Genomic DNA, 144179 nt, shown 5'->3' with positions numbered 1-144179 from the left:
ATTTCTTTTCTCTGTTTATCTGTAATGATGCTGCTGGGATCTTAATTTCCCTGAGGGAACCCTCCCAAAGGGATCAATAAAGTTTTATCTAATCTAATCTAATCTAATCTAATCTAATCTAATCTAATCTAATCTAAGACATGCCTAACTGCAAAATAATGAATCTACAAACTTTTATTTAATTGAAATGGCCTCATTCAGTGCTATTTTAAAGTTAAAATATGATCAATTCATCAACAGACCAAGATCACATTGTTAATGTTATTCATAGAGACATATAACAAAATGTACAAAAGCAAATTATTAATACATCAATCATCAAGTAGAAAATACACACAACATGTAGACTACATAGTAGGACATACGTTGCTGGATGGTTGCCAGATAGCATGTCCGTTACATATTACCACTACATTGTCGTTACGTATTACCACTACATTGTCATTAGGTATTACCACTACGTTGTTGTTATGTATTACCACTACATTGTCATTATGTATTGGCACAACATTGTATTAGGACGTGCCTACTACGTAACGACGACATATTTCCCTGACATTACCAAACCACTACCTAACCACTACATCGTATATACGTTGTGTGTTTGCTGGGGAGATACATAAAATAGGCCTGATGCTGAGAAAGATTAGAGCTAGACCCTTGCCTGATGAGAACTCAATCATACCTGATTATTTAGCAAGAGAGCAATTGAGAATACAGGGAGTGGAAATGGCTGATACCCCATTGCAGATGGTTTGTTTGAGAAATCCTATAGTTAAGGATAGAATTAAAAAGCTGTCTGAGAAACGGGCCAAGCAAACTAAAAAGATGAGAACTCAGTGGCCTTGGGATGGTTCATTTTAAGTGGGTTTTTGTGAGGAGATGGACACTAATTAAAAATTACAAGCCAAAAGACAAGAGCAAGAAAAGACTAAAAAAGAGAGAATGAGAGAAAGAGATACTCAACCTCTTTAAGAAAGAGGGAGAAAACTTCTTGAAATCAGTGAAGAAAGTCACAAAAATACTGAAAAAAAGATGAAGAGAAAAATCAAGAAAAATGAGACAGACATTTGAAAAAGACAGTGCCACACTCCTTGAGGAAGCTAGAAAGACACAGCTCAACAGGGAAAGTGCAACATCCCTGTATTTAGAGAGTCAATTCCCAGAAAGGCAGTATCCTGTGGTAAAGGTAGAGGGAGACATACAGATAAAAGGGGAAATAGAAGTAGAAGAAAAGGAGCAGGAAGTGAGGAACAGATAGAAAGAATACAACATATTTCAAGGCAGGAAAGGAGAGAACATGAGTGTTCTGCAGTAGCAAAAACAGATTGTTACAAAAACTGAAAGAGGCTGTCAGAGGTGTGGAGAAGAGAAAGGAAGATAGAGACAAATGGTTAATGAAGGAGTTGGAAGGAAACAAAGCACCTAGCAACTATTGATAAAGCTATAGGAGATGTAGAAGAGTCGATAAGCTTTATCAAAAGCATACAGAAGAAGAAGAAGAACCTGAAAGAGAGAAAGAAATAGGAGAGACAGAGGAGTTACAAAGACAGCCAGTCAAATATTGGTTAGACTTTGAACAAGATCAGCCTGTGAGAAGAAAGTTGAGGGATAGGCATACACTGAAAGCACCTAAAAGATTCATTGCTCATGATTCTGGACAGTTTCCAATTCTCATTAAATGAAGACAGACACATTACATTGGATGGCAAACACAAGATCTTGAGAGTTTGCTGAGGTCCCTACCCAGCATCCATGAAGGAGCAAACAAGTGGATAAGAGAATTTGAAGAAAAGACAGTGGGAAAATTGTTGGCAATTGGTGATGTGATAGCAGCTTTGGCCAGAGTAATTGGTCAATCAGCTATGAAAGAACTTCTCAGAGACACACATATGACAAGAGCAGCGCAAGACCAGAAGATGGATGGGACAGAGTTTAACCCATACCATCCTGGCTTATGGCATGCACTGAGAGCAGCATACCCAAAAAAGTCAGATCCAAGAAACCTGAAAGCAGACTCACTTGGAGAAAATGACAACCCATCTGCCTACATTCACAAACAAAGAAGGAGATGGCATGAAGAAACTGGAGATGATCAAGAAGAAAGCCAACTGATGACTATGTTGTTTTGTTCATTAATTCTAGAAGGGCTGCCAAAACCAGTCAGAAGGAAGGTGGAAGATGTGGTAGGCCTGAACTCAATGAGTCAGGCAGAGTTCTGTGACCATGTGGCCCATGCTGTGGAAAAGCACAGGAAGAATGAACTGAAAGCCAGAGAGCAAGATAAAGGTATACTGAGAAGAGTGGCCAAGCTGCAGTTGGGAGAGCTGACTGAGAAATCCAAAAAGAAAACAGACAAGGTACAAGCACCAGTGACAAGTGAAAAGGTGGAGCAGGCACCTCCTCAACCTCAGAGTGCAGCACCTCAAAATGCAATGGTACAAACCCCTCAGACTGGACAAGCAGCTCCTCAATTAGGACCAGCAGTCCCAGTAATCAATGTCTACACCCAGAGCTGAGGCAGATTCAGGCCAAAGGGAAATAGTGAACCCTTTCAAAATGGCACACCCAAAGTCTGCTGGGGATGTAACCAGCCTGGTCACAACCAAAGAAATCCATGGCAAGGCCTTGCTAGACATGGGGGAATGGCACCCTGGCAGAGTCAAAAGCAAGGCTCAATGGCACTCTGGCAACCTCCTCAAGAACAACATCCTGGCCCTGTAACTCCATGGTCAGGTCCAAATCAAGATTACTAGGGGTGCCCAGAGAATCCTATTGGGGAGAGTCAGTTTGTTTTAGCATCTTATGGAGCTGATCAAGAGCCAGTGCTGCTGGTTCAGGTAGAAGGTAGGCCAGCACCTATGATGGTTGACACTGGAGCAACTTACACTTGTCTAAGTCCAAATTATGTTTCACATCTCCCCAAGTCTGGTAAATTTGCTAAGACAATAGGATTCTTTGGTCAAACACAGCTAATTCCAATGACAGCTCCAGTAAGTCTAACCACAAATAACAAAACAGCAAAATTTCCAGTCTTAGTTTCAGAGCACATTCCAGTAAATTTACTAAGAAGAGATAAATTATGCAAATCGGGACTTCAAATTTGGTGTATGTCTGATGGTGTGTATATAGATGAATTGGGAGTAGGCAGTCAGATGAGTCTATTAGCAGGGAATGCTAATGTCTATTGGCTAGGTGAAATAGAAGAGTCAGTTCAAAAGAAAATAGACAAATGGGGAAAATTCATTCAGATTCAAATTCCAGAGGCACAGAGGCCTCATTTACAGTACCACTGTACATTGATTTTTAATGATAAATATGATTCCAAGTTAGAGGAAAAGTGGCAGAAAGCAACAGAAGGTAGGGAAGCAAAACTCATTTCTCAGTACATTTTTTGTAGGGAAAGAAGGTGCAGCTTTATGCCTGTGTCACACATTGGTGTTTCAGCCTTGCACATGTACAGCGTATCAGGATACTTGGCAGTAAGAAAGGAATATCACAGCATTGCCAGCTTACTTAGCTAATACTCTAGGATGTGTAACACAATCTCCTTGTATGACAGGGTGGGGCGTAGTTTTAAGTCTGCACTTAAAAATCCATAGCACCTACATAGCAGCTTTGATACATCACACCTATGTCACATGTACACCATAAAAACAAAAGCTACACAGCAGGAACATTGCTCGAACACCTGTTACACTGTGCAAACGCTTTAGTTGACATGCGATGTAACTGTGGCGTGCACTGCAAATAAAAAGGGCTAAGACATCTCATCTCATCTCATTATCTGTAGCCACTTTATCCTTCTACAGGGTCGCAGGCAAGCTGGAGCCTATCCCAGCTGACTATGGGCGAAAGGCGGGGTACACCCTGGACAAGTCGCCAGGTCATCACAGGGCTGACACATAGACACAGACAACCATTCACACCTACGGTCAATTTAGAGTCACCAGTTAACCTAACCTGCATGTCTTTGGACTGTGGGAGAAACCGGAGCACCCGGAAGAAACCCACGCGGACACGGGGAGAACATGCAAACTCCGCACAGAAAGGCCCTCGCCGGCCCCGGGGCTCGAACCCAGGACCTTCTTGCTGTGAGGCGACAGCGCTAACCACTACACCACCGTGGGGCTAAGACATGTCTTATTTAAATTTTGTAAAGCAAACGAGTGACTCTTATCATGACAGGCTGCTGTCCGAGCTTTGAGTCTAGTGCAGCCATTTAATTCATCGTATAGACCCTTTTCAGTCATGTGACCTTCGTAAACGCGACCGCCATTTTGGACATGGAGTGGACTTTGGCTCGAATCAGTTTGAATGCGAGGAAGGCGACAAACGAAAAACATAAAAGAAAAAGGAGCGAGATGCAGAAAACACCTTCACTATCCAGCGACGTAGGGCATTTACAGGGTGAGCAGAGGGAGAGGTATTTGCAAAAATTGAGGTTAGCAGGCTTAGAGAACGACGTTTACCTGCTTCCACCAGGATTGTTCACTGATGTACGGAAGTACACGAAGCCCTCGTCTTTACCTGACTTCGGCCCACATGATCTGTATACCTATGTCGTTAAAAACCCATCGCCATACACATACACGCCAACGTCCGAGGTGCCGGAGCGCGCTCTGGCTTGCTCCAGGAGTGCTCAGGCCGAGGTTACGGAGTGCGCTCCAGCTTGCTCCCCCTCAAATTAAGCAGCGTGCTCCGGCTTGCTCTGGAGCAAGCCGGAGCGCGCTGCTTAATTTGAGGGGAACCTCGGCCGGAGCACTCCGGGAGCAAGCCGGCGCGCGCTGCTTAATTTGAGGGGGAGAAAGCTGGAGCGCGCTGCTTAATTTGAGGGGAACCTCGGCCGGAGCACTCCGGGAGCAAGCCGGTGCGCGCTGCTTAATTTGAGGGGAACCTCGGCCGGAGCACTCCGGGAGCAAGCCGGCGCACGCTGCTTAATTTGAGGGGAACCTCGGCCGGAGCACTCCGGGAGCAAGCCGGCGCGCGCTGCTTAATTTGAGGGGGAGTAAGCCGGAGCGCACTCCGGAACCTCGGACGTTGGCTCCGGCAGCTGTTTATACTGGATCCGGTGTAAATAGCTGCCGGATCATAATTACAGTAAACTAGTAAATACAGTAAAGGAAAAACTTGAGACTGAAAGGTTTTAACAGTCATCCAAATGACTGAACGTAAACATTGCTACAGTAACATACCAGCTACTTGTTGACATTAGCTAGTCAACAATAGCTACTACAGAAGAACAAAGAGGTTACAATGGGTTATTTTAACCTATTTGGTTACACACTCGCCGCCACAGAATGTTAACAGCAATGTAATGCCTTTTCTGGCTAATTTTATTCGTCTTACCTCCAACAAAGTGGTCACTACACAAGCGTTGGTATGCCGAGGGCTGCCAATCTTTCCTGTTAATGGCTGCTATCCATCTTCTCCGTCGGGATCCGATAAAATGATAAACCTTGCCTTGTTTGTTGATGGTTACTACATCCAGGTGCACAACAATATAGTGGCATGATGGAAGTCTTGCTGAAAGTAAAAACTTTCTTTGCTGCTGTTCCTCAATGTTGGCTGTGGTAAACTACTGGTAGTACATGTCCAAAAATGCGGCCGCGTTTGTCGTGACGTCACGTGAAAAGGGTCTATAGCCAGTCTTAATAAGGCGTGCACGCAGTCTAGAGTGCACCCAAGAGTCCTGCACAAGGAAGGAGTTTTTGTCGATTATATCTTGGATTTTACATGAATAGTAGGTAGGAACCCATCATTTTGAACATGCTCACTGAGAAAGGTGAGTCTGGGATGATCTTTACTCGCCATTAGATTTCACAACTCAAGATTGGTGAGTGGCAGGTGCACTGTAAATAAAAAAGAGCTTAGATATGTCTTTTTTAAATACCCCTAAATGCAATGCTTAGAAGACATGTCTTGTGTCTATTAATAGACACCAGTGTCTTTATAATAGACACACCTATTTTCTTGCATCCTCCATATACAGTGGAGCAAAAAAGTATTTAGTCAGCCACCAATTGTGCAAGTTCTCCCACTTAAAAAGATGAGAGAGGCCTGTAATTTTCATCATAGATACACTTCAACTATGAGAGACAGAATGGGGGGAAAGAATCCAGGAAATCACATTGTCGGATTTTTAATGAATTAATTGGTAAATTCCTCGGTAAAATAAGTATTTGGTCACCTACAAACAAGCAAGATTTCTGGCTCTCACAGACCTGTAACAATTTCTTTAAGAGGCTCCTCTGTCCTCCGCTCATTACCTCTATTAATGGCACCTGTTTGAACTCATTATCAGTATAAAAGACACCTGTCCACAACCTCAAACAGTCATACTCCAAACTCCACTATGGCCAAGACCAAAGAACTGTCAAAGGACACCAGAAACAAAATTGTAGACCTGCACCAGGCTGGGAAGACTGAATCTGCAATAGGTAAGCAGCTTGGTGTGAAGAAATCAACCATGGGAGCAATTATTAGAAAATGGAAGACATACAAGAAAGACCACTGATAATCTCCCTCGATCTGGGGCTCCACACAAGATCTCACCCCGTGGGGTCAAAATGATCACAAGGACGGTGAGCAAAAATCTCAGAACCACACGGGGGGACCTAGTGAATGACCTGCAGAAAGCTGGGACCAAAGTAACAAAGGGTACCATCAGTAACACACTATGCCACCAAGGACTCAAATCCTGCAGTGCCAGACATGTCCCCCTGCTTAAGCCAGTACATGTCCAGGCCCATCTGAAGTTTGCTAGAGAGCATTTGGATGATCCAGAAGAGCATTGGGAGAATGTCATATGGTCAGATGAAACCAAAATAGAACTTTTTGGTAAAAACTCAACTTGTCGTGTTTGGAGGAGAAAGAATGCTGAGTTGCATCCAAAGAACACCATACCTACTGTGAAGCATGGGGGTGGAAACATCATGCTTTGGGGCTGTTTTTCTGCAAAGGGACCAGGATGACTGATCCGTGTAAAGGAAAGCATGAATGGGGCCATGTATCATGAGATTTTGAGTGAAAACCTTCCATCAGCAAGGGCATTGAAGATGAAATGTGGCTGGGTCTTTCAGCATGACAATGATCCCAAACACACTGCCCGGGCAACGAAGGAGTGGCTTCGTAAGAAGCATTTCAAGGTCCTGGAGTGGCCTAGCCAGTCTCCAGATCTCAACCCCATAGAAAATCTTTGGAGGGAGTTCAAAGTCTGTGTTGCCCAGCAACAGCCCCAAAACATCACTGCTCTCGAGGAGATCTGCATGGAGGAATGGGCCAAAATACCAGCAACAGTGTGTAAAAACTTTGTGAAGACTTACAGAAAACGTTTGACCTCTGTCATTGCCAACAAAGGGTATATAACAAAGTATTGAGATGAACTTTTGTTATTGACCAAATACTTATTTTCCACCATAATTTGCAAATAAATTCTTTAAAAATCAGACAATGTGATTTTCTGGATTTTTTTTCTCATTTTGTCTCTCATAGTTGAGGTATACCTATGATGAAAATGACAGGCCTCTCTCATCTTTTTAAGTGGGAGAACTTGCACAATTGGTGACTGACTAAATACTTTTTTGCCCCACTGTACACCCATGTCTTTAAAGACACTGAAGTATTATTTAAATACACCGGTGTTTCATGTAAATACCTTAGACATGTCTTTTTTTTTACAGTGTACAAAACGTTGTCGATATGCCACAGGTATGCAGCAGCAACGTCACATGTAAGAACAAAATGCCATGCCAACTAAAGCAATGAAACGGTTACGCCACAGCAACACATCATATGCCACGCATACACCTCAGCACGCCATAACTTTGTCCCTTGAACCTCATACAAACCCCAGATACACCACAGGAATGCCACAGAAATGACACACATATGCCATGTACATCATAAGACTTTAATTTTGGACAAAATACACCTCATTTCTTGGCGTTTGACCCATACGCCACTTACCTGGCAAGATATGAGACAGTGTGACACAGGCTTTACAGGTCGACAATAATGATCTTATTCAGGAGTGGTATAGCACACCAGGAGCAAAACCACATGTGACGTTATTTGTAAATGAGGGCCATGAGGCAAGAGAATTGGGGTATATGGTTAATAGAGCAGATACTGTTGATTGGAACAAAACAAAAAAAAACATTTATTTTCCATGCCTCTAACAACACAATGATGAAAATATTTCGCACAACAGTAATGATCATAAGACCTCAAGAGGTAGTTGTGAAAGAGAAAGAAACAGAAAAGCTAGTGAAACAGCTAGTTCAGATGACAGAGCAAGAAAGCTCATTGAGACAGCAAATGCTAGAACAGATAACAGATGTGTTATGGTCAAAGCATCATACAGATTTAGGGTTAGTGAAATCTGCTAGCCCAGTCAGGATAGAGTTGAAACCTAATGTTAGATTGCCAAGAAGAGCTCAATATCCAATGAAAACAGAAGCAGAAAAAGGGATTGAAAGGACAATACAGGGTTTAGTCACAGCAGGAGTGCTGGTAGAAACATATAGTCCCTGTAACACACCTATTCTTCCAGTCCAGAAGGCTGATAAGTCAAAATCCAGGTTAGTACATGGACTGCAAAAAACTGGCAACTGAATTTGAGGAGAAAATTCCTTAATACTAGTGAAATTATCCTGCTGAATGGACAGATAATTTTACTTGACAAGACAGCTTGGAATAAGTTGGTTACAATCTAGAACTAGTTTTAATAATCTGAGTTGGTATCTTGTATTCTTCTAATAGGAAATGCTAGATTGTTTCAACTATATTCAAGATATTCTAACTTGTTAAGATATAATTTTTACAGTGTAGAAGAAAACAAGACACCAACTCTATTATTAAAACTAGTTCTAGATTGCAACCAACTTATTCCAAGCTGTCTTGTCAAGTAAAATTATCTGTCCATGCAGCAAGATAATTTTACTAGTATTAAGGAATTTTCTCCTCAAATTCAGTTTTCAGGTTTTTGCAGTGTGATCTCAGTGCAGTTAATGAAGTACTTGAAAGATTGGCCAGCTGAAATGTCAAACCCTCACATACTACTTGCCAGTGTTCCTCCTGACGTATTTTACAGTCATAGAACTTTGTTCAGCCTTTTTCAGTGTACCATTAGCTGAAGAATCTAGGTATCTCTTTGCATTTACATATCGGGGGAAACAGTACACTTACAATAGAATGCCACAAGAGTTTAGGAATTCTCCTCATGTGTTCAATCAAGTATTAAAATGAGATCTGGAAGAGTTGGACTGAAGAAGGACTGTCCTTCAGTATGTGGATGACATTTTGATTTGTTCTTCTATGCAGGAACAGTGTCATAAGGACTCAATTGAGGTGCATCTAAAATTGGCGCAGGGAGGACATAAGGTATCCCAGTCTAAGATGCAGTATTGTCAGCCTCAGGTAGTATATTTGGGATCAATAGTACCACTTGGGACGTGAGTAACTGCCCCCTCACAGTTAGAGGGCATTAGTAAAGTACCACAGCCTATGGCAGTCAGACAGACAGACCTTTTTAGGGATGACTGGTTTTAGTTCAGACTGGATAGAGGACTATGCATTGAAAACAGCTCCTCTTAGACAAATGATGACTGAAGCAGGTATAAAGACTAAGTGCACCATTGAGATTGACATCAGATGCCTTTGTAGCTTTTCAGACTCTAAAACAAGAATTATAAACAGCTCCAGTCTTAGCAACACCTGAATACAGTAAGGTGGTATTTACATTAGACTGTATCCGTCTCGTTTTCGTCGCGGATGCACTGTCCGTTCACATTAAAATGCCGGGAAACGACTCCACAGGCGGAACAACTTGAATCCGCCAGGGCCCACGTATTCAATCCATTACGTATCTGATCCGGTGCTGTGTAAACATTGAGGAACGAGGATACGCTGTGCTGAGCTCTAGCTGACGTCGTCATTGGACAACGTCACTGTGACATCCACCTTCCTGATTTGCTGGCGTTGGTCATGCCACGTTGGTCATGTGATGCAACTGCTGAAAAACGGCGTGGACTTTCACTTCCTGCTATTTGTCCCGAATCACTGCTCGTGCGCTTCACTCACACGCTCTGTGAGCTGCGCAGGGCCGGAGTTTGCACCCTCCAGAGGGCACTCGCTGTTCAGGGCGGAGTGATTTGGAGTGCAGGATGCCTGCGGAGCTGAGCGTATCTGTGTATTGGCGTTGCTGTGTGCACGCGAATTGTGTATTGGCGTTGCTGTGTGCACGCGAATCATTTTAAAAACGTTAATCTGATGATCCACTGATACGGTCTAATGTAAACACCACCTAAGCCTTTTCAGCTGTATGTAGCTAACAGGCGTGACAAATATGTGTCAGTTGTGTTGATGCAGGAAACTTGTAGTGGCAGAAAGAAACAGCCTATAGTGTATTATAGTACTCAGTTGGACAGTGTAGCCAAGGGATGGCCACCCTGTTACCAAGACTTGGCAGCAGTTCATTATGCATATGGAAAAGCATCATTCCTGACCAAGGGATATCCAGTCATTATCTATTCACTTCACAAAATTATTGAGATGCTCAAAGACAGTAGATTTGTCCTCATGCAAGCAAGGGCTTTTGATTTTATTAACTTATCCAGATATAACTCTGAAGAAATGTATAACAGTTAATCCAGCAGAGTTACTACCATTTCAGTTTGAAGGGAAACCACATGAATGTGTGGCAGATTCCTTGAATTTTTCTAAATTAAGACCAGATTTAGAGTCAGTTCCATTAGAGGCACCTAATGTCAAGTCAAGTCAAGTTTATTTGTATAGCGCTTTTAACAATAAACATTGTTGCAAAGCAGCTTTACAGAATTTGAATGACTTAAAATATGAGCTAATTTTATCCCTAATCTATCCCCAATGAGCATGCCTGTGGCAACAGTGGCAAGGAACCCCCCCTCCCCCCCAGACAACATGAGGAAGAAACCTCAAGAGGAACCAGACTCAAAAGGGAACCCATCCCCATCCGGGCAACAACAGACAACATGACTATAACATTAAAAGTCCTAACATAATGTCAGCTTTGTTGATGCTATAACCCCCCCCCCCCCCCCCCACCGATGGAAACCCGAGCGCAAAACCGTTCATGACAACCGTAGTCCCAAAGTCAGCAAGTCAACTGCAGTCCTAAAGTCAGCAAGTCAACTGCAGTCCCCAGCCACAAAAGCACCACTGCAGGATTCCAGAGCATCCTCCAGGTGCGACCCCCAACTATCCACATGGGGCCGCCCTCCATAGGAGCAATGCGATGAGACTCCAACCAGACACAGGGCACCAGGATGGATCAGACAGGTCCAAGGAGCAGAAGAGGTCAGCATCTCGATCCCAGGACCGACATGTAACTCAGAGGGACAGATTTGGGGGAGGGAGAGAAAACACAGGTTGTTAGGTATGCCCAATGTCACCTGAATAAGTAGGAACAGTATACATATTGCACTGAGTACAACTCTGGCAACTAACTATGACAGCGTAACTAAAAGGGGAGAGCCAGAAGGTAACACAGGCATGAGAGAGCCCCGGGACATAAAGCAGCCAGCCACTACACTGTCAACAAACTCGAGTGAGCAAGCAAGTGGGGACTGACAGCATCCATACATCCCAGTTTACCAAAACACTCTATGTCTGAGGACCCTCCAGATCTACATTTTTACCTCATAAACACCATTAACAAAAGGCTTGACTAAACAGATATGTTTTCAGCCTAGACTTAAATGCTGAGACTGTGTCTGATTCCCGAACACTACTTGGAAGGCTGTTCCATAACTGTGGGGCTTTGTAAGAAAAGGCTCTGCCCCCTGACGTAGCCTTCACTATATGAGGTACCAGCAGATAGCCTGCACCTTGTGATCTAAGTAGGCGTGGCGGGTCATAGAGGAGCAGACGTTCACTCAGGTACTGTGGTACGAGACCATTCAGTGTGTGGCAGCAGGGGCATGGTCAAGCGTCAGTCCGTGAATGGAGGGTGGAGTCAGGGAAGGTAAGTGGCAGAATCACTGCACCTGATGGGAATTAATCTGTTTGTGTGTCTTCCCCAGTGACCACGCCCTATAAGAGGAGAGGGAGAGCAGAGGAAGGGAGCTCTCCCCCAACCTGGACACTTGTGTGCGTGTGTGTGTGTGTGTGGGGGTGAGCGAAATATAAGATGCTGAAAAGTGCAATAAAAGAGTTTGTGAGAACTCAGTTCTGGCTTGCCGTGCTTCTGTGCTCCAGCCACCTTAAACTATTTCTACAGTGGTGCCAAAATCCGGGACGGAGTACAGAAGAGAACAGCCTCATGGAGTCCTCCCCCTTCAAGGACATGGTCCATGCCCTCGCCATGGCCCAACAGAGCCAGCACCAGGCGCTGGTTGCCCTCCGGAAGGAGCAGGAACAACGGTTCAATGCCCTGGAGCTGGCGCAGCAGGAAGATCACCAGGTGTTCCGGCACCTGCTCGCGTCAGCAGGGTCCACCGTCACCACTGCCGTGGACTCTCACCCTAACGAAGATGGGTCCGCATGATGATCCCGAAGCCTTCCTCGCTCCTTTTGAGCAGGCAGCAGAGGTGTGGTGTTGGCCAGTGGAACAGTGCATGGTGTGCCTCCTCCCCCTGCTAACGGGCGAGGCGCAGCTGGCCATGCTACAGCTCCCCGCCGACAGCCGGCTGGTCTATGCCGACCTCCGCAGGGCCATCCTCCAACATGTGGGGTCCACCCCGGAGCAGCAACGTCAGCGCTTCTACATGCGGCTCCTGGAGGAGGTCGGCTGGCCGTTCGCATTTGGCCAGCAACTCTGGGACGCCTGCCGGCAGAGGCGGAGGACTGACAACCGCGACGCTGAGGGAATCATCGACCTGGTGGCGCTGGAACAATTCATCACCTGACTTCCGGAAGGAACAGTGGAGTGGGTCCAGTGCCATCGCCCGGCGTCGCTGGATCAGGCCATCGAGCTGGCGGAGGACCATATGGCGGCTGTTCCGACAGCAGGACAATGTGTCTCCCCTCTCTCTCTCTCTCTCTCTCTCTCTCTCCCCTTCTGTTCCTCGTCCTCACCCCATTCCCCCACCGCGGAGGCGGGGGCCGGCTCCACCCCAGCTGGCCTGCCACACCCATGGTGCCCTCCCATTTCCTACTTCCCCCCCTCAGGTGAGTGAGCTCCGGAACACTGGTGCAGAGGGAGAGCCTGGGCCAGTATGCTGGCACTGCGGGGAACTGGGGCACCTCCAGCATCAGTACTCGGCGATGGAGGTGGGCGCGGTGGTCCGGATCCCCGATGCGCCGGAGACCGCCATCGATCAGGCCAGAGCATATCGCATACCGGTGAGTATCCAAGGGGATACATATCAGGCTTTGGTGGACTCCGGCTGTAATCAGACCTCAATCCACCAAAGCCTGGTGCAAGACGAGGCATTGGGGAGAGCACAATTGGTGAAGGTGTTGTGTGTGCACAGGGATATTCACAATTACCCTTTAGTGTTGGTCCACATTCAATTTCGAGGGGAGAAATTTAGAGTAAAGGCGGCAGTTAATCCTTGCCATACCCACTCGATAATTTTTGGGACTGATTGGCTGGAATTTAGGGAATTAACGGCACATTTAGTGAAGAGTGGGGCCTGCCATAATTTAGCAGGGGGAGGTCCCGGTGTGGCATTGGTGGGAGCAGCTGTTACAGAGCTGTCTACATCATCACTGCATTGGCGTGAGGAGCAGCAGGCTCCTCCTCCCTCTCTCGGGGAATCCCTCGCGGATTTTCCATTAGAGCAGTTGCGAGACGAGACTCTGCAGCATGTGTTTGACCAAGTGAGAGTAATCGATGGCCAAATGCTCCAGCCAAACACCACCCCGTCCTTCCCCTATTTCTCCATTATTAAGGATAGGTTATACCGAGTGACGCAGGACACTCAGACTAAGGAACCGATAACAAAGCTTTTAATCTCAAAGATCCGCCAGGACTTTATATTCCAGACAGCTCACTTTAATCCCATGGCTGGATACTTAGGGCAGGATAAGACACTAGCCCGAATAATGGCCTGGTTCTATTGGCCAGGGATTCGCAGCGATGTCCGTAGGTGGTGTACAGCGTGCCGCGAATGCCAGTTAGTAAATCCCATGGCCATTCCAAAAGCGCCTTTGCGCCCTCTGCCATTAATTGAGACCCCGTTCAAAAGAATTGGGATGGATCTCGTTGGGCCATTAGATCAGTCAACACGAGGATATTGCTTTATTTTAGTTCTGGTGGACTATGCAATGCGATATCCGGAAGCAGTGCCTCTTCGAAATATCTCAGCATGTAGTATTGCAGAAGCACTCTTCTGTGTCATCTCCCGAGTCGGAATCCCCAAAGAGATTCTGACTGATCAAGGCACTACGTTTATGTCACGCACACTGCGCGAACTGTATGGGTTACTGGGAATTAAGTCTATCCGCACCAGCGTTTATCACCCACAAACGGATGGCTTAGTTGAATGGTTCAATAGCACCCTCAAGAACATAATTCAGAAATTTGTAAGCGAGGATGCACGCAACTGGGATAAATGGCTTGAGCCCCTGTTATTCGCAGTGCCAGAGGTCCCACAAGCCTCCACCGGGTTCTCCCCATTCGAATTATTATACAGGCATAAGCCGTATGGCATTCTAGATGTGCTGCTTGAAAACTGGGAGGAGGGACCTTCAACAAGTAAAAATGAAATTCAATATGTTATTGACCTGCATGCCAAACTCCACACACTCACGTACCTAACCTAGGAGAATTTGCGGCAGGCCCAAGAACATCAAGTCCATCTGTATGACAGGGGCACATGCCTTAGGGAATTCACACCAGGAGATAAAGTACTCGTGTTGTTGCCCACATCGAGCTCCAAATTGATCGCCAGGTGGCAAGGACCCTTTGAGGTCACACGGTGAGTCGGGATGTCGACTATTAGGTGAGGTGAATGGACAGGGGCGGGGCGTTGCAGATTTACCAACTCAATCTGTTAAAACATTGGAATGAGGAGGTCCCTGTGGGGTTGGTGTTGGTGGTTCCAGAGAAGGTGGAGCTGGGGCCGGAGGTTCAAAAAGGAAGATTGACATCACCCACCGCTCCGGTCCTCTGTGGAGACCACCTCTCCCTGACCCAACTCCCGGAGGTCGCCCAGTTGCAGACAGAATTTTCTGACGTGTTCTCATCCCTGCCCGGCCGCACCCACCTCATAGAACACCACATTGAGATGCCCCCAGGGGTAGTAGTGTGCAGCCACCCTTACAGACTGCCTGATCACAAAAAAGGTGGTTCAGGAAGAACTCGAGGCCATGCTCGAAATGGGCATCGTTGAGGAGTCCCACAGTGACTGGAGCAGCCCGGTGGTCTTGGTTCCCAAGGCCGATGGGTTGGTCTGGTTCTGTGTGGACTATAGGAAAGTCAACACGGTGTCTAAATTTGATGCGTACCCAATGCCCTGTATTGATGAGTTGCTTGATTGACTAGGCACGGCTCATTTTTATTCAACACTGGATCTGACAAAAGGATATTGGCAGATCCCCTTGACTCTGCTATCCCAAGAGAAAATGGCCTTTTCCACACCATTTGGCTTACACCAGTTCATCACACTTCCGTTTGGGCTGTTTGGGGTGCCCGCTATGTTCCAGCGCCTTATGGATAGGGTCCTCCACCCCCACGCCACCTATGCAGCCACATACTTGGATGATATTATTATTTATAGTAATGACTGGCCATGGCACTTAGAACACCTGAGGGCTGTCCTTAGGTTGCTGAGGTGAGCGGATCTCACAGCCAACCCGAAGAAGTGTGCGATTTGGCAGGTGGAAGTACAGTATCTGGGCTTCCACTTGGGCAATGGGCAGGTGCATCCCTAAATCAATAAGACAGCAGCGATTGCAGCCTGCCTGAGGCCCAAGACCAAAAAGGGGGTGAGACAGTTCATGGGGCTGGCTGGCTACTATCGTAGGTTTATACCTAATTATTCGGACGTCACCAGCCCGCTGACTGATCTCACTAAAAAGGGGGCACCAGATCTGGTCCAGTGGACAGAGCAATGCCAGCGGGCTTTCTCAGAGGTAAAGGCTGCACTGTGTGGGGGGCCACTGTTACACTCCCCTGACTTTTCTCTCCCCTTTGTTTTGCAGACGGACGTGTTGGACAGAGGGCTGGGGCCTGTTCTGTCTCAGGAGGTGGAGGGGGAGGACTTTCCAGTGCTGTACATCAGCCAGAAGCTGTCGGTGCATGAGGGCAGGTACAGCACCATAGAGAAGGAATGCCTCACCATCAAGTGGGTGGTTCTTGCCCTCCGCTACTACCTGCTGGGGTGCCCTTTCACCCTCTGTTCGGACCATGCACCCCTGCAGTGGATCCACCGCATGAAGGATGCCAATGCATGGATCACCCGTTGGTATCTGGCACTCCAGCCATTTAAGTTCAAGGTGGTCCACAGGCTGGGGGCGCAGATGTTCATGGCGGATTTCCTCTCCCGTCAAGGCGGGGGGAGTCAGCTGCAGGCCGGACAGCTCTCCAGCCTGAGTCGGGCAGTGGGGGTATGTGGCAGCGGGGGCGTAGTCAAGTGTCGGTCTGTGAATGGAGGGTGGAGTCAGGGAAGGTAAGTGGCAGAATCACTGCACCTGATGGGAATTAACCTGTGTTTGTGTGTCTTCCCCAGTGACCGCACCCTATAAGAGGAGAGGGAGAGCAGAGGAAGGGAGTTCTCCCCAACCTGGACACTTGTGTGCATGTGTGTGTGTGGGCGAGCGAAATAAGACGCTGAAAAGTGCAATAAAAATTTTTGTGAGAACTCAGTTCTGGCCTGCCATGCTTCTGTGCTCCACCCACCTTAAACTATTTCTACACACCCATACAGCCCTTTCACTTTCACTTTCACTCTCTGCATTGTTGACACTAAATAAATGTTCTAACTACTCAGGACTATAACTCTGGCCAACAATATTAACATTAATGGCCAATAACATGAATTGTAAATGTGCAATCGCTTCAAAGCAGTATTAATCTTGAAAAAAATCTGTGATTGTACAGCGACCTTGGGTGTGAGAAAGGCGCTATATACCGTAAGTCAAAATTATTCCATCCATTCATCCATAACCGCTTATTCTCTGCAGGGTCATGGGCAAGCTGGAGCCTATCCCAGCTGACTATGGGCGAGAGGCAGAGTACACCCTGGACAAGTCACCAGGTCATTGCAGGGCTGACACATAGAGACAAACAACCATTCACACTCACATTCACACCTACGGTAAATTTAGAGCCACCAATTAACCTAACCTGCATGTCTTTGGACTGTGGGGGAGACTGGAGCACCCGGAGGAAACCCACGCAGACATGGGGAGAACATGCAAACTCCACACAGAAAGGCCCCTGTCAGCCACTGGGCTCGAACCCAGAACCTTCTTTCTGTGAGGCGACAGTGCTAACCACTACTCCACCGTGCCGCCCGTCAAAATTATTATTATTATTATTATTATTATTATTATTAAGAAGAAGAATCTGCTATTTGACACTGCTTTGTGTTTTGTTTTCATTTGTGTTTTGTGTAAACATCACACCTGTTAAGAAACACTCTTCCTGCACTTAGATCCATCTACCAGCACATACCTGACAGAATACTTGCAAAGTCTCTATGAAAACAATGTCCTTATATGTGTTTGCTGATTGTGCTCAAATCAGCATCAGATATTTCCCATGATGACAGGGTCCCAAGAGCGCGCCCAACGTGCTCCAAAGGATCCCCGAATGTAAATGCATTTTTTAAGTCTCAGTGAAGCATAGGCTATGCTGATAAGCATAGCCTTATTGATAAGGCTCCTGTGAGCATTGGGGACATGGATTTGAGACAAATACATTTCAATAGGCTTGACAAAGGTTCCTCAAGCTCCAGGAAATATTCCAAAACCCACCTGCGATTATTTGCTGCTTAGCTTGCCGACGGAAATATCGCCACCAAATTTCAATGCATGCATTAACATTTTTTGAGACATTTTTGGTCACTCACAAGGTGGAGACACACCAGAAAACAATTTGCGAAGCTTAGAGAACATTCACCATGCATCTCATGATTGGTGCCAATGCTACCAATTTTTCATCACCAAGTATTCACAAACCTATTGCAAGCTGTAGTGTGACCAGGGCCTTAGATAATTCTTGACAGATCATTGACATTACTTAATCTGACATAAAGTAACTTGACATTAGATTTTTCAGATGTGGATTTTTTTTTTCCATGTCTTGGCAGATTAGCTGGTTTTGATATCATTTTATAGGCCTGGCCCACCAGATGCGGGTCGCTTGAGAGGTCTCTTTTTGCATTGACTTACACAGCACTTCCTGATGTATAATGCAATGCAAAAATACTAATTTCTGTTCTGGGTTAATTTCATTAACTTTATCTTGCATCCACTTCAAAAGTCTGACATTATTTCCCTGTCAGATTTGGATAGCCATGGTTTTAACACCTGCCATTTTGTCCCATTTCAGTTCCAGCTTGTCCCAGCATGCATTTACCTCCATGAACAAATCACTCCACTCCCCATCATCGTCCCTTTCATTGACCGCATTGTTGCCAGTTCCTCCATAATTGCAAAGTCTTTTTTTATCCTTTGTACAAATATGAGTAACTGGGCTGTGTCATGGAGAATACAGCTCTCATCCAAAACCAAGGGAAAAAAAGTTAAAATGGCCCACTTTATTTTGCAGCTGAAGCTCCAGATTTCCCGTGATATCTGTGATACTTCTCATTACAGTTCGCCTGGAGAGGGGCACATTCTCAAATGCTTCTTTTTTCTCAGGGCATATTAATGCTGCAGAGTCCAGCAAACACTCTTTAATAAACTCCACATCAGAGAACAGCTTACTGGGTTTTTTTTTTTGCAATTTTGTGGGATATCACATCACTGGTCTTGACTGCTCCATCATTGTACAGTGTCTTGCAAAAGTATTCATCCCCCTTCGTGTTTGTCCTTTGTCGTGTTACAAGCTGGAATTAAAATGGATTTTTTTTTTGGGGGGGGGGTGTCAGCACCATTTGATTTACACAACATGCCTACCACTTTAAAGGAGAAAATTATTGTTTTATTGTGACACAAACAATAATTAAGATGGAAAAAAACCCAGAAATCTGGAGTGTGCATAGGTATCTCCCCTGCAAAGTCAATACTTTGTAGAAGCACCTTTTGCTGCAATTACAGCTGCAAGTCTCTTGGGGTATTTCTCTATTAGCTTAGCACATCTAGCCACTGGGATTTTTGCACATTCCTCAAGACAAAACTGCTCCAGCTCCCTCAAGTCAGATGGGTTGTGTTGGTGTACAGCAATCTTCAAGTTATGCCTCAGATTCTCAATTGGATTGAGGTCTGGGCTTTGATTAGACCATTCCAAGACATTTAAATGTTTCCCTTTAAACCATTCCAGTGCCACTTTAGCAGTATGTTTAGGGTCATTGTCCTGCTGGAATGTGAATCTTCATCCCAGTCTCAAACCTCTGGCTGACTCAAACAAGTTTTCCTCCAGAACTGCCCTGCATTTAGTGCCATCCATCTTTCCTTCAGTCCTAACCAGCTTTCCTGTCCCTGCAGATGATCAGTTTTCCTGTCCCTGCTGCCACCACCATGCTTCACTGTAGGACCAGTGTTCTCAGGGTGTTGGGTTTATGCCACACATGGCATTTCCCATGATGGACAGAGATATCTATGATAGCATGCTCCACTATCTATCGACGGTGCTGCAGTGGAGAGGGTGACCAGCACCAAGTTTCTGGGTGTGCACATCTCTGAAGACCTGTCCTGGAACAACAACACCGCATCCCTGGCCAAAAAAGCCCAACAGCGTCTGTACTTCCTCCACAAACTGAGGAGAGCAAGAGTCCCGGCCCCCATCATGCACACATTCTACAGAGGCACCATCGAGAACATCCTGACCAGCTGCATCACCGTGTGGTACGGCGCCTGCACCATGTCCTGCTGCAAGACTCTGCAGCGCATCGTGAGAGCAGCTGAGAAGATCATTGGTGTCTCTCTCCCTTCTCTTATGGATATCTATAACTCCCGCCTCACCCGCAAAGCCATCAGGATTGCAGGTGACCCCACCCACCCATCTCACAGCCTCTTCAGCCTGCTGCCATTGGGGAGGAGACTGTGGAGTCTCCGGGCCAAAACCAGCAGGCTCAAGAACAGTTTCTTTCACCAGGCGGTCAGGAAGCTGAACTCCCTCCCTGTTCTGCCCCTCCTCCCCCCTCTGCCCCCTGCCACAGATTCTGCTCGCACACACCCCTTCAGCATCTGACATGTCATCCTCACAGTTTCCCCCCCCAACACACTCACACACACATATCTATGATAGCATGCCATCTCATTGTTCATTAACACACTGAACTCAGGGACCGCACATCTCACTTTACCTCGCCCATTTGCACTATTCCGCACTACCTCATCTTAACAGCTGTTAGTTTGTTTGTACTGCTTATTTCATGTTTCATGTTTACCTGCTATACCTCAAGTGCCCTTGACTGTTTGGTTATTTGTACCAATTTATGTGTGTGTGCGCGTATGTGTGTGTATGTATATGAGTGTTTAGTCTAGTTACTATCTAGAGTGTTTATACTGTTTATATTGTCTGAGTGTTTAGTCTGTCTTGTTGTTATCTAGTGTTTATACTGTTTATTTATACTGTTTATATTGTTTGAGTGTTTAGTCTAGTTCATATCTAGAGTGTTTATACTGTTTATATTGTCTGAGTGTTTAGTCTGTCCTGTTCTTATCTAGTGTTTATACTGTTTATTTATTCTGTTTATATTGTTTGAGTGTTTAGTCTGTCTAGTTCCTATCTAGAGTGTTTATACTGTTTATTGTTTGTTTTTTCAATTATTCTATTTTTATTCTATTTTTATTTATTGCATTGCCAGTTTGCACTGTGGGTCAGAGAGGACTGATATTTCATCTGTGCTGTATGTCGAGCATGTATAGCATATTTGACAATAAAGTTGACTTGACTTGACTCATCATCTTTGTGTTTGGGGAGTCTGCCCCATGCTGTTGTACAAATTCCAAATGTATTTTCTCAAGCAATTACTTTTTTTCTGACCACTCTTCCATAAAGCCCAGCTCTGTGGAGTGTATGGCTTAAAGTGATCTTATGGACAGATACTCCCATCTCCACTGTGGATCTTTGCAGCTCCTTCAGTGTTCTCTTTGGTGTCTTTGTTGCCTCTCTGATTAATGCCTTCCTTGCCCAGACTGTGAGCTTTGGTGGGCAGCCTTCTCTTGTCAGGTTTGTAGTGGTGCCATATTCTTTCCATTTTGCTATAATGGATTTAATGGTGCTCCCTGGGATATTCAAAGTTTGGGATACTTTTTTGACCCAACTCTGATCTATACTTCTTCACAACTTTGTTTCTGACATGTTTGGAGTGCTCCTTGGTTTTCACATTGCTTGCTTAATAGTGTTGCAGAATCGGGGTCCTTACAGAAGAGGTTGATTTATACAGACCTCATGTGACAGATCATATGACACTGATTGCACAGAGGTGGATCTTAATCAACTAATTATGTGACTTATGATGTGAATTGGTTGGACCAACTCTTATTTAAGGGTTTCATATGAAAGGGGGTGAATACCTATGCACACTCCAGATTTCTGTTTTTTTTCTTTTCATTTTAATTATTGTTCATGTTACAAAAAAAATTGCACCTTTAAATTGGTAGGCATGTTATGTAAAACCTATGGTGCTAAGCCTCCAAAAATCCATTTTAATTCCATCTTGTAATGCAAAAAAAACAGGACAAACACTAAGAGGGATGAATACTTTTGCAAGACACTGTATGTGTAAAGTTCGGTAAAAAGACTTTGTTGGTTTTGCAGCTTAGCTAACAAAGCTTCAGATGTCCATGCCAGCTCAGCATCAGTCAAGATCTTGTATGTCTCTGCGTGTCTGTTTCTGTGAGTCTCATAATGATGATTCAAATTGTAATCCTTAATCACAGTGATCGGTAATCCACAAACACATGGCTTTACCTGTGACTTCAGTAAATAAATATATAGAAGTCTATGTTTTGTGAAAACTCTTTTTAAATTGTATTTGTTTAAATTTTATGTTAACATCACTTCCTGTATACGTCTGCCCGCCGTGGCACCAGCCAAATGAGTATGTACAGTATGTAGCTACAGAAACTTTATAAAAACAAAATGTGACCTGAGACTGCATTTTAATTGGTGGATTCAAGATTTGGCTTGGGGTGCAGCAAACTGTGCCCCAGACACTCCTTCTTTTATTAGCAGCCAATTAGAATTGTTTCAAAGTGGTTTTTTTCAGGTGATTGGACAGTTTTCTATGGACCTTCATATTTGCATCTTTCACTCACTGCTGCTCATTAAATCCAGCCACTGGGGGTGCATAAGCGTACTCTTGGCACCGGTCCCAAGCCCGGATAAATTGGAGAGGGTTGCATCAGGAAGGGCATTCAGCGTAAAACTGTGCCAAATCTAGCATGTGGATTGAAAAGAATACCATACCGGATTGGTCGGGGCCCGGGTTAACAACGGCCACCTCCGGTACTGTTGGTCAACAGGGTGCTGGTGGAAAGTATGCTACTGTTGCGCCAAAATGGAGAAGGAGAAAGAGAAGGGGGAGGTGTGTTAGGAGAGAGCATCAAAGATGGAAGGGAAGGAGCTTAGAATTGAGAGTAGGAACACTGAATGTGGGAACATTGGCAGAGTGAAAGAGTTAGCAGGTATGATGGAAAGAAGGAAGTTGAACATTTTGTGTGTGCAGGAGATGAGGTGGAAAGGAAGCAAGGCCAAGCACATTGGAGGTGGATGCAAGTTGTTTTATTATGGAGTTAACGGAAAGAGAAATGGTGTTGGTATTGTTTTGAGAGGAGAGTTGGTCAACAGTGTGATATGTAGGAAAGTGGTTTAAAAGGGACACCCCCCACACATTTGATGTTTGTTTGCTTTTGCTCATTTGTGGTTTGTCATGGCCACTCCGAAGTAGATAGTGCAGTGGTAGTGTTTCACCACAAGGGGGAGTGCAGTGATTTTGAGTCGCTCTCAGTTGGTGGAACTAAATGTTGTGATTTTGTTGTTTTGCAGATGGAGAAAAAGAGTGGAGCGCATGATGGAAAAAATGTCATTGTGTGTTCATGTAACAGGTGCAATAAACAACTTATGAACTCCCCAGCACGCTGTGATTCTTCAAGTGTGCTACAAAATTTGGTGTCGGAAGTGGGATCAGCGGTGTTTCTGAAACAGTGAGGTTGCAGAGACCACGGCACTATGGAGCTGGAAAGACTGCAGGACCAGCTGGGTGAGTCCCTGGTGCAGCTACAGTTAGAGCAGCTAAAAGAGGTGTGCCTCCGTGTTAAAATCTCAACTGAAAAACAGACCAAAAAGCACATGCTGATCAGATTAATATGTGAAGCAGCTGATGCGGCTATAGAAGAGGAAGAACAGGAGGTGGCATCAAAGTTCCTGGTCTGGTTGATAACAATCATTAAAGAGGTAAAAGAAAGAGACGAACAATCATGTGGGACTAGGTTAATGCTAGTCCTGATGCTGCTGCATTAGCCAGCCTCCAAGAGCAGTATGCAGCACTGCAGCTGAGTTTCCAAGCCTCTACAAAGAAACTTGAGGACGAAATAGCAAGGCTGACTTCCAAAGTGACCACACGGCAATCTAGCAATGTGTTGTTGCCACAATTGGCTACCTCCATAGCTACCCAGCCATCAGAAGTGACCATTCGGAGGGAATTTAAGATCAATGGTCAAATTGGAGAAAAAGGCCAGAAAGATAAACTGTCATACTCAAACTTTATTCACCAGATTGACATGGGATTAAGGAAAAAGCACAGTGAGGCAGAGATAATTGAAGCGGTCGTAAGAGCCATAAACCCAGGCCTGAATTTACGAGATATGTTGGAAATCAAGTCTGACCTCACCCTTTCCCAACTGCGCACCATTTTAAAGGGCCATTACAAGGAAGACAGTTCCACTAATCTGTACCATCACCTTATAAACATCACTCAGGACAGCAATGAGTCACCCCAGAACTTCCTTTTCAGGGCAATAGAGCTGAAGGAGAGACTCTTAGTTGCATCCAGAGAACCTGGTGCAGATGAACAATACAGCCCTGAATTGGTGCAAAGGAAGTTTCTTAGAGCTGTGGGGACAGGACTCATTAGTGACAATGTAAAATACCAGCTCAAAACCTACCTGGATGACGTGACTGTCACTGATGATATGTTGATTGCTAAAACAAATGAGGCAGCTAGTATTGAGTGGGAAAGACAACAGAAATTTCGAAAAAATAGTAAAGACCTAAAAGTGAGAGAAATCAGAGCTGAGGCGACTCCAGGGGCCATGGTTGGAGCAGTCAGTGGTCAAGAATGGGCATCTTCCATGGCCATGAAAGGTAAAGCAGTCCAAACACAGCCACCTGTGACTCACAGAGAATATGAACTCCTTGACATGATCAGACAGTTAAAGGAGGAGGTGCAAGAAATTAAAAAGGTCATGTGTGAGTCTCCTAGACCCTATACTCAGCATCGAGCAAGCAGGAGGTGTGCCTGCAGGACCTGCCAAGATGACAATAAAGGCGAACAGTGTGACCACTGCTTCAAATGTGGACAAAGCGGTCATCTGTCTCGGGGATGTAGGACTAGAAGCTGATAAAGCAGGACAGGTAGACATGTTAGCTAACACTGTGACAGCTACACCAATGCCACCTGCTGAAAAAGACAAAGTGAGCAGTTCAGTGACATGTACAAGTTAGTCACCGATAGTATTCGACATTTAGAGTCAAAAGTGGCTGCTAGAACACAGGACACAGCATTGCAGCAAAATGAAGCAGTTAGTGTCAGTCTTACCATTTTTGCTAGTTCAGAATGCTTGCCTGTCTGCCGCAGAACGGTAGGGGCCCTCGCGGTAAGCTGCGGTAAGGGTGCAGTTACAACTTGCAGCCATGGGGGCAGCATAACACTGAAGTAGGCTTTGTCAGTGGCCGCCAAAACGTGTGCCCGCCATCTCTCCCTCTCCTTTCATTGATAATCGGCGATTTGCTGATAGCAAATTATCTCTATTGCTAACTAATAACAGAGACAATTGAACGCATACGAGTTGATAATTGCATGCCACAAACTTGAGCAGATGCGCCAATTTCTCCTCTCACCTCCTTTCCTCCATGCAGCTGTTAAAAAAAATTGCAATTGCACAGTTTGTTTGGCATGCCCCATCACTTAATTTTTTGTACAGACACTGCTGTTGTTTTGTAGGTGAAGACAGTTCGTCTGGTTATGTTAGTTATTAATAAATATCCCAACTTAATTTATAATATTAATATTCTAGCGCATGCCGATTCAGCTGATAATGAGATCATTAAACTGCACAGTATTCTCTAGCACACTTCCAGGATTTAAGTTAGAGAGGTGAAGAAGTGGCTGCACGTGATTTCAGTATTTAAAATAAATGTTGTTTGTATAAATGTAGTTCAGGAGGAAGCCTGCGGAGTGATTGACAGCTGTCATTCCCTGCTCTCGCCTTCCCGGAGATTTAATCCCTCATGCTCCTTTCACCTGTCATGCGCGAAGGCTTCTCGAATTGTCCCACCACCTCCCCCTTCTCCTCCATTTCACTAGAGCACCCAGCTGCAATTCCTCTATAGGGGGTGTGTGAAGCGGATCTCATCCCGTATGATCTCCGCTGAAAGCATCCAGGTACCGAGGCCAGCTGACATGCCAAACATGCTTACTGTACACCAAGCACTCAAGGGCGAACTAGTGAAACTTGGTTTATAATTTACGCTATTTTACGCATCTAATGACAAAAGTTAAGATAGGCTACTAAACTGTTGGGACGAAGGCTGAGCATTTTTGCACAAGTGGAATTTAAACACATAGCCTAGTTATTATGCAGTGACGTTTCATTTAATTTCTCAGCATTCCAGCTTAAAGCGCGGCAGAAATGACACTGCATGAAAAGTGGGATTTACAGGAGCAAACGGGATTGTAGATTTCTGTGGAATTTCAGGTTTATGACAATTTACAGCAATTTGCAGGCAACACTGAAAACTGCCGTGAATTGTCGGAAATGGACGTGTAACTTGCTTTGGCAGTTGTCCCCCATGACCCCCCTTCCCCTAAGCCTAGGGAAGGCTATACAAATGCAAATCAGGATAGCAGGGGGAGTTCCCAGGTAACATTTTACTAAACGGTATTAACTTAATTGTAAGAATTGTAGAATTGTAAGCTTTTTAAAACTGAGTTGCTGCACACAAGTCAAGTCAAGAAGGTTTATTGTCATTTAAGCCATACATAGTACACAGTGAGATGAAAAACTTTTACTAGTACTAAAAATAACAAAGACATGAATGCAACAATAATGTGTTTCAACAGTGTACTGTGAAAGTAGCAGCCAAGGGTATATGTCTATCAATAATAGCAACAGTACAAAACCTGTATATTGCTGGAATATTGCTGGAAAAGGCAGTGAGGGAATTAACACAGAGAACATTTCCAAGTATCCACACAAACTGTTTGATGCACAGAAGAAGCGATGTGATGGCGTTATCAGAAATCTTGAAGGTTGATTGCCATGACAAAAGCATCATGGCCAGAAGTTTCATCAAGTCTTCTGGTTTTTCACTTCTGGACTGATCACTTCCATGCCCCTCTCCATCTTGTATGTCTGGACAGGCTTCACTCTGCTCCTCAGCAAGGCTTTCCCCCCTCTTCATCCTCTTCAGTCACATACTCATCCTATGCAAATGTAAAACACACATTTAAATTCATATCCATGCAATAAATTACAATGCATGCAAATGCCCACATTCGACACCTCAAATGACCATACTCAGTGCATGAATATGTCCATGTCAGAGTGAATAGGCCATCATTAGCATGGCCATTTTAGTATGAGACCAGTCAAATGACCACAGTCAGTGCATGAATATGTCCATGGCAGAGTGAATAGGCACCGTTCGAACTACGGGGGTACTCGGGGGATCCGAGATCCCCTGAAACAGACATGAGATCCCTTGAAAACATGATTTGGGAAATGTTGGGGGGGTCTCTAAAATATTGGCAAAATTATGTTTATTGACATAGCAATCGTGTGTAATGGGAAGCATTTGCATATCCGAAGTGTTGTGTTTACATCAAAGATAAAATAAACCGATATGACAACAACTGCTGCTGCCAGGTTGGGGACACAAACTAGTAGAAAGGAAGTGTGCCAACAGTGCCAACACACTTCCTTTCTACTAGTTTGTGCCCCCAGAATTTTCCCATTGTTACCATTGGTAATGTTCCCATTGGTATCATTGTTGATGCGAGGTTGTTTTTTGAACATGCCAATGCGGACATGATTTCCCCTGATGAGTTATGACTTCAGATGCGATGCGTGTGTGGAGGTGTGGAGTCCGCATGATATGTGCGTAAGATAGGCTTCTCATGTGTTTGGAGATCCGCACTCTGAGACAAGCGCAAGCACAAGCACCCCCCCAAGGGAAAAAAGGGACCCCCCGAAAATATCGGCATAGTTTGAACACTGTGAATAGGCCATCGTTAACATGACCATTTGAGTATGAAAAGATTGTGAAACTATAGTTTAAAAAAATCATATGCATCTCAAACTGCTGTTAAAAGAAGCCTAATCTGTGGCCTCTGTGTTTATTTCAGGGGAATCTTGAAATTACTTATAATTGAATTGTTTAATTCAGTCAGTAAGCAGAAACTTCATACTTCTATATTCAAAAATATCCAAAATGGTTTATATCACAAACATGCTAGCATGTATAACAATAACCTCGCATGTGATTGGACCAGGACCAGGCGGTCATGGGCGTGGCTCATACAGTATAAACAGGTGTACCGTAGCTTACCAGGTAGTTTTCATGTGCTCCGGAACTTTCTCTTGGTTTCTGGGATTTTTGCTGCTTGGTGATCTTCAATGGCTGGACGGCGCCTCGCATTCTACTCTCCGTTGACTCCTGTGTCTGGACGCGATGGACCTGTGTCAGGAAGTCCGCAGACCAATGAGAGAAAACTGCTGTCTGCTCTCAGTGGGTTGTCTCGTCAGATTGCAGAGCTGACTACGTTCATAACCGACAGATTCAACTCTATGGACGACAGATTCAACACCGTGGAAGACAGATTGACTGCTTTGGAGGGACGTAACTTTGGGGAAAACGCAAACTCCAGGAAGAAAAGACGGGTGCAGAGTCCCATGATTGCGGTAAGAATTTGTCCGGTGTCTGCTAGCTAAGCTAAATAGCCTAAAAGTAAGCATAGCAGCTAGCCCAAGCTAAAAGTAGCCAGTAGCTAGCTATGAGGGACAAGTGACTTAAAAACGTTGTTTTGTTCTTTTCACAGGAAACAGTACGCCGTCTTCACAACTCGGAGACAAACACTAGGCGATACGAGCCGGCGCAAGGGTAAGATTTAAAGAATATGCTTTCATTCTGTATGAGATACGTTAATAGATGCAGATCCTAGCCTGATCCTAACTGTAGCCATCTTGTTTTCACAGACTAACTTTGCCTCATAATGAAGCCGTGACAAGCTATTTAGTGCGGGCTTTGTCGACAAATCCAAATCTTCATGATGCTGACAAAGACAACATTGTGTGTAAGTAACAACTATTTCACTAAATATTATGGTAGCCTATACTGTCCTTTCTCTGCTGTCTACACTTCCCTTCTTCCTTTCCCTTATTAAGCTTAGCCTACTGCTACGTTGTTAATCGTACTCTCATTTGTTTTTCTAGCTGCCTGCAAGACGTATTACGAAACCTTACGCAGGGACGCCTGCAGGATTGAACTGTAAGGTACGCACTAGCGGTGTAATCCCCCCCCCCCCAAAAAAAAAAACGCTTGCGTGCTGCAGTTTCTATGAAGAGTCGATCTATAGGCTTATACACAAAACAACGATAGAACTTTAACTTGAAATTGAACAATAGCCTTCCATGAACACAGGCTGATATTTGAACAACATATGTGAACTACACACGACAATAAACAATAAACTCTTTATAGCCTCGATTAGAATCTAGTGAACTTGCTCAGCACTACCGCACGCACGAGTACACACAGACCTACACCGCAAGCGCAGTCCTGTCCCCAGGCCACCAAGCGCTAGGTTTGTCAGCAAGGTGGAGCAACCATCTACTTCTGATCGTAAGGGACATGGGGGAGATGTAGGTGTTCTTATATGAAATTCACTGGATGTATGGCTAGTTTCAAACTCAGAGGTAGATGAAGGCAATTCCCTCAAAGGAACTGAGCTAGCATCCAGCTGCAGCGTACTGCTGCTAGGTTGCGGAGGAGTGGAAGCTGCCGGTGCCGTGTTACTAGCTGATACTGGAGAGGACTGGCAAGCAGATGACACCCCTGGATCACTGCTTTTGGACTTTTTCGTAAAAGTCTGAAACAAGCTCGTTTGTTTCAGGGTTCGTTTACTCATTTTTGACTCGCTTCTCAATAAATTCTCGCACAAGCTCTGACTACTGACGATTGTCTGTCTCTGTTTCTCAAAACTGGAGAGAATCTCAGTGGTGCAAGAAAAGTATATCTGCATTGACCAATGAGCTTTCTTGGTCACGCACACCCCGCCCACTCCTGAAGCACACAAATGCGCCGGCACACACACGTCTCTCTCTCTCTCTTTCTCAAATTATGTTGCATTGCCAAAGCATTCAGGTAACAATTATAATTTTAAAAAAATCTCTCTCTCCCCAAGGTACGCCTAGTGCGTACGGCCGTACGCCTGGCGGTGCCACTGACCTTACGCAGGAGCTACAGGTACCAGCAGCCTGATCTTTCGTTGCAGGCGGAAGCAATGAAGTAGCCGGCTCGTAGTCGCTCCAGAAGAAAGAGGGTAAGATTTTTCAGTTTTGGTCAATGTGACTTTTTTTTCAGTGTTTTTCATGTGTTGTGTCCATACGCAGTGCATTGCTCAGTACTTATTCTCTTTATCGATCGTTTTTACAGCTGTTTGACGCGAGACGAGGTGTCCTTGCTATGGACGAGATGGATGTATGGCAGTGTGCTACCGTAGACCTGATGTCGGATGAGGAAAATGGGGTGGTGGATGGGGTGTCTGGGTGGATCGTTAAGCCTCCGCCGTCCCGTAACCCGGAGCTCAGTGAACTCTGTGCTACGCTGCAATCAAGGCTTGAGGCAGATCCAAAGTACAGGGCAACCCACCACAGACGACTGCATGTCGGTCCGATGCCGCCTGCTCCCCACAGCTCAGAGACCGCAAGCATGCACTTCATGGAGCTGTAGGACTAAAATACGGTGCTTATTTGCTTTTGTTTAGTTTTGTATCCTGCACATCTCTCTTGCACTAGAGAATGTATAGGCAACTACTGTTTGTCTTTGACTGAATGCTGCCATTTTGTTTATTTTTTAACGTCTTGTACTTACTCTGGTTTTGAAAATAAAGCTCTTGTTTGATACAACATTCCTTGCAAATTTTCCTTCCTCAATAAATGTGTGTCATTGATAGGATAACAATGACATGAATATACAGCATCATAGCTAATCATAACCACAACAGATATATATATACGGTGTATATATATATATATATATATATATATATATATATATATATATAGGTTGTGGTTATGATGACCCAGGGTAACCAATAGCCTAGGCCTAGTGGCATCTGCCAACCAATCACGAGTGATTTCTTTGGTTTAAAAGTAGTGTTTTCATCCAATACTGAGTGAGGAAATTCGAGGCAAGCCAGGCAATTCTCGGACCATGCACGGTTTCACTGCTATTCATATGCAAATAGGCTACCCATTGATGCAGCGGTTTCGCTGCTATTCATATGCAAATAGGGAACCCCACGAATAGAGGGGGGCCAGAGGATTTTGCTATCTGGGGCGAGTGCTCCCAAGTGCTACCTGGTGGTCGTTTGGGTACATTGCAGCTCAGTTCAAAACAGATGCGGTACGTACCGCGTCTATACCGCACGCTTGCCTCGTCAATGCGGGCACATTGAACTCACCGAAACGGTATTTCCCCAAAGCAAAGAACACAGTTACTCAGCCTAGTGGAGAAAAAGTATATGATTGCCTTCCTGATAGATGGGGTTGAAACAAAGGCATTGTGGGACACTGGATCTCAAATCTGTCTCATGAATGAGATGTGGAGGCAACAGCAAATTCCTCATGCTACAGTCAGGGATCTTGCTGAGATAGTGGACCCAGATCTCTTGAATGCAAGGGCAGTTAACCAAACACCAATCCCTTTTTCTGGGTGGGTTGAAGTTACATTTAAGTTGCCCTCAGAGAATGCAAAACAGCTAGAACTCTTAGTGCCAGTGCTGATATCAGACGAAGATGGGGTGGCAGAGCAGACACTCATTGGTTATAATGTGATTGAGTATGTGTTAGCAAATGGCTTAGAACCCCCTTGTGTCATCACAGATGCAGTCAGTGCAGCATTCTCCTTCAATTGTAAGAAAGCAGAAGTGTTTCTGAAAATAATGAGAAGTGGGGATGATGGGCTAGGTGAAGGGGTGGTGAAAGTGGGAAGGGAGATTCTGTCTATTCCGGCAGGTCAGACCAGGACAGTGAAGTGCAGTGTTAGGGCAGGCACACTCCCAGACCAACAAGATGTTCTCTTCGAACCCTGTCCATCTGCACTGTTGCCAGATGGGATGAAAGTGAAAGAAGGTGTAGTGCGCTTACAGAGAGGAAGCTGGTCATGTGTCACTATTCCAATCACAAACAGCACTACACATGACATCTCGCTACACCCAAGAACCATACTGGGATGGACACAGAGGACAAAAATTATCTACCCAGCAGATACAAAGCCAGTTGAAGTCAATCAGACAGACACAGACACACAGACCTCAAAAACAGAACAGACACCAGTAGCAGAAAATAAAAAACAGGACGAAAGTGAGAACAAGTGGGACCCTCCAGATCCCCTCAGTCACCTTCCTCTAGCACAACAGCAGCAGGTCAGACAGCTTCTGAGAGAGGAATGTGGAGCTTTTGCTCAGGATGGACATGATGTGGGCACAATTCCCTCACTACAGCTCAAGATTCGCCTGAGTGACCCCACACCTGTAAAGCACACATACATATCAGTACCAAAGCCACTTCACAAAGAGGTAAAAGAGTACTTAGAGGACTTGTTGAACAGAGGCTGGATAACCAAGTCAAAGGCCCAATCCCAATTCTAATTTCTACCCCTTCCCCTCCCCCTTCCCCTCCCCCTTCCCCTTGGCCCTTCCCCTTGAAACTGAGCTACAAGGGATAGGGCTTGAAATTCAACCCTTACGTATTGGGATAGCCCTTCAACGATCGCATACGTCATCGCGTACCTCCGTCAGCGTTTACGTTAGCAAAACGCGACCAAATGCGTCATTGGCTGCGACCAGCCGCTACAGTCAGAGCCAGAGGCAGAACCAGAAATCTCTGCTGGCAGGGTGTGATTTGTTAACTAACACCACTGAATGGGATATCTTTGGCGCTTCGTGCACCACATCTGACAGAATGAGGTGTCAGAACACTCATGTAAACAATAAAAGCGAGAATAACAGAACAAAACGTACGCAGTCAAGCAACCGAAAACAATACTCACTCCCAAAGCTTTTTAGCAGCAGCTTGGATTTCAGAAATCGCTGCTCATTCTCAGCTCGAAAGCGAATCAAGCGGCGTGTTTCCTCTGGATAACAACTTAAAACACGTAAATAATGGAGAAAATACATTTATTACAATCTTTCGCCGCGGGAACCGCCATCTTTCTGAAATCCGCATGAAATCTCGCTGAAATCCGCATGGCATTGTGGGAAATCACTCAAACCCCTTCGTTCGGAGTCAGCTCCAGGAAAATCTCCGTTTGGAGGGGTACAGAAGCCCTACCCCTTCCCCTACCCCTCCGCGTTAACTGGGATTGGGATACCCCTACCCCTTCACGTGAACGTGCAAAATGGAGGGGAAGGGCCAAGGGGTTGGTCCAAGGGGTGAAATGGGATTCGGCCTAAGTCTCCGTACTCCAGTCCAATCATGTGCGTGTGGAAAAAGGATGGGAGCCTCAGACTGTGCATCGATTATAGGGAGCTTAACAGGAAGTCCATCCCCGACCGCCATCCAATACCCTGCATACAAGATATGCTCAACAGCCTGAAAGGGAGTTCCTGGTTTTTGGTCCTCGACGAAGGGAAGGCCTATCATCAGGGGTTTCTAGAAGAGTCAAGCTGTCCTCTCACTGCATTTATCACACCTTGGGGTCTATATGAGTGGGTAAGAATCCCTTTTGGGTTATCATCCACACTGGCAGAGTTCCAGCGATCAATGGAGGAATGCTTGACAAGCCTCAGGGATGAAATATGTTTGCCTTACCTGGACGACAACTTAGTCCATTCTCAGACATTTGAGGATCACCTGAACCATTTGAGGAGTGTGCTGTGCAGTTATCAACACCACAGGGTCAAGCTGACTCCCAGAAAATGTGAAACATTCAAAAATCAGGTGAGATTTCTGGGGAGGCTGGTCACCAAAGATGGTCACACAATGGACCCTGCAGACATTGCTCCAGTGCAGGCCCTGAAGCAGCAGGAACTGATCACAATAGGAGAGTTGAGGAAGCTACTGGGGTTTATATCATATTATCGCAGTTACATCCCAAACTTCTCCCATATAGCAAAGCCTCTCTATGATCTCTTCTCCTCAGATAAACCAGTAAAGAGAAAGTATAAAGAAATCAGACACACCAGAAAGAAACAAAAAGGTGGAGGACAGTTACCATCATCTCATCCTATCACATGGTCTGTGGAACATCAAGAGATACTCTGCCAGCTAATTGACTTTCTCTCCCAGCCACCAGTGTTAGGGTATCCTGACTTTGAACAGTCTTTCATATTACATTGTGATGCATCACAAGAGGGACTTGGGGCAGTGCTTTATCAGTGACAGCAGGGAAAGCTGGTAGTGGTTGCATATGGATCAAGGACTTTGACAGCCCCAGAGAAGAACTACCACCTTTACTCTGGAAAATTAGAATTCCTAGCTATGAAATGGGCCATATGTGAGAGGTTCAGAGACTATCTTTTCTATTCACCACCATTCACAGTCTATACGGATAATAATCCTCTCACATATGTACTCACCACAGCTAAGTTAAATGCAACTACCCACAGGTGGGTAGCTGAACTTGCTGACTTTCAGTTCTCCAGCAAGTACTGACCTGGCAGAGCTAATGGGGATGCCAATGGTCTGTTACGCATGCCTTTGGACATGGAAAAATACATGTCAACATGCACACAAGATGTGCAGCTCGATGTGATGAACAGTGTAACACAGGCTGTAACTGTCAATGCACAAGAAAGTGACCCCTGGCTTTGTCCAGTAACCATTTCCACTGCTTTAGTTGAGAAGAATAATGAGGTGACCTCAGTGAGGGAGATCCCTAAAACAGTGTTGAGAGAGGCTCAAAAAGAGGATCCCGTGATTGGAGTGGTGCTCAAACATGTGACATCAAAACAATGGCCAACGAGTATAAGACGACCTCAGAATAATAAAATAGCAGCTCTGGTAAGAGAAAGACAGAAACTGCATCTTGGTGATGATGGGCTGCTGTATAGGAAAACTGCTAGCAGGTCACAACTGCTTCTGCCTCAAAAGTATCGTAAACTGGTTTACAAAGAACTCCATGAAGATATGGACTATCTTGGAGTAGAGAGGGTTATTAACCTCATCAGAGACCACTTTCACTGGCCTCACATGCAAAAGGATGTTGAGCATTACATCACATGAGTCTGCAGCTGTCTGAAAAACAAGCGTCCTAACAGGCCAACTAGAGCCCCACTCACAAATATCATAACCATCTATCATTTCGAGCTGGTTTCTATTGATTTCTTGCACCTGGAGAAATGTAAGGGAGGATATGAATATATCCTGGTTGTGATGGATCATTTCACTCGTTTCACCCAGGCTTATCCCTGCCACAATAAAGCAGCTAAAACAGCCACAGAGAAGATATATGGAGATTTTGTGCTAAAATTTGGTTTCCCCACAAGACTCCATCATGACCAGGGCAAGGAGTTTGAAAACAAGTTGTTCGCTAAACTAGAGGAATACAGTGGAGTGAGGGGGTCCAGGACTTTGCCATATCACCCACAGGGAAATGGCCAGGTGAAAAGGTTCAACAGGACACTTTTGGCTATGCTCATAAACCTGCCTGAGACTGCTAAGGCAGACTGGAAATCCTCACTGGCAAAAGTGATCTAGACTTATAACTGCACATGCAGTGAGGCCACTGGCTGTGCACCCTATTTTCTCCTGTTTGGTCACAACCCAAGACTCCCCATTGACCTCATGTTTGACCTCACAGAAAAAAAATCAAAGCTCATCTCACAGATACTATGCTGAGAAATGGAGGACGAGAATGATAGAAGCTTACAAGCTGGCATCCAAATCAGCCTGTAAAGAGGGAATGAGAGGTAAAGCTCTTTATGACAGGAAAGTTTATGGTGCAGAGTTGCTGCCTGGATGCAGAGTGCTGGTCCGAAACCTGAATGAAAGAGGTGGTCCTGGGAAACTGAGATCATTCTGGGAGGATAGAGTCTATGTGGTCACACAAAGGAAACACCCAGACAGCCCAGTGTATGAACTCAGGCCAGAAGATGGAAAGGGGCGTGTAAGAGTCATGCACAGGAATCTTATGTTACCATGTGACTTTCTCCTTGTTGAAGCAATGGACTCACCTGAACCAGACAAAAAGGGAGGAAAAAAACAGTAAATAGAGACACGAGGAAGGGGAATATAGTTCAGGAAATGAGGATGAGGATAACTGGAAATCTATCACTGGACTACAACAAAGACCCAGCAGACAAGTGAAAAGTGCTCTCAGGGCAGAGGCACAGGAGTTCCATCCAAACACGATGTGAGCAGTAGCAGAGGATCATGACGAAGAGGACTGTGCAAGTCAACAGCAGGAACAAGAGGATGAAGTTGAGACACCAGAGCAGCACATTGGGATACCACACACTCTGAGTGAAGAGCAATCTCCTGAATCTGCATCCAGTGATCAAGAAGAAGAACCTGATCATCCTGCTGCATGGAAAAAGTATCCTTTCAGAGCAAGAAAGCCAAAAATAATGTTCACTTATCATAGGTTAGGACAGCCTACTATGTCATATAGTTAAGTAGAAGGCAAGTTGTGGAGAGAAAAAAGTCAGTTCAGACTTTAGAGGTTAGATAAGGAACAGTTAAGCTGCAGTTAAGTGGTATTATTATGCAGTTCATTCACATAGAATTGTTATTGTTTAAGATGTCAGACAATGAGGTGAATGTGCTTAGGCTACGTTTACATTAGACCGTATCTGTCTCGTTTTCTTCGCGGATGCACTGTCCGTTTACATTAAACCCCCTGGAAAAGCCAGGAAACGGGAATCCGCCAGCGTCCACGTATTCAATCTAGATCGTATCTGGTCCGGTGCTGTGTAAACATTCAGAATACGCGAATACGCTGTGCTGAGCTCTAGCTGGCGTCTCATTGGACAACATCACTGTGACATCCACCTTCCTGATTCGCTGGCGTTGGTCATGTGACGCGACTGCTGAAAAACGGCGCGGACTTCCGCCTTGTATCACCTTTCATTAAAGAGTATAAAAGTATGAAAATACTGCAAATACTGATGCAAATACTGCCCATTGTGTAGTTATGATTGTCTTTAGGCTTGCCATCCTTCCACTTGCAAGTAATAAGTGATCTGCGCTGGGATCACACACACAGCGGCTCAGTCCCGAATCGTGGCTTGTTCACTTCACTCGCGCGCTGTGTGAGCTGCGCAGGGCCGGAGTGCGCACCCTCCAGAGGGCACTCGCTGTTCAGGGCGGAGTGATTTGGAGCGCAGGATGCCTGCGGAGCCGAGCGTATCCGCGTATTGGCGTTGCTATGTGCACGGCTAACGGTTTTAGTGTAAACGCGAATCATTTTAAGAACATTAATCTGATGATCCGCTGATTCAACGTAATGTAAACGTAGCCTTAGAAACTGTGCCACATGTTGCTTTAGACAGAAGGCCATTACTATGTAAAGTAACCTTACTCTTAGGAAAGCTGCAGATACTCGTGCTTATGGCGGATGGAGCAGTGGACTATTATCGTGCACAATAATATCTGCTGCAAACATGTGACATTAACAGGAGATGGATGTCATGTGGTGGACTGGTTACAGTTTTGCATCTAGATGGACATTGAAGAACTCTGACTGCTTCATAGACATGAACTTTCTTGATGCGGTGCATTAATACCACGTGGACTGTACATCATAATGTGAATTGTTAACCTCATAATGTCGAGACACCATTACATTTTGGAGGGGAGAGTGTAGGAAAGTGGTTTAAAAGGGACACCCCCCTACATTTGATGTTTGTTTGCTTTTGTTCATTTGTGGTTTGTCGTGGCAGCTCCGAAGTAGGTAGTGCAGTGGTAGTGTTTCACCACAAGGGGGAGTGCAGTGATTTTGAGTCGCTTTCGGTTGGCAGAACTAAGTGTTGTGATTTTGTTGTTTTCCGGATGGAGAAAAAGAGTGGAGTGCATGATGGAAAAAATGTCGCTGTGTGTTCGTGTAACAAACAACTTATGAACCCCCCAGCATGCTGTGATTCTTCAAGTGTGCTACAGATAGAGTGATAGGCATGAAGTTGGAGATTCAAGGAGTGGTAATCAATGTTGTGTGTGTATATGCCCCACAGGTTGGATGTGAGAATGAAGAGAAAGAGTCTTTCTGGGAAAAGATGGATGAAGTGGTAGAAAGTATACCAAGGGAGGAGTGCATGCTGATAGGAGCAGATTTCAATGGACATGTTGGTGAGGGAAACAGAGGAGATGAGAACATGATGGGCAGATATGGTGTAAGAGAGAGAAATGTGGAAGGACAAATGGTGGTTGATTTTTCAAAGAGGATGAATTTGGCAATAGTCAATACATACTTTGAGAAGAAAGAGCAGCACAGGGTGACGTTTAAGATTAGAAGAAGATCTACACAGGTGAACTACATACTCTGCAGAAGGGGTAACCTGAAGGAGATTGGAGACTGTAAAGAGATGGCAGGGGAGAGTGTAGCTAGACAACATTGAGTGGTCATGTGCAGGATGAGCTTGAAAGTGAAAAAGAGGAGGTGTGAAATAGTGGAGCCAAAGATTAAGTGGTGGAAACTAAAAGAGGTTGAAAATCAGAAGGAGTTTAGGGAAGAAATGAGACGAGCATTGAGTGGTAATGGAAGTCTGTCAGAAGATTGGGATACTACTGCTATACTAGTAAGAGAGGCAGCAAGGAAGGTGCTAGGGTGGTCATCGGGAAGGAGGAAGGAAGACAAAGAGACATGGTGGTGGAACAAAGAAGTTCAGGAAATTATAAAAGAGAAGAGGGTAGCAAAGAAGAATTGGAACAATCAGAGAGATGAGGAAAGCAGGCGGTTATACAGAGAGATTAGATTTAGATTAGATATACTTTAATCATCCCAGAGGGAAATTCCATTGTTTCAGCAGCCTTAAAAACATATACAACAAACACACATACAATGCACATAAATAAATAAGCACAAATACATTCAACCACAAAACACAGCCAGAGGTGAGGTAGCTGTCAAGACACACACATATCCAAGTAGCAAGTGAGATTATAACTGCTTAGTGAGGCATAAAACAGTACTATGCATCAACATTTTAGATTAAAAAATAAGTCATCTCTCTCTGCTCAGAAAGGAGTCATTATAAAGTGCTATTGCTGTGGGTAAGAAAGTCCTCTTATATCTGTCCCGACTGCAACTGAGCTGGCGAAGCCGCCAACTGAAAACACTTTTTTGCTTTGCCAGGGTACTGTGTAGAGGATGTGATGCATTGTCCATAATGTTTAACATGATGAGACAGATGAGACAGAAGGCAAAAACAGCTGTAGCAAAGGCGAAAGCAGATGCATACCAGGAGTTGTACAAAAGACTGGAGACCAAAAAAGGACCTGTACAGACAGGTACAGACTTGTACAGACTAGCTAGGCAGAGAAACAGCGAAGCGAGGGATGTACAGCAGGTAAGAGTGATGAAAGATGTAAATGGAAATGTGCTGACAAACAAAGAGAGTGTATTAAGAAGGTGGAAAGAGTACTTTGAGGATTTATTAAATGAGGAGAATCCAAGAGGGAAAAGGTCAGATTCGTTGGAGACAGCAAATTAGGAAGTGGAGTTGGTTAGTAAGGATGAGGTGAGGGCAGCCATGAAAAGAATGAAGACTGGGAAAGCAGTCAGACCAGATGGTATCCTGATTGAGGCTTGGAGATCTTTAGATGAGATGGCTGTGGAGTTCCTAACAAGATTGTTTGTTTAATAAGATCTTAGAGAATGAGAAAATGCCAAATGAATTGAGAAAGGTTGTCTCATCTCATCTCATCTCATTATCTGTAGCCGCTTTATCCTTCTACAGGGTCGCAGGCAAGCTGGAGCCTATCCCAGCTGACTACGGGCGAAAGGCGGGGTACACCCTGGACAAGTCGCCAGGTCATCACAGGGCTGAGAAAGGTTGTGCTAGTCCCAATATACAAGAATAAGGGAGATAGAGCTGCAGTAATTACAGAGGAATTAAATTGATGAGTCACACCATGAAGTTATGGGAAAGGGTATTGGAGGTGAGATTGAGGAGAGAGGTAGCAATCTGTGAATAGCAATACAGGTTTATGCCAAGGAAGAGCATGTCAAATGCAATTTTTGCTTTAAGAATGTTAATGGAGAAGTACAGGGAAGGCCAGAGAAAGCTACATTGTGTGTTTGTAGACCTGGAGAAGGCATATGATAGAGTGCCGAGAGATGAGTTCTGGTATTGTATGAGAAAGTGTGGTGTGAATGAAAAGTATATTAGAGTGGTGCAAGACGTATGAGAACAGTGAAACAGCAGTGAGGTGTGCAGTTGGAATGACTGAATGGTTCAAGGTGAAGGTGGAACTTCATCAAGGATTTGCTTTGAGTCCTTTCTTGTTTGCTATAGTGATGGATAGCTTGATGGACGAAGTGAGCCAAGAGTCACCATGGAACATGATGTTTGCAGATGATATTGTGATATGTGGTGAAAGTAGAAAGGAGGTTGAGTTGGGTTTGGAGAGATGGAGGTATGCATTGGAACGAAGAGGAATGAAGGTGAGCAGTAGCAAAATAGAATACATTTGCATCAATGAGAATGGGGATGAGAGTGTAGTGAAGATGCAAGGAGTAGATGTAAAGAAAGTTGGTGAATTCAAGTACCTGAGGTCAACTGTGCAGGAAAATGGGGGCTGCGATAGTGAGGTGAGAAAGAGAGTGCAGGCTGGGTGGAGCAGTTGGAGAAGGATTTCGGGAGTCATTTGTGATAGGAAAGTCCCAGCAAAAGTAAAAGGTAAGATGTATAAGACAATAGTAAAACCAGCTATGATGTATAGGTTGGAGACCGTACCCTTAACGAAGAGACAGGAGGCAAATTTGGAGGTGGCGGAGTTGAGGATGTTAAGGTTTGCGATGGGAGTGACAAGGTTGGACAGGATAAGGAACAAGCACATCAGAGGGACAGCACATGTGGAGAGCTTGGGAATTAAGCTAAGAGAGATGAGACTGAGATGGTATGGGCACATCCTGAGAAAAGATGCAGAGCATGTTGGAAGGAGTATGTTGAGGATGGATCTGCCAGGCACATGAAACAAGGAAGGCCAAAGAGGAGATACATGGATGTGGTGAGAGAGGACATGAAAGTGGCAGGTGTGGTAGAGAAGCATGCGGAAGACAGGGAGCAATGGAGATGAAAGATCCGCTGTGGCAATCCCTAATCAGGAGCAGCCAAAAGAAGAAGAAGAGGAGGGGTACACCGTAGACAAGTCACCAGTTCATCGCAGGGCTGACACATCAAGACAAACAACCATTCACACTCACGGTCAATTTTAAAGCCACTAATTATCCTAACCTGCATGTCTTTTGACTGTGGGGGGAAATGGAGCACCCAGAGTAAACCCATGCAGACATGGGGAGAACATGCAAACTCCACACAGAAAGGCTCCAGGCGGCCGCAAGGTGTGAACTTGGAACCTTCTTATGGTTAAGCAACAGTGCTAACCACTGCATCACCATGCTGCCCTGGTATTATAATAATAATCTCATCTCATTATCTCCAGCCGCTCTATCCTTCTACAGGGTCGCAGGCAAGCTGGAGCCTATCCCAGCTGACTAAGGGCGAAAGGCGGGGTACACCCTGGACAAGTCGCCAGGTCATCACAGGGCTGACACATAGACACAGACAACCATTCACACTCACATTCACACCTATGGTCAATTTAGAGTCACCAATTAACCTAACCTGCATGTCTTTGGACTGTGGGGGAAACCGGAGCACCCGGAGGAAACCCACGCGGACACGGGGAGAACATGCAAACTCCACACAGAAAGGCCCTTGCCAGCCCCGGGGCTCGAACCCAGGACCTTCTTGCTGTGAGGCGACAGCGCTAACCACTACACCACCGTGCCGCCTTATAATAATAATAATAATAATTATTATTATTATTATTATAACAGCCCAACTTTTGTTTTTACAGTTTACAATGTCTTGAACAGTAGCCTAAATAGTGTTTCTCAACCACTAATGGGCCGCAAAGCATCATCTAGTGGGCAGCAAATTTTTTTCAAGTTGAAGCTAATTTTTACTCATAGTAAGGTACAATTGCTGGGCTGCATCCGACATCACATCCACCTCATTAAGCTACGGTCACACTACAGCTCACGATACTTTGTGATGGGTTATCGATGAAAATGAGGCATTTTGGTGGCAATGCATGGCAATATACACATGAGCTAAAAGTTATGGTCACACAGCACACGAACACTTGACTGTCACGCCTTTGCGCGCTTGAGTCTAGTGCAGCACGATTGGCCGCACGCACTCACAGAGCATGTTGTGTGCACTCTTGGGACCCAGTCGTTATGGGAAACACCTGATACTTTTTTTTCTATTCTATTTTTCTATTTATATTTAAATTTTAATTCTTCTATTTATATGTGACAGTGGATAAAAACATCCTGGTCTTCCCAAACCAGAAACCCTGGATGACCAGCCAGGTCCGCTCACTCCTCAGGGCTCACGATGCTGCCTTCAGGTCAGGTGATAGAGCTCTGTACAGAGCTGCTCGAGCTGATCTGAAAAGAGGAATAAATAAAGCCAAGGTGGACCACAGGCTGCGCATAGAGTCCCACCTGTCCAGCAACAACACACGGGAGGTGTGGCAGGGCATTCAGGACATCACAAACTTCAGAGACTGTGATGCGCCAACAGGAGACTGGAGTGCGCTGCTAGCAGAGGAGCTAAATCGCTTCTTTGCTCGCTTTGAAACATCTCAGCAGCACTCATCTGCTCCTGCCCTGCCCCCACCACCACACAGTTCCTACACCACTCCTTTCACTGTACAGGAGCATGATGTCAGACGGATGCTCCTGGCAGTGAACCCCAAGAAAGCTGCCAGCCTAGATGGTGTACCTGGTAAGGTGCTCAGAGCGTGCGCCCACCAGCTCGCCCCTACCTTCACCAGAATCTTTAACCTCTCCCTGGCTCAGGCAGTCATCCCGCCCTGCCTAAAATCTGCAACAATAATCCCAGTGCCGAAGAAGTCTCCCGTCACCAGCCTGAATGATTACCGTCCTGTGGCCCTCACCCCTGTAATCATGAAGTGCTTCAAGAGACTAGTTCTTCAGCACATCAAGGACCACCTCCCCCCAGACTTCGACCCCTACCAGTTCGCATATCGCACAAACAGATCCACAGAGGACGCCATTGCCGTAGCTCTCCACTCTGCGCTAAATCACCTGGAGCAGCAGCAGAGCTACATCCGCATACTCTTTGTGGATTACAGTTCAGCTTTTAATACAATAATCCCGGACATCCTTATTAGAAAACTGGACACTCTCGGCCTCCCCCCTCTCACATGTGCCTGGTTAAAGGACTTTCTTACTAACCAGCCCCAGACTGTGAGACTTGGCCCCCACTTCTCCTCCACCCACACATTGAGCACCGGCTCTCCATAGGGCTGTGTGCTGAGCCCCCTCCTGTACTGCCTCTACACCCATGACTGTAGTCCAACCCACAACAACAACAACAACCTTATCGTCAAGTTTACTGACGACACCACAGTGGTCGGACTCATCTCAAAGGGAGATGAGGCAGCCTACAGAGAGGAGGTCCTGAAGTTGGCAGCCTGGTGTTCAGAGTTGGCAGCCTGGTGTTCAGAAAATAACCTCGCTCTGAACACCAAGAAAACCAAAGAGCTCATTGTTGACTTCAGGAAGCACAGCACCGACCTAGCCCCCCTCTACATCAACAACGTGTATGTGGAGAGGGTCCACACCTTCCGGTTTCTCAGTATCCTCATCTCCGCCGACATCTCCTGGTCAGCAAACGTTACAGCAGTCATTAAGAAGGCTCAGCAGCGGCTACACTTCCTGAGAATCCTCAGGAAGTACAACTTAAGCTCCAACCTACTGCTGACCTTCTACCGCTCATCCATCGAGAGCATACTGACGTACTGTATTACAGTATGGTACGGCAGCTGCACTGCTGTAGACAGGAGAGGCTCCAGAGGGTAGTTAAGGCAGCACAGATCATTGGCTGCCCTCTCCCCTCCCTGATGGACATTTACACCTCCCGCTGCCTTAGCAGAGCTAAGAACATTATCAAGGACAACTCCCACCCTGGCTTTGATCTGTTTGACCTGTTGCCCTCAGGGAGGCGGTACAGGTGCATCAGGACAAAGACAAATAGATTAAAAAACAGCTTCTTTCCAAAAGCCATAACCGCCCTGAACTCGGATATGCTCTGAATTTATAGTCTATTTTATTTTACTATTTTACTAATTTATAAATGTGCAGTACTTTATAAGGTGACTATGCAATACTTTTATAATGTGCAATACCACACTCCATAATGTGAAATGCAACACATTCACCTCAGGACTGTGCACCTTACACACAACACATACACCTCAGGACTGTGCACCTTACACACAGCACATACACCTCAGGACTGTGCACCTTACACACAGCACATATACCTCAAGTCTGTGCACCTTACCTTACCTTGAAATAATTCATAATGTGTAATATTTTATCTTATAATGTGACTCTCTCGTGCAATAATTTATAATGTGACTGTCTCTGTGCAATACTTTATATGTGCAATACCTCACTCCATAATGTATAACACAACACATACACCTCAGACTGTGCACCTTACCCCTCTTACACCCCCCCTTTCCCCCCCTTCCTCTCTCTCTCCCTCTCTACATGCTGTTTGCACTGTTATTGGAGATGCTTTAATCTCATTGTACACGTGTATAGTGACAATAAAGGCATTCTATTCTATTCTATTCTATTCTATTCTATTCTATTATATACGCTGCTGGCCCTGAGGCACAAATTTCATTTACATGTGAAACATGCAAATGACAATAAAGAACCTTGACCTTGATACTGATTTGAGCGCAACCATCATGCAGATATGGACGTTGTTTTCACAGAGACTTTGCAAAGCATTATCATTATCATGGTCACATTTGTTTCTAGCTATGTTTATAATGCTGTTTAAATACTTTGCTTTCATTATTGTACATTATCACACCTGCTCATAAACACTTCCTGCACTTAGATGCATCCACTGCCATCTATCTTGTAGTGTCTGGCTTCCTAGATCTTTAACCCAGCCACATATAAAAAGTTGTAGGCCTTCATGCTCTTCCATGTTTTCTTCTGTTTGTCCATGTAGAATGATGTCTGCAGCACCAGGTAGTTTGAGATGTTGGAGAACTCAGCGGATGGATAATTTTCCAACTCATAGGAAAAATGCTTCTTTACTAGCATGTAAAGATCTATCCCACTGAGTGGTTTCTATATCCACTTCTATTGACTGTACTTCTTGGTTTTAATAACTTGTTTGTTTTCTGTACATAAACAGTTTGTTTTTATTGCATTTCTTTAACTCCTGGGGTCCCATCTGTAACAGGGAGTGATGTCGCATCCCATTAATACACTTTACAATAGATTATTAGATTCTAATAGAATAGATGAGCCAATATAATTGGGGATCTTTTTTAATGGGCCCCGACTTGTTACAAATATGAATAGGTGGGCCTCAAAGCAGAAAATGTTGAGAACCCCTGGCCTAAACAAAGAACTAAATCACAACCATTCTGGTGGGATTCAACCTTCCAGTAATAACCACAGGAAGGTACACAGACAATTGTTTAGAAGAAAATGATTTATTTATAATCAAAAAGAAAAACAACCAAAATTAATCCCATTAATTCCAATACAAATTTAACTGCAGGTAATATGGTCTTATTGTACCATATAAAATATGTACAGATGCATACAAAGTATTAAAAATGTTTCATTTTAAAATGTATTGTTTCAAGATTTGGAACATGCTTAATTCTGTAAAAAGACTGAAGAATGCTTTGTTGTTTACGTTATAAGGCTATTTTCACACTAGTTGGTTTTGTGGAGAAAGAAATTATTTCAGAGAAATTTTAGAGAAGAAAGAAATCTTGCAAATGTCGAAAAGTGCAGTACTATACTGGCTGCGCAAAACTGTACTGCATAAAACTGTACTGTTTTATGTTAGAGACTACCATAATTGTATTCATTTGTCTGAAAAATTGTATGGTTAAAAGTGCTATTTTATCCAGCTGCCATCTAGTGGTCATTGTTAGTTACCACCAAAAATAAAGTGCAAACCATGTGTTTATGCTCATTTTACTGTTAGCCTAACAAGTTTAGCTGGAGATTAGCTTGGGTTATGGATGGAATGTAGAGAGAGGGTGGTGCTAAAAGGAGACATATTTTCCCCCTTCGTTTTCAGTTAGAATGAATGAGAGAAAGTATTGAGAAGAAGCCAGTGATCACATTACACTGTCCCTTTTCAGCTTTGTTTGGATTCTATTTTAGTAGGTAAATATTGTTGTTGTTTTTTTCTACTAGTGATAAATTATCACTTCTATATCTGTATGTATAGACAATTTGTTTACACCTGACAAAAAAAAAGCATTAGAAATGAATCAAAGAAAGGCTTAGATGTAGTCTGGTATAATGTCATATGAAGAGATTATTAATCAACCTTGCCTTGTATTTATGTTAAGGAGTTATTCTACATGTTGATTTGTTTAAGCATTGGTGGCATTCATTTCCATAAGAACAGGTTTCTGTTTGCTGTGAAATATCCTCTCTCTCTCTCTCTCTCTCTCAACTTTCCAGACAACCCTGTAATGTTTTATATATGTATTATTTCATGCATGGTTTGATAAGACTATATGATTTCTGATTTGGCAAGCCTTAGAGCAGTGGTTGAGAATAACTTAGAATAATGTTGACCACCAATTTACAACTATCAGCTGAAGATCTCTATGGTATTTGAGTCCTACCAATTGACTTTCTGAGAATGAAGTATGACATGTCTTTCTTTTCATTCCTTACCAAAACTGCATTTTCTACTTTACATTGTTTGTACCCTACAATCTGCTTTTAATGAGATGGTAAGGCATGCTTGACTATTTATCCAAACTTTTCTTCCATGCAGATTTATATACTGATGATTATACTCGACAATGATAAAGCATTGTACTGGAATAAGTGTTTCCTTGGTTGTACTATACGCTACATCAGTCTGTCTAAATCATGTGGGTGAGTATTCTTCTGTCATTGTCTTTCAATACTTTTCTGTTGAAGAACCACATTGGCAAGACTGCACTACATGTGCTAACTTTTGAATTTACCAAGAGAGCTGGCATTTAGCATAAAACAGATCTGTATTTTAAAAAGTTGTACTTGGCACATACGTCTCTGTTAGTCAACATATATATAACATGAACTCAGTTTTATACAATGATTTGTGCAGATTATGTCTTTATATTTCAGGAAATTATATTACAATATATATTGATTTAACATAGCTTGCTTTGTGGGTTTTGACAGTTTTTTTCTATTTATTTTTGTTTGCTATTTCTTTTTGTATCCTTTATGCTTGGGTGTATGAATAAATATAAGTGAAAATAAATGTAATATAGCATAACACCCTGCAAACAATATAAATAATTTTTTCCTCAATTTTCTTTTTCTTAAGTCAGTAAGAGGCAATAATCACTCACTTTATCATGAAACAAGTCAAATAAATGCAATTGTTTCAGCTGTTTCATTTATTTACAGTAGCCCTTTCAAATCTGATTCAGTTGATCTTCTTAACTTACATACTTGCCAGTTCAATGAGTAGATTAAATGAGTGAACATTAATTGTTAACAACAGTCAGTGGAATAATAATAATAATAACAATAATAATAATAATAATAATAATAATAATAATAATAACTTTTCATGTCATTCTAATTTTGTTTGTTTGTAGCAAAGTGATGTAGGTTACATATACCACTTCATATCATCATAACATACTCTGCATTTTCAGTGGGTATACAAGTGACCTCCACAGGGCCACAGACAATCAAGAAGCCACAGGGATCAGATATTATTTTGGGCTGTACCTACAGTGAGAGCCCATCTGACACTGGGCAGCTGGATGTTGAGTGGTCCATTGTCAGTCCAGACATGACTCAGAAAGACAAGTTGGTGAGAACTAATTAAACTCAATCAATTTTGTTGAGCAACAACAAATTAATTTAGCTTTCATATCTGTAACGAGCCCTGTGATGACCTGGCGACTTGTCCAGGGTGTACCCCGCCTTTCGCCCGTAGTCAGCTGGGATAGGCTCCAGCTTGCCTGCGACCCTGTAGAAGGATAAAGCGGCTAGAGATAATGAGATGAGATGAGATCTGTAACGAGCAGTGTGTGGGGTTTATCAGAATGGACAACATAAAATTCTCAAAATGTACAGCTTACCTACAGTCCCCTGTGAAATGGACAAATGCTGATTTTTTTTTTTTTCTGTATACTGAAGGCATTTGGTTTTGAGATCAAAAGATGAATATGAGATGATAGAATGTAAGCTTTCATTTCCTGATATTTACATCTAGATGTGTTAAATAACTTAGAACATGACACCTTTGGTGCCAGACCACACAATTTATATGTGAGCAAAAATATAGGAACAGATAGGTAATCTCAAATTAAGTAACAATATTTGGTTGCAAATCCATTTCTCGCAATAACTGCATTTAACCGGTGAGCCACTGACGTCACCAGAGTGTTGCATTCTTCTTTTAATATGCCTGTCCTGGCACGCACTGCAGCTTCTTTCAGTGGTTGTTTGTTTTAGGAGTTTTCTCTCTTCAATCTCCTCTTCAGGGGATGAAAGGTATACTCAATTCGGTTAAGGTTTGGGGATTGGCATAGCTAGTTTAAAACCTTACACTCCCCCCCCCCCCCCCCCCCCCCCCCATGAAGTCCTTTGTTGTGTTGGTAGTGTGTTTTGGGTCATTATCTTGCAGTATGAAGTTCTTCCCAATTAGACTGGATGCATTTCTCTGTAAATAGACAGAATGTTTCTGTACACTTCTGAATTCATTGTGCTGTTACCATCATTAGTTACACCATCAATAAAGATTAGTGAGCCTGTCCACAAGCAGCGTTCAAGCCCAAACCATGACTCTATCTTCACTGTGTTTTACCGATAAGCTCATATGTTTTGGATCATGAGCAGATCCTTTCTTTCTCCACACTTTGTCCTGTCCATCACTTTTGTAGAGGTCAATTTTGGTTTCAAAACATTTGCAGCTCATCTCTGTATTCCTTTGCAAATTCCAATATGGCATTCTGATTCTTACGAGTGATGGGCAGTTTGAATCTTGTGGAATACAGACTTCATGTTTCTGTTCTAAAAGTCTTCTTTGAACAGTGGATTGTGATTCCTTCACCCCTGCCTTATGGGGGTTGTTGGTGATGTCCCTGACTGTTCTTTTTGGGTTTATCTTCACAGCTGTTTTCCTTTGCCAACCTGTTTTATGTCTGGTTGTTGGTATACCAGTGGTTGCTTTCTTTTGCAGTGTACTCCAAATTGTTGTGTTGTCTATGATCTATACTTGTACATTGGCTCTGATTGATTTTCCCTCTTCTCGGCTTTTGTTATCTTTTTTTAACAACAAATGCAATCTTCAGAGGCAAAACAGAGCTCAAACCATGGAGAGACATTCAGAGCTATTAATTATTCCAACAATCAATAGGGCAAACCTAGGTAGGCTGTCAATCACGTTACAATATTTTTGATTATTTGAAAAGTGGGTGGGCACCTCTCAAAGGTGCCATGTTATGTTTAATACATAATGAGGCTATAAGAACTGGCTATGCCCTTTCAATACTTTCAGAGGGGATTGTATATGAAAACAGTAGTGGAGTGTCATATGTGTAAAGACCAACATAAACTTTAATTTTATGAATAAACTATAATGAGGAAATGAGTGCTGTAATTCTGATCCATCAGCATATTATCATCATTTGATCTCAAACCCAAATGTCTTCAGTGTATAACAAAAATAAAAGAACTGGCTATGCCCTTTCAATACTTTCAGAGGGGATTGTATATGAAAACAGTAGTGGAGTGTCATATGTGTAAAGACCAACATAAACTTTAATTTTATGAATAAACTATAATTATTTAAGAAGCTGAGTAATGGAACAAGAAAGAGCAACATTTATTAAATAAATTAATTTGATGTCCACATTCTGTTAATAAAAGGAATCCATCTTTATATTACTGACTATGCTACAGAATATATAAATAAACTAGAAGGTCACTTGGTAGAGTGCATACTTCCACCAAGCCACATATTCAGATTTACATCAAAATCTAATCAATTGTTCCATGGCCCACCTTTCATCAGAATTTCATCAAAATCCATTCACTATTTTCTGAGTTACACTGGGAACAGACAAAAAAAAAAATCCTGGATCTATAGACATATCTACGTAGATCCTGGATCCATACACACAAACAGATTTGCATCAAAATCTAATCCTTGACCCATGACCCACCTTTCTGCAAAATTTAATCAAAATCTGTGTACTACTTTTTGAGTTATGTTGGGAACAGCAAAAATGGAAAAAAAAATCCTTGATCCGTATACATATCCTGATCCTGGATCCATATACATATGCGGATTTGTATCAAAATCTAATCAATTGTTCCCTGGCCCATAGCTCACATTTCCTCAGAATTTGATCAAAATTCATTCACAACTTTTTGAGTCACATTGGGAACAGGCAAACAAACAAAAACACATGGAGGTGAAAACATAACCTCCTCCAACAAAGTTGGTGGCGGTAACTAAAGAATGCATAAATACATAAAGAAAAAAGTACATTCATTTAAACTATTACCTAGCTTTTTTAGTACACTACTATCCCTTGTTTATTGTTCTTTGTAATCTAGAAAATTACTTGAGCAGAGGATTTTCAGGGGCCATATGATTTGTGTTGAGTGACTGAACTTTTTTTTTTAATATAAACATAATGAATTTATGTCTCTGAATGTTTATCAGATCTTGTCTTACTCAGCGGGGAAGGAGTACAAACTTGGAGACCCAGGCCTGATGACTCGACTAAAGTTTGTGGGTAACCCCAGCCAAGGAGATGCCACCATCACCATCTCTTCACTGCGTGTCTCTGATACAGCCACGTACCAGTGCAAAGTGAAGAAACCACCTGGTATAGACTCACGGAAGATCACTTTAGTGATACTCGGTAAAGACTGAGGCATGCACATTTCACAATGGTCTCACAATCTTCCCAGTTTCTGTTTTACCAGTTCTCCTACTCCTCCCTGTCACAACCCAGTGCTTTGGCTCACATGACTTAAACTGTGACTGTGTTAGAGCACTGGGTGGAGGATGGACTTCTTGCAACAGGTTTTTAAAATTCTGTTATTGTTTTTGTAACCTATTCACTTCAGATTAGATGAATTAGCACCTTACTGACCTATCACTGAGGATACAGATATGTGGAAAAATAAGTTTTTAATATGTTTTCAAAATAAATGTGGCCACTTTTCATCATTTCACCTAAGATCTTATCCTGTATTCAGTGAAACCTTCTGTGCCCAAATGTTGGAGTCAAAGTGGTGAGGAGGTAGGAGGTACTGTCTCACTGTGGTGCAAATCATCTGAGGGTTCAGCTCCTTTAATACACAAGTGGATAAAAGAGAATGGTGAAGCATTGCCACCAACAACATTCCAGAGTAAGTCATCTTTATGCCAGCGATTTTTTTTTTCCCTGAGCTGAAAAACAAGCAACTTCTTTTCTAATAGCAAGATTATTTATCTTAAAAAAACAGACATTCTTTCAAGATTAATGTAGTTTTAGATTTTGAATTCAACAAGATGTTTGTCATGTGTGTGTGTGTGTGTGTGTGTATATATATATATATATATATATATATATATATATATAAATGGTGCTTGAAAGTTTGTGAACCCTTTAGAATTTTCTATATTTCTGCATAAATATGACCTAAAATGTCACCAGATTTTCACACAAGTCCTAAAAGTAGATAAAGAGAACCCAGTTAAACAAATGAGACAAAAATATTATACTTGGTCATTTATTTATTGAGGAAAATGATCCAATATTACATATCTGTGAGTGGCAAAAGTATGTGAACCTCTAGGATGAGCAGTTAATTTGAAGGTGAAATTAGAGTCAGGTGTTTTCAATCAACGGGATGACAATCAGGTGTGAGTGGGCACCCTGTTTTATTTAAAGAACAGGGATCTATCAAAGTCTGATCTTCACAACACATGTTTGTGGAAGTGTATCATGGCACGAACAAAGGAGATTTCTGAGGACCTCAGAAAAAGCGTTGTTGATGCTCATCAGGCTGGAAAAGGTTACAAAACCATCTCTAAAGAGTTTGGACTCCACCAATTCACAGTCAGACAGATTGTGTAATGTTCATGAGTCCACCATCAGGAAAACACTGAACAACAATGGTGTGCATGGCAGGGTTGCAAGGAGAAAGCCACTGGTCTCCAAAAAGAACATTGCTGCTCGTCTGCAGCTTGCTAAAGATCACGTGGACAAGCCAGAAGGCTATTGGAAAAATGTTTTATGGATGGATGAGACCAAAATAGAACTTTTTGGTTTAAATGAGAAGCATTATGTTTGGAGAAAGGAAAACACTGCATTCCATCATAAGAGCCTTATCCCATCTGTGAAACATGGTGGTGGTAGTATCATGGTTTGGGCATGTTTTGCTGCACCTGGGCCAGGACAGCTTGCCATCATTGATATAACAATGAATTCTGAATTATACCAGCGAATTCTAAAGGAAAATGTCAGGACATCTGTCCATGAACTGAATCTCAAGAGAAGGTGGGTCATGCAGCAAGACAACGACCCTAAACACACAAGTTGTTCTACCAAAGAATGGTTAAAGAAGAATAAAGTTAATGTTTTGGAATGGCCAGGTCAAATTCCTGACCTTAATCCAATCAAAATGTTGGGTAAGGACCTGAAGCAAGCAGTTCATGTGAGGAAACCCACCAACATCCCACAGTTGAAGCTGCTCTGTACAGAGGAATGGGCTAAAATTCCTCCAAGCCAGTGTGCAGGAGTGATCAACAGTTACCGCAAACGTTTAGTTGCAGTTATTGCTGCACAAGGGGGTCACACCAGATACTGAAAGCAAAGGTTCACATACTTTTGCCACTCACAGATATGTAATATTGGACCATTTTCCTCAATAAATAAATGACCAAGTATAATATTTTTGCCTCATTTGTTTAACTGGGTTCTCTTTATCTACTTTTAGGACTTGTGCGAAAATCTGATGATGTTTTAGGTCATATTTATGCAGAAATATAGAAAATTCTAAAGGGTTCACAAACTTTCAAGCACCACTGTATACATATATATATTTTTTTACAGTATATATATATATATATATATATATATATATATATATATATATATATATATATATATATTATTTATTTATTTATTTATTTATTTATCTGCACTGGCCTGCTTTTTCTTCAGAGTAAATTCAGTTCAATTCAATCACCTGCATGATATTTTCATGCACACTCATTACTTATTTCTTATAACTTTGGATTATCCCTTTTCTTAATTGTATATTGTAAAATTAAGCAAATGTTTCCTATGCCATTGCATGTTCAAAAATACAAGTCATATAACAGAATCTTTACTTGAATATTTTAATGAAATAACTTTTTACTCTCATTTATGAATTCTCAATTAAATTTTTATTTGTTTAGGTCTTTTAACAATTGACTGTCATGAAGGAGCTTTACAGCAATACAAAATTATTTGAATGATTCTTGATTTTTTTTTCTTTTAAAGACCCTCAGACTGGAGAACTGCTGATATACAACCATTCACAAAGCTCCACAGGCAACTATGTGTGTATGGTCAGCAATGACGTAGGGATGGAGCAGTGCAAATACACACTGAAAGCATATAATTGTAAGTCTGGGTGGAGCAGTAATTATGTCTGGAATTTTGGGTGTGTCAGTGGTTGTGTGACAAAGTAAAAGAATTTAACGTTAATCTAAAGAACAATTATTCTGGAACATATTCAACCTAATAGAGGATTTTTTGTGCATTATGTAACTTTTCAGAAATATTTAAATTTGAATTAATTTAGAAAATATGGTTAATAAATATTTCTTATGAAATGCTCCAAGTCAGCTCTAATGTAAAATGATCATTGTATATACAGTAGGAAATACAAAATGTTTACATTTTGTTTATACAGTGCCATGAAAGTGTTTGCCCTTCTAATTTCCTCTATTTTGCATATTTGTTACACTAAATGTTTTCAGATCTTCATACAAAATGTAATATCTCATCTCATTATCTCTAGCCGCTTTATCCTTCTACAGGGTCGCAGGCAAGCTGGAGCCTATCCCAGCTGACTATGGGCGAAAGGCGGGGTACACCCTGGACAAGTCGCCAGGTCATCACAGGGCTGACAAAATGTAATATATGGTAGAGAATATGAAACACACAAAAACAGTTTTAAGTGATTTATTCACTGATGGAAAAACATTATACAACACCTGTTTCATCCATGTGAAAAAAAAAACCTTATAACTGGTTGTGCCACTTTTAACAATCTCATCTCATCTCATTATCTCTAGCCGCTTTATCCTGTTCTACAGGGTCACAGGCAAGCTGGAGCCTATCCCAGCTGACTATGGGCGAAAGGCGGGGTACACCCTGGACAAGTCGCCAGGTCATCACAGGGCTGACAAAATGTAATATATGATAGAGAATATGAAACACACAAAAACAGTTTTAAGTGATTTATTCACTGATGGAAAAACATTATACAACACCTGTTTCATCCATGTGAAAAAAAAACCTTATAACTGGTTGTGCCACTTTTAACAATCTCATCTCATCTCATCTCATTATCTCTAGCCGCTTTATCCTGTTCTACAGGGTCACAGGCAAGCTGGAGCCTATCCCAGCTGACTATGGGCGAAAGGCAGGGTACACCCTGGACAAGTCGCCAGGTCATCACAGGACTGACACATTGACACAGACAACCATTCACATTCACACCTACGGTCAATTTAGAGTCACCAGTTAACCTAACCTGCATGTCTTTGGACTGTGGGAGAAACCGGAGCACCCGGAGGAAACCCACGCGGACACGGGGAGAACATGCAAACTCTGCACAGAAAGGCCCTCGCCGGCCACAGAGCTCAAACCCGGACCTTCTTGCTGTGAGGCGACAGCACTAACCACTACACCACTGTGCCGCCCCACTTTTAACAATAATAACTGCAAATAATTGCTTCTAATAATTGGCTATCAGTCTGGTGGAAGTTTGTTCCACTCTTCTTTGCAGCATTGCTTTAATTCAGCCACAATGGAGGGCTTTCTAGCATGAACTGCCCGTTAAAGGTCCTGCCACAGCATCTTTGTGGGATGCAATATTTAGGCCATTCTAAAACCTTAATCTTGTTTCTTTTCAACCATTCAAAGGTGTACTTGCACTTCAGATTGTTGTCTTTCTACATAATCCAAGCTTCGAGTCACAGAGTGAACATTCTGGACATTCATCTTCAGTATTTTCTGGTGGAATTCATGGTTCCTTCAGTTATGGCATATAGCCCATGTCCTGAAGCAGCACAGCATCCCCATAACATCTTGTTTTTATTGTGGAATATGGTGTTAACTTTATGCCGGATGTAATGGTACCAGTGTCTACAAAAAGGTCCATTTATGACTCATCACTGCACATAAAATTATCCAAAAAGAACTGAGGATGATCAACATGGTTTTTTGCTTTTTTTTTGGGCAAATGTGAGCTGAGTCATTCCTTTTTGTAAGCAGTAGTTTTCCCTTTGCAGATCATGGGTACCATTTTTAACCAATCTCTTTCTAATGAAGAAATCATGAACACTGACCTTATTATTGTTCTTCTGGGTTCTTCTATTTCTTGTTCTACAAATCATTGAGGAATTCATGGAGGAATTTTAGTAGGTTTTGTCCACTTGGAGATACTAGCTCTCACTGTGGTTTGCTGGAGTCCCAGAGCTTTAGAAATAACCCTTTTCATTTATTTCAATACATGTCTTTCTAGTCTGGAATTTCATTTGATTGTGGCATAGTGCACGACTTTTTAAGACCTTTCAGCCTGCTTCACATTGTGGGAAAGGTTCTATTTAAGTGATGTTTAGTTTCACCACGGCTGACAGCAATCAAGCCTGGTTGTATCTAGTCTAATTGTAAGTGAGGAATTACTTTTTTCCTTAATTAAATTATCATTTGAAAAAGTGTATTTTCTGTTTTCTCAGGTTATCTTTCTCAGAAATCAGGAGAGAGCAAATGCTTTTCATGGCACTGTAATTGATCTCAGTGTGTGTGTGTGTATGTATATATATACATATGTATGTATATATGTATATATATGTATATATATATACATATATATACATATATAATATATGTATATATATTAGGTTTTTTTAATATAATATTTGTATCTTCCATCACAGCAACCAGTAAGGCAGGAGTAATTGCAGGAGCTGTGATAGGTGCATTACTGCTTTTGCTCCTCCTCCTATTGTTAGTCTGGCTTCTTGTATGCTGCTGCCAGAAGCAACACTATATAAAGGAAACTGCCAATGAAATCAAGTAAGGAATATATTTCTCTTTATGACATACAGTATATTATTTTCTAGTGTACTATTATCCTTTAAATGTCAGTTATTCCAAGTCTGAGACACACTTAAATACTCCTAAAAGGTAGAAAAAGCTTGTTTGGTTGTTTTTTGTTCCCAAGATGTCCCAGTAACAGTTCAGTCTTGATAAGGACTTCAAAAAGTAAAAGATTTATTTTCTAATAACCATTCAGTAAAGCCTGCCTTGAAAAAAATAATGAATAGTTATTGAATAATGAATAGTTTCTTCCTATGATGACTAATAAGGTTAAGACACTTGAAGATGGAGCTTGGTCCACTCCTCCATGCAGAAATCATGAGAAATACAGAGATTGCATAGCATTGCTTTTGTGTTTCTGCAATACAGGTAGTCGTCGAGGGCGGCACGGTGGTGTAGTGGTTAGCACTGTCGCCTCACAGCAAGAAGGTCCTGGGTTCGAGCCCCGGGGCTGGTGAGGGCCTTTCTGTGTGGAGTTTGCATGTTCTCCCCGTGTCCGCGTGGGTTTCCTCCGGGTGCTCCGGTTTCCCCCACAGTCCAAAGACATGCAGGTTAGGTTAACTGGTGACTCTAAATTGACCATAGGTGTGAATGGTTGTCTGTGTCTATGTGTCAGCCCTGTGATGACCTGGCGACTTGTCCAGGGTGTACCCCGCCTTTCGCCCGTAGTCAGCTGGGATAGGCTCCAGCTTGCCTGCGACCCTGTAGAAGGATAAAGCGGCTAGAGATGATGAGATGAGATGAGGTAGTCGTCGACTTACGACTGAGTTTGGTTACGACTGACTGGTCGTAAACCGATCTGGTCGTAAGTCGGCCTATGTTAAATGAACATATATTGTGATGTGTAATCTCATCTCATTATCTGTAGCCGCTTTATCCTGTTCTACAGGGTTGCAGGCAAGCTGGAGCCTATCCCAGCTGACTACGGGTGAAAGGCGGGGTACACCCTGGACAAGTCGCCAGGTCATCACAGGACTGACACATAGACACAGACAACCATTCACACTCACATTCACACCTACGGTCAATTTAGAGTCACCAGTTAACCTAACCTGCATGTCTTTGGACTGTGGGGGAAACCGGAGCACCTGGAGGAAACCCACGTGGACACGGGGAGAACATGCAAACTCCGCACAGAAAGGCCCTCGCCGGCCACGGGGCTCGAACCCGGACCTTCTTGCTGTGAGGCGACAGCGCTAACCACTACACCACCGTGCCACCCGTGATGTGTAATCATATTGTAATCATCTTAAAGTCTTATTTTATCAACATTTTCTTATTTCATTACCTTGGCTCATTATTTGGTTTAAGTCAAACACTGCATACTACACTGCGTACAGTACAATTCATTTAATACGTGCAAAACAAAAAATACGAAATACAGGTGTGAAAAATAGAAAACATTTTAGTTTGAAACATACCAAAATACAAATGTAAAACATAGCAAAATACAAAATTTAGTGACCGCTGGCATCACTGGTGCTTGGCTGTGGGTCGTCTACGTGATCATCAGCTGTTGCAGCGCTCGGGCTGGCGGGAGCATTTGCTCGTTTCATAAACCAGGAGCTGGGTCGGAAACTGTATGACAGAGTGTGCGAGGGAGCGTGAGAGAGACTGCGCATGTGCCTGGAGCTGGGGCGGAAACTGTATGATGGAGTGCATGAGGGAGCGCGAGAGAGACTGCGCATGTGCCTGGAGCTGGGGCGGAAACTGTTGTACGCGGCAAGAGGCGCTGCCGGGAGCTGGGGCGGAAACTGTCGTACGCTCAGCTAGGAAACACTTGACAGCCATAACCAGACGGTCATAAAGTCGATTGGTCGTAAGTCACATAGGTCATAAGTCGACGACTACCTGTATTATGGTTAGAGCCATTTATGACTAAGTCCAAGGTTTTGGATAAAATAGCAGTCCTTAATGGAATTCATGATGACACTCTTCTGGACACAGCTGAAGCTTAAATGACCCCTCCCATATAATGTGTATCCTTCAGCATGTCTCAAACATGCTGATGACCAAAACATATAGTTCCAACTGTAGTTTCAGTGTCATTCAGGTTGTGCATTTTTTAGGTTGTGCTCAGGAGAGGCTCCTTTCAGGCAACTCTTCAAAACAGATAGAGGTGGAGTCTAATCGCTGACTTTGAAACATAGATGATAATAATAATAATAATAATAATAATAATAATTTCAATTTATATAGCGCCTTTCTCACACCCTAGGTCGCTTTACAATGGGGGGGGGGGGGGGGGGGGGAGTCCACCAAAAGAGGGTCAGGATGTAATTCCAATGGCATAGCTAGCACAGTTCCACCAGGTGCATGAAGATAAATCCCACACCACCTGCACAGCCACCGTGATGCCACCGGGCAACATCACTGGGAACACTGCGCCATGGTTCCACAAAGCAATCACAGAAGCATCGCCACACAGAGCACTGGTATGTCCCAAACCACCTGCACAGCCACTGCGATGCCACCAGGCAACATCACTCAGAGTACCGCACCAAGCACAAATGCACCGCCGCACAGAGTGCTGGACAACCCCGATGTTAAAAAGAGCAACAAGCTCACTGCAGTCCATAGTGAGGCGCACAGGTATCACCCACTGTGCATCAAGGCCTGAAGGGAACCGACGCCAAAACTGGGTCTGGACCTACACCACAACCGGCAGACAAAACACTCAAACAAAAAACAAACATTAAATTACACAAACACACAAAAAAAAAAGAAAAACAAAGGGGGGGAAAAAAGAAAAATGAAAAGCTCTGATGAGAAGCGGCAGCCAAGTGTGCACAGCATACTCTCAACCAGAGATAGATAGATGGATATATAGATAGATAATTCAACAGTGCAAAATGATTGTGCAGTGGCATTAAATGATAATAGATGCAAAAACAATTAACCTCTATAAAGTAACTGCACTATGCATAAACATGGTATACTAAAGAATTGAAATACATGTGGAGACATGCAGATAATTGATTCAGTAGATCAGGGATGGGGAGCTTTGGAGGTGGTGGGGGTCAACACATTTTTTCTACTTAACACCAGAATTACAAATCTGCACTTTCATATAAGTACTACCATTTCTACAGTTTCCCAATTACTGTGGGTAATTCACTTGTCCATTAGACTCTGGGTGATATCCGGACATTAGGCTTACGCTGCACAAACCTGAAAACTGAATTTGAGGAAAAAATTCCTTAATACTAGTGAAATTATCTTGCTGCATGTACAGATAATTTTACTTCACAAGACAGCTTGGAATAAGTTGGTTACAATCTAGAACTAGTTTTAATAATCTCAGAGTTGGTGTCTTGTTTTCTTCTACACTGCAAAAATGATCTCTTAAGTTAGAATATCTTGAATATAGTTGAAACAATCTAGCATTTCCTATTCGAAGAGTACAAGACACCAACTCTGAGATTATTAAAACTAGTTCTAGATTGTAACCAACTTATTCCAAGCTGTCTTGTCAAGTAAAATTATCTGTCCATGCAGCAAAATAATTTCATTAGTATTAAGGAAATTTCTCCTCAAATTCAGTTGTCAGTTTTTTGCAGTGTACTGAAACTCCCGGCTTATCCACAAACTTAGACCATAGTCAAGACATGAACTGTGAACAATCATCACTGACAGTATCCTCTGGGACAACAAAATAATGAAACACATGGATAAAAATGAGTTTGGCTGTTTCAAAGGCTGTGGGGAGACCTGGTAGAGAAAGAAGTCTTCAAGACTCTGGAAAAACAATCAGTGATGACCATGATTACTGTATTGTCTTGTGAAAAAAGAACATCTGTGTTGAAGACAATGGGTATATGAGACCAGGGATGCTGAAATGTGGGAAGTGGGATGAGTTTAACCATTGGGAACACACAAGGAACCTTAGACTGTGCACACACTGAGCAAAAGGAGATATATTGGTTGATGTCCATTTGCATGTTGGGCCACCAGTAATATGTTTTTAACAACTGGTATGTGTGTTGACTGCCAGGATGCCCAGTAGCACGAATAGTGTCAAGTGAAGTCAAGTTTATTTGTATAGAACATTCAACAACAGACATTGTTGCAAAGCAGCTTTAGAGAAAATTAAAGACTTTAAACATATGAGCTAATTTTATCCCTAATAAATTTATTTATCCCTGATGAGCAAGCCTATGGCAACTGTGGCAAGGAAAAATTCCCTCAGATGACATGAGGAAGAAACCGTGAGAGGAACCAGACTCAAAAGAGAACAAATCCTCTTTTGGGTGATAACAGCTAGCATGATTATAGGACACAGTTATGGAAGAAAGTTCTTTATATAGTCAAAAAATACAATTATGTAACCAGGAAATTCATTATAGTTGAAATTATCTACTGTTCAAGAAGAATAAGCTTTTATTTGTCACAAATACACTCAAGCACAGACTTAAACACACAGTGAAATTTAACCTCCACATTTAACCCATCTGAAGCAGTGAATACACATGCACACACAAGTGAGCAATGAGCACACACACATACCCAGAGCATCTATCCATCCATCCATTATCCATAGCCACTTATCCTGTGCAGGGTCATGGGCAAGCTGGAGCCTTATCCCAGCTGAATATGGGTAAGAGGTTGGGTACACCCTGGACAAGTTGCTAGGTCATCACAGGGCATACCCAGAGCAGTGGGCAGCTATTCTACAGCACCCAGGGAGCAGTTGGGGGTTAGGTGCCTTGTTCAAGGGCACTTCAGCCCAACTTCAGGTCATGGCTATCCCATGTTAACTTAACCACATGTCTTTGAACTGTGGGGGGACTGGAGCACCCACAGGAAACCTATGCAGACATTGGGAGAACATGCAAACTCCACACAGACAGGCCCCCATCGGCCGCTGGACTCAAACCCAGGACCTTCTTGCTGTGAGGTGACAGTGCTAACCACTACACCACCGTGCCACCCGTTGATGGATTGATGGAGACTTGACTGCAAAACTGTTCATGCCAACTGTAGTCCCAAAGTTATCATGTCAGTTGTAGTCCTCAGCTATCATAGCGAAATTATAAGTGTCCAGAGCTATATTTCCAAGTGCATCTTTTGACTGTCCATATGGGGCACAGGAGCAATGTGATGAGATTCCAGCCAGACGTAGGGCATCAGGATGGATCAGGCAGGTCCAAAGAGCAGAAGAGGTCGGCATCACTGTTGTCTCAGGATCAACATGTAACTCAATAGAGAAAAACAGAGAGGGAGAGAGAGAAAACACAGGTTGTTAGGTTTGCCTGGTGTTGCCTAATGGTTAAGAACAGTGTACATTTTGTGCTGAGTGCAAGCTGGGCCTCTGGCAAGACAAATTATGACAACATAACTAAAAGGGAGAGCCAGAAGGTAACACAGACATGAGGGAGCTCTGGGACATAAAGCAGCCAGCCACTCCACCGTCAACAAACCCAAGTGAATGTGTGAAAGTGGGAGGGGTGACAGCATCCATACATCCCAGTTTGCCAAAAAACTCTATGCCTGAGGATCCTCCAGATCTACTCCTTTACCTAATAAAAAGCTATTAACAAAAGGCTTGACAAAAAAAGATATGTTTTCAGCTGAGACTTAAACATTGAGACTGTGTCTGAGTCATGAGCACTACTTGGAAGGCTATTCCATAACTGTGGAGCTTTATAAGAAAAGGCTCTGCCACCTATGTATCCTTTACTATATGAGGTACCAACAGATAGCCTGCACCTTTTGATCCAAGTAAGCATGGTGGCTCATAAAAGACCAGAAATTTGTTCAGGTACTGTGGTGCAAGACCATTCACTGCTTTAAATGTCAATAATTGTATTTTATAATCAATTCGAAATTTGATTGGGAGCCGATGCAATGTGGATAAGATAGGGGTGATGTGGTCAAAGCTTATAGTTCTAGTAAGGACTCTTGCTTCTGCATTTTTAACTAACTAGAGCTTGTTTGTACACTTATTGGAACATCTAGATAGTAAGACATTACAATAATTCAATCTAGAGGTAACAAAAGCATGAAGTAGTTTTTCTGCATCATGTAGTGACATTATATTTCTTATCTTATGAGTCAAGATGGCAGCCTGGACAGACGCAGTGGCTTTGGCCTTTCAGTTATACTACAGTGTTTTGGGTTTTTTTATGTGTTATGTTTACTTGTTCAGTATGCTTAAAGGAACAGTCCACCATACTTCCATAATGAAATATGCTCTTATCTGAATTGAGACGAGCTGCTCCGTACCTCTCCGAGCTTTGTGCGACCTCCCAGTCAGTCAGACGCAGTCAGATGCGCTGTCACTCCTGTTAGCAATGTTGCTAGGCTCAGTATGGCCAATGGTATTTTTTGGGGCTGTAGTTAGATGCGACCAAACTCTTCCGCGTTTTTCCTGTTTACATAGGTTTATATGACCAGTGATATGAAACAAGTTCAGTTACACAAATTGAAACGTGGCGATTTTCTATGCTATGGAAAGTCCGCACTATAATGACAGGCGTACTAACACCTTCTGCGCGCTTCGGCAGCGCATTGATATCTGAGCTCCGTATCAATGCGCTGCCGAAGTGCGCAGAAGGTGTTAGTACACCTGTCATTATAGTGCGGACTTTCCATAGCCTAGAAAATCACTACGTTTCAATTTGTGTAACTGAACTTGTTTCATATCACTGGTCATATAAACCTATGTAAACAGGAAAAACGCGGAAGAGTTTGGTCTCGCATCTAACTACAGCCCCAAAAAATACCATTGGCCATACTGAGCCTAGCTACATTGCTAACAGGAGTGACAGCGCGTCTGACTGCGTCTGACTGACTGGGAGGTCGCGCAAAGCTCGGAGAGGTACGGAGCAGCTCGTCTCAATTCAGATAAGAGCATATTTCATTATGGAAGTATGGTGGACTGTTCCTTTAAGCATTTGGCAGACATCTATATTATGGACGAGCCGAACTGCTTAAAATTGGAGATCTATGTAAGGGTTACACCTCAAAGGCGGTACTCTATCTCACTGGCAATTCTGTATACTGAAAAGCCCAGCGAAATAACAATCATCCCACCCATGAGGTGTCGGAGGCAGGGTAAGGAAAGGAAGCAAAAGAAAGCGAGGTAAAAGAGCTAGCATATGAGCTAGGCTACGGGCTAACCCACACAGACCATCCCTGCTGAGTCTCTTCCTCACCAACTCCCGGTCACTCATCCAGCGCTCGAAACTAACGGTGTCCCGACGTCCCGGGGACCATAAAAAATGTCATCGGGACACAAAATTATCATATCTGGGACAATCCCGGGACAATGGAAAAAAATAGATCTAGAGACGATAATTCCCCCGGGGGAAATCGTGAGAGTGATGCAGTGCGCGTAGCAGTCACAGTTGCCGGAGCTGAGCTGGACTGTATTTTTGTCTCTCTCTGCTCAGCGCGCGGGTGGGGGAGGAGCACACAAAAAGGGCAGCTTTCCGTCAGAGCGCTCCCTCCAAACAACGGGGGTTTACACGAAAACAGAAGGAGATATTCACAAAATTATTTCACATTGAGTGCCACAAGGGTCTCCTGAACACACTGATGTACTTTTTTTGTCTGTAGTGTAAAAATTGAGGTCACTAGAGCGCGTTAAAAACGAGTGACTTTTCTGATTTAACAGTCAAAGCGCAGCCACGTTTATAATGGCAGTCTATGGGGCTGCGCGCCTGCCCTCTCCTCACTTTCAGGCTTCTCATTCAAAAACTGCAAGTCCTATCGCTCAGGGAGACACATTGTGTGAATCAGGACAAGTGTGGCTACTACTTTTGAGAAAATTATGTGTGTAGAGTGAAAATTGGGGCTGAAAACACAGTTTAAATGAGAAAGTTTGAGCTATTTTTCCAAGCTCTCTACACTGTAACTTAACGAGCTCCACTGGTGTGTAACGCAACAGACACCCATTATAAAGCCGGAATTTCTCCAGGAACCCACATGGTGTTTGAGCTGGGTCTGAACCAAAAGTATAGAACCTAGCAAAAAGTTGAATGCCAGATCCACAGAGGAGAAGTTTCTCTACGTTTTAAAGTTTGAATCATGTCTCTAGGTGAAAGCATGCCAGAGCAGCGGATGTTTGAAAATGTGTGTAGTTTTTCAAATAATTCCATAGAAATGAATGGGAAATTTATCTAGGTCAAAGAAAATGAAATTAAGCACTGTAAATAATGTAAATGATTTCTATGACTAAAGGTTACAATAAAAAAAAAGTGCATTACATTGCTTTGTTTGCACTTATGATATGACACTTATCCAAAGTGACTTTACGGTTTTTTACAGTGTTACAGTCCCTGTAGCAACGTTGGGGGGTAGGTGCTTTGCTCAAGGGCATTTCATCCATTGATGGTATGGCTGATGGCTTTCAAAACATCTCTGAATGGGGCAACAGGTATATTACATAAAAATGGATAACGGTAATGGTGAAAATGATAAGTTGGCCTTATATATGCCAACAGATATTCAAGGTATAAGTAGATGAAATGAACATAAAAGGGGTCTTATTTTCAACTAAAGTGTACTGCAGATGTAGTGAGTTGAAACATTTTCTGAATGAGCTAGTTGGCCCCTTTAAATAAACGGGTATCTATTCATACAGTGAGATCGCCAAAGTTTAATAAACTGAAAATGCAATAACTGTAATTTTGAAGTAGATGATGTATAGTACATGTCACTTGTGTTTTGTGACTTATTGTAAAAATGATATAAAGGGTTCAAAATCGCATAGTTACAAATATAATAGTAACTTCATATGATAATATTAACCACTGGTTATTTCAGAGAGGAAAAAAATGGGGACACTATTGCTTCCATTCGGGACAATACAACACAGAATTCGGGACCACTGGGGGACACAAAGAAAAAAAGTTAATTTCGAGCCCTGCACTCATCAACAAGATGGATGAAATATGACTAAGGATTACTGATCACAGCATGGATAGCTGTGTGGTGATAATCACAGAAACTTGGCTGGATAGCATGATCCCCAATGCAGCTATTGAGCTAGCAGGCCGCTCTGTTTACCGAGCAGACAGAACTGATGATTCTGGTAAGAGCAAAGGTGGAGGGATGTGCATATACATTAATAATGATTGGTGTACATTGACTGACATTATTAGATCACATTGATTCCCTGACTTTGAATATCTGGCTTTGAAATGCAAACCTTTTAACATGCCAAGAGAGTTTCCTGCCATCTTAATCATGGCTGTTAGCATTAGCCTGTGGTGGAATGTAAAGTTAGCTCTGGAGGAGCTGCATGATGCCACTAATAGCCAGTTGAATGCACATCCAGAGTGCACTGTGATTGTCACAGGAGATTTTAATCACATGGATTTAAAGACTGTAATGCCCAAACTGCACAATTCCCAACCAGAGACAAGAATATTCTGGATCAGGTTTACACCAGGTAGTGGTTAGCGCTGTCGCCTCACAGCAAGAAGGTCCGGGTTCGAGCCCCATGGCCGACGAGGGCCTTTCTGTGCGGAGTTTGCATGTTCTCCCCATGTCCGCGTGGGTTTCCTCCGGGTGCTCCGGTTTCCCCCACAGTCCAAAGACATGCAGGTTAGGTTAACTGGTGACTCTAAATTGACCGTAGGTGTGAATGTGAGTGTGAATGGTTGTCTGTGTCAATGTGTCAGTCCTGTGATGACCTGGCGACTTGTCCAGGGTGTACCCTGCCTTTCGCCCATAGTCAGCTGGGATAGGTTCCAGCTTGCCTGTGACCCTGTAGAACAGGATAAAGCGGCTAGAGATAATGAGATGAGAGGTTTACACCAGTATTCCAGGAGCTTATAAAGCTGCCCCATCCCCATACCTTGGCCTATCTGACCACATTGCACTGGAAATGATTCCATCTTACAGAACTCCAATCTGCAGAACATGACCAGCTGTTAAAACTGTCCAAATCTGGAGTGAAGAATCCACTTCGTTGCTGCAGGACTGTTTTGAAAATACAGACTGGGAGTTGTTTGCACAGAGTACATATGGGTGCTGTGTGAGACGGCTGCCTCTCCAGTAGCTCTGTAGTTTTTAGCTCTTTAAACCTCTTTTTTGTTACTTTTCTGCTCTTCTTACAAAGACATAGTGTGTTTTACTATATAACATGGATATATTTAACTTTAACATGCAACCAGGAGCCAGTTTTCTCACTTATTCAAGAGAGGAGCTGCTGGCCCTGAAAACAATGGGACGAGCCGGGATACGACACCCCATCCCGGCGGAGTTAAGGAGGAAACCTAGGGGCTGCAAGGCTGGAGCTAAGCTAAAGGCTAGGCTAGCAGACAACCGGTGGTGCTACAAACCATCCATTCCCTCCGTTATCATGGGGAATGTGAACTCACTGCCGAATAAAGTTGACGAGCTATCCGCACTGAACAACCAGCGGATTTACTGGGAGAGCAGCTTATTTATCTTTACAGAGACAGGGCTAACACACCTTGTACCAGATGCTAACGTGGACCTGCGGGGATTCACTGCTGTGAGAGCTGACAGACACACTAACACATGCAGGAAAAGCAAAGGTGGGGGACTCATCATTTATGTTAACAACCGCTGGTGTAACCTGGGACATATCTCCGTGAAGACAGTTTTATGTTGCCCGGACTTGGAGCTTCTAGCCGTTAGCCTGCGGCCATATTATCTGCCGAGGGAGTTCAGTCATGTGATCACCATCTGTGTTTACATCCCTCCGAGGGCAGACGCAGCCACTGCATGTGAAAAGATTCACTCTGTCACAGCAAGGCTGCAGACACCGCACTCTGAGGCATTTATCATCATTTCTGGGGAATTTAATCACGCTACTTTGGACTCTACTTTGGCTGCTTTTTACCAGGCTGTGGATTGTCCAACAAGGAACAACAGGACAATTGACTTGCTGTATGCTAATGTGAGAGATGCATACAGAGTCACACCCCTCCCCCCACTAGGGAAGTCTGACCACAGCTTGGTTCTTCTACAGCCAAAGTGCACCCCCCTGGTTCAAAGGCAGCCTGCAACAACTAGCTCCATCAGGAGGTGGTCCACTGAAATGGAAGATGCCCTCAGGGACTGTTATGACATCACGGACTGGGATGTGCTGCTTAGCCCACACTGTTGCCCCTTTTCCACCAAAGCAGTTCCAGGGCTGGTTCGGGGCCAGTGCTTAGTTTGGAACCGGGTTTTCTGTTTCCACTGACAAAGAACTGGCTCTGGGGTCAGAAAAACCGGTTCCAGGCTAGCACCAACTCTCTGCTGGGCCAGAGGAAAGAACCACTTACATCAGCATGGGGGGTGGAGTTGTTAAGACCAACAACAATAACAAGTCCGCGAAAGATCACCATTTTTAAGCGATGAGAAGCAGCAGCTGTACAAACGCGAAGTCATCCATTATTATTATTATTGTTGTTGTTGCTGCTGCTGCTGCTTCTTCCGTGTTGTTTTTGCTTTGATATTCGTGCCAAGGTTTATGCAAATGTAGCGACATAAGTGATGTATACAGCGACGTAATGACGTATACAACGATGTAACTGACGTATACAGTGACATAATGACGTGTCTTCCCTTAGCACCGCGAGCTATGGAAAAGCAAACTGGTTCTCAGCTGGCTTGCAAGTTGAACGAGTTGTGAACCAGCACCAGCACTGGCCCCGAACCAGCCCTGGAACTGATTTGGTGGAAAAGGGGTATGTGAGGACATAGAGGGGCTGACACACTGTCTGACAGATTACCTTAACTTCTGTGCAGACGTGGTCTCCCCCACTAAGACTGTACAGAGTTACCCTTATAACAAGCCATGGGTAACACAAGAAGTCAAAGCTGTCCTCAACAGGAAGAAGGCTGCCTTCAGGAGCAGGGATAGGGAGGCAATGAAAGCAGCACAGCAGGAAGTAAAACACTGCGTGAGGGAAGCTAAGGACAGCTACAGGAGAAAGGTGGAGCAGAAGCTGAAGGAGGACAGCATGAGGGAGGTCTGGGAAGGTGTGAAAACCATCACAGGCCACAATACAAAGACCAGAGTCATTGAGGGGACATTGGAGAGGGCGAATGAGTTGAATGACTTTTTCAATCGGTTCAACCAGCCCACGTCCCCCCCCCATCCTCTCCCTCACTGCAGCCATCTCTCCTTCTTCCCTCAACACACCTCTCCCCAGTCATCACAGCAGCCCCCTCCTCCCCCTCATCCCCCACCTCAACACAGACTCCTCCATGCATTACTGCAGACCAGGTCAGAGGTCAACTGAGAAAGCTTCACCCCAGAAAAGCAGCAGGCCCAGACAAGTGCGTCCCCGACTACTGAAGACCTGTGCTGCTGAACTGGGTGAACCACTCCAACGCATCTTCAACCTTAGCCTGCAGCTGGGGAGAGTGCCCACCCTCTGGAAGACATCATGTATCGTTCCAGTTCCCAAAAAGAATTGGCCCAGCGAGCTGAATGACTTCCGACCGGTGGCACTCACTTCACATCTGATGAAGACGTTGGAGCGGCTCTTCCTCAGCCTCCTCAGACCCCAGGTACAACATGCCCAGGACTGTCTGCAGTTTGCCTACCGGGCAGGTGTCGGTGTGGAAGACGCTATCCTCTACCTGCTACACCGAGCCGACTTATATCTGGATAAGGGAAATGGCACAGTGAGGATCCTCTTCTTGGACTTCTCAAGTGCCTTCAACACCATCCAGCCCCTATTGCTTCAGGACAAACTGAACAGGATGTGAGTGGACCCCTGCCTGGTCACCTGGATCTCCAGCTACCTCACTGACAGGCCGCAGTATGTCAGGCTGAAGGACATCACATCTGACACTGTGATTAGCAGCACCGGAGCACCCCAGGGCACGGTGCTGGCCCCTCTTCTCTTCACCCTGTACACCGCGGACTTCTGCTACAACTCAGAGCTGTGTCACATTCAGAAGTTTGCTGATGACACAGCCATCGTTGGGTGTATCAGTGACGACAGAGAGGAGGAGTATAGGAGCCTGGTGAGGGACTTTGCTGTGTGGTGCAACAGGAACCATCTGCAGCTCAACACCTCAAAGACCAAGGAGCTGGTCATTGACTTTGGGAGGTCCAGACCAAGGTCACGACCAGTTCTGATCGAGGGAGTCAAGGTGGAGGCTGTGGATTCCTACAAGTACCTTGGGCTGTGGCTGGACAGCAAGCTGGACTGGACTTGCAACACCAAACACTTATACAGGAAGGGACAGAGCAGGCTATACTTCCTTAGGAGGCTGCGGTCCTTTAACATCTGCAGGAAACTCCTGGGCATGTTCTATCAGTCTGTGGTTGCCAGTGTCCTGTTTTACACCGTGGTGTGCTGGGGGGGGCAGCACATCCAAGAAGGACACATCCAGGCTGGACAAACTGATCAGGCGGGCCGGCTCTGTGGTCGGCATGAAGCTGGACTCTCTGGTGACGGTGGCAGAGAAGAGGTCTATGGACAAACTATTGAACATCATGGACGATGCCAGTCACCCTCTGCACACCGTCATCAGCAACCAGAGGAGCCTGTTCAGTGACAGAATGCTCCTTCCCAAGTGCAGGACAAACAGACTTAAAAACTCCTTTGTCCCTCATGCCATCAGACTGTACAACTCCTCTCTGGGGGGAGGAGGGGTAACAGGAGGACAGAGGATGGGAAGGAGCAGTAGCCTAGCCTAGCAATAAGCAATACCGGACAATGTGCAATATAAAGTGCAATATCTCTCCTGCCGCCACCCCCCTTCTCTTTTTTTCTCTTTTTTTCTCTCTCTCTCTTCCACCCCTTCCCCCCTTCCTCTCTTCCCCATATCTTATTTTTTATATTTGCATATGTAAATACTTAATTTATTTTAGTTTATCTAGAAGTTTTCTCTATTTCTTTTCTCTGTTTATCTGTAATGATGCTGCTGGAATCTTAATTTCCCTGAGGGAACCCGTCCAAAGGGATCAATAAAGTTTTATCTAATCTAATCTATGTAATCTACAGACTTGGAGGAATACAGCTCATCTGTTTTAGCTTACATAAGCCTTCTGCACAGACACTGTGTTTACCACCAAGACCATCAAGGTGTTTCCAAACCAAAAGCCCTGGTTTGACAGGAATGTATGGTCTCTACTCAGGGGACAGGACAAACTGTGTCCTTAGCCCAGCCCTTTTCACTCTATTCACATATGACTGCACACCCATCCACTCCTCTAACACTATAGAGGGTTCCCGCATGATGTCACCGCGCCGCGAGGTTTCGGTAGTCGCCATATTGGACGACCAAGTACACATCTATGCAAGTACATACATACATAAAACAAACTACACCTGAAATGTAGCCAGGGCCGGTTCTGCCCTAATCTGGACCCGGGTGCAACATCGCGCAACCCCCCCCCCCCCCCCCCCCCAAAAAAACAAAAACAAAAACACACCAGTCTAAATCAGGACAACCAGTGTTCGAACTACGGTGGTACTCAGGGGATCCGAGATCCCCTGAAACAGACATGAGATCCCTTGAAAACATGATTTGGGAAATGTTGGGGGGTCTCTAAAATATTGGCAAAATGATGTTTATTGGGGCGGCACGGTGGTGTAGTGGTTAGCGCTGTCGCCTCACAGCAAGAAGGTCCTGGGTTCGAGCCCCGGGGCCGGCGAGGGCCTTTCTGTGCGGAGTTTGCATGTTCTCCCCGTGTCCGCGTGGGTTTCCTCCGGGTGCTCCGGTTTCCCCCACAGTCCAAAGACATGCAGGTTAGGTTAACTGGTGACTCTAAATTGACCGTAGGTGTGAATGTGAGTGTGAATGGTTGTCTGTGTCTATGTGTCAGCCCTGTGATGACCTGGCGACTTGTCCAGGGTGTACCCCGCCTTTCGCCCGTAGTCAGCTGGGATAGGCTCCAGCTTGCCTGCGACCCTGTAGAAGGATAAAGCGGCTAGAGATAATGTGATGTGATGATGTTTATTGACATAGCAATCGTGTGTAACGGGAAGCATTTGCATATCCGAAGTGTTGTGTTTACATCAAAGATAAAATAAACCGATATGACAACGACTGCTGCTGCCAGGTTGGTTGTTGAGTAGCCTGACTGTTTTTTTTGTTCTTGCGTGTGGTATCATTGTTGACACGAGGTTGTTTTTTGAACATGCCAATGTGGACACGATTTCCCCTGATGAGTTATGACTTCAGACGCGATGTGTGTGTGGAGGTGTGGAGTCCGTGTGATATGTGCGTAAGATAGGCTTCTCGTGTTTGGAGATCCGCGCTCCGAGACAAGCGCAAGCACCCCCCCAGGGAAAAAAAGGGACCCCCCGAAAATATCGGCATAGTTCGAACACTGAGGACAACAATCACATAACTATAACTATAAACATTTTATATCAACTATTTTAACTAAATGGGCTATAATAAATAAGCCTGCAGGCAGCCACGGCGGGCTGCCTCAGAAAAGTAACCATTCAATGACACAACTGAAAACCTGCAGCCACGGCGGGCTGCCTCAGAAAAGTAACCATTTGTCCTACCTTAACTCGTTTTGCTTTTTCTGCCTCCTTTTTTGTATTTTCAACCCTGCGTTTATTTTCTTTCCTTTTCTGAAAACCCGATTTGTGTCCAGACATTTTGTTCTGCTACCAACGAACTAACTTGTCAGGTCTCGTCTCTCGAGTCCGCGATGAAGGGCAACAATTGATACATTTTTATAAACAGCCAATAGGGAGGTTGCAACGTTCAGGCTCTCCTTTGCTCACAGACACTCAGCAATGCACTTATTCTCTGTCTCCTGGCAGAAAGCTCCTTGGTTTGCTTGTGTCTCAATCACAGCTGGTATTCTGTAGAAAGACTTCTTTTCACCTTTCCCATCAGCTTTGTTGGAACACCCTAACACAGCACAAAAGTTTACCATTGTAGGTTTATGATGAATCAAGTGCCTCATGGGTTTAAATTCCGCGCGCTGCCGTTATTTCCCCCTAATCACGAGTTTGTTGGTCTTCCAATATGGCGCAGGGTTTGTTTACTTCCAGTTTCCGGTGACGTCAGTGGGAAGGGTCTATAGTGAAGTTCGCTGATGACACCACTGTAGTGGGACTGATATCAGAAAATGAGAAGCCCTACAGAGAGGAGGTTCAGCACCTGATTCAGTGGTGGTCAGACAGTAACCTGGTACTGAACACAACTAAAACAACGGAGGCCGTTGTGGACTTTAGGAGAACCAGGAGAATTACACCTCCTCCCCTCTACATAAATGTTGAAGAGGTGGAGAGGGTCAACAACATCAAATTCCTGGGACTCCACATCACAAAGGATCTGACGTGGACCCTTGACACCTCACACCTGGTGAAGAAAGTTCAGCAGAGGCTTTTCTTCTTGAGAAAGCTTAAAAAAGTCAAACTCCCCTCTCAGCTCTTTGTTAACTTCTACAGGAGCACAATAGAGAGCTTTCTCTGCTACTGTGTCACAGTTTAGTACACCAGCTATACTGCAAAGAACTGGAGAGATTTGGAACGAACAGTTAAAGTGCTAGTCTAACGAAAGTTACATCATAAAATCCCAGGTTTTTTGTGTGTGATATGCTCAAATAGGTTGTAAAGTTCACTGATAAATTAAAAAAATGGTTCAAACAATACATTTTTTACATCTGAATTCTGTTCCAAAAATCACTAAAAGCTTGCCAGCCATTATTTGATTGCAGCAATTTATAGGTCAGCGGCACTGCACATGTGATGCCATATGCATCACTGCCTTCTTTTGTGTCCACACAGACTCTGTATTATTCTCTGCAATGACATGCATTCTTGATACTGATTCTTTTGAAAACGATGACAAACCTCTTCAAATTCATTGTCAAACTTTGGTTGGTTGTCTGAAGACGATTTACAGTGGTGCTTGAAAGTTTGTGAACCCTTTAGAATTTTCTATATTTCTGCATACATATGACCTAAATCATCATCAGATTTTCACACAAGTCCTAAAAGTAGATAAAGAGAATCCAGTGAAACAAATGAGACAAAAATATTATACTTGGTCATTTATTTATTTATTGAGGAAAATGATCCAATATTGCATATCTGTGTGTGGCAAAAGTATGTGAACCTTTGCTTTCAGTATCTGGTGTGACCCTCTTGTGCAGCAATGACTGCAACTAAACGTTTCCGGGAACTGTTGATCAGTCCTGCACACCGGCTTGGAGGAATTTTAGCCCATTCCTCCATACAGAACAGCTTCAACTCTGGGATGTTGGTGGGTTTCCTCATGTGAACTGCTCGCTTCAGGTCCTTACCCAACATTTTGATTGGATTAAGGTCAGGACTTTGACCTGGCCATTCCAAAACATTAACTTTATTCTTCTTTAACCATTCTTTGGTAGAACGACTTGTGTGCTTAGGGTCGTTGTCTTGCTGCATGACCCACATTCTCTTGAGATTCAGTTCATGGCCAGATGTCCTGACATTTTCCTTTAAAATTTGCTGGTATAATTCAGAATTCATTGTTCCATCAATGATGGCAAGCCGTCCTGGCCCAGATGCAGCAAAACAGGCCCAAACCATGATATTACCACCACCATGTTTCACAGCTGGGATAAGGTGGTTCTGCTGGAATGCAGTGTTTTCCTTTCTCCAAACATAACGCTTCTCATTTAAAACAAAAAGTTCTATTTTGGTCTCATCCGTCCACAAAACATTTTTCCAATAGCCTTCTGGCTTGTTCACATGATCTTTAGCAAACTGCAGACGAGCAGCAATATTCTTTTTGGAGAGCAGTGGCTTTCTCCTTGCAACCCTGCCATGCACACCATTGTTGTTCAGTGTTCTTCTGATGGTGGACTCATGAACATTAACATTAGCCAATGTGAGAGAGGGCTTCAGTTCCTCAGAAGTTACCAGAGATGCCTACCCCAAATTTTGAATTTCAGTATTCTTGAAAACATTTTTCAGTATTTTGGAATGACTTTCAGTAACATTAATTTATGCGCATTTCCATTATAAAGAGGTATATATACCAATATGTTTAACATTTAAATTATTAAAAAGAACTGTTTTGTGTGAATTGAATAAACAAAACGCGAGCAGCCATCTCAACTGAATTTCCACTCAACAAATTTCTAGAGCATACAATATATCACATTTTTATAAATACAATAGTGTTCCCTGTTTGTAGACATTACGGTTGACTACCAATCATTGGTATTGAATGTAACTCCTCAAAAGTATTATATTATATTGCCTGGCAAAATGTTCTACCTGTTAATGGATTCTAATAAAATAAAAAAATAATTTCTTATTTCATGCCAAAGAGAGTCCGACATTGTTATCTTAATGTCCCAATATATAAATACTTCAGCATAATGCTTCAGAAGAGACATTGAATAAAATGACATTTATAATTGTATTTAAAACAGTGGAATGATCAATTTTTTGCCACAATCCCAAGAACACTAATCATAAAATTCTGTTTTTGATCATACTACATGTACATTTGTACTTGCAACACTGAAAAGACTTTGAATTAAAGAAGTACAGCCAGTGTTTGATATTTCAGTGAATAAAAATCATACATGTAAAAAGAAACTGAATAAGTTTAACTCACATTTCATGGCATTAATCGGCAAGTTCAACTCCAAGCATAGGTCAACCATCACCGCTTCAGCACGTGTCACATTCCGTGTCTTTTCATCCACAGATTTCGTAAAAAACTGCTGGATACCCCCAGATTTACTTTCCGCCTGACTCGCCATTTCAGCATACTCCATATGTTTTTTTTTGTAGTTGACATGCCGCGTGCAGTCATCGCGACCACCATGAGTGATGTTAATGTCAGTTCTACACAGTTTGCAGTGCGCGTATCCATTGCCCTTTTGACTGGGTGTAATGCACGGCCATTCTACCGTATTGAAAATAGCGCGAACAAATGTGCGGAATCTGCGCATGTCACACACAGCATGTATGGTTGTCATAAAAATAAATAGCCTAGCCGTGAATCGAATGGATTGAAAAAGTCGCTTGGACATTTAAAAACAACTCACTGGAATTTTTTAAGACTTTATAATAATTCCGTACAGAATAACACTGTTTGCCATAACATCGTATTTACGTAACTTTTCCATACAAAATACGGCCAATCCGTACTAGTAGGCATCTCTGAGTTACCCTGGGGTCCTTTATGACCTCACCAACTATTACACGCCTTGCTCTTGGAGTGATTTTTGTTGGTCGACCACTCCTGGGGAGGGTAACAATGGTCTTGAATTTCCTCCATTTGTACACAATCTGACTGTGGATTGGTGGAATCCAAACTCTTTAGAGATGGTTTTGTAACCTTTTCCAGCCTGATGAGCATCAACAACACTTTTTCTGAGGTTCTCAGAAATCTCCTTTGTTCGTGCCATGATACACTTCCACAAACATGTGTTGTGAAGATCAGACTTTGATAGATCCCTGTTCTTTAAATAAAACAGGGTGCCCACTCACACCTGATTGTCATCCCATTGATTGAAAACACCTGACTCTAATTTCACCTTCAAATTAACTGCTAATCCTAGAGGTTCACATACTTTTGCCACTCACAGATATGTAATATTGGATCATTTTCCTCAATAAATAAATGACCAAGTATAATATTTTTGTCTCATTTGTTTAACTGGGTTCTCTTTATCTACTTTTAGGACTTGTGTGAAAATCTGATGATGTTTTAGGTCATATTTATGCAGAAATATAGAAAATTCTAAAGGGTTCACAAACTTTCAAGCACCACTGTAGAACCTATAGCCATGGAGAAAGAGGCAGACGAATACGCAAGCCAAGCTGCTCATGAAGAAGAGCAACAACTGCTCCAGCAGTTTTCTGGAACCCAGGAAGTTAATACCTGGTACAAATCATAGTTTGCTTATTAATTTTTTTAAACTGATTTGGTGTTTGTGGCCCTGTGATGACCTGGCGACTTGTCCAGGGTGTACCCCGCCTTTCGCCCGTAGTCAGCTGGGATAGGCTCCAGCTTGCCTGCGACCCTGTAGAAGGATAAAGCGGCTAGAGATAATGTGATGTGTGTGATGTGATTTGGTGTTCAGCTTTCACAGTTATGATAAAGCAGTGTCTCTTTGTAATTGTCATCTTTGTAACCTCACTTGATAGACCCAAGGCTAAATAATGACAATAAATAAATAGGCACTTTCACTTTCAGTGCTGGAGCCAGCAGGAGCGGATGGTGCATTGTGCCATATGCATTGTACGCAGAAAGCACGCAGTAGTCAGGAATTTGTTCAGGTTCACTTCCAAAACTAAGTTGCTCATAAAACTACAACCTTTTCTGGTTCTAACAGTAACAATTAGGACCATGTAGACCCTTTCTATTTTGTGCCAAAGAAGGAGCTGATATTTGTACAACAGTAGACACCGTTGCTTCAGCTGTTTTGGCTACAGCACATTCAGATGAAATACCTAAAAGAGAAGAGAGTGGTTGTTTAGATGTTTTATTTTGTTTCCAGGTAGTATTTGACGAAAGATGGATATGATGTGTTCCTAGTACCTGAAGATATAGTATTAACTGAACAGCATACAGTTTGCTCATGTTGTAAGAGAATCCATTTCAGAGCCTATAAATACAGGAAAAAACAATGAGTTAGTTCAGAGAGATAACAGGATGGCATGTCCATTCATTTGATATTGAAATCATGTTTTAGATGCAATATAACATTGCACATGTCTCAGTGGACAAAAAAGCAATGACAAGATTCAGAAATACACAGGGAAGTTTATCACAGAGTGATTATAAATTAATCTTGCAAAGGCCTTTTCCTTCATGCCAATTCCATGATTATTGCAGGGACTTTAACTTAAAATTTCAGACAGGTTCAATTCACCTTAAAATCAGATCTCTGTCAAGGGACACCATGAGAATCTCATACGTTTTGGAATTAAAAAAAAAAACTTTTATGGTTGCAGAGATACGGTGATTTTAGTAAAAAGTAAATAATGGTACAGTAATTGCATGCAGACCCCCCCCCCCCCCACACACACACACCTTAACCTTGCAGCACAAAATAGACAGGGTTTACATGGTTCTAATTGGTACTGTTAGAACCAGAAAAGGTTGTAGTTTTATGAACAACTTAGTTTTAAAGGTTAACCCTAACAAATTCCTGCCTGCTGCACACAATGCATATGGCACAACGCGCCACTCAGTTCTACCAGCTCCAGCGCTGAAAGTGCCTAATTACAGCCATTATTTAGTCTTGTACAAAACTTCACAACTGCTATCAGTTAAAAGGATAAAATACGAGGGACAACTAATAAATTCAAGCAACAGACTAAACACAGGCTTGACACTTACTGTGCAGTGAGCTTTTAGGGATGGCGCTTCTGACTTCTGTTTCCAGATCATAGGAACTGCTCTGCGTAACAGACATTGCTCAAATCCTTCTATGTGAATTTGCCTCAGAAATTTAGCTTTTTCAAAATGTACAGTATGGAGCAGACACCAAACCATCCTGTCAGCTTGAGGTTACCTCTCTTTGTCCGTACAAATCGAACCCATTCATTCCATAAGTGCCCTGCCGACTTTGGGCGAAAATGGATTGAAATTCTGCTTTTTTTATTGGCTACACTTCAACAGGCTTGAACGCACACCTCTTAGGAGACATGCTTTGGTTTTAGTTTTGTTGTGGAATAAAAAATTGTTAAAGACGTGCTACACTTTGCAAAGCAGATGAAGCCAGAAATGACTCAAACTTTCAAGCGTTGCGCATATGATGTCACTTCCTTTGAATTAACAGTACCATACCAGGAATGTGTTCATGTAATGGCAGAGTCAAAGAGCCAAACTTTACCAACTAAATAGAACATATTCCCGGTCTCGTATTAAAATACAATTTAGATAGTAAACTATTTAACATGTCTAGTTTTATAAGGTATAATTTCCAGGAGTGATGTCATTTTCGTAAGACTAGCACTTTAAGACTACACAGAGGATTGTGGGAACTAAGCTACCAAATCTGGACAAAGTTTATGCTAACCGTTTATGTAAGAGGGCTACCAACATTATCAAGGACTCAACACACCCAGGTCATAAACTGTTTGTCCCCCTCCCGTCAGGCAAAAGATACAGGACCGTCAGAACATGCACCAATAGATTGAGGAGCCGCTTTATCCCCAGAGCTGTAGCCTCCATTACACCCCCTCTCACACATACACCCCCAAGTTGCTGCTAACGCACTGATCACTTTACTTTCAGGACTGTAAATTATTATTATTATTATTAAAATAATAATAATTTATTATTATTATTATTATTATTATTATTATTATTATTACATTCTGTGCAATGCCTGCTTATACTGCACTTTATTTTACTTATTTGATCACTTAGGAATGTAAATACACCTATTACAATTGTGCAATATCTGCCTACACTACAATTCCCCACTTACTTTAGCTTGTATTTTATTTATTTATATTCTTTTGTTGCTGTTTTCTCTGACTGCTACCAAACTAAGTTTTGTTGTATAACTACAATGACAATAGTTTTATCTTAGCAATATTTCTGAGATGAAAGAAAGCTATCTTTGTAATGCTATTGATAGGAGTTTCAAATGAAAGACTGGAGTCAATGATCACCCTGAGGTCTTTTATTGCTGCACCTGAAGAAACAGAAAGGCCAGCCAGAGTTACTATGTAATCAGAAAACCTACTTCTAGCTGCATGTGGTCCTAGTACAAGTATTTCTGTCTTGTCAGAGTGAAGTAGAAGGAAGTTAATAAGCATCCAGTGGCTAATGTCCTTTACACCAGTGGTTCTCAACCATTTCTACTTTGAAGCCCACCTATTCATACTTGTAACAAGTCGGGGCCCATTAAAAAAGATCCTCAATTATTTTAGCTCATCTATTCTATTAGAATCTAATAACCTATTGTAACGTGTATTAATGGGATGCAACATCACTCCTTTTTACAGATGGGAGCCCAGGAATTAAATAAATGTAATAAAAACAAACTCTTTTTAATTGTAGGTATTGTATTTTAAAACTGTATGGATGTGCCAGAAGCCAGCATAAAAACATGCATGCAGGGCATTTTCAGTCAAAAGGGATTAATGATCCAAAAGTGGAGTCTGGTCGATTAACAAAAGAACTTATTGCCATGTTTGTGTACAGCAAACAAGCAAGTTATTAAAGCCAAGAAGTTATCAGTCCTGCGCACTGTGGCACGTACACTTGAAGATGCACCTCAGGCTGCACACGCAGCGAGTGAGCTCCAGAATGCATGCCGTAAACAAGGCCCAGCTGTACTCAATTAGAGAACTAGGTGTTTGGCTACTTAAGGACTGCGCTGATGCAAATGCGATGCGAAATATTACGCTACTGTGACAGCGGGGGCATGGTCAAGCGTCGGTCTGTGAATGGAGGGCGGAGTCAGGGAAGGTAAGTGGCAGAATCACTGCACCTGACGGGAATTAACCTGTGTTTGTGTGTCTTCCCCAGTGACCACGCCCTATAAGAGGAGAGGGAGAGCAGAGGAAGGGGACTCTCCCCGAATGAGAACACTTGTGTGTGGGAGAATAATTAAAAAGCTGAAAAGCTAAAATAAAAATGTTTTTTGCAAACTTAGTTCTGGCCTGCCGTGCTTCTGGGCTCCACCAACCTTAACTATTTCTACAGTGGTGCCGAAACCCGGGACAGAGTACAGAAGAGAACAGCCTCATGGAGTACTCCCCCTTCAAGGACATGGTCCATGCCCTCCCCTCGGCCCAACAGAGCCTGCACCAGGCGCTGGTCGTCCTCCGGAAGGAGCAGGAACAACGGTTCGAAGCCCTGGTGCTGGCACAGCAGGAAGATCGCCAGGCATTCCGGCACCTGCTCGTGTTGGCGGGGTCCACCATCACCACTGCCACAGACCCTCCCCACCTCACCCTAATGAAGATGGGTCCGCAGAACGACCCTGAAGCCTTCCTCGCTCTTTTTGAGCAGGCGGCAGAGGCATGGGGTTGGCCGGTGGAACAGTGCATGGTGCACCTCCTCCCCCTGCTAATGGGCGAGGCACAGCTGCCCGCGCTACAGCTCCCCACCGACAGCCAGCTGATCTCCGCAGGGCCGTCCTCCAACGTGTGGGACACACCCCGGAGCAGCAGCGGCAGCACTTCCACGCGCTGCGCCTGGAGGAGGTCGGCCGGCCGTTTGCGTTTGGCCAGCAACTCCGGGACACCTGCCGGCGGTGGCTGAGGGCCGACAGCCGTGACGCCAAGGGAATCATTGACCTGGTGGCACTGGAACAATTCATCACCCAACTTAAAGAAGGAACAGCGGAGTGGGTCCAGTGCAATCGCCCAGCGTAGCTGGATCAGGCCATTGAGCTGGTGGAGGACCATATGGCAGCTGTTCCGATGGCAGGACAGCATGTCTCCACTTCTCCCCTCTCTCTCCCTCTCCTTCTGTTCCTCGTCCTCGCCCCATTCCCCCACCGCGGAGGCAGGGGCCAGTTCCACCCGGTCCGCCACACCCGCGGTGCCCTACCGTTTCCTATTTCCATGTCTGTGTCTTCCCCCCCCTCAGGTGAGTGAGCTCCGGAACACCGGTGCAGAGGGAAAGCTTGGGCCGGTATGCTGGCGCTGCGGGGAGCCAGGGCACCTCCAGCATCAGTGCTCAGCGATGGAGGGCATGGTGGTCCGGATCCCCGACGCACCAGGGACCGCCCTCGATTGGGCCGGAGCGTATTGCATACTGGTGAGTATCCAAGGGGATACGTATCAGGCTTTGGTGGACTCTGCCTGTAATCAGACCTCAATCCACCAAAGCCTGGTACAAGACGAGACATTGGGGAGAGTACAATTGGTGAAGGTGTTGTGTGTGTGTGTGCACGGGGATGTTCACAACTACCCTTTAGTGTCGGTCCACATTCTATTTTGAGGGGAGAAATTTACAGTAAAGGCAGCGGTTAATCCTCACCTTAACCACTCGATAATTTTGGGGACTGATTGGCCAGGATTCGGGGAATTAATGACACATTTAGTGAAGAGTGGGGCCTGCCATAGTTTAGCGGGGGGAGGTCCCAGTGTGGCTTTAGCAGGAGCAGCTGTCACAGAGCCGTCTACGTCATCACCGCGTCAGAGCATGGAGCAGCAGGCTCCTCCTCCCTCTCTCGGGGAATCCCTCGCGGATTTCCCGTTAGAGCAGTCGTGGGACGAGACTCTGCGGCATGCGTTTGACCAAGTGAGAGTAATCGATGGCCAAACGCTCCAACCAAACGCCACCCCGTCCTTCCCGTATTTCTCCATTATTACAGATGGATTATACCGAGTGACGCAGGACACTCAGAATAAGGAACCGATAACACAGCTTTTGATCCCAAAGAGCCGCCGGGAATTTATATTCCAGGTGGCTCACTTTAATCCCATGGCCAGACACTTAGGGCAGGATAAGACACTAGCTCGAATAATGGCCCGGTTCTATTGGCCAGGGATTCACGGCGATGTCCGTAGGTGGTGTACAGCATGCCGCGAATGCTAGTTAGTAAATCCAGCGGCCATTCCAAAAGCGTCTTTGCACCCTCTGCCATTAATCAAGACCCCGTTCGAAAGAATTGAGATGGAGCTGGTCGGGCCATTAGACCGGTCAACATGAGGATATCGCTTTATTTTAGTTCTGGTGGACTATGCAACGCAATATCCAGAAGCAGTGCCTCTTCGAAATACAGTGAGGCAAAAAAGTATTTAGTCAGCCACCAATTGTGCAAATTCTCCCACTTAAAAAGATGAGAGAGGCCTGTAATTTTCATCATAGGTACACTTCAACTATGAGAGACAGAATGGGGGGAAAGAATCCAGGAAATAACATTGTAGGATTTTTAATGAATTAATTGGTAAATTCCTTGGTAAAATGAGTATTTGGTCACCTACAAACAAGCAAGATTTCTGGCTCTCACAGACCTGTAACTTCTTATTTAAGAGGCTCCTCTGTCCTCCACTCGTTACCTGTATTAATGGCACCTCTTTGAACTCGTTATCAGTATAAAAGACACCTGTCCACAACCTCAGACAGTCACACTCCAAACTCCACTATGGCCAAGACCAAAGAGCTGTCAAAGGACACCAGAAACAAAATTGTAGACCTGCACCAGGCTGGGAAGACTGAATCTGCAATAGGTAAGCAGCTTGGTGTGAAGAAATCAACTGTGGGAGCAATTATTAGAAAATGGAAGACATACAAGACCACTGATAATCTCCCTCGATCTGGGGCTCCACCCCGTGGGGTCAAAATGATCACAAGAACGGTGAGCAAAAATCCCAGAACCACACGGGGGGACCTAGTGAATGACCTGCAGAGAGTTGGGACGAAAGTAACAAAGGCTACGTTCACACTGCAGGCTGAAGTGACTCAAATCCGATCTTTTCGCCCATATGTGACCTGTATCCGATCTTTTATTGACAATATGAACGACACAGATCCGATTTTTTCAAATCCGACTCAGGCCGTTTGGATATGTGGTCCTAATTCTGATTCCTATCCGCTCTTTTCATATGCGACTTCAGTCTGAACCGCCAGGTCGCATTCATCCAACTTACATGTCATCAACAAGCCACAAATGTCACTATTCTGCGCTGAAGTAGGCGGCGGGTCTCTCAAAAAAAGTTACAACAACATGGCGCATAATCACGGGCGCAGATAGAGGGTGGGACTCGTCCCACCTAGATTTAAATTCACCTCACTCGGTCCCCCCCACTTATAGGGAGGAAAAAACGTCTATGCTGTCTTTCTTTGCATAAGGCAAACCTCACGGAAAAATCAAAAGACTAATTACCATTCGGTTTATTGAGGTGCACAGCAGTATATACATAGATGCAACAATTCACATAAAACAAAACAAAGACTTATATTCGGTTGGTTGAGCTGCGCAGACTGCACAGGTTGCGAGCTCGAGCTTGGTTGCTATGGTAACCCACAACAAGTTTGATAGGCATATCGGGGTTGGGGTTGGTTTGCTGGCAGCTTTGTCCCCCCCAGTTTTTTGTCCCCCCCAGTTCAAAAAACGTATCTGCGCCCCTGCGCATGACATCAATGCGAAGGACGCTTCGGGCTGTGAAGGTTCTGAATCTTCTCAATGGAAGGACGCAGAGGTTAGGGAGCTGATTTCCATTTGGGGGGATACAGCTATTCAAGCTAGATTGGATGGGTCATACCGCAACCGGGCGGTTTTACTTCCGTAAACACTGGCCATGCTCACTGCGTGTGACGTCGTCGTATCCTGCAATGCTCATGCGGAACACTTTTAGGTCGCTTTTCGTTCATACTGAGGATCACATACAAGTCGCATATATTTGTTAATGTGAACGACCTCACAAAAAAATCGGATTTCACAAAAAAATCGGAATTGAGCATTAAGCCTTGCAGTGTGAATGTAGCGAAAGGCTACCATCAGTAACACACTACGCTGCCAGGGACTCAAATCCTGCAGTGCCAGACGTGTCCCCCTGCTTAAGCCAGTACATGTCCAGGCCTGTCTGAAGTTTGCTAGAGAACATTTGGATGATCCAGAAGAGGATTGGGAGTATGTCATATGGTCAGATGAAACCAAAATAGAACTTTTTGGTAAAAAACTCAACTTGTGTTTGGAGGAGAAAGAATGCTGAGTTGCATCCAAAGAACACCATACCTACTGTGAAGCACAGGGGTGGAAACATCATGCTTTGGGGCTGTTTTTCTGCAAAGGGACCAGGACGACTGATCTGTGTAAAGGAAAGAATGAATGGGGCCATGTATCATGAGATTTTGAGTGAAAACCTCCTTCCATCAGCAAGGGCATTGAAGATGAAACGTGGCTGGGTCTTTCAGCATGACAATGATCCCCAACACACCGCCCGGGCAACGAAGGAGTGGCTTTCTAAGAAGCATTTCACGGTCCTGGAGTGGCCTAGCCAGTCTCCAGATCTCAACCCCATAGAAAATCTTTGGAGGGAGTTGAAAGTCCGTGTTGCCCAGCGACAGCCCCAAAACATCACTGATCTAGAGGAGATCTGCATGGAGGAATGGGCCAAAATACCAGCAACAGTGTGTGAAAACTTTGTGAAGACTTACAGAAAACATTTGACCTCTGTCATTGCCAACAAAGGGTATATAACAAAGTATTGAGATGAACTTTTGTTATTGACCAAATACTTATTTTCCATCATAATTTGCAAATAAATTCTTTAAAAATCAGACAATGTGATATTCTGGATTTTTTTTCTCATTTTGTCTCTCCATAGTTGAGGTATGCCTATGATGAAAATTACAGGCCTCTCTCATCTTTTTAAGTGGGAGAACTTGCACAATTGGTGACTGACTAAATACTTTTTTTCCCCACTGTATCTCAGCATGCAGTATTGCGGAAGCACTCTTCCGCGTCATCTCCCGAGTCGGAATCCCCAAAGAGATTCTGACTGATCAAGGCACTATGTTTATGTCACGCACACTGCGCGAACTGTATGGGTTACTTGGAATTAAGCCTATCTGCACCAGCGTTTGTCACCCACAAATGGATGGCTTAGTCGAACGGTTCAACCGTACCCTCAAGAACATGATTCGAAAATTTGTAAGCGAGGTCGCACACAGCTGGGATAAATGGCTCGAGCCCCTGTTATTCGCAGTGCGAGAGGTCCCACATGCCTCCATGGGGTTCTCCCCATTCGAATTATTATACGGGCATAAGCCACGCGGCATTTTAGATGTGCTGTGTAAAAATTGGGAGGAGGGACCTTCAACAAGCAAAAATGAAATTCAATATGTTATCGACCTGCGTGCCAAACTCCACACCCTCACGCACCTAACCCAGGAGAATTTGCGGCAGGCCCAAGAACGTCAAGTCCGTCTGTATGACAGGGGCACACGCCTTAGGGAATTCACACCAGGAGATAAAGTACTCGTGTTGTTGCCCACGTCGAGCTCCAAATTGATCCCCAGGTGGCAAGGACCCTTTGAGGTCACACAGCGAGTCATGGACGTCGACTATGAGGTGAGGCGAACGGACAGGGGTGGGGCGTTACAGATTTACCACCTCAATCTGTTAAAACTTTGGAATGAGGAGGTCCCCGTGGTGTTGGTGTCAGTGGTTCCAGAGAAGGCAGAGCTGGGGCCGGAGGTTCAAAAGGGAAAATTGATATCACTCAGCGCTCCAGTCCCCTTGTGGAGACCACCTCTCCCCGACCCAGCTCATGGAGGTAGCCTAGTTGCAAACACAATTTTCTGACGTGTTCTCACCCCTGCCTGGACGCACCCACCTCATAGAACACCACATTGAGACGCCCCCGGGGGTAGTAGTGTGCAGCCGCCCTTACAGACTGCCCGAACACAAGAAAAAGGTGGTTCCGGAAGAACTCAAGGCCATGCTCGAAATGGGCATCATTGTGGAGTCCCACAATGACTGGAGCAGCCCAGTGGTCTTGGTTCCCAAGGCCGACGGGTCAGTCCGGTTCTGTGTGGACTATAGAAAAGTCAGCGTGGTGTCTAAATTTGATACCTACCCAATGCCTTGTATTGACGAGTTGCTCGATCGACTAGGCACAGCTCGTTTTTATTTGACACTGGATTTGACAAAGGGATATTGGCAGGTCCCCTTGACTCCGCTATCCCAAGAGAAAACGGCCTTTTCCACACCGTTTGGCTTACACCAGTTTGTCACACTTCCTTTTGGGCTGTTTGGGGCGTCCACTACGTTCCAGCGGCTTATGGATAGGGTCCTCCGCCCCATGCCACCTACGCGGCCGCATACCTGGACGACATTATTATTTATAGTAATGACTGGCTGCGGCACCTAAAACACCTGAGGGCCATCCTTAGGTCACTGAGGCGAGCGGGTCTCCCAGCCAACCCGAAGAAGTGTGCGATTGGGTGGGTGGAAGTATGGTATCTAGGCTTCCACTTGGGCAATGGGCAGGTGCGTCCCCAAATCAATAAGACAGCAGCAATTGCGGCCTGCCTGAGGCCCAAGACCAAAAAGGGGGTGAGACAGTTCCTGGGGCTGGCTGGCTACTATCGTAGGTTTATACCTAATTATTTGGATGTCACCAGCCCGCTGACTGATCTCACTAAAAAGGGAGCACCAGATCCAGTCCAGTGGATGGAGCAATGCCAGCGGGCTTTCTCGGAGGTAAAGGCTGCACTGTGTGGGGGGCCACTGTTACACTCCCCTGACTTTTCTCTCCCCTTTGTTTTGGCTGGGGGCTGTTCTGTCCCAGGAGGTGGAGGGGGGAGGACCATCCAGTGCTGTACATCAGCCGCAAGCTGTCAGTGTGCGAGGGCAGGTACAGCACCATAGAGAAGGAGTGTCTTGCCACCAAGTGGGCGGTCCTCACCCTCCACTACTACCTGCTGGGGTGCCCTTTCACCCTCTGGTCAGACCACGTGCCCCTGCAGTGGCTCCACCGCATGAATGATGCCAATACGCAGATCACCCGTTGGTATCTGGCACTCCAGCTGTTTAAGTTTGATGTGGTCCACAGGCTGGGGGCACAGATGGTCGTGGTGGATTTCCTCTCCCGTCGGGGGGGGGGGGGGGGGGGGGGTAGCTGCAGGCCGGACGGCTCCCTGGCCTGAGTCGGGCAGTGGGGGTATGTGGCAGCGGGGGCGTGGTCAAGCGTCAGTCTGTGAATGGAGGGTGGAGTCAGGGAAGGTAAGTGGCAGAATCACTGCACTTGACAGGAATTAACCTGTGTTTGTGTGTCTTCCCCAGTGACTGCGCCCTATAAGAGGAGAGGGAGAGCAGAGGAAGGGGGCTCTCCCTGAACGAGAACATGTGTGTGTGTGTGTGTGTGTGTGTGTGTGTGTGTGTGTGTGTGTGTGAGAATAATTAAAAAGCTGAAAAGCTAAAATAAAAAGGATTTTTGCAAACTCTGTTCTGGCCTGCCGTGCTTCTGGGCTCCACCCACCTTAACTATTTCTACAGCTACGTTCAGTGCACATTACCCAGCCTCTGTTCCCATGTTTGCGTTTCCTGGTTACTCGATTCTTGTTCCTGATTCTCGTTCTTGTTTTGCCTCCAACATACTGTTTGCACCTCGATCGACCCTTTGCCTGTTTTCTCGTTTATGATCTTGCTTGCCAATTTGGACTGTTTGCTTTTGTGTGTGTTTTATGCAATTTGTGTATATATACACTTTATTAAAATAAACACTTCTGCACATACATCCACCTCCCTCGCGCACTTGACAGAATACTTCACCATACAATGGATGTAGCAGATGTGTTCCAGTACACGATCCCACGCTGCTTCCAGATTTCCTTGTTCCTGCCGCTAGCCTCATATTTCCGCCGGCATACCAATGCTTACCCTCCTACACCCTACAATGGAGAATATCACCCGTGTGGATTCCGCATCCACTGTGGGGTCCTCTATGATGACTTCCAAGCTTCATCCTGATGTTCATTGCTGGACAAGCACGCAGATGGGTGAACTATCTGATTCGGGTTGAACACCCATGCCTTCGAAACTCACAGACTTTCTTTGCCATGCTCAAGTTTATCTATGAATCATTAGTAAAGGATGAACCCCATGAAAATTTTGGGGAGGGGCAATCAGGCCAGTGGGCAACTCAGCGGAGGAGGCCATCACTCTAGAGCGCCTCCTAAAGGTAACCATTCCTGTGGCTGACTCAGCTGAGGAGACCATCACTCCAGAGCTCCCCCCAGGGGCTAATATAGAGGCAGCAGAGGAGGCTGTCTCTTTTGAGCTGGTTTCTCAGGCAGAACCAGCACCTGAATTAATGCCTGATCCAGTGTCTGCTCCCGTGCCAGAGGTGGAGCCAGTGCCCGCATCAGTGTCTGTTTCCATGCTAGAGGCAGAGCCAGCGCCCGTGTCAGTGTCTGCTCCTGTGCCAGAGGTGGAGCCAGCACCTGCATCAGTGCCTGCTCCAGGGCCAGAGCCTGCTCCAGTGCCAGCATCAGAGTCTACTCCAGAGCCAGTGCCAGAGTTAAGGCCACAACCTGAGCCTGTTCCTGAACCAGTGTCAGAAGATGTCGTAACGACCTCTACCTCAGCCGGCCAAGAAGACGTCTCCGTCGTCTCATTGCCAGGACCAAAGCAGTGTGCTGACAGAACTCAAGTCCAGTCCAGAGCCTGAGTCATCTTCAGAGCCTGAGCCCAGTCCAGAGCCCGAGTCATCTTCAGAGCCCAAGCCCAGTCCAGAGCCTGAGTCATCTTCAGAGCCCGAGCCCAGCCCAGAGTCCACATCATCTTCAGAGCCCGAGCCCAGTCCAGAGTCCATGTCATCTTCAGAGCTCAAGCCCAAGTCCAGTCCAGAGCATGAGTCAAGTCCCTAGGTCAAGCCTACTCTTAGCCAAGAAACCAAGTCAGTCCAGAGCCTGATCAACTTATCGTGTCCAATGGCTATTTAAGGATTGTGCTGATGCAAATGCGATGCAAAGTATTACGCTATGTTCAGTGCACATTACCGAGCTTCTCTTCCCATGTTTGTGTTTCCTGGTTACTCGATTCTTGTTTTGCCTCCGACATACTATTTGCACCTCGATCGACCCTTTGCCTGTTTTCTCGTTTATGACCTTGCCTGCCAATTTGGATTATTTGCTTTTGTGTGTGTGTTTTATGCACTTTGTGTATATATACACTTTATTAAAATAAACACTTCTGAACCTACATCCGCCTCCCTCGCGCACATGACAGAAGTACACTCAAAAAAGTGGCTATAGAAACCACTCAATGGGATAGATCCTTACCTGGTAACAAAAAAGGACTTTTCCTGTGAAAGAAAAATTTACTAGCTAAATTTGATATTAGTTGAATAAATTTTGATCCTATTGTAGTCATAAGTAAATACAAAAACAATGGTTATGCATAAAATTAGTTAACTTAATGTGAAGATAATTAATAGATAATCCACAGATTTGTTTTATTAAAAGACTGTGTACAACCCCGATTCCAAAAAAGTTGGGACAAAGTACAAATATTAAATAAAAACAGAATGCAATAATTTACAAATCTCAAAAACTGATATTGTATTCACAATAGAAGATAGACACCATATCAAATGTTGAAAGTGAGACATTTTGAAATTTCATGCCAAATATTGGCTCATTTGAAATTTCATGACAGCAACACATCTCAAAAAAGTTGGGACAGGGGCAATAAGAGGCTGGAAAAGTTAAAGGTACAAAAAAGGAACAGCTGGAGGACCAAATTGCAACTCATTAGGTCAATTGGCAATAGGTCATTAACATGACTGGGTATAAAAAGAGCATCTTGGAGTGGCAGCGGCTCTCAGAAGTAAAGATGGGAAGAGGATCACCAATCCCCCTAATTCTGCGCCGACAAATAGTGGAGCAATATCAGAAAGGAGTTCGACAGTGTAAAATTGCAAAGAGTTTGAACATATCATCATCTACAGTGCATAATATCATCAAAAGATTCAGAGAATCTGGAAGAATCTCTGTGCGTAAGGGTCAAGGTCGGAAAACCATACTGGGTGCCCGTGATCTTCGGGCCCTTAGACGGCACTGCATCACATACAGGCATGCTTCTGTATTGGAAATCACAAAATGGGCTTAGGAATATTTCCAGAGAACATTATCTGTGAACACAATTCACCGTGCCATCCGCCGTTGCCAGCTAAAACTCTATAGTTCAAAGAAGAAGCCGTATCTAAACATGATCCAGAAGCGCAGACGTATTCTCTGGGCCAAGGCTCATTTAAATTGGACTGTGGCAAAGTGGAAAACTGTTCTGTGGTCAGATGAATCAAAATTTGAAGTTCTTTATGGAAATCAGGGACGCCGTGTAATTCGGACTAAAGAGGAGAAGGACGACCCAAGTTGTTATCAGCGCTCAGTTCAGAAGCCTGCATCTCTGATGGTATGGGGTTGCATTAGTGCGTGTGGCATGGGCAGCTTACACATCTGGAAAGACACCATCAATGCTGAACGGTATATCCAGGTTCTAGAGCAACATATGCTCCCATCCAGACGACATCTCTTTCAGGGAAGACCTTGCATTTTCCAACATGACAATGCCAAACCACATACTGCATCAATTACAGCATCATGGCTGCGTAGAAGAAGGGTCCGGGTACTAAACTGGCCAGTCTGCAGTCCAGATCTTTCACCCATAGAAAACATTTGGCGCATCATAAAACGGAAGATACGACAAAAAAGACCTAAGACAGTTGAGCAACTAGAATCCTACATTAGACAAGAATGGGTTAACATTCCTATTCCTAAACTTGAGCAACTTGTCTCCTCAGTCCCCAGACGTTTACAGACTGTTGTAAAGAGAAAAGGGGATGTCTCACAGTGGTAAACATGGCCTTATCCCAACTTTTTTGAGATGTGTTGTTGTCATGAAATTTAAAATCACCTAATTTTTCTCTTTAAATGATACATTTTCTCAGTTTAAACATTTGATATGTCATCTATGTTCTATTCTGAATGAAATATGGAATTTTGAAACTTCCACATCATTGTATTCCGTTTTTATTTACAATTTGTACTTTGTCCCAACTTTTTTGGAATCGGGGTTGTATATTTTTAGTCTTTTGGATTTGTAATTATTTGTATCTGTACACAACCCCACCAGCTCTGCTGATCAACTTATTGTGTTTAAATAAAGTTATTCATTCATTCATTATGAGTTGGAAAATGATGTTGAGTTCCCCAACATCTCAAACTACCTGGTGCTGCAGACATTGTTCTACATGGACAAACAAATGAAAACCTGGAAGAACATGGAGGTGTAAAACTTTTTATATGTGGCTGGGTTAAAGATCTGGGGATCAGGACACTACAAGATAAATCCTGTGTAATTTTTGCCTGGGTAAATCAGAGTTTCTGGATTTTTTTGTACGAGTCTTTGAGAAGGTTGCTAGGATGTTACAAGTTTTAGTACAAGGTGTAAAGAAACCACAGCCACTCGATTCACAATCCTCCCTGCTATTCTCTTCCAGCAGGCATCACAGATCCATATAATTTACCCACAAATATATTGATTTATTCAGGCTGCTGTGCACTCTGTGTGTGTGTGTGTGTGTGTGTGTGTGTGTGTGTGTGTGTGTGTGTGTGTGTGTGTGTATTTAACCTGCGTGGGTTAAATATGGCAAAATAAAGGCTTGTTCTTCTTAATTTAGCCACAAATGTATTTATTCTACTTGAAAAGTATATGGCAAACCAGCTACTGGATTTGGGACACTATGATATCCTGAACTATTTTGCATTTGGCTTCAAACTTGAAAAAATTTTCATGGACCACTAGATGGCACTTTTTGGACCACTAATGGGACACAGCCCAGTGGTTGAGAAACACTGCTTTACACATTCCTCAATTTTATAAAGCTGGTGTCTCTCGTCTGGCTTTGCAGAAACATACAACTGTGTGTCATCAGCATAACAGTGGAAACTAATACCATGCTTACAAAATACTCAGAAGGAATAGTGTGTGCCCAGGTGATCATTCAGCCCCAAAGGCTTGGAGAGACATATGTGTGGGTTATGGGACAATTGGCAGGAATGTGAGCAGGGAGAGTCTGAGAGAGCTCTCACTCGATATCCCAGGTAAAAGGTTTGACAAACAAGCTGGAGGGAGAATAAGCCCTGGGTCTCAATCAGGTGAAATGGGAGGATAGATACAGGACAGAGAGTCAGTTTTAGTGTTCTTGGACCCAGGTCTGTAGGCGATGGTGAACTGAAAAAGTGTGAAAAATAAGGTCCAGCCTAACATGGACTCAGCCACTTGGCAGTCGAGATATTCCAGATACTTGTTGTCTATGAAAATACTGAATGGACATGTGGCTCCCTCAAGCCAGTGTCGCCACTCCTCCAGCTCAAGTTTTACAGCTAACAGCTCCCAGTTTCCAATATCATAGTTTTGTTCCGCAGGGTAAATTTCTTGGAAAGGAAGGTCACAGGGTGTGATTTCGGCTTTTCACCAAAATGCTGAGAAAGCACTGACATTGGACTCAGATGCATCAACTTCAAACTATGAAAGGCTTAGTGGAATCTGGGTGCTTGAGAATGTGAGGAGAAATAAATGCTGCCTTAAGCTAACAGAAGATGCTTAGGGCCCTTCTTTACCAATAGAGTGAGTCGGGCTGCTATGGAGCTGAAATATCGTATAAACCTCCTGTAAAGGTTAGCAAAGCCCAGAAAAGGTTTGAGCTCTTTGCCCATGGTAGGAGTGGGCCAAGTGGTTACTGCTGAGACTTTGTTCTCATCCATATTTACTCCCTCAGTGCTAATAACATAACCCAAGAAGGATATCTGGGAGACATGGAACTCACATTTATTTGCTTTAATGAAGTGATGATTTTCAAAGAGTCAAGCCAGGACTTTAACATACAACCCCGATTCCAAAAAAGTTGGGACAAAGTACAAATTGTAAATAAAAACGGAATGCAATAATTTACAAATCTCAAAAACTGATATTGTATTCACAATAGAACATAGACAACATATCAAATGTCGAAAGTGAAACATTTTGAAATTTCATGCCAAATATTGGCTCATTTGAAATTTCATGACAGCAACACATCTCAAAAAAGTTGGGACGGGGCAATAAGAGGCTGGAAAAGTTAAAGGTACAAAAAAGGAACAGCTGGAGGCCTAAATTGCAACTCATTAGGTCAATTGGCAATAGGTCATTAACATGACTCGGTATAAAAAGAGTATATTGGAGTGGCAGCGGCTCTCAGAAGTAAAGATGGGAAGAGGATCACCAATCCCCCTAATTCTGCACCGACAAATAGTGGAGCAATATCGGAAAGGAGTTCGACAGTGTAACATTGCAAAGAGTTTGAACATATCATCATCTACAGTGCATAATATCATCAAAAGATTCAGAGAATCTGGAAGAATCTCTGTGCGTAAGGGTCAAGGTCGGAAAACCATACTGGGTGCCCGTGATCTTCGGGCCCTTAGACGGCACTGCATCACATACAGGCATGCTTCTGTATTGGAAATCACAAAATGGGCTTAGGAATATTTCCAGAGAACATTATCTGTGAACACAATTCACCGTGCCATCCGCCGTTGCCAGCTAAAACTCTATAGTTCAAAGAAGAAGCCGTATCTAAACATGATCCAGAAGCGCAGACGTCTTCTCTGGGCCAAAGCTCATTTAAAATGGACTGTGGCAAAGTGGAAAACTGTTCTGTGGTTAGACGAATCAAAATTTGAAGTTCTTTATGGAAATCAGGGACGCCATGTCATTCGAACTCAAGAAGAGAAGGACGACCCAAGTTGTTATCAGTGCTCAGTTCAGAAGCCTGCATCTCTGATGGTATGGGGTTGCATTAGTGCGTGTGGCATGGGCAGCTTACACATCCGGAAAGACGCCATCAATGCTGAAAAGTATATCCAGGTTCTAGAGCAACATATCCTCCCATCCAGACGACGTCTCTTTCAGGGAAGACCTTGCATTTTCCAACATGACAATGCCAAACCACATACTGCATCAATTACAGCATCATGGCTGCGTAGAAGAAGGGTCCAGGTACTGAACTGGCCAGCCTGCAGTCCAGATCTTTCACCCATAGAAAACATTTGGCACATCATAAAACGGAAGATTCGACAAAAAAGACCTAAGACAGTTGAGCAACTAGAATCCTACATTAGACAAAAATGGGTTAACGTTCCTATCCCTAAACTTGAGCAACTTGTCTCCTCAGTCCCCAGACGTTTACAGACTGTTGTAAAGAGAAAAGGGGATGTCTCACAGTGGTAAACATGGCCTTGTCCCAACTTTTTTGAGATGTTGTTGTCGTCATGAAATTTAAAATCACCTAATTTTTCTCTTTAAATGATACATTTTCTCAGTTTAAACATTTGATATGTCATCTATGTTCTATTCTGAATAAAATATGGAATTTTGAAACTTCCACATCATTGCATTCCGTTTTTATTTACAATTTGTACTTTGTCCCAACTTTTTTGGAATCAGGGGTGTATCTTGACTTTCTAGGTTAGGAGAATAAATCAAGGTGTCATCAATGTAAGTGATGAAGCACTTTCCAAGCATGTCTCTCAATGTGTCGTTAATCAAGCATTGGAAAACACTTGGAGCACAGGATAGCCCATCCAGCATTACACAGCCCTGGTAATGGCCAGAGGTGGTGCTAAAAGCAGCCTTCCACTCAACACCCTCTCAGATGCACACCAGCTTATGAGCACTGCATAAATCAAGCTTTGTAAATACGTTGGCAGACTGGAATTGTTCACTGAGGGACTTCACTGGGGAGGGAGTTCACTGAGGGAACTAAGGGCAAAGGATAGGGATACTTTACAGTGATCAAATTGAGTCCTCTATAATCAATGCATGGTCTGAGACCCCCTCATTCTTCTCCACAAAGAAGAAACCCACAGAAGCAGGCAACATGGAAGGATAGATGTAATCGTGTTGTAGAGCTTCTTGAATGGAGTCTTCCATAACTTTTTGTTCAGAGAGTGACAGTGGGTAAATGTGATGGCTCAGTCATAGGGTCTGTGTGGAGGGAGCCCACAGAATTTACCCTTGCTGCAGGGGCGCAGAAAGGATTTTTGAACTGGGGGGAACTGAGCTGTCAGCAAATGATTCCATTTTGTGTAAATGCATATATATATATATATATATATATATATATATATATATATATATATATATATATTTATATATATACACACACACACATACAGAGGTGCTTGAAAGTTTGTGAACCCTTTAGAATTTTCTATATTTCTGCATAAATATGATCTAAAACATCATCAGATTTTCACACAAGTCCTAAAAGTAGATAAAGAAAACCCAGTTAAACAAATGAGACAAAAATATGATACTTGGTCATTTATTTATTGAGGAAAATGATCCAATATTACATATCTGTGAGTGGCAAAAGTATGTGAACCTTTGCTTTCAGTATCTGCTGTGACCCACTTGTGCAGCAATAACTGCAACTAAACGTTTGCGGTAACTGTTGATCAGTCCTGCACACCGGCTTGGAGGAATTTTAGCCCATTCCTCCATACAGAACGACTTCAACTCTGGGATGTTGGTGGGTTTCCTCACATGAACTGCTCGCTTCAGGTCCTTCCACAACATTTCGATTGGATTAAGGTCAGGACTTTGACTTAGGTGGGGTTTACATTAGACCGTATCAGCGGATCATCAGATTAACGTTTTTAAAACGATTAGCGTGCACACAGCAACGCCAATTGAGGTATTTCACTCACGTGACCAAGTCATGTGATGCTGCCATTTTGGACGGCACGGCTCGAATCAGTTTGAATGCGAGGAAGGTGACAAACAAAAAACATAAAAGAAAAAGGAGCGAGATGCAGAAAACACCTTCACTATCCAGCGACGTAGGGCATTTACAGGGCGAGCAGAGGGAGAGGTATTTGCAAAAATTGAGGTTAGCAGGCTTAGAGAACGACGTTTACCTGCTTCCACCAGGATTGTTCACTGACGTACGGAAGTACACGAAGCCCTCGTCTTTACCTGACTTCAGCCCACATGATCTGTATACCTATGTCGTTAAAAACCCATCGCCATACACAGGTATTGATCTGAAAGCGTATACGAGTTTGGATACCTACAAATATTTTGTGTCAGGCTGGGTAACATGCCTACATCAGCGGGTTGTCCCTGGAGCCGGTGGTCGCCATCTGATTACAGCTAAGGTTTGTTCACATTTTCATTTACTTTCGGTCCTCAGGATAAACAAAATGTTATTAAATGTCATTGAAATAACTTCTTAGTCTGTTGAGACATGGCCCGTTATAAATTTGCTGTTACCAGGCAATGACTAAGAACTGTATTATTAGGGTCGGTGTAGTTGTAGCAGTGCACTAGCAGTGCACTGTTAGCACTAGCTAATGTCAACAACAGTAGCTGGTATGTTACTGTAGCAATGTTTACGTTCAATCATTTGGATGACTGTTAAAACCTTTCAGTCTCTAGTTTTTCCTTTACTGTATTTACTAGTTTACTGAGCTAGCTCAGTAAACTAGTAAATACAGTAAAGGAAAAACTTGAGACTGAAAGGTTTTAACAGTCATCCAAATGACTGAAGGTAAACATTGCTACAGTAACATACCAGCTACTGTTGTTGACATTAGCTAGCTTGACGTCCAAAATGGCGGACACCGGGGCGTAACGTGATCCTGTGACGTCAGGTGAAATACCTCAATACATGATTCGCGTGCACACAGCAACGCCAATACACGGATACGCTCGGCTCCGCAGGCATTCTGCGCTCCAAATCACTCCGCCCTGAACAGCGAGTGCCCTCTGGAGGGTGCGCACTCCGGCCCTGCGCAGCTCACAGAGCGCGCGAGTGAAGCGCACGAGCAGTGATTCGGGACTGAGCCGCTGTGTGTGTGATCTCAGTGCATATCGGGCATGCGCGTCACTTACCACTTGCAAGTGGAAGGATGGCAAGCCTAAAGACAATCATAACTACACAATGGGCAGTATTTGCATCAGTATTTGCAGTATTTTCATACTTTTATACTCTTTAATGAAAGGTGATACAAGGCGGAAGTCCGCACCGTTTTTCAGCAGTCGCGTCACATGACCAACGCCAGCGAATCAGGAAGGTGGATGTCACAGTGATGTTGTCCAATGACAACGCCAGCTAGAGCTCAGCACAGCGTATCCGCGTATTCTCAATGTTTACACAGCACCGGACCAGACACGATCTGGATTGAATACGTGGACCCTGGCGGATTCCCGTTTCCCGGCGTTTCCAGGCGTTTTACTGTAAACGGACAGTGCATCCACGAAGAAAATGAGACAGATACGGTCTAATGTAAACTTGGCAATAGCCATTCCAAAACATTAACTTTATTCTTCTTTAACCATTCTTTGGTAGAATGACTTGTGTGCTTAGGGTCGTTGCCTTGCTGCATGACCCACCTTCTCTTGAGATTCAGCTCATGGACAGATGTCCTGACATTTTCCTTTAGAATTCACTGGTATAATTCAGAATTCATTGTTCCATCAATGATGGCAAGCCGTCCTGGCCCAGATGCAGCAAAACAGGCCCAAACCATGATACTACCACCACCATGTTTCACAGATGGGATTAGGTTCTTATGCTGGAATGCAGTGTTTTCCTTTCTCCAAACAAAACGCTTGTCATTTAAATCAAAAAGTTCGATTTTGGTCTCATCCATCCATAAAACATTTTTCCAATAGCCTTCTGGCTTGTCCACGTGATCTTTAGCAAACTGCAGATGAGCAGCAATGTTCTTTTTGGAGAGCAGTGGCTTTCTCCTTGCAACCCTGCCATGCACACCATTATTGTTCCGTGTTCTCCTGATGGTGGACTCATGAACATTAACATTAGCCAATGTGAGAGAGGCCTTCAGTCACTTAGAAGTTATCCTGGGGTCCTTTGTGACCTCGCCAACTGTTACATGCCTTGCTCTTGGACTGATCTTTGTTGGTCGACCACTCCTGGGGAGGGTAACAATAGTCTTGCATTTCCTTCATTTGTATATAATCTGTCTGACTGTGGATTGGTGGAGTCCAAACTCTTTAGAGATGGTTTTGTAACCTTTTCCAGCCTGATGAGCATCTACAACGCTTTTTCTGAGGTCCTCGGAAATCTCCTTTGTTCATGCCATGATACAGTTCCACAAATGTTCCATGTGTTGTGAAGATCAGACTTTGATAGATCCCTGTTCTTTAAATAAAACAGGGTGCCCACTCACACCTGATTGTCATCCCATTGATTGAAAACACCTGACTCTAATTTCACCTTCAAATTAACTGCTAATCCTAGAGGTTCACATACTTTTGCCACTCACAGATATGTAATACTGGAACATTTTCCTCAATAAATAAATGACCGAGTATAATATTTTTGTCTCATTTGTTTAACTGGGTTCTCTTTATCTACTTTTAGAACTTGTGTGAAAATCTGATGATGTTTTAGGTCATATTTATGCAGAAATATAGAAAATTCTAAAGGGTTCACAAACTTTCAAGCACCACTGTGTGTGTGTATATATATATATATATATATATATATATATATATATATATATATATATATATACTGTATGTACTGAAGCTTCAATATACATTAGAATTGTGAGTTTTCTAACTGAAGGAACATTGTTAGACAAAGGCCTACCTGGTCAACACTAGCCATACATGATCAAATTGTTATTTGTCTGGTATGTTAATCACGCTCCAAAACTTCATGTCTTCTGCATGTTTTATTTAAACATTTGCTGATCTCAGCAGGATGAAGAATCTCATCACAAAAACTTTAACTGTAACTTCTAACAAAAAGGGAATGTCCAAAAATTAATAACAAAAAAAAAATTGAAATGATTCATACTCGTGCCTTCAGGTAAGTGCAAATGCCTTCTTATTATTGTCAGACTAGCTACTCAACATTATAAAAAGAATATCTGCCACATCTGGGAAAGTTAACAGGCAATATGATACTTACATTGCTCGGTTTTTGAAAAAAAATGCTGTAATTGTTTTTTGTTTTTTCATTGTTGACCCCACCAGGGATTGCCTGCAGGCCAGGAGGACAATGTTAACATCTTAAATCTCATAATTTCAGTTAACAGTTGCTGCTTACTAAAATAATATTATACATAAAAATAACAACATTAAAAGATATTCACCTACAGCTTAGAATGCTGTTATTTTACATTTAGCCTACTTCAGGTAAGTCCAAATTCCTTCTTATTATTATCAGACTAGCTACTCAACATTACAAAACAAGTATTTGTCACATCTGGGAAAGTCAACAGGCAACAGGCATAGGATATTTATATCTTTTGGTTCTTGAAACAAACGCTGTGATTTTTTCCCTCTTCTCTGGCTTAATGTGGCAGAAAGATCACCAGCTCAGTCATTAGACAGTTGTTTATGATCACTATGGTTACCGCGACAGGCAAAGTCCCCAGCTCCCCTTAGGACCCCGGGGTCGAGATGGTGCGTTACATTTACATTGGAAGTCGGAACTTGGAGCTCCGAACAACATAACCTCAGAACTGAGCACTTCCCAGTTTAAAAACTGGGAAATCATGGAACATGGAATTTAAAAAAAAATGGAGAGTTAATGAAATGAAACGAAAACCCCAACGTTTATGCTGGTAGATGCTAGATTTCAATGCTTTTCCGACTTCAAACTTCCAAATTACGAGTACAACTGAACGCACCATTAGTCGTATCAGAAACTCTTTCCCAACTCTGCAAGGATCTGCTCCAGCCTTTCCCCTTCTTGAATCGGTGTAATGTGGATTGATCACTGACAAGGCTATTGCTGCTGCCATTTCAACTTTGTGCTGCAATGTAAGTTAGCCTAACTAACGGAACATTAATCCTCACTTTTTCTACTTATGTTTGGCGCCTTACGTAGGGATGGTGGGTGGGGGGGACAAATGGGGTCAATATAAATCCGGGGGGGACATTTTCCCCCCCGTCCCCAGTGCCATCTGCGCCCTTGCCTTGCTGGACAACTGAGGTTCAACTCTCCGGAATGTTGGTAATAGTGATTGCAGGACCCTCTACAGAGGTGGAAGCAACAATGAGCTTGGGAGTGCACAGACAGTTTTGAATACAAGATTTGGAAGAGTGCAATATTTCTCTGTCCAGCCATGATCCAAGATGGTGGCTTAGACACATGCAGCGGCTCAGCACACTACATATCGGTACTCTTTAATTAGTTTTCTGACAGTCTACTTTCTATTAAGTGCCAAGGATGCTCAGGCATACGTAAAATACAGCTGGCATGAACTGCTTGTCATCAGTTCCATGCCCAGAAACTGTGTTTTCAATCAGGAAGACCCCAGACACGATATCCTATTGGAGCTCGTCAGACCACCGGGATTTCTGTGGATCAATCTGCCAGCTGGATTGGGATCCATCCTGACTGACTGTGGCTGGTTTGTCAAAAAGTTCTTTATCCACAGGCAGATGTTGTGCTGTACACCCAGGTCAGACATCTTGGTGAACACTCTGCTGGGTAAGAGGGTATTAAATGTGGAGTTATAGTCCACAAACAGCAGCCATGCATATGTTCCTTGTTGTTCCAAGTGGCATACAGTGGTGCTTGAAAGTTTGTGAACCCTTTAGAATTTTCTATATTTCTGCATAAATATGACCTAAAACATCATCAGATTTTCACACAAGTCCTAAAAGTAGATAAAGAGAATCAAGATAAACAAATGAGACAAAAATATTATACTTGGTCATTAATTTATTGAGGAAAATGATCCAATATTATATGTTCTGTGAGTGGCAAAAGTATGTGAACCTCAAGGATTAGCAGTTAATTTGAAGATGAAATTAAAGTCAGGTGTTTTCAATCAATGGGATAACAATCAGGTGTGAGTGGGCACCCTGTTTTATTTAAAGAACAGGAATCTATCAAAGTATGATCTTCACAACACATGGTTGTGGAAGTGTATCATGGCACGAACAAAGGAGATTTCCGAGGACCTCCGAAAAGGTGTTGTTGATGCTCATCAGGCTGGAAAAGGTTACAAAACCATCTCTCAAGAGTGTGGACTCCACCAATCCACAGTCAGACAGATTGTGCACAAATGGAGGAAATTCAAGACCATTGTTACCCTCCCCAGGAGTGGTCGACCAACAAAGATCACTCCAAGAGCGAGGCATGTAATAGTCAGCGAGGTCACAAAGGACCCCAGGGTAACTTCTAAGCAACTGAAGGCCTCTCTCACATTTGCTAATGTTCATGAGTCCACCATCAGGAGAACACTGAACAACAATGGTGTGCATGGCAGGGTTGCAAGGAGAAAGCTACTGCTCTCCAAAAAGAACATTGCTGCTTGTCTGCAGTTTGCTAAAGATCACATGGACAAGCCAGTAGGCTATTGGAAAAATTTTTTGTGGATGGATGAGACCAAAATAGAACTTTTTGGTTTAAATGAGAAGCATTGTGTTTGGAGAAAGGAAAACACTGCATTCCAGCATAAGAACCTAATCCCATCTGTGAAACATGGTGGTGGTAGTATCATGGTTTGGGCCTGTTTTGCTGCATCTGGGCCAGAACAGCTTGCCATTATTGATGGAACAATGAATTCTGAATTATACTAGCGAATTCTAAAGGAAAATGTCAGGACATCTGTCCATGAACTGAATCTCAAGAGAAGGTGGGTCATGCAACAAGACAACGACTCTTAGCACACAAGTCGTTCTACCAAAGAATGGTTAAAGAAGAATAAAGTTAATGCTTTGGAATGGCCAAGTCAAAGTCCTGACCTTAATCCAATCAAAATGTTGTGGAAGGACCTGAAGCGAGCAGTTCATGTGAGGAAACCCACCAACATCCCAGAGTTGAAGCTGTTCTGTATGGAGGAATGGGCTAAAATTCCTCCAAGCCTGTGTGCAGGACTGATCAGCAGTTACCGGAAACGTTTAGTTGCAGTCATTGCTGCACAAGAGGGTCACACCAGATACTGAAAGCAAAGGGTCACATACTTTTGCCACTCACAGCTATGTAATATTTGATCATTTTCCTCAATAAATAAATGACCAAGTATAATATTTTTGTCTCATTTGTTTAACTGGGTTCTCTTTATCTACTTTTAGGACTTGTGTGAAGATCTGATGATGTTTTAGGTCATATTTATGCAGAAATATAGAAAATTCTCAAGGGTTCACAAACTTTCAAGCACCACTCTAAGCTGGGTAACTCATGCATTGAGTACACCCAGTAACACACAATTTGTTACTTACTCACTATCAGTAAGCACTCATCCTGGTCATGGGCCTGGTGGATCCAGAGCCTATCGTGGGAATGCTGGCCATGAGGCGAGAATTCACTTTGGTTGGGAGGCTAGTCCATAGCAGGGCACCATGCACAGATGCATTCACACACGAGCAATTTATCTTAGCCAGTCCACCTACTGGCCTATTTTTCGGAGGTGAGAGATAACCAGAGACCCCAGAAGAAGGACACATGGGGATGGGAAGGACATGCAAAGAAATTCCACATAGAAAATAACTTGAGCTCAGTATCAACCCCAGGATCTTGGAACTGTCATGTGTCTGGACTACCTACTGCACCACTGTGCTACTATTTTGTGGATTAAAATACATCTTTCTGTGAAGCACTAATACAATGTCTGAATCCTAATTCCAATATATGGTTAATTGTGGGTGTGTCGATATTTAAAAGAGCATTGACATGCATGCATATGATGGCTATGAACCATTGTTATTTACAACCCCAATTCATGTTTACCTGTAGAATGTTCCAAACGGGTGGTTTTTTTTGTTTGTTTGTTGAGCATTCCGCATCTTTCCCAGTCTTTTGTTGCCCCATCCCAACTTTTGTGGAATGTATTACAGGCATCAAATTCATAATGAATGTATATTTAAAAAAACCAATAAAGTTTCTCAGTTTGAACATTAAATATCTTGTCTTTGTATTGTATTCAACTAATTATAGGTCAAAAAGGATTTGCAAATCACTGCATTCTGTTTTTATTTATGTTTTATACAGTGTCCCTTTTTTTTTGGAATCAGGGTATTGTATTAAGTTTCTTTGCTTTCTCTAACTATACAATACCACACAATATTAACAGACTTCCTGATTTTGCAATTAATCATGAGTAATTCCTTGCAGGGAGGACGCTGCAGCACCAGAAAGTCATCTTGGTAGCAGGCACTCTAGTTTCCACTCCATCATGGGTTACCACCCCCATCAGGGAGTCACCTACAGCTCAGTTAGGAACAGTAAAACAAGAAGGACTGATTCAAACTGCAGAAGCTTCAATACCAACCAGAATCAAGCACCTTCACAAGGCCCATTAAGACACAGCAGCAGATATGGGTATCCTGTATGAACACAGTCACCTTGTGAAGAACAGAGCACTATGCTGAACAGATGAAATGCCACTTGGATTAAATACTGCTACAACATAATGGATTTTCATACAGTTGCTGGGTTTTCCTGATGTGTATTTTCTGTGGCACTATCCAAAATGTCTGAGTCCTTTTGAAGCGATGCTTGTTCTCAAGCCACTTTTTGGTTTTCTTTGCAGTGTGGGCAGAAGCATTGTCTTGTTGAAAAATAGCAATTGTGCATGTTATATGGTCATCTCTACAAATTGTGTTTTGGGGTCTTCCAGTTCCTTTCTTTCTGACACCACCACCTCTTGTTTCAAAGCATTGATCCATTCTTGTAGTAACTGATAGAGAAATTGAGATTTTCTTTGCCATTAGGATCTTGTAAATTTCAGAATAACTACAATTGGCCTGACCAGGTATGTAATTTCTGACAGCAAGTATGACCCTGAATGATATGTTGGATTTTTGGAGCAGATTTTCTCACTCCTTTACCAAAATTGCATACTGTAGACCTCTCCCTGCTCTTCCACTCTTGGTTATATTTACAAGCTTGTTACGAGGGCTTTGTGGGCTGCATCAATTTGGGCATATCACAAAAATAAATCATCATGAAAGATATTTTTTAAAGAATTTTGTACATCCACCTAGCAAGTGTTCACCTTACTCAAATTAAATTTAATGCATAATACATTTTTATGTGTTCACTAAAAGTCAGTATCTTATCTTGTATGATTATGACCAGTCATATAAAGACATAAACAGCAGGTTATTATTAAAAGCATAACCATAAGCAGGTTGTTATTATAAAATTTAAAATTATTGTCATATTATGAAAATAGATACTGATGTTAGGCACCGAAATAAAATGGATAGGGAAATTATTTCTTATATAATTGCCATGTAACTTTAAAGCATGGGCAGCCACTGAAGTTTTAGCAAAGCCAAAAGTAGCAAATCATTTCTATTTTATTTGCCTATTTTTATTGAAATGGGTAATTTCTGTCATATACATGTGATAGCTAATGATAAAAATATTTTTACGCCCAGTGCCGTAAGCATAATTCTTACAACCCTGGCACCGGGGTGAGTACAATAGCTCTCCCAGCATCTATTTTTACGCCCATTGCCATAAGCATAATTCTTACGACAAAAAGCCAATGGTGGAATGGTGTGGAATGGTGTCATGTGATCTGATACGCTAAGTAATCATCAGGAATCAACTCTCCCCCCCCCCCAGAGGAAGTTTGAGTATTCATGCACAATTTACATACTGAAAGTCTTTTCTACTTTTGCAATGGCCGAAATATTATTAAGGTGTTGATAATCATAGCAGCTGCTCTAGTAATGTTTATACATTATGGAGCCCCAGAAGGGGCATGGCGGGGGAAATAATTAATTAATTAATTAATTAATTAATTAATTAAAAAAGAACTTATGCTAAGTTTTAATTTAGGTCAATGTACTTCCGGGTCAATTCAGGAAACTAGTGATGAGTGTGTCCCCTTTCATGAGGAATTTTCTTCAGATTTCTCTCACTTATGTGAAAATTGTGCCTATTGCCTACAGCTGCTTTACGTTTGAGGCCAATCTCAAAATAAAAAAGTCTATGAAAGATAGACTGGCCTAGCAAAAAAAAAAAAGGGGGGGGGGGTTAGGTCACTGTATTTCTCAGTCAGTTTGGTAACATGAAAACAGGGCCAGAGTGTTGGCTAAAAGCATGTAAATGGCATTTATGCACTTCCTACATTTCTGAAATGGTGTGTACACACCTCTCAATAGAGTTTACGTAATTTAGTATTACGTAATATCATGTTAGAGTTTCCTATTGTTTTACCAGCACAAGCCATAATATATTCAAACTTGTGCTGCATTATCAACATTTACAATATCTAGACTGTGTGACGAATCACACTGTTTCTTGCTAGAGGGTATGCACTGATGTCACTGAGTGCAGAAGTCACTGTGATTAGACACACTGACAGAGCATGCCTCACTTACTAAGTGGCTACATTAGCATCCAGCTTGAATGCTGCAAAAATGCACAAAAACAAGATCTACAAAATAGATTTAAAGGAATAGAAAATGTAAAGTAAATACATGCATGGGTTGGTAGCTTGTAATATTGAGAGCCAGTAAGAAAAGTTTCAGGCATGTTTGACCATTTATAAGAAAGTTGTGAGCATTTTTGTATCACTGCTCTAATGCCACCAGGAGGCTGCCATGTTGCCTGTTGGAAGGACGATGCATTACATCATTTGGGCGCAAGGCTGAGAGTAGCTCTTCAGTACTGAAGGAGCAAAGCAAAAGGTCTACTAAGGTGACAATGTCGATTTTTTCACTATACATCTGAAATAGTGTATTAATGAGCTGCAACCCTGACTTATGGACAAACCTTAACTCTTTACCTGTAAAACGAGGTTGAAACTATGCATTATACTACTCGTTAGCATGCTCGGGACTCATTCGTGAAAAACTTCCTCATCAAGACATCACCAGGCTAGCCTACCGTAATTACTGTAGTAGACAGTCCAACCCCCATGGCAACGCAGAATGAGGGTCAACAAACACTGCTTTACTATACAGGATTCATGTGAATATTACAGCAGGATGCACTTATATGAAAAAAGGTGGAAATATTGCTAGAAACACCCAAGCTGTTGGTATGGTATGGAATTATTTGGTAAAATTCATACATGTAAAAGATACAGTATAAATAGCACTGAGGACAATACAAAGTATAAAGTACACTTATTTTCAGTGTGGTCCTCTTGATGACAGCAGGAAACAATAAAATATAAGAGACAACAATAAACTGACATAACTGTATAAACAATGATGAAAAAGTCATAAACAAAAAATATGCTAACTGTAATTATCACAGAGTACAACTAGATTACAGAAACAGCACCAAAATGATTAACAATTAGTTATATACACATCATAAAACTGGGTTTGGAATTTACTCCATAAAAACTGTTTCACCTGTTTCTTAAAATGATCACGTGTTTGACTAGACTGCAGTGATCGAGGTCGGCTATTCCACAAACAAATTCCTGTATACCTAAAAGAACTCCAAATGGTTTCTGTAAAGTGCGATGTCACTTACAATACATAGTCATATTCGACAAAATGGACCATAGTGCCAGAGACATTTCTTCACTGATTTCCTCGAGTATTTCGGACAATGACACAAATAATGATGATCATGATAAACAAGCATTAACATATCAATTGGTTACACACAAGTGAACATTATTTATAGAGTTGTTTTAGTTAGTCATTGGGCAGCACGGTGGTGTAGTGGTTAGCACTATCGCCTTACAGCAAGAAGGTCTTGGGTTCGAGCCCAGCAGCTGACAAGGGCCTTTCTGTGTGGAGTTTGCATGCTCTCCCCGTGTCTGCGTGGGTTTCCTCCGGGTGCTCTGGTTTCCCCCACAGTTCAAAGGCATACAGGTTAGGCTAACTGGTGGCTCTAAATTGACCATAGATGTGAATGTGAATGGTTGTCTGTGTCTTTTGGCCCTTTTCCACTACCCTTTTTCAGCTCACTTCAGCTCGCTTCAGCTCACTTCAGCCCGACACGGCTCGCGTTTCGACTACCAAAAACCAGCACGACTCAGCTCGCTTCAGCCCTGCTTAGCCCCTAAAACTCGCACCGTTTTGGAGTGGGGCTGAAGCGAGCCAAACCGTGCCGAGTGAGGCTGGGGGCGTGAGCAGACACTCCCCTGTGCACTGATTGGTGAGGAGGCGTGTCCTCACATGCCCACACACGCCCCGCGAGCACGCTGGGATCTGTAAACACCGCAAACCCGGAAGGAGAATAATTACGAATTACGAGAATTTCTGAAGCCTTATGCGCCTCGTCTCATCTATACGCTCTTGCCAGTATCTGTTGGCGTTGTCAAGCCACAGCACCAAGACCAGCAACACTAACGACTCCATGTCCTCCATGTTTATTGTTTACTATTCGGGTCGTGAGACTACCGCTGAAAAGATCACTGAATCAGTGACATACAGAGCATCGTGGACGAGTTCGCGGAGCGCAAGGCTCGCCGTATGCCCTTCAAATAATGCGCGCAGTAGGCTATTGATGTTTTATTATGAGCCATGTACAGTATGTCGCCTAATGTTTTTTTGTTTCTGAGTTACATGTTCGTTTGAAGGACTTAATGTGCACCCCGTAGTGTTGAAATTGGTAAACACAGTGCATTCAGTGAGGTTTGCACCGCCCTCCTTTTATTTCTGACTCTTCCTGTCACCGTTGCAACCTCTGAGCGCTCATTCATATGCCCTTCAAATAATGTGCGCAGTATAGGCTATTGATGTTTTATTATGAGCCATGTACAGTATCCTAATGTTTTTTGTTTCTGAGTTACATGTTCGTTTGAAGGACTTGATGTACTAAATAACATAGTTGCACCCGGTAGTGTTGAAATTGGTAAACACCGCAGTTGCGGACATTTTGTAGCCTAAAATGATGTTATGATAAGCTTTAATAAAGGGCCCGGTCATTTGCCCCGCCCCCGGCCCGGCTCTGACTTGTTCCGCCACTGTCACTGATGTCACTGTTTGCGCTGCTTAACGACATCACATGACGTCCACCCACTTTCGCTAACTCCACCCAATGTGTCCACCCACTTCCAGCCAGCACGGTTCAGCGCGGTTGTAGTCGAAATGCAACCCCAACAGCCCCGCTCAGCCCGACTCAGCTCGACTCGGCACGGCACGACTCAGCCGCGTTTGTAGTGGAAAAGCGGCATATGTGTCAGCCCTGTGATGACCTGGCGACTTGTCCAGGGTGTACCCCACCTCTCGCCCATAGTCAGCTGGGATAGGCTCCAGCTTGCCTGCAACCCTGTCGGACAGGATAAGCAGCTACAGATAACGGATGGATGGATAGTTAGTCATTACCGAGGCTTTTCTGACAACACTAAATCAAAGCAAGACACCCAACAAACATCAAGCTGTTTAGAAATTATTATGTTTATGCCCAAAGGAACTCAAAATAACATATCACGCTTAATAAAAAGTTGGGGAAGCCATAAAAAGTGTTTTCTTACCCTTTAAACTTCTCTTTTGCGGACTACTGATCATGTTGTCTCGTTTGTCTTGTCCTCTTTTTGGCCAAAGATTGTGGGAACCGCATCTGGATTCAACTCTGGCTTTGGTATTCCTAATGCCGGTGCATCAGAGTTGTTTGAGTGAAACAATTTTCTTCAAAATGTTCTGAGCACACAAGCTGCAAATGTGCTGTTTTTGCACCCGAAGGACCATTCCAGTCAGCCTGTGAGAGGTCTGTCCCTGTGAGGCAAGTGGCATTTATCCATTACCTTCTTACCTTTTTGTACTTTGGGAATTGATGCAAGTGAGTTTTTTCACTTCTGCCAATGTTGTTACCAGTAATGTTCACATGAATCCTGTATGGAGCACTTGCATGTGACGTCACAGCCGATCCAGATTGTGACAGACGCCATCTTGTCGGTCAAACGCCATATTCCGCCTTCTACTTCTAGTTCTACTTCTGCTTTTACTTCTACCTTTTCTTCTGGAAAACCCTACTATATACAATTCTACTACAATGGCTGCAGCTACAAGCTCTCCCTACCTGTGCACATTTTTTATGTTTTTTGTGTGTGTTTTTGCGTGTTGTTCGTCTGTACCGGACTTCAATATCCACTACAACCGTATGGACTTACTGGACATTGGTTTCCAGCAGAAAATGACGGTTTGTAGCGATTTCCATCGCATGCACAACATTCCGGACGAGATAGCGAGACCAGCGGGGTCTCCGTGGATTGTTATCAGAAGCAAAGCGAAGGAGGCGGCGCCGGGAGCGGAAGCAAAAGCGAGGCTGCAGAGCGGCCTGTTGACTAAGCTCAGAAAACAGCCACTCAAATCTCCACTGCCGCCTCTACCTCTCCAATGCCAGATCCATGTAAACAAGACGGACGATTTGGAATTACAGCTGGAATTACCTTATTCTATTCTATAATCGGCTGGTCAGTGCTATACTCAATACTTAAGTGACTTACCCATCCAATGAGGATTCTTGTTTACAAGATGCCACATCTGAGTCGCTGACAAATCCTGAATTTCTGTAAAGATAACTGTCCAGAGATTTATAGGCACGCAGTGCCTCACCACTGAACAGCGAGGGAAAGTTAATGAGGTAATTATACACGTCTGGGTATTCCGCTGGCAGTTCAAAATCCGGTCGTGAAAACTCCGTCCGGAAAGCCATAAGGGTCACTAATCTGTAGATCGTTTATTTTAGACATATATCTAGTTATCTGTTCATTAGAAAAATGAGCCGTGTAGTCCGTCGGTTGAAATTGATCCATTCTGTACACGAGTGCAGCAGTATTCAGCTATGTTTTTGACCGACAAGATGGCGGTTGTGTACTTTCCGGTCACGTGACTGCAAGATCTCTTATAGTGTTTGTTTACCCTCTTTCTGCTTTGCCGCAGGGGTTGGACTGTCTACCATGGTAATTACGGTAGGCTAGCCTGGTGACGTCTTCATGAGGAAGTTTTTCATGAATGAGTCGAGAGCATGCTAAGTGTGCTAACAAGTGCTTATGCTGCCAGGAACATGTAAAAACTCACACACTTGCCTCTTAGACAGATTTAGCTAAGTCAGATTGTATGCAAATCTGTTTGTAGGTTGTCTAACAACGTTACAGTCTGCAGAATGAGGCTGTCACAGCAGCACTAGTTGTACCAGGGATATAAATATGAAAAGTTACAGTGGTGCTTGAAAGTTTGTGAACCCTTTAGAATTTTCAATACTTCTGCATAAATATGACCTAAAACACCATCAGATTTTCACACAAGTCCTAAAAGTAGATAAAGAGAACCCAGTTAAACAAATGAGACAAAAATATTATACTTGGTCATTTATTTCTCGTCTCGTCTCGTCTTCTTCCGCTTTATCCGGGACCGGGTCGCGGAGGCAGCAGTCTAAGCAGGGAAGCCCAAACTTCCCTTTCCCCAGACACCTCGGCCAGCTCCTCGGGAAGAACACCGAGGCGTTCCCAGGCCAGCCGAGAGACATAGTCCCTCCAGCGTGTCCTGGGTCTTCCCCGGGGCCTCCTCCCGGGGGGACATGCCTGGAACACCTCCCCAGGGAGGCGTCCAGGAGGCATCCGAAAAAGATGCCCGAGCCACCTCAGCTGATTCCTCTCGATGTGGAGCAGCAGCGGCTCTACTCCGAGCTCCTCCCGAGTGACTGTGCTTCTCACCCTATCTCTAAGGGAGCGCCCAGCCACCCTGCGAAGGAAACTCATTTCGGCCGCTTGTATCCGCGATCTTGTCCTTTCGGTCATTACCCAAAGCTCATGACCATAGGTGAGAGTCGGAACGTAGATCGACCGGTAAATTGAGAGCTTCGCCTTTTGGCTCAGCTCCTTCTTCACCACAACGGACCGGTAAAGCGACCGCATCACTGCGGAGGCTGCACCGATCCGCCTGTCGATCTCACGCTCCATCCTTCCCTCACTCGTGAACAAGATCCCGAGATACTTAAACTCCTCCACTTGAGGCAGAACTTCTCCACCAACCTGGAGAGGGCAAGCCACCCTTTTCCGGTCGAGAACCATGGCCTCGGACTTGGAGGTGCTGATTCTCATCCCAGCCGCTTCACACTCGACTGCAAACCGCCCCAGTGCATGCTGAAGGTCCTGGTTTGAAGAAGCCAACAGGACAACATCATCCGCAAAAAGCAGAGATGAAATCCTGTGGTTCCCAAACAGGATTCCTTCTGGCCCCTGGCTGCGCCTAGAAATTCTGTCCATAAAAATTATGAACAGAACCGGTGACAAAGGGCAGCCCTGCCGGAGTCCAACATGCACTGGGAACAGGTCTGACTTACTGCCGGCAATGCGAACCGGACTCCTGCTCCGTTCGTACAGGGACCGGACAGCCCTTAGCAAAGAGCCCCGAACCCCATACTCCCGAAGCACCCCCCACAGAATACTACGGGGGACACGGTCGAATGCCTTCTCCAGATCCACAAAGCACATGTGGACTGGTTGGGCAAACTCCCATGAACCCTCGAGCACCCTATGAAGGGTATAGAGCTGGTCCAGTGTTCCGCGACCAGGACGAAAACCGCATTGTTCCTCCTGGATCCGAGGTTCGACTATTGGTCGAATTCTCCTCTCCAGTACCCTGGAGTAAACCTTCCCTGGGAGGCTGAGAAGTGTGATTCCCCTATAATTGGGGCACACTCTCCGGTCCCCTTTCTTAAAAAGAGGGACCACCACCCCAGTCTGCCACTCCAGAGGCACTGTCCCTGACCGCCACGCGATGTTGCAGAGGCGTGTCAACCAAGACAGCCCCACAACATCCAGAGACTTGAGATACTCAGGGCGGATCTCATCCACCCCCGGTGCCTTGCCACCGAGGAGCTTGCAAACCACCTCAGTGACTTCGGCTTGGGTAATGGACGAGTCCACCTCTGAGTCATCAGCCTCAGTCTCCTCAGTGGAAGACATGACGGTGGGATTGAGGAGATCCTCAAAGTATTCCTTCCACCGCCCGACAATGTCCCCAGTCGAGGTCAACAGCTCCCCACCCGCACTGTAAACAGTGTTGGCAGAGTACTGCTTCCCCCTCCTGAGGCGCCGGACGGTTTGCCAGAATTTCTTCGAGGCCGACCGATAGTCCTTCTCCATGGCCTCCCCGAACTCCTCCCAGTTCCGAGTTTTTGCCTCCGCAACTGCCCGAGCTGCAGCACGCCTGGCCTGCCGATACCCGTCAGCTGCCTCGGGAGTCCTGGAGGTTAACATGGCCCGATAGGACTCCTTCTTCAGCTTGACGGCATCCCTTACTTCTGGTGTCCACCACCGGGTTCGGGGATTGCCGCCACGACAGGCACCGGAGACCTTGCGGCCACAGCTCTGAACAGCTGCGTCCACAATGGAGGTAGAGAACATGGTCCACTCAGACTCAATGTCCCCCGCCTCCCTCGGAAGCTGGGAAAAGCTCTCCCGGAGGTGGGAGTTAAAGACCTCCCCGACAGAGTGCTCGGCCAGACGTTCCCAGCAGACCCTCACCATACGTTTGGGCCTGCCAGGTCTGTCCAGCTTCCTCCTCCGCCAGCGGATCCAACTCACCACCAGGTGGTGATCAGTTGACAGCTCAGCCCCTCTCTTCACCCGAGTGTCCAAGACATAGGGCCGGAGATCAGATGAAACGACTACAAGGTCTATCATTGACCTCCGACCTAAGGTGTCCTGGTGCCACGTGCACTTATGGACACCCCTATGCTCGAACATGGTGTTCGTTATGGACAAACCATGACTAGCACAGAAGTCCAATAACAAAACACCACTCGGGTTCAGATCGGGGAGGCCGTTCCTCCCAACCACGCCCCTCCAGGTGTCACTGTCATCTCCCACGTGAGCATTGAAGTCCCCCAGTAACACAATGGAGTCCCCAGTCTGAGCACTCCTCAGTACCTCTCCCAGGGACTCCAAGAAGGCCGGATACTCTATACTGCTATTTGGGCCATAGGCACAAACAACAGCAAGAGCCCTCTCCCCAATCCGAAGGCGCAGCGAGGCGACCCTCTCGTTCACTGGGGTAAACTCCAACACATGGCGGCTGAGCTGGGGAGCTATAAGCAAGCCCACACCAGCCCGCCGCCGCTCACCACGGGCGACTCCAGAGAAGTGGAGAGTCCAGCCCCTCTCGAGGAGCTGGGTTCCAGAGCCCAAGCTGTGCGTGGAGGTGAGCCCGACTATCTCTAGCCGGTACCTCTCAACCTCCCGCACAAGCTCAGGCTCTTTCCCCCCCAGCGAAGTGACATTCCATGTCCCAACAGCCAGCCGCTGTGTCCGGGGATCAGGTCGTCGAGGCCCCTGCCTTCGACTGCCACCCAATCCACATTGCACCAGTCCCCTACTGCTACCTCTGTGGGTGGTGAACCCACAGGAGGTCGGGCCCACGTCAGCTCTTCGGGCTGAGCCCGGCCGGGCCCCATGGGCAAAGGCCCGGCCACCAAGCGCTCGCATACGAGCCCCAACCCCGGGCCTGGCTCCAGGGTGGGGCCCCGGCTGCGTCATCCCGGGCGACGTCACGGTCCTCGGATTTTTCTCCATAGGGGTTTTGGTGAACTGCTCTTAGTCTGGCCTGTCACCTAGGACCTGTCTGCCTTGGGAAACCCTGACAGGGGCATAATGCCCCCGACAACATAGCTCCTAGGATCATTCAAGCACACAAACCCCTCCACCACAATAAGGTGGCAGTTCAAGGAGGGGGGTCATTTATTTATTTGTTAGGGTTTTGCTGGGATTCGAACCTGGTTCGTTGGTGTGATAATCCAGCAAACCCCCACTAGGCCACCAGGGGGATGACTCAAATGCAGAGGCGTGAGGCGGAAGTAGAAAAAGAATCAAAAGGTTTATTTAAACTATATACACTATATACAGGGCAAAACAAAAGACAAAAAAAAACCAAAGAGTATAATCCAAAAGAAAAGCAAAGTGCAAAAATACAAAAGCTAAGAAGATCAAAAAACACAGTACAAAGGAAACTGGAGATAAACATAACAGCACAAAGACTCCGTGACAAGAGGACTGAACTCAGGGGTATAAATAGACAAACTAATTAAGGACACAGGTGAAGATAATTAGGCAATTAACACAAACACAAGACACAGGAACAGTGGCGGCCTCTAGAGGCCAAAATAAACACGACATGAAAAGGAAATAACAGCGGCCTCTAGAGGCCAAAACAGTCCTAGTCCTAACAGGACCCCCCCCCTAGGAGCGTCTCCTGACGTTCCCAGGGCGATCCGGATGGGCCGAATGGAAGTCCCGACATAGTTCTTTATCAAGGACATCCCGAGCAGGAACCCAGCAGCGCTCCTCAGGACCATAGCCCTCCCAGTCCACCAGATATTGCAACCCGCCGCGGACCCGGCGGGAGTCAAGCAGGCGATTCACAGTGAACACAGTCTGCCCCTGGAAGATGCGGGGGGGTGGGGGGTTCCTAGGGGCAGGGGCATACGTAGATGTCAGTACGGGCCGTAACAGGGAAACATGGAAAGTGGGGTTGATCCTCAGAGTCCGGGGCAACTGGAGCCGGTAGGAGACAGGGTTCACCCTGCGCACCACCTTGAAGGGGCCAATGTAGCGAGGAGCAAGCTTGCGGTTCTCTACCCGCAGCGGAAGGTCCTTAGTGGACAGCCAAACCCGCTGCCCAGGGCGGAAAGTGTGTGCAGGTCTTCTGTGGCGGTTGGCCTGAGTCTGGTTGGTTCTGGAGGTCTGTATGAGGGTCTTCCTGACCTTGCTCCAGGTCTTGCGACACCGTCTCACATATTGGTTGACCGAGGGCACCCCCGCGTCCTCCTCCTGGTCCGGGAACAGAGGTGGCTGGAACCCGAATTGGCACTGGAATGGCGACAGCTTGGTGGCCGATGACTGCAGGGTGTTGTGGGCGTACTCCGCCCATGGCAGCCAGGTGCTCCACGATGTCGGGTTATCCATAGCCAGGCCTCGCAGGGTGGTTTCCAGGTCCTGGTTGAGCCTCTCCGTCTGACCATTGGACTGTGGGTGAAACCCAGAGGAGAGGCTGGCAGTGGCTCCGATGACCTTGCAGAACCCGTGCCACACTCGGGAGGAGAACTGGGGCCCTCGGTCTGAGACGATGTCCTGTGGAAGACCAAAGACTCGGAAGACATGATTAAACAAAAGTTTCGCAGTTTCAAGAGCAGAGGGGAGTTTGCACAGTGGTATGAAGCGGCAGGCCTTGGAGAATCTGTCAACTAAGACCAAAATGACCGTGTTACCTTGTGACTCAGGGAGACCCGTGATAAAGTCGACTGCCACGTGGGACCAGGGACGCCGGGGAATGGTCAGAGGATGCAGGAGACCCTGGGGACGCTGTCGTGGGTTCTTGGTTCTGGTGCAAACCTCACAGGACAGGACAAATGACCTTACTTCCTGCTCCATGTTAGGCCACCAGAAGCGTCTTTTCAGGAAGTCCAGGGTCCTCCGAGCTCCCGGGTGGGCGGTGAGAGGGGAAGAGTGACCCCACTGGAGAACCTTGGCCCGGGCTTGATGTGGGACGTACAAGAGGCCTGGTGGCCCCGTCCCAGGACCGGGGTCCTGGCGTTGGGCTCGTCGGACAGCCTCCTCAATACCCCAGCGGACAGGGGCCACAATCCGGGACACAGGGATAATAGGCCCGACTTCATTCTCCCTGTTAGTGGCAGAGAACAGTCTGGACAGTGCGTCAGGTTTGGTGTTCTTGGAGCCGGGGCGGTATGAGAGGGTGAAGTCAAATCGACTGAAAAACAGGGCCCACCTAGCCTGTCGAGGGTTCAGTCTCTTGGCTTGCTGGAGGTACTCCAGGTTCTTGTGGTCAGTCCAAACCAGGAATGGATGTTGTGCTCCCTCCAGCCAGTGCCTCCACTCCTCAAGGGCCAGTTTGACCGCTAGCAGTTCTCGATCCCCCACATCGTACCGGGACTCAGCAGGACTCAGGCGGTGGGAGAAGTAAGCGCAGGGGTGCAGCTTTCCTTCCGAACGTTGAGAGAGCACCGCGCCGACACCACTGTCCGAGGCGTCCACCTCCACGATGAATGGTTGGGAGGTGTCCGGGAGAACCAGAATGGGTGCCGTGCAGAAGCGGTCCTTGAGGTCTTTGAACGCCTTTTCTGCCTGAGGAGACCAGCCATAAGATCCACCTGTCCCTTTGGTGAGGTCTGACATGGGTGCTGCCACAGAACTGAAGTTCCTGATGAACTTGCGGTAGAAGTTAGCGAATCCTAAGAACCGCTGAACCTCCTTAACGGACTTGGGAGTAGGCCAATCCCGGACGGCCAGGGTCTTGGCAGGGTCCATTTGGAGTTGGCCTGTCCGTACAATAAATCCCAGAAAGGAGACCTCGGGAACATGAAATTCGCATTTCTGGGCCTTGGCGAACAGATTGTTCTGTAGCAGCCTCTGGAGAACCTGGCGGACATGGTGGCGGTGCTCCTGCACGGTCTTGGAAAAGATAAGGATGTCATCGAGGTAGACAAAAACGTATAGGTTAATCATGTCCCTTAAGACGTCGTTGATTAGGGCCTGAAAAACAGCTGGTGCGTTGGTGAGTCCGAAGGGCATCACCTGGTATTCGTAGTGCCCAGACGGGGTGTTAAAGGCAGTCTTCCACTCGTCTCCCTGTCGGATACGGATGAGGTGGTATGCGTTCCGTAGGTCCAACTTGGTGAAGACGGTGGCGCCTTGGAGCAGGTCGAAAGCTGTGGACATCAGCGGAAGGGGATATCGGTTGCGCACAGTGATCTTATTCAGGCCCCTGTAATCAATACATGGTCGGAGCCCCCCATCCTTCTTGCCGACAAAGAAGAAGCCGGCTCCAGCAGGTGAAGTGGAGGGTCGAATAAACCCAGAGACCAGGGCATCTTTGAGGTATTCCTCCATGGCCTTGCGTTCTGGCTGAGAGAGTGAAAACAGTCTGCCACGAGGAGGGGTAGTCCCAGGGAGCAAGTCGATGGCACAGTCGTAGGCCCGGTGCGGAGGAAGAACGGCGGCCCTGCTCTTGCTGAATACCTCCTTGAGATCCCAGTACTCTGTGGGAACTTGAGATAACTCGGTGAGATCAGGGGGCTCGGCAGGAGACACAGGAGAGCTAGAGAGCAGACAAGAGGCATGGCATGCAGGGCCCCATTCCACAACCTGGCTTGTTACCCAGTCTATGCGAGGGTTGTGGCGAGTAAGCCAAGGAAGGCCTAGAATAACTGGGAACTCAGGTGAAGGAATCAGGTGCAGGGATATTTCTTCCTTGTGACCTTGAGACTGGAGGAAAACTGGAGAAGTAACTTGGGTGACTCTTCCATCACCTAACGCTTGGCCATCGAGGGCAGACACAGACAGTGGGACTTCAAGAGGTGCAGTCAGAATATTGATGCTTTGGGCGAAGTGAATATCCATAAAGTTCCCAGCCGCCCCTGAGTCTATCAAAGCTTGACAAGAGTGGACAGACTCACCCCAGGAGATGGAGACCGGGATGTAGATTCCTTGGCCAGGGAGTCCGGGAGAGAGGGTAGGCCCCGTCACAACCCTCCCTCGGCTGGACGGGGCGGTCCTTTTCCCAAGAGTTCGGGACATGATGCTCGGAAGTGACCAGGTTTGCCACAGTAGATGCAGCACTTGTCCCTCCTTCTGCGCTCCCTCTCAGATGCGGAGAGGCGAGTACGACCCACTTGCATGGGTTCTGGACAGTCACTGAAGGAGGTAGACGGTCTCCAGGTAGAGGTAGGGAGGCTGGGGGGGCTCAAGGCTTGGTGGCGTTCTCTCATCCTGTTGTCCAGACGAATAGCATGTGAGATGAGGGTTTCGAGGTCACTTGGGCATCCAATAGAGGCCAGACCGTCCTTGATGAGGTCAGACAGACCATGGTGGAAGGCTGACACCAGGGCAGTCTCGTTCCATCCACTTACTGCTGCGAGTGTTCGGAACGAGATGGCGTAATCTGCGACGCTTCCTCCTTGCCGGATGGACATGAGCTTTCGGGCTGCGTCGGTACTGATGTCTGCCTGATCGAAGACCCGAAGCATCTCTTCAGAAAACAGCTGGAAATCAAAGCACTCAGGTCCCTGTCTTTGCCAGATAGCAGTAGCCCAGGCTCGCGCCTTACCAGCTAATAAGGTGATCACAAAGGCAATCTTGCGGCGATCCGTAGTGTAGGTGGTAGGCTGAAGCTCAAAGGTGAGTTGACACTGGGTAAGGAACTCTCGGCACTCACTGTGCTTGCCGTCATACCTCTGTGGTGCAGGAAGGCTGGGTTCGCGAGGTGAAGAAGGCAGCATTGCAGGAGGCACTGGAGCAGGAGTGGGAGCTGGATCAGGAGCAGGAACTGGATCAGGAGCAGGAGATGCAGGCAGAGATGTCAGCTGTGCCAGGGTTTTCCCAATTTGCTGAAGCAGTTCCTCATGGCGAGCGAGGGCCTCACGTTGGCTGGTGAGCGTACGTCCATGAGCGTCCATGGTTGCTCCGAAGCGTGTCAAAGCTGCCATAATTCCCTGAAGGTTGGCCGGGTAGACAGTTGAAGCAGCCTCTGCTGAGTCGGTCATGACGGAGTCTTTCTGTTAGGGTTTTGCTGGGATTCGAACCTGGTTCGTTGGTGTGATAATCCAGCAAACCCCCACTAGGCCACCAGGGGGATGACTCAAATGCAGAGGCGTGAGGCGGAAGTAGAAAAAGAATCAAAAGGTTTATTTAAACTATATACACTATATACAGGGCAAAACAAAAGACAAAAAAAAACCAAAGAGTATAATCCAAAAGAAAAGCAAAGTGCAAAAATACAAAAGCTAAGAAGATCAAAAAACACAGTACAAAGGAAACTGGAGATAAACATAACAGCACAAAGACTCCGTGACAAGAGGACTGAACTCAGGGGTATAAATAGACAAACTAATTAAGGACACAGGTGAAGATAATTAGGCAATTAACACAAACACAAGACACAGGAACAGTGGCGGCCTCTAGAGGCCAAAATAAACACGACATGAAAAGGAAATAACAGCGGCCTCTAGAGGCCAAAACAGTCCTAGTCCTAACATTATTGAATGAAAATGATCCAATATTGCATATCTGTGAGTGGCAAAAGTATGTGAACCTTTGCTTTCAATATCTGGTGTGACCCCCTTGTGCAGCAATAACTGCAACTAAACATTTCCGGTAACTGTTGATCAGTCCTGCACACCAGCTTGGAGGAATTTTAGCCCATTCCTCCGTACAGAACAGCTTAAACTCTGGGATGTTGGTGGGTTTCCTCACATGAACTGCTTGCTTCAGGTCCTTCCATAACATTTCGATTGGATTAAGGTCAGGACTTTGACCTGGCCATTCCAAAACATTAACTTTATTCTTCTTTAACCATTCTTTGGTAGAACAACTTGTGTGCTTAGGGTCATTGTCTTGCTGCATGACCCACCTTCTCTTGAGATTCAGTTCATGGACAGATGTCCTGACATTTTCCTTTAGGATTCGCTGGTATAATTCAGAATTCATTGTTCCATCAATGATGGCAAGCCGTCCTGGCCCAGATGCAGCAAAACAGGCCCAAACCATGATACTACCACTACCATGTTTCACAGATGGGATAAGGTTCTTATGCTGGAATGCAGTGTTTTCCTTTCTCCAAACATAACGCTTCACATTTAAACCAAAAAGTCCTATTTTAGTCTCATCCGTCCACAAAATATTTTTTCAATAGCCTTTTGGCTTGTCCACATGATCTTTAGCAAACTGCAGATGAGCAGTAATGTTCTTTTTGGAGAGCAGTGGCTTTCTCCTTGCAACCCTGCCATGCAGGCCATTATTGTTCAGTGTTCTTCTGATGGTGGACTCATGAACATTAACATTAGCCAATGTGAGAGAGGCCTTCAGTTGCTTAGAAGTTACCCTGGGGTCCTTTGTGACCTCGCCGACTATTACGCGCCTTGCTCTTGGAGTGATCTTTGTTGGTCGACCACTCTTGGGGAGGGTAACAATGATCTTGAATTTCCTCCATTTGTACACAATCTGTCTGACTGTGGATTGGTGGAGTCCAAGCTCTTTAGAGATGGTTTTGTAACCTTTTCCAGCCTGATGAGCATCAACAATGCTTTTTTTGAGGTCCTCAGAAATCTCCTTTGTTCGTGCCATGATACACTTCCACAAACATGTGTTGTGAAGTTTCAGACTTTGATAGATCCCTGTTCTTTAAATAAAACAGAGTGCCCACTCACACCTGATTGTCATCCCATTGATTGAAAACGCCTGACTCTAATTTCACCTTCAAATTAACAGCTAATCCTAGAGGTTCACATATTTTTGCCACTCACAGATATGTAATATTGGATCATTTTCCTCAATAAATAAATGACCAAGTATAATATTTTTGTCTCATTTGTTTAACTGGGCTCTCTTTATCTACTTTTAGGACTTGTGTGAAAATCTGATGATGTTTTAGGTCATATTCATGCAGAAATATAGAAAATTCTAAAGGGTTCACAAACTTTCAAGCACCACTGTACCTTCCTCCATTCAGTCACATAGTAGATTAGCTGTTCACTATTCCCTCGCTGTTTATCAGTAACATCAGTATTATCTTTCCCCCTCCACTTTTTTTGTTATAGAAATGGAATTTCTATTTTTTTTTCATATAAACTTTTAATGATGTAATCTCCAGCCAGGGGCTGGAGTCAAGTCTTACTTGCTATAGAGGGTTCCCGCATGACGTCACCGTGCCATGAGATTTCGGTAGTCGCCATATTGGAAGACCAAGTACACATCTATGCAAGTACATACATACATAAAACAAACTACACCTGAAATGTAGCCAGGGCCGGTTCTGCCCTTATCTGGACCCGGGTGCAACATCGCACAACCCCTCCCCCCCCCCCAAAAACAAAACAAAACACACCAGTCTAAATCAGGACAACCAGTGTTCGAACTACGGGGGTACTCGGGGGATCCGAGATCCCCTGAAACAGACATGAGATCCCTTGAAAACATGATTTGGGAAATGTTGGGGGGTCTCTAAAATATTGGCAAAATGATGTTTATTGACATAGCAATCGTGTGTAACGGGAAGCATTTGCATATCGGAAGTGTTGTGTTTACATCAAAGATAAAATAAACCGATATGACAACGACTGCTGCTGCCAGGTTGGTTGTTGAGTAGCCTGACTGTTTTTTTTGTTCTTGCGTGTGGTATCATTGTTGACACGAGGTTGTTTTTTGAACATGCCAATGCGGACACGATTTCCCCTGATGAGTTATGACTTCAGATGCGATGCGTGTGTGGAGGTGTGGAGTTCGTGTGATATGTGCGTAAGATAGGCTTCTCGTGTTTGGAGATCCGCGCTCCGAGACAAGCGCAAGCACCCCCCCAGGGAAAAAAAGGGACCCCCCGAAAATATCGGCATAGTTCGAACACTGAGGACAACCATCACATAACTATAACTATAAACATTTTATATCAACTATTTTAACTAAATGGGCTATAATAAATAAGCCTGCAGGCAGCCACGGTGGGCTGCCTTAAAAAGTAACCATTCAATGACACAACTGAAAGCCTGCAGCCACGGCGGGCTGCCTCAGAAAAGTAACCATTTGTCCTACCTTAACTCGTTTTGCTTTTTCTGCCTCCTTTTTTGTGTTTTCGACCCTGTGTTTATTTTCTTTCCTTTTCTGAAAACCCGATTTGTGTCCAGACATTTTGTTCTGCTACCAACGAACTAACTCGTCAGGTCTTGTCTCTCGAGTCCGCGATGAAGGGCAACAATTGATACATTTTTACAAACAGCCAATAAACAGCCAATAGGGAGGTTGCAACGTTCAGGCTCTCCTTTGCTCACAGACACTCAGTAATGCACTTATTCTCTGTCTCCTGGCAGAAAGCTCCTTGGTTTGCTTGTGTCTCAATCACAGCTGGTATTCTGTAGAAAGACTTCTTTTCACCTTTCCCATCAGCTTTGTTGGAACACCCTAACACAGCACAAAAGTTTACCATTGTAGGTTTATGATGAATCAAGTGCCTCATGGGTTTAAATTCCATGCGCTGCCGTTATTTCCCCCTAATCACGAGTTTGTTGGTCTTCCAATATGGCGCAGGGTTTGTTTACTTCCAGTTTCTGGTGACGTCAGTGGGAAGGGTCTATACAGAGCTTCCAAGTCTTGAGCCCAAATGATGTCAGGGCATTGCCAGAAACAATCGGAGGGATTTTTCTGATTGGTTAAAATATTTTCAATGGTGGCCTCCATGAAATTGTCCATTCTGCATAGAAACTGACTTTCAGAGATAGATATCTTGGTTGTGTGAGAGCCTTATTTTCAATTATCCGCATGAATCATTAGTTTACATCATAATCTTCATAACTGTATTTTAAAAATGGGTTTTCTTTTCTTTTAATGTCTTCATAGTTTAGGCCAATCTCAAAACTCTATGAAATTCTCTGACCTGTGTGTGTTTTCCATTGCTGTGGTTTCCATCCTGCTGAACTGTCCTGGAAGTACACTGACCAAAATGAAAAACTTGCAAGATATCAAAAAATTACAACCCTGATTCCAAAAAAGTTGGGACAAAGTACAAATTGTAAATAAAAATGGAATGCAATGATGTGGAAGTTTCAAAATTCCATATTTTATTCAGAACAGAACATAGGTGACATATCAAATGTTTAAACTGAGAAAATGTATCATTTAAAGAGAAAAATTAGGTGATTTTAAATTTCATGACAACAACACATCTCAAACAAGTTGGGACAAGGCCATGTTTACCACTGTGAGACATCCCCTTTTCTCTTTACAACAGTCTGTAAACGTCTGGGGACTGAGGAGACAAGTTGCTCAAGTTTAGGGATAAGAATGTTAACCCATTCTTGTCTAATGTAGGATTCTAGTTGCTCAACTGTCTTAGGTCTTTTTTGTCGTATCTTCCGTTTTATGATGCACCAAATGTTTTCTATGGGTGAAAGATCTGGACTGCAGGCTGGCCAGTTCAGTACCTGGACCCTCCTTCTACGCAGCCATGATGCTGTAATTGATGCAGTATGTGGTTTGGCATTGTCCTGTTGGAAAATGCAAGGTCTTCCCTGAAAGAGACGTCGTCTGGATGGGAGCATATGTTGCTCTAGAACCTGGATATACTTTTCAGCATTGATGGTGTCTTTCCAGATGTGTAAGCTGCCCATGCCGCACACACTAATGCAACCCCATACCATCAGAGATGCAGGCTTCTGAACTGAGCGCTGATAACAACTCGGGTCATCCTTCTCCTCTTTAGTCTGAATGACATGGCGTCCCTGATTTCCATAAAGAACTTCAAATTTTGATTCATCTGACCACAGAACAGTTTTCCACTTTGCCACAGTCCATTTTAAATGAGCCTTGGCCCAGAGAAGACATCTACGCTTCTGGATCATGTTTAGATACGGCTTCTTCTTTGAACTATAGAGTTTTAGCTGGCAACGGCGGATGGCATGGTGAATTGTGTTCACAGATAATGTTCTCTGGAAATATTCCTGAGCCCATTTTGTGATTTCCAATACAGAAGCATGCCTGTATGTGATGCAGTGCCGTCTAAGGGCCCGAATATCATGGGCACCCAGTATGGTTTTCCGGCCTTGACCCTTATGCACAGAGATTCTTCCAGATTCTCTGAATCTTTTGATGATGTTATGCACTGTAGATGATGATATGTTCAAACTCTTTGCAATTTTACACTGTCGAACTCCTTTCTGATATTGCTCCACTATTTGTCGGTGCAGAATTAGGGGGATTGGTGATCCTCTTCCCATCTTTACTTCTGAGAGCCGCTGCCACTCCAAGATGCTTTTTTTATACCCAGTCTTGTTAATGACCTATTACCAATTGACCTAATGAGTTGCAATTTGGTCCTCCAGCTGTTCCTTTTTTGTACCTTTAACTTTTCCAGCCTCTTATTGCCCCTGTCCCAACTTTTTTGAGATGCGTTGCTGTCATGAAATTTCAAATGAGCCAATATTTGGCATGAAATTTCAAAATGTCTCACTTTCAACATCTGATATATTGTCTATGTTCTATTGTGAATACAATATCAGTTTTTGAGATTTGTAAATTATTGCATTCCGTTTTTATTTACAATTTGCACTTTGTCCTAACTTTTTTGGAATCGGGGTTGTAAGTTGCATGTGACTTTTTTTTTCTCCTGTGAGACTAGGTTGTCCTATAGTCAGAAACTCATCTCATCTCATTATCTCTAGCCGCTTTATCCTGTTCTACAGGGTTGCAGGCAAGGTGGAGCCTATCCCAGCTGACTACGGGCGAGAGGCGGGGTACACCCTGGACAAGTCGCCAGGTCATCACAGGGCTGACACATAGACACAAACAACCATTCACACTAACATTCACACCTACGTTCAATTTAGAGTCACCAGTTAACCTAACCTGCATGTATTTGGACTGTGGGGGAAACCGGAGCACCCGGAGGAAACCCACGCGGACACGGGGAGAACATGCAAACTCCACACAGAAAGGCCCTCGCCGGCCACGGGGCTCGAACCCGGACCTTCTTGCTGTGAGGCAACAGTGCTAACCACTACACCACCGTGCCGCCTAGTCAGAAACTGACCCTGAAAAAAGTTTGAGGATAACTTAAATGAGAAGAAAGATAAGCTTTAAGAAGCGTCATGCACATCAAGTTACTCGACATAACATCTACATAATTCTTTTCTAGTAATTGTTGTCTAGAGAGGATTAGAGCCTTTTTCTATGTCTGAGTTAGGGCTGCACAATTAATCGAATTTAATTGAAAATCGCGATTTTGGCTGCCACGATTAAATTAAATGAAAATCGCAATTTATTTCCATTTAAAATGCAAGCTCTGCTGCATATCTGATCAAGCACTTTTTTACCAATACTCCGTCAAACCATTAGGGGGCGAACCGACGCATGTAAGGTTTCATTACTCCGCCTAAATAAGCAAGCCAGCCCAGTACAGTGTTGCCAAATTGGGAGGTTTTAAGTGCATTTTGGCGGGTTTTGAACATATTTTGGGCTGGAAAACGTCAGCAGTACCTGGCAACATTGGCCAAGTGCGCAGCGCTTCAGTGCAGCGGTATCTTCTTCAAGGGGTGATAGCGTGAGAGTAGGTAACAGATTGAGGTGAGAGAGAAAAGCTAACTATGTCGGAACAACAGACTATTTAGCACTGGAGGCAATGTTGTGACCTGCCTTCGCTCATGTTTAAAGCCAGAGCATGTTGATATGCTGGTCTTTTTAGCTAAAAACTTGTAGGCCTCAGTATAATGCTACGTAATTGTTGCAATGAGTTTTCAGTTCCTTCATCCTTTGGTAATTTCTTGGATAAATTTCATTTATTTGTCATTTGGAAATCAGAACTTCTCTTTTAAATTTCATTCTGCACTGAAAGCTGTTCATATTGTTTGTTTGAATCTAGTGAAATAAAATTTAAGTGATTTCCCTAACATCAAGAATAATCGTGATTAATAATCACGATTACAATTTTGATCAAGATAATCGTGATTATCATTTTTTCCATAATCGTGCAGCCCTAGTCTGAGTACATTTTATTCTCATACTTGCAAATGTTACATGTATAGACACACCCAAGTGCACAAACATACATTTACATTTTGTTTATTTTGCTTTGATTAAGTACTGGTGCCTGCTGAGTCCTTATGTGAGCAGCTGATGGTCCCTCAGTAGGGGTGGGGAGATCATTTTAATTGCAGTGATGGCAGTACCTGAGTTGTGTGTGCTGGAAATGGGAATAACGGCAATGGTATAGAGACTATGATATGTATAGATAAAGTTGCTGCACAAAAGTTACTTTGGATTGATGATTAAGTACGGTATTGGGGCACTTTGCATCGATGTTTCTCAACCACTGGGCCATGAAGCCCATCTAGGGGGCCACAATTTTTTTTTTTTTTTTTCCAAGCTAATTTTTATTAGGGTACCACCGACATTGCATCAGCCTCATTAGATATGCAAGGCATGAAGTGGTGGTCAGCTAAGCTGGGGTGCCTTGCTAGTTGTTAAAATGCCCTACACTTGCTTTGTTTTGGGCTGCTTGAATTGAACACACCATGAAACTGATAAAAGTTTCTTCTGGGTTCCCCATGAAGTGATAAAAAAGGGTGAAAGAGCAAAGGATTTTACAAAAAGATGACAAAAAAGGGTTGGATGTGAAATTTGCGAGAGAGAGGGGGAGGGTGCTACGTACTAGTGATTGAAGGGTCGTGGAACATGAGTTCGCTTCCAACTGGCACCAGCCATGTTGAGGAGAGGTGAACCAGAGTAAAATCTTTTGTGCGTTAGCCGCCCAATTGTACCCAAGAAGATTGGGCAGTCCTAGGCCACCCTCTACTCTGTTCCTCTGGAGTAAGGATTTATTTGCTCTGGCCCGTTTACCTGCCCAAATGAACATGGATATGATGCTGTTGATAAGGTTGAAAAATTATCACGGGAGGCAGATTGATAGGTATTGAAAAAGGTAAAGGTATCTTGGTAAAATATTCATTTTTACTGTTTGCACTCTACCTGCCAGAGACAGTGGTAAACTGCTCCATTTTTGGAGACCCTGTTTGACTGCTGTCGTCAGTACCGAAAAGTTTTGTTCTTTCAGCATACGCATAGATTGTGTGACCATTATTCCCAGGTATTTTATGCCCACCATAATGGTCTTAAATGGTATGAGGTGAGTTGGAATTTCTGTGGCTAGCTGATTTATTGGGAAACACTCTTTTGGAGATGTTGAGTTTATATCCGGGTGGCACGGTGGTGTAGTGGTTAGTGCTGTCGCCTCACAGCAAGAAGGTCCGGGTTCGAGCCCCGTGGCCAGCGAGGGCCTTTCTGTGTGGAGTTTGCATGTTCTCCCCGTGTCCGCGTAGGTTTCCTCCGGGTGCTCCGGTTTCCCCCACAGTCCAAAGACATGCAGGTTAGGTTAACTGGTGACTCTAAATTGACTGTAGGTATGAATGTGAGTGTGAATGGTTGTCTGTGTCTATGTGTCAGCCCTGTGATGACCTGGCAACTTGTCCAGGGTGTACCCCGCCTTTCGCCCGTAGTCAGCTGGGATAGGCTCCAGCTTGCCTGCGACCCTGTAGAAGGATAAAGCGGCTAGAGATAATGAGATTAGATGAGTTTATATCTGGAGAATATGCTAAAAGAGTCCAGAATTGAGAGAATAGGTGGGAGGCTTGACAGGGGATCGCTTACATACAGGAGTACACTGAAAAAAATGGACTGTTAACACAAAAAAATCTTGTACATCGGTCTTAGTGGATATGATTTTAATAAGTGCAACCGATGTACAAGATTTTTTTGTGTTAATTTAACAGGCCATTTTTTTCAGTGTCGGTCATCAGCATACAATGAGACCCAATGTTCCTCTCCATATCTCCTTATTCCTTTGAATCCTCCCTCCGATTTCAATGCTGTGGACAACGGCTCAATGGCAAGTGCAAACAGCAGTGGAGAGAGGGCGCACCCCGGCATGTGCCACGGAAAAGGGGGAAAGGATTGGAGCACTGTGGGTTTGTGCATACTGATGCCTGAGAAGAGGAGTACAGTAATTTGATCCAGGACATAAAGCAGGTGCTAAACCCAAATCGCTGTAAGGAAAAAAAGAGGTAGGGCCATTCCACTCTATCGAAGGCCTTCTCGGCATCAAGTGACACAACCACCTCCGGATCTGTAGGGGAGGATGGAGTATGAATGATGCTGAGAAGCCTCCTGACATTAGAAGAAGAGTGCCTCCCGCCGATGAACCCCGTCTGGTCCTCCGAGATGATTAAAGGCATGATGGGCCCCAAACGATGTGCTAAAATTTTCGCAAGTATTTTCACATATACAGGTAGAAGGGAGATAAGCCTATATGAAACACAGTTTAGAGGGTCCTTGTCTTTTTTATAAATGAGTGAAATGGAGGCCTGCATTAAGGTGGCTGGTAGAAAGCCCTGGCTGTATGAATAGTTAAACATCTCCAGAAGTAGAGGGGCCAGCTGGTTAGAAAACCATTTATAAAACTCAACAGGGTACCCGTCAGGGCAGGGCTCGAAATTAACTTTTTTTCTTTGTGTCCCCCAGTGGTCCCGAATTCTGTGTTGTATTGTCCCGAATGGAAGCAATAGTGTCCCCATTTTTTTCCTCTCTGAAATAACCAGTGGTTAATATTATCATATGAAGTTACTATTATATTTGTAACTATGTGATTTTGAACCCTTTATATCATTTTTACAATAAGTCACAAGACACAAGCGACACATGTCCTATACATCATCTACTTCAAAATTACAGTTATTGCATTTTCAGTTTATTAAACTTTGGCGATCTCACTGTATGAATAGATACCCGTTTATTTAAAGGGGCCAACTAGCTCATTCAGAAAATGTTTCAACTCCCTACATCTGCAGTACACTTTAGTTGAAAATAAGACCCCTTTTATGTTCATTTCATCTACTTATACCTTGAATATCTGTTGGCACTTATAAGGCCAACTTATAATTTTCACCATTACCGTTATCCATAGCCCTGTGATGACCTGGCGACTTGTCCAGGGTGTACCCCGCCTTTCGCCCGTAGTCAGCTGGGATAGGCTCCAGCTTGCCTGCGACCCTGTAGAACAGGATAAAGTGGCTAGAGATAATGAGATGAGATGAGATGAGACCGTTATCCATTTTTATGAACTTTCCGTTATCCATTACCGTTATCCATTTTTATGAACTTTCCGTTATCCATTTTATGAACTTTCGCTGCCGAAACGTGGGTGCAAATGTTAGCAACATCAACATAGTGCCAGGTCCTACCCTAGTTGTGCTGCTGACTGACTAAACTTTCTGAACTAGAAAGACACCAAGAAAACTCACTTATTCTGTTGAACGGTATCTTCCGTCAATATCATCCACATCATTCCTGTTGTATTTTATAACGTGTCTAACAGTGTTCATTAAGTTCATTCAGTTGCTAGCGTTGCCTGCAGACCAGGCGATGACACTTTGGATCCTGAAGGTCCCGGAGACGTTATGTCTGGGCTTTCAGTTTCTTCCCCGCGGTCGGTCCGCTTCAACCACTTAAGCATTTTTGTTCTGGCAAGAGTCGGCGCAGCGTGTGCGGTAGCAATTCCATTCCAAGTCCATATAATGCGGACTCCGGCCGAAGATTCTAGAACAGAATGCGCTGCTCTGTAGCCTACGGATGCAGGTGCATCCAAAGTGTAGCTACTATGTATTTTTCGCTGTTAACGTTTTAAAATTAAAATTGACAAATTAGGTGAATGTCTACGTATGTGTTACGGCTTTGTAAATAATATTAATGTAGAACTTTTTTTCTAGATCTATTTTTTTCCATTGTCCCGGGATTGTCCCAGATATGATAATTTTGTGTCCCGATGACATTTTTTATGGTCCCCGGGACGTCGGGACACCGTTAGTTTTGAGCGCTGCGTCAGGGCCCGGTGATTTGCCACTATTCATTGAGCTTATTGCTTCTTTTATCTCAGAGAGTGTTAAAGGGGCATCTAGTGTCTGTCATTGGACGAAACTCTTGGTAAGTCTAGATTTTGAAAGAAGGCGTCCATACAGGTTTCATCGTTGGGGAATTCAGATTTATACAGTTGAAGGTAAAATAAACTGAATGAGGTATTAATTTTAATAGGGTCGGTCACCACCATGCCTGATTCATCTCTAATCTGAATAATTTGGTTGGATGCTTGTTTGGCTTTTAGCTGGTGAACAAGGAGGTGCTCAGCCTTGTCGCCATGTTCATATAATGATCCATAAGAACGGAGAAGCAGTCATTCAGCTTCTGTTGAAAGGAGCAAGTCAAGTTCTGTCTTAAGTCTAAGTCTCTCTTTATATAAGTCTGGAGTATTTGTTACTGCTAGTGATCTATCCAAATCAGCAATTAACCTTTCTAGTTCTTCCTTATGCATCCTGTGTTGTTTATTTGCATAGGAAACAAATGAAATTATCTTGCCTCTAAGAAAGGCCTTCAGGGTATCCCATAGCAATGATGGGGAGGTTTCTTTATTTTTATTAGTGTCGCAAAAGACTGTGATTGAGTCAGAAATATGGTCACAAAATTTTTCTTCTCTAAGTAAAAGAGGGTCGAGACGCCAGGACCTGAAATGTTTGGGTTTTAGGTCGAAACGGAGATCTAGTACTATGGCTGAGTGATCTGAAACTCATCTCATCTCATTATCTCTAGCCGCTTTATCCTGTTCGACAGGGTCGCAGCAAGCGAAGAAAAATTTACAATTATTGTGCTTTTCTTCATCTAAATAAAGACTATTAGCTCTGTAGAAATTGCAGCTCTAAGTAAATAGAGAGAATAAGTCAGTATACTTTTGCAGACTTAGTTGTCTCATACAACTGGGCAATTCCCGTGAAAAATGTAACCCACAAAATCAAATGAGAATCAGTAAATAAGTAAATCGAGTGCGAAATTAACTCAGTTTGCTGCAGGAGAGTGTCTTTGGATAAGACAGCCTAGTCCTTTGGTGCCCAAGGCAGAGGCACAGCCGGCGCGATAGCCACTGGCTAACACAATGAACGGTTATCATCAGGGCCGTAACCAGGATTTTTCAAATACTGAGGTCAAGCATGGCTGACAGCAGCCCCTGGCGCAACTTAAATAAATAAATAACAAACCAAGGATAGATTTGGTGGTGGACACATTTATTTTAACAATTCTACAACTGTGGCACCATAACTGTGGTGTTTTATCTGACATAAAAGTAGAAAGGTAGTGAACTCTTGAACTGAGTATACATACCTAAAGTACCAGTTCCCTAAAGTATTGCATTATTTACATTGCAGCATACACATGACAGAAAGGGTGTGAACTGCTGAATTGTAAGCTTTAGTTTTAGACCTTATAATAATAGTGTGTGTGTGTGTGTGTGTGTGTGTGTGTGTGTGTGTGTGTGTGTGTGTGAGAGAGAGAGAGAGAGAGAGAGAGAGAGTGACTGAGAGTTTGTGTGTTATTTGTGGGTGTCTGTATGTGTAGAGACATTCTGAGCAGTAATGTAAAGGCATCAGTCTATCTGGCTGTCTTGAATTGAGATCCATTTGCATGCATTCTCTGAAACAGAGTGTTCTCACCATTGCCTGTAATGTAAGTTTGGCTCATAACACATTTACTTCAACAATTCTAAAACTGTGCCATCATAACTGTGGAGTTTTGTCTGACATAAAAGTCAAAACTGAACTGAACTGAGTGTATTGCTCAGCTACCTGAAGTATTGGCATTATTTACATGTCATTATCTTAAATTACATTAGAATGTAGGGCTATTAGCTCTGTGTGAAGACTATGTATTAGAGAGAGTGTGTGAGAGTGTATTATTTGTGTGTGTCTGTGTGAGTGAGTGAGAGAGAAAGAGAGAGTTATGAGAGAAAGAGAGAGAGTTACTCAAACAAGCCCGTTTAGTCCTGTGACAACGTAGTTTTGAATGTTTCTCGAAATGCTAACTAAAATGGAATAGGCAATGACAATGAAACGTTTCCCCTTGGAAAGTTGGCATGACACCACTGAACGGTCTGCCACTGCACTGACAATATTTTCTCACCTTCCCTCCTTCTCTTTCCCTGCTCTTCTGTTGGCTGTCCAAACCTTAATTTAGTTTGTTGCAACGTTTTCATTTTGCACTCGGGTAAAGCTCTATAATGCGATGTGACTATTAGCCTACGTTAGGTTAGGTAGGCATCAGGGGCGCAGATAGGATTTTTGAACTGGGGGGGACTGAGCTGTCAGCAAATGATTCCATTTTGTGTAAATGCATATATATATATATATATATATATATATATATATATATATATATATATATATATATACACTGTATGTACTGAAGCTTCAATATACATTAGAATTGTGAGTTTTCTAACTGAAGGAACATTGTTAGACAAAGGCCTACCTGGTCAACACTAGCCATACATGATCAAATTGTTATTTGTCTGGTATGTTAATCACGCTCCAAAACTTCATGTCTTCTGCATGTTTTATTTAAACATTTGCTGATCTCAGCAGGATGAAGAATCTCATCACAAAAACTTTAACTGTAACTTCTAACAAAAAGGGAATGTCCAAAAATTAATAACAAAAAAAAAATTTAAATGATTAATACTTGTGCCTTCAGGTAAATACAAATGCCTTCTTATTATTGTCAGACTAGCTACTCAACATTATAAAAAGAATATCTGCCACATCTGGGAAAGTTAACAGGCAATATGATACTTGCATTGCTCGGTTTTTGAAAAAAAATGCTGTAATTGTTTTTTGTTTTTTCATTGTTGACCCCACCAGGGATTGCCTGCAGGCCAGGAGGACAATGTTAACATCTTAAATCTCATAATTTCAGTTAACAGTTGCTGCTTACTAAAATAACATTATACATAAAAATAACAACATTAAAAGATATTCACCTACAGCCTAGAATGCTGTTATTTTACATTTAGCCTACTTCAGGTAAGTCCAAATTCCTTCTTATTATTATCAGACTAGCTACTCAACATTACAAAACAAATATTTGTCACATCTGGGAAAGTCAACAGGCAACAGGCATAGGATATTTACATCTTTTGGTTCTTGAAACAAACGCTGTGATTTTTTCCCTTTTCTCTGGCTTAATGTGGCAGAAAGATCACCAGCTCAGTCATTAGACAGTTGTTTATGATCACTATGGTTACCGCGACAGGCAAAGTCCCCAGCTCCCCTTAGGACCCCGGGGTCGAGATGGTGCGTTACATTTACATTGGAAGTGGGAACTTGGAGCTCCGAACAACATAACCTCAGAACTGAGCGCTTCCCAGTTTAAAAACTGGGAAATCATGGAACATGGAATTTTAAAAAATGGAGAGTTAATGAAATAAAACGAAAACCCCAACGTTTATGCTGGTAGATGCTAGATTTCAATGCTTTTCCGACTTCAAACTTCCAAATTACGAGTACAACTGAACGCACCATTAGTCGTATCAGAAACTCTTTCCCAACTCTGCAAGGATCTGCTCCAGCCTTTCCCCTTCTTGAATCGGTGTAATGTGGATTGATCACTGACAAGGCTATTGCTGCTGCCATTTCAACTTTGTGCTGCAATGTAAGTTAGCCTAACTAACGGAACATTAATCCTCACTTTTTCTACCTATGTTTGGCGCCTTACGTAGGGATGGTGGGTGGGGGGGACAAATGGGGTCAATATAAATCCGGGGGGACATGTTCCCCCCCGTCCCCAGTGCCATCTGCGCCCTTGCCTTGCTGGACAACTGAGGTTCAACTCTCCGGAATGTTGGTAATAGTGATTGCAGGACCCTCTACAGAGGTGGAAGCAACAATGAGCTTGGGAGTGCACAGACAGTTTTGAATACAAGATTTGGAAGAGTGCAATATTTCTCTGTCCAGCCATGATCCAAGATGGTGGCTTAGACACATGCAGCAGCTCAGCACACTACATATCGGTACTCTTTAATTAGTTTTCTGACAGTCTACTTTCTATTAAGTGCCAAGGATGCTCAGGCATATGTAAAATACAGCTGGCATGAACTGCTTGTCATCAGTTCCATGCCCAGAAACTGTGTTTTCAATCAGGAAGACCCCAGACACAATATCCTATTGGAGCTCGTCAGACCACCGGGATTTCTGTGGATCAATCTGCCAGCTGGATTGGGACCCATCCTGACTGACTGTGGCTGGTTTGTCAAAAAGTTCTTTATCCACAGGCAGATGTCGTGCTGTACACCCAGGTCGGACATCTTGGTGAACACTCTGCTGGGTAAGAGGGTATTAAATGTGGAGTTATAGTCCACAAACAGCAGCCATGCATATGTTCCTTGTTGTTCCAAGTGGCATACAGTGGTGCTTGAAAGTTTGTGAACCCTTTAGAATTTTCTATATTTCTGCATAAATATGACTTAAAACATCATCAGATTTTCACACAAGTCCTAAAAGTAGATAAAGAGAATCAAGATAAAGAAATGAGACAAAAATATTATACTTGGTCATTTATTTATTGAGGAAAATGATCCAATATTATATATTCTGTGAGTGGCAAAAGTATGTGAACCTCTAGTATTAGCAGTTAATTTGAAGATGAAATTAAAGTCAGGTGTTTTCAATCAATGGGATAACAATCAGGTGTGAGTGGGCACCCTGTTTTATTTAAAGAACAGGAATCTATCAAAGTATGATCTTCACAACACATGGTTGTGGAAGTGTATCATGGCACGAACAAAGGAGATTTCCGAGGACCTCCGAAAAGGTGTTGTTGATGCTCATCAGGCTGGAAAAGGTTACAAAACCATCTCTCAAGAGTGTGGACTCCACCAATCCACAGTCAGACAGATTGTGCACAAATGGAGGAAATTCAAGACCATTGTTACCCTCCCCAGGAGTGGTCGACCAACAAAGATCACTCCAAGAGCGAGGCATGTAATAGTCAGCGAGGTCACAAAGGACCCCAGGGTAACTTCTAAGCAACTGAAGGCCTCTCTCACATTTGCTAATGTTCATGAGTCCACCATCAGGAGAACACTGAACAACAATGGTGTGCATGGCAGGGTTGCAAGGAGAAAGCTACTGCTCTCCAAAAAGAACATTGCTGCTTGTCTGCAGTTTGCTAAAGATCACATGGACAAGCCAGTAGGCTATTGGAAAAATGTTTTGTGGATGGATGAGACCAAAATAGAACTTTTTGGTTTAAATGAGAAGCATTGTGTTTGGAGAAAGGAAAACACTGCATTCCAGCATAAGAACCTTATCCCATCTGTGAAACATGGTGGTGGTAGTATCATGGTTTGGGCCTGTTTTGCTGCATCTGGGCCAGAACGGCTTGCCATTATTGATGGAACAATGAATTCTGAATTATACCAGCGAATTCTAAAGGAAAATGTCAGGACATCTGTCCATGAACTGAATCTCAAGAGAAGGTGGGTCATGCAGCAAGACAACGACCCTTAGCACACAAGTCATTCTACCAAAGAATGGTTAAAGAAGAATAAAGTTAATGCTTTGGAATGGCCAAGTCAAAGTCCTGACCTTAATCCAATCAAAATTTTGTGGAAGGACCTGAAGCGAGCAGTTCATGTGAGGAAACCCACCAACATCCCAGAGTTGAAGCTGTTCTGTATGGAGGAATGGGCTAAAATTCCTCCAAGCCTGTGTGCAGGACTGATCAGCAGTTACCGGAAACGTTTAGTTGCAGTTATTGCTGCACAAGGGGGTCACACCAGATACTGAAAGCAAAGGTTCACATACTTTTGCCACTCACAGCTATGTAATATTTGATCATTTTCCTCAATAAATAAATGACCAAGTATAATATTTTTGTCTCATTTGTTTAACTGGGTTCTCTTTATCTACTTTTAGGACTTGTGTGAAGATCTGATGATGTTTTAGGTCATATTTATGCAGAAATATAGAAAATTCTCAAGGGTTCACAAACTTTCAAGCACCACTCTAAGCTGGGTAACTCATGCATTGAGTACACCCAGTAACACACAATTTGTTACTTACTCACTATCAGTAAGCACTCATCCTGGTCATGGGCCTGGTGGATTCAGAGCCTATCGTGGGAATGCTGGCCATGAGGCAAGAATTCACTTTGGTTGGGAGGCTAGTCCATAGCAGGGCACCATGCACAGATGCATTCACACACGAGCAATTTATCTTAGCCAGTCCACCTACTGGCCTATTTTTCGGAGGTGAGAGATAACCAGAGACCCCAGAAGAAGGACACATGGGGATGGGAAGGACATGCAAAGAAATTCCACATAGACAATAACTTGAGCTCAGTATCAACCCCAGGATCTTGGAACTGTCATGTGTCTGGACTACCTACTGCACCACTGTGCTACTATTTTATGGATTAAAATACATCTTTCTGTGAAGCACTAATACAATGTCTGAATCCTAATTCCAATATATGGTTAATTGTGGGTGTGTTGATATTTAAAAGAGCATTGACATGCATGCATATGATGGCTATGAACCATTGTTATTTACAACCCCAATTCATGTTTACCTGTAGAATGTTCCAAACGGGTGTTTTTTTTTGTTTGTTTGTTGAGCATTCCGCATCTTTCCCAGTCTTTTGTTGCCCCATCCCAACTTTTGTGGAAAGGGCACATTAATCCTCACTTTTTCTACCCATGTTTGGCGCCTTACGTAGGGATGGTGGGTGGGGCGGACAAATAGGGGTCAATATAAATCCGGGGGGGGGACATGTCCCCCCCTGTCCCCAGTGCCATCTGCGCCCTTGGTAGGCATATGTGATAGAGCGTAGACTACACCCTGCCGGTTTTATCCAAAACCCAACTTCCCCGGCCGACACTAGTATAGGCTACATCGCGTGACACTGCGTTAGACATGGCAACGATAGAGATAGAGGCTGAGAGATTTCAGATGACATTAGACAAATGTGAATTTTATTGGGGGGAAATACAGATGACATGTGGATGTGGACGCTGCGGTTTACATTGATCACTGCTTGAATTCAGCGTAGACCAATTTTAAATTTCTGAAAAAAATACCGAGGACATGACCTCAGTGTTCTCAATGGTAGTTATGGCCATGGTTATCATTAGTCCAGAGCAAATAGTTTTCAGTTACAGTACATGTTGTTATTACATGATGGTTAGTATTTAATAACAGTCATATACCTCTGGCCTGTTATGCATAGGTGGTCAAAAATTAAACTTAACGGTGACCTTACGCCTTACCAGAGCTGCCATGGTGCTGTATATGCTTAGCCTAGCTGGTTAAGCTAGTTAGGCCCCGGGCTCTGTTTGTAGCTTGAGGCGAATGCCGCGGCTTCTTCTGGGGAGGAGAACCTCTTCTTTGTCCTGTCGCTGTGTGATATCTGAAGGTGAGCTGAAAAAAGTAGTGCAGGCCTGAGAGAAAGGTTGTACAGTTCTGCCATCACCACCTGGTATTTTGCACATTCTTCAACCACCTCCGGGGTGTAGTCTTCAAAAATCTGGACAGGGGCTCTTTTATATTGTAGTTTCCCTCTTTTGTGGGCTTCTTGTATGATTAAATCCTTAATCCAATAGTGGTGTAGGCGGATAATCACTGGCCTCGGCTGCGATCCTGGTTGTGGCCTGGCGGTTAGCACCCTGTGTGCCCGGTCAAGCTTGGGAGGGGATTCTAAGATCTCCTCCCCAAGTAGTTTAGTTAACAGCTTCGAAAAAACATAGTGTGTGTCGGACCCTCGATTGATTCTGGAAGGCCAATGATTCGGATATTATTCCTGCAGCTCTGGCCTTCAAGGTCCCGTGTCTTCACTAGTAGCTTATTGTAGCTATCGGCCAGAGCTACCAACCTCGCTTCCAGAGTGCGAATACACTCGGCGCTGGTTTCCAGTGAGATGATACATTGTCCGTGATCTAACATAGTGGTCTGCATTTTTTCCAGTCTCGACTCCAGGGCAGCGAAGGAGTTTTTAAGGTTCGTCGCTATGCTAGCTCTGTGTTTTTCCAGCAGGCCTTTGATGCTAGTTAAGCATATGCTAGCACAGGCACTCGGAGCATCATTCTCACTCTTCTTTAGCTGTTTTGCTGATTTTGACATTATTCCTGGCAACACGATGTTATAATGAGTTTATAAGGCGTCAGTTCTTACTTGGGTCATTGAGGGTATAATAAAAATACAGGTTTTTGCAAAATTGAGTTACGGGAGACAGAGACTACGCCGCTTACACATGCTCACCAAACCGGAAGCCTCCCAGGTCTATTTTCTTTTAAGCAAATTCTAATATTTTCCTTACTACTGGCTCAAAGGTCATTGGGTTCTGGCTAGTCTGGCTAACGCGACTTCAAAGCTCTGCGAGCATTTGGACTGGCAAAGATATTAAGCCCAACCGTTTCCCAAAGGCGTGGTTGACCCGCCTCCCTGAAATGCCTCAGTTTGCTACTGGTCGAAGCCAGAAAAGGCTGTGACAAAGCTTAAACCAATCACATCACTCTTTCCTCTGACGTATGTGACGCGATGGAAACTGCTCGAGTAACAGGAAGAAGATAAATACCTCCAGGGCTGCTCTTTGCTTCCCATTGAATGCTTTCAATACAGCATCTACTGCTGTGTCAAAGGCTTGCCGCTGCTCCATGTTCGTAATGTTTCTAATGAACGAAGCGCTTCCGGCATAGATTCTGTAAACAATCTATGGCTTCCGGTCGCAGTTCTACTACGTCACTGCCTTGAACACGCCTCTGCCCAGGGCCGTTGGAGATGCTCAAAGTTGATTGGCTCCCGATTTTTCGGGAGCTTGGAAGAGCTGGAGATAGCTTGCCTTGCCAGACTAAGCTCGCAACAGGCCCTCGTGTTACGTCACACTTAGGATGGGCGGGCCCAGGCTAGGTTCTGGCTGCCCGGTTGTCACCTTTCTGACCAAAGTCTGCCTTCACACACTAAGTGCAGAATCCGATAAAACAAGTCTCTGTTTATCTTTTTCTATAAAGCACTGTGATCCAGCTGGACACAGTCCATGACCCTGACCCCATGGGCCACCTTTCCCTGTCAACCTCCTCACTGGCTTGCCAATTTTCCTGTGGCAGGAAAATACACCCAGGATGCGGTCTCCTCCTCAGGTCCTTGTAACTCTTAACACTTCAGATTTATTAATTATTATTTGTAAAACCTTAATTAAATAACTGTTGAAGCTAAATTAAAGTTACTAAAACAAAGATTCAGAAAGTCAAACAACTTATCTGGAGTCCTTGGTAGCAAGAGTCAGCAGTTTATTGCAGGCAAAAACCACAGCCAAGAGTTCATTCCAGGAATGAAGTCTATTGAGCCTGGTTCTATCAAAGCATCAGTCAGTGAGACTCATCAGAAGTAGACCAAATTCTTGGGCTAACCACGGTCTCTTTTATACAATTTCTGGTGACCCTTCCTGCTTTGTTTCTTCATCCTTCAATACATCCCACTAATTAAATGTTCCCTATTTTTCTTCCATTGTAACCTAGTTCCCATGCTTTTAAATACTTATTTCTACCATTATATTTTCAGACCCTCCAGAATTTCGCAATATTGAGATTTGCAACTTCAACGCAAATTCAACCAATCCCTGCGAATTCAGGGCAGTGTTGCAATTATATCCAATCACCGCAACTTTCCCGCAAATTTGACCAATCGTTGGCGTCGTCTTGAGGTGACGTCGACAAACTACCTTCCGCCTTACTTCCATGTATACGTTCAAGAGAAGCAGCATGCGTGAGTCAGTGTTTATATAGGCTTAAATTCTGTTACTGAAAGTGTGTTATGTTTACAGTGAAGGACTGTGTGCACTTTACATTATTTTTTTAACTTAATACAAGAAATTAATGGATGCCAACATTTTTGCCTAAATGGTATTTTATTTTCCATTGTTTAGGCAGCTTCAGCATCATACTGTGAGATTCTGTTAAATTTTTTTTTTTTCTATGAAGCCTGAGCCATTTATTTTATTAGTTTATAATTATTGTTTAATTTAGTCTTCAGGAGAGACTGCATGCACACAGTACTAGTATTAATAGTTTTTTTTTTCTTACATGAAAGCTGAGGCATTTATATTATATTTTAAGGTAACTTCATGTTGTGCTGTGAGGTTCTCTGCACTTTAACTTTTGAACCAACAGGTGCATTTGGATAAGTAAAGCCTATTTTTCTGCATTTTTGTAGTCCTGGTAATCTTTTATATTGGTAAAGTTGTTTATAGGACCATTTCTGTGTCTTTGTTTTTTTAATCAATAGTTTTTCAGTAATAACTTAATATTTAACATATCATTCAATTTTAATCACAAAAAGAGAAAATCGCAACAATTTCTTGCAACTTTCACTTCCTCCCGCAATGTAATCGCAACAAAAACTTAAACACCGCAACTTTCATCGCAATTTTTTGGAAAACTCCCTGCAACATCAGACATTTTACGGAGCCCTTAAAAGGACATGTGCGAGTAAAAAAAAACCTAAGCGTATGTCGTGCGCACCTGAAACTTTCTCGTGCGCGTTTGAAACTGTTAGGGTTTTGCTGGGATTTGAACCTGGTTCGCTGGTGTGATAATCCAGCAAACTCCCAGTAGGCCACCAGGGGAATGACTCAAGTGCAGAGGCGTGAGGTGGAAGTAGAAAAGTATCAAAAAGTTTATTTACAATATTTACAGTCCCAAAAAAAATAATCCAAAAAAACGCTCAGAAGATGAAGGGAAAAATAAAATATCCAAAAGTTTAAAGTCAAATACAAAAGCCAAAAAACTAGAAAAGAAAAGGCAAAAATACCAATGCTCAGAAGATCCAAAAAACAGTAAATACAAAGTCCAAAAAGTCCAAAAAGAAAAGCAAAGTGCAAAACCAAAAAGACAAAGGCAAGGAACACGGAACAGAGGTAACTGGAGCTAAACATAACAGCACAAAGACTCCGTGACAAGAGGACTGAACTCAGGGGTATAAATACACAAACTAATTAAGGACAGGGCAGGGCAGGAAACAGGCAATAAGACAAAAACAAAACACAGAACACAGTGGTGACCTCTAGAGGCCCAAAACAAACATGACCAGAAAAGGAAATGACAGTGGCCTCTAGAGGCCAAAACAGTCCCAGTCCTAACAGGACCCCCCCCCTCTAGGAGCGTCTCCTGACGTTCCCAGGACGATCAGGATGGGCCGAATGGAAGTCCCGACAAAGTTCTTTATCGAGTATGTCCCGAGCTGGGACCCAGCAGCTCTCCTCAGGGCCATAGCCCTCCCAGTCCACAAGATATTGGAGGCCCCCGCGAACCCGGCGGGAGTCCAGCAGGTGGCGCACGGTGAACACAGTCTGACCCTGGAAGATGCGGGGGGGCAGGGGGTTCCTAGGGGCAGGGGCATACGTGGATGTCAGTACAGGCCGCAACAGGGAAACATGGAATGTGGGGTTGATCCTTAGCGTACGTGGTAACTGGAGCCGGTAGGAGACAGGGTTAACTCTGCGTACAACCTTGAAGGGGCCAATGTAGCAAGGAGCAAGCTTGCGGTTCTCCACCCGCAGCGGAAGGTCCTTGGTGGACAGCCAAACCCGCTGCCCAGGGCGGAAAGTGTGGGCAGGTCTCCTATGGCGGTTGGCCTGAGTCTGGTTGGTACTGGAGGTCTGGATGAGTGTCCTCCTGACCTTGCTCCAGGTCTTGCGACACCGTCTCACGTAATGGTTGACCGAGGGCACCCCAGCGTCCTCCACCTGGTCCAGGAACAGAGGTGGCTGGAACCCGAATTGGCACTGGAACGGCGACAGCTTGGTGGCCGATGACTGCAGGGTGTTGTGGGCATACTCTGCCCATGGCAGCCAGGTGCTCCACGATGTCGGGTTATCCATAGCCAGTCCTCGCAGGGTGGTTTCCAGGTCCTGGTTGAGCCTCTCCGTCTGACCGTTGGACTGGGGGTGGAACCCAGAGGAGAGGCTGGCAGTGACCCCAATGCTCTTGCAGAAGCCATGCCATACTCGGGAGGAGAACTGGGGCCCCCGGTCAGAGACGATTTCCTGAGGGAGACCAAAAACTCAGAAGACATGAGTGAACAACAATTTAGCATGTCAAGGGCAGAGGGGAGTTTGCACAGTGGAATAAAGCGGCAGGCCTTGGAGAATCTGTCCACTATGACTAATATGATAGTGTTACCTTGAGACTCAGGGAGACCCGTGATGAAGTCGACCGCCACGTGGGACCAGGGACGCCGGGGAATAGGCAGAGGATGCAGGAGACCCTGGGGACGCTGTCGTGGGATCTTGGTTCTGGTGCAGACCTCACAAGACAGGACGAATGACCTCACTTCCTTCTCCATGTTAGGCCACCAGAAGCGTCTTTTCAGGAATTCCAGGGTCCTCCGAGCTCCCGGGTGGGCAGTGAGAGGGGAAGAGTGACCCCACTGGAGAACCTTGGCCTGGGTTTGACGAGGGACGTACAGGAGGCCCGGTGGCCCCGTCCCAGGATCAGGGTCCCGGCATTGAGCTTGTCGAACGGTCTCCTCAATACCCCAGCGGACAGGAGCCACAATCCGGGATATAGGGATGATAGGCCCAACTTCACTCTCCCTGTTGTTGGGCGAGAACAGCCTGGAGAGCGTGTCCGGTTTGGTGTTCTTAGAGCCCGGGCGGTATGATAGGGTGAAGCTGAAGCGGCTGAAAAACAAAGCCCACCTAGCCTGTCGTGGGTTCAGCCTCTTGGCTTGCTGGAGGTACTCCAGGTTCTTATGGTCCGTCCACACCAGGAATGGATGTTGCGCTCCCTCCAGCCAGTGTCTCCACTCCTCAAGGGCTCGTTTGACCGCTAGCAGTTCCCGATCCCCCACATCATAGCGGGACTCCGCAGGGCTCAGGTGGTGGGAGAAGTAAGTGCAGGGGTGCAGCTTCCCTTCCGAGTATTGAGAGAGCACCGCGCCGACACCACTGTCCGAGGCGTCCACCTCCATGATGAATGGTTGGGAGGTGTCCGGGAGAACCAGAATGGGTGCCGTGCAAAAGCAGTGTTTTAGGTCATTAAACGCCTCTTCCGCCTGAGGGGACCAGACAAAGGAGCCACCAGTCCTTTTGGTGAGGTCCGATATAGGTGCAGCTACGGAACTGAAGTTCCTAATGAACTTGCGGTAGAAGTTAGCGAATCCTAAGAACCGCTGAACCTCCTTAACGGACTTGGGAGTAGGCCAGTCCCGGACGGCCAGGGTCTTGGCTGGGTCCATTTGGAGTTGCCCCTTTCGTACGATAAATCCCAGGAAGGAGACCTCGGGGACATGAAACTCGCATTTCTGGGCTTTAGCAAACAGATTATTCTGCAAGAGTCTCTGGAGGACTTGGCGGACATGGTGGCAGTGTTCCTGTAAGGTCTTGGAGAATATAAGGATGTCGTCGAGGTAGACAAAAACGTATGGATTAATCATATCCCTCAAGACGTTGTTGATAAGGGCCTGAAAAACAGCTGGTGCATTGGTGAGTCCGAAGGGCGTAACCTGGTACTCGTAGTGCCCTGATGGGGTGTTAAAGGCGGTCTTCCACTCGTCTCCCTGTCGGATACGGACGAGGTGGTATGCGTTCCGTAAGTCCAACTTGGTGAAGATGGTGGTGCCTTGGAGCAGGTCGAATGCTGTGGACATCAGCGGAAGGGGATATTGGTTGCGCACGGTGATCTTGTTCAGGCCCCTATAATCAATACATGGCCGGAGACCCCCATCCTTCTTGCCGACAAAGAAGAAGCCAGCACCAGCGGGTGAGGTGGAGGGTCGAATGAACCCAGAGGCCAAGGCTTCCTTGATGTACTCTTCCATGGCCTTGCGTTCTGGCTGAGAGAGGGAGAACAGATGGCCCCGAGGAGGAGTAGTCCCAGGGATCAAGTCGATGGCACAGTCATAGGCGTGGTGCGGAGGAAGAACAGCGGCCCTGCTCTTGCTGAAGACCTCCTTGAGATCCCAGTACTCTGTGGGAACTTGAGATAACTCGGTGAGATCAGGGGGCTCGGCAGGAGACACAGGAGAGCTAGAGAGCAGACAAGAGGCATGGCATGCAGGGCCCCATTCCACAACCTGGCTTGTTACCCAGTCTATGCGAGGGTTGTGGCGAGTAAGCCAAGGAAGGCCTAGAATAACTGGGAACTCTGGTGAATGAATAAGGTGCAGGGATATTTCTTCCTTGTGACCTTGAGACTGGAGGAAGACTGGAGAACTAACTTGGGTGACTCTTCCATCACCTAACGCTTGGCCATCGAGGGCAGACACAGACAGTGGGACTTCAAGAGGCGCAGTCGGGACATTGATGCTTTGGGCGAAGTGGATATCCATAAAGTTTCCAGCCGCCCCTGAGTCTAACAAAGCTTGACAAGAGTGGACGGACTCACCCCAGGAGATGGAGACCGGGATGTAGATTCCTTGGCCAGGGAGTCCGGGAGAGAGGGTAGGCCCCGTCACAGCCCTCCCTCGGCTGGACGGAGCGGTCCTTTTCCCGAGAGTTAGGGACATGATGCTCGGAAGTGACCAGGCTTGCCACAGTAGATGCAGCACTTGTCCCTTCTTCTGCGCTCCCTCTCAGATGCGGAGAGGCAAGTACGACCCACTTGCATGGGTTCTGGACAGTCACTGGAGGAGGTAGACGGGCTCCAGGTAGAGGCAGGGAGGCTAGGGAGGCTCAGGACTTGGCGGCGTTCTCTCATCCTGTTGTCCAGATGAGTAGAATGTGAGATCAGTGTTTCAAGGTCACTTGGGCATCCGATAGAAGCCAGACCATCTTTGATGGGGTCAGACAGACCATGGTGGAAGGCTGACACCAGGGCAGTCTCGTTCCATCCACTTACTGCTGTGAGTGTCCGGAATGAGATGACACCATCTGCGACGCTTCCCCCTTGCCGGATGGACATGAGCTTTCTGGCTGCGTCTTTACTGATGTCTGCTTGATCGAAGACACGCAGCATCTCCTCAGTAAACAGCTGGAAATCAGAGCACTCAGGTCCCTGCCAGGTCTCTGCCAGATAGCAGTAGCCCAGGCTTGCGCCTTACCAGCTAACAAGGTTATCACAAAGGCAATCTTGCGGCAATCCGTAGTGTAGGTGGTAGGCTGAAGCTCAAAGGTGAGTTGACACTGGGTAAGGAACTCTCGACACTCACTGTGCTTGCCGTCATACCTCTGTGGTGCAGGAAGGCTGGGTTCGCGAGGTGAAGAAGGCAGCATGGCAGGAGGCACTGGAGCAGGAGTGGATGGTGGAGCAGGAGCAGAATCAGGCGGAGGAGATGGGGCAGAGAAGTCAGCTGTGCCAGGGTTCTCCCAATCTGCTGAAGCAGTACCTCGTGGCGAGCAAGGGTCTCACGTTGGCTTGCGAGAGTCCGTCCATGAGTGTCCATGGTGGATCT

General features: G+C 44.4%; 1 protein-coding gene across 4 annotated transcripts; it reads left to right on the top strand.

Moving 5' to 3' along the window:
* Positions 1-45880: 45880 nt before the first annotated feature.
* vsig8b (V-set and immunoglobulin domain containing 8b) lies at positions 45881-103462 on the top strand. Of its 4 annotated transcripts, none has more exons than XM_060931744.1 (8): positions 45881-45957; positions 46587-46686; positions 47467-47627; positions 50493-50694; positions 51035-51187; positions 53311-53433; positions 55980-56118; positions 102621-103462. In XM_060931744.1, the coding sequence occupies exons 2-8, from the start codon at positions 46599-46601 to the stop codon at positions 102838-102840; spliced, it is 1086 nt and encodes a 361-aa protein (XP_060787727.1). In that variant the 5' UTR covers positions 45881-45957; positions 46587-46598; the 3' UTR covers positions 102841-103462. The 4 variants fall into 4 exon arrangements, with proteins under 4 accessions (XP_060787727.1, XP_060787729.1, XP_060787725.1 ...); XM_060931746.1 differs by having other exon boundaries at positions 46587-46690; XM_060931742.1 differs by having other exon boundaries at positions 45883-45961.
* The last annotated feature ends 40717 nt before the right edge of the window (positions 103463-144179 follow it).

This window comes from Neoarius graeffei, chromosome 10 (genome assembly GCF_027579695.1).
Source record: "Neoarius graeffei isolate fNeoGra1 chromosome 10, fNeoGra1.pri, whole genome shotgun sequence".
In the NCBI taxonomy this organism is placed as follows: domain Eukaryota; kingdom Metazoa; phylum Chordata; class Actinopteri; order Siluriformes; family Ariidae; genus Neoarius; species Neoarius graeffei.
Note: the sequence above shows the minus strand (reverse complement) of the source record. Positions and strands in the feature narration are given on the sequence as shown.

What these genes read in the sequence shown, in the direction of transcription:
- vsig8b (XM_060931744.1), top strand. Translation starts at nt 46,599, where the DNA reads ATGATTATACTCGACAATGATAAAGCATTGTACTGGAATAAGTGTTTC. An exon ending in GATCACTTTAGTGATACTCG is followed by an intron (nt 50,695 to 51,034) that starts GTAAAGACTGAG and finishes TCCTGTATTCAG; the next exon opens with TGAAACCTTCTGTGCCCAAA. An exon ending in GCCACCAACAACATTCCAGA is followed by an intron (nt 51,188 to 53,310) that starts GTAAGTCATCTT and finishes TTTCTTTTAAAG; the next exon opens with ACCCTCAGACTGGAGAACTG.